This window comes from Scyliorhinus torazame, chromosome 24 (assembly GCF_047496885.1).
Source record: "Scyliorhinus torazame isolate Kashiwa2021f chromosome 24, sScyTor2.1, whole genome shotgun sequence".
In the NCBI taxonomy this organism is placed as follows: domain Eukaryota; kingdom Metazoa; phylum Chordata; class Chondrichthyes; order Carcharhiniformes; family Scyliorhinidae; genus Scyliorhinus; species Scyliorhinus torazame.
Genome location: NC_092730.1, coordinates 34,578,058 through 34,722,236, shown reverse-complemented (window position 1 = coordinate 34,722,236; position 144,179 = coordinate 34,578,058). Strand labels below are relative to the sequence as shown.

Genomic DNA, 144,179 nt, shown 5'->3' with positions numbered 1-144,179 from the left:
CTGTGGTTGTATAAGGTGACCATTACTTGCTGTCCGACTGTATACTCTGTCGGGTGTACCGTCTTATCAAAGCAGGCTTTACTCTGCTTTCATTTTGCACCTAGTCGAACAGCTGCAGCGACTTGTGCTGCTTTAATATTTTCTACCATGTGCTGGACTGCTTTCTCATGGGTCAGGGTGGGGACTGCGGGGCTGGCCAAATCAAGTCCAAATAAATACTCGGTACACTTCATGGGTCGTCCGGTTATGAGAGTATATGTGGACGTTCGATTTTCTCAGGGTATATCCTGTTGATCTTGACACTGTGTTCCTAACAAACATCAGTGCGAATGGGAGAACTGTGTGCCATGTCGTGTTGTGCTGCTGCACCGTTTTCTTAAGTGTTGCCTTTAGTGTTCGATTCGTGTGTTCCACAATGCCGCTGGACTGCGGGTGATAGGCAATGTGGAACTTTTGCTTTATACCAAAAATGGGCATAACGTTTTTCATAACCCTGCCTGTAAAGTACGAACCTTGGTCCGACACAGTACACCAGGGGAGTCCCCATCTGGTGACAATTTGCTCGGTTAGGATCTTTGCCGTGGGCTTGGCTGTCTTTGTTCTTGAGGGGAAAGTTTTGACACATTTCGTAAATGTATCGCTTACAACCAACACATATTTGTATCCATTTCTGCAGGGTGGAGGGGGGGGGGGGGTGGGGGGGGGGGTGGAGGGAACCAACATAATCTAGCTGCAGGTTTGTCCACGGGCAATTCACAGGGCGGGTGTGTCGTAGCTGGGCTTTTTTCGCATATCTATCCGGGCTGTTCTGTGCACAAATCAAGCAATTTTCAACCTAATGGGATACGTCGGTTTTCAAATCAGGCCACAAGCAGAGAGGTCAGAGGTGGGCAAGGGTGGATTCAATTCCTTGGTGTCCATATCCGTCATGGAAATAACAAAATATTTGGTTCCTGTCCTGGGTGGGGACTACATAAATGCCATCTTTTAAAACGATTCCATCATGGATCGTTAAAGAATTCCTAACATTTTCGCAGGGAGCTGAGAAGTTTCCTTTTAAAATTCCCTTCAATGTCTCGTCTTCCTTCTGGGCCTGGGTTAAGTCTTGGATGTTGGTCTATGAGACCTGAACTGCGTGTACTGGGGCACTCTCGGGGGGTTGCCAAAAGTGGCCATGTCGTGAGCCTGCCTTCGCTTGGGCATCAGCTTTCATGTTGCCGGGTGGGGAGGAACGATGGTGACTTCTTACTTTTACCACACCATATTTTCTGCCTCTCGCATTCTGAAGGATACATTTGATCAATGGGGCTGAGGGTAGAGGTTTTCCGTCGTCGGAAATTAATCCTTTAGACTCCCACAGGGATAGGAATTCTGTTAGGCTGTTGCAGACATGCAAACTGTCTGAATATATGTCTGCTGGGGTCGGGAACGAATTGGGGTGCTGGACAATGTAAGCGATGGCTGCTAACTCGGCTGCCTGCGAACCTAAGTGTCCAGGCAACTTTAAAGCAATTTCTTCTGAAGCGCGCCCCTGCGCATCCTCGACATAAATACCACATCCTGTGATCCTTTTTCCACCAAGGACTGTGGAGGAGCCATCTACATAGATTCTCAATGCTTTGTCTGTGTTCGTCTATCGTCGGATGCCTGTCTTTTTTGGTACCGACTTGGGAACAAAGGGGCCTGTACTGTGCTTGGGGGCTATGATCTCGCACTCATGTCGGGTTCCTGCATCGTGCAAATGGTCGGCCAGAAACATGTGCGTTTTTGTCCGTTTTACCGTAATGTCGCTTCCTTGTACGAGTAGGGTTCATCGTGCTGTTTGAATGTCGCTTACTGTGCCGTCTTTTAGTCTGCGTCCAGTAAAAGCTGTGTCGGGGTATGCTCGGTCAAAATGGTTACTGGGTTGAGTCCGGTTATGTACGAGATGCACTGTACTGCCCAGAAAACTGCTAACAGCTTTCGCAGGCTGAAAATCCCTGCTCGACTGCATCTAAAACACGTGAGGCATAGGATATGGGTCCGAAACGATCGTGCCTTTCCTGCAGGAGTACGACCGAAAGGGTTCGGTCGGTGGTCGCTACCTCTATCGCATATGGGGAGTGTGGATCTGGGGCTCCCAAGGCGGGGATTGTGCTCAGGGCGCGATTTCAAACATTCATGGCATCCGTGTGCTGTGGAAGCCATTTCCATGGGGCCTGTTTCTTTCTGAGCTCGGAAAGTGGGGCTGCTTTTGCGGCGAATCCGTCTATGGGTTTCTACAAGATCCAACCACTCCTAAAAATGAACGGAGTGCTGTAACGTTCTGGGGCAAAGGCAAATTTCGAATGGAATCTATGCGTTTGTATTCTATTTTACTCTTCCCATGCGTGATGACCGTACCTACATTTGTGAAATTTCCATGGAGGATTTGGGCTTTCATGGGGTTAATTTTGCTTTCAATTGTTGTGAGTAGTCCTAATAATTCTGAAAGAAGCAAGATGTGCGTTTCCTTGGTGTCCGTCTGTCGGAGCAAGTCATCCACATACTGAACAAGGCATTCAGGGCGGGAAAATTTAGATAAGCCATTCGCCAATTGTCTGTGAAAAATGGAGGAGAAGTTGTGGAAGGCACGTCCACGTGTACTGCTGTCCCTGGAACGTGAACGCAAATTTATACTGGCAACCTTTGTCCAGTGGTATGGACCAAAAACCATTGCTAATGTCCAACACCGTGAAAACTTTCGACTGGAGTCCCTGTTTTAACATGGTCTCGGAGCTCGTGGCAACAGTGGGGGCTGCTAGGGGAGTCACTTTGTTCAATTCCCTGTAGTCGATGGTCAGTCGCCATGAACCGTCTGGTTTTCTTACTGGCCAAATCGGGGCATTGTTCGTCGATGCTGCTGGTCGAATCACTCCTTGATTTAATAAGCTTTAATAAGCAATTACCTTGACTAACTCTCCCTCGGCTTGCTGGGGGAAGCCATACTGTTTCTGGGACTTAGGATTGGGACCTGTAATGTTAACCACTCTTGGGAATTTGCCGCAGTCGTGCTTGTGCTGGGCAAACGCTGCTTTATGTCTCTTCAAGACCTCTCTAACCGCTTTGCCTGTGGTAATGGTTTGTGCATCAAACCAGTACTCTCCTAATGAGCTGAGTCAATGGGCATAATCTACTACTGTGAGCCTGGCGGGCGCTGCTCTAGTCATTTCCCATATACATCTGTTGACTGGGTCCAATGAAAGGTTGGTGCACTCATGAAATCTATGCCTAGGATGTGTTCTGCTGCCTGGGGTAAATCTACAAAAATGACCAAGTGTTTTGTTTTAATATTGCCAATCTGTACATCCACAGGGGCTGTGATGTGTCCGTGCTGGAGTTGACCTGTAAAGCGATGAAGGGTAATGGTGTCCGTAGTGGGCCATATCTCTCTTTGGTACATGGTGGAGAAGTTTACTGTGGTTCAGGACCCTCATGTATCCCAAAGGAACTCTACGGGGCGTCCCCAGACGGTGCATGCAACTACCGGTCTTCCGGAGTTATCCTAAAGTGTATCACGGACCCAGGTTGCGGAGCGCGAAGACCGTCAATCGGTGCCATTCATGGCCGAATTATCTGGTCGGGTGCTAACACTGTGGATGGGTCTGGCATTGTTTCTGGGCGGGGGGGGGGGGGTGCTTATTCCTTTGCTGCTTCGGGCGGTATTGCATTCTCGGGCATAATGTCCTTCGTGTCCACAATTATAACATTCCTATGCTTTAGCATGCTGCGCGCTTCTTCTACCTTAATTTACCCATGCGGGGTCTTGGTGTGCCCTTACTGGGTTCATTGTGGCGCCCACTCTCTCCTGCTCTGTCGTTCTCTGTACAGATTGTTCCCAAGCTCTCGATAAGCGTTTCCGACCCCACACTTCATTGTGTGCCGGGTCTGAGGAGTCGTAACTGGCACATCTTCTGCCCTGCTTCTGTGGCATGGGATACTAGTGTATGGGTACATTTGACCGTATCGTCTGCTGATAAACGGGCGCGGGCTAACTCACCAAATACAGCAGTAAAGTGAATCCAAAGGTGTTCAGCAAAAGCTGTTGTATGCTCTCCCTTTTTCTGTCTGCACCGGTTGAGTCCTTCTACGCATCTCCTCTATTATAGTCAATGGCGTCTAAAATGTCTGTTTTCATGCCTTGGAGGCTACCACCTCCTACCGTTTGTGAGTTGGGAAGGGCTGAACTAACTGAGGGGTCGAGGCACATAACTATGAGCGTTACCTCCTCCTTCTCATCTAAACTGTACATGAGTGTCTGTTGCTTCACTAGCTCGAAAAGGTGGTGTATGTCTGATGTGCGGTGGAAAGTCTCAATCTTATCGTCGGCATCTCTTAACTGGGTGATGGTTAATGGGGTTGTATAAAGAAAATCGGGTTGGTCTTCCGTGCTGATCCTGCGCTGCATGGTGATGGGGTTCATTGTGTTGGGTGCTGCCTGTGCAGTCGGTGGTGCGGGTGCTTTTCTTTCCGGAGCCTGGGGGGCGGGAGGGGGGAGCTCTATTTTGATTTTCGATCTCACTCATGTACCGTTGGGCCGTTTCACTGAGTTCCTGCCAATCAGGGCCGTCTTCCTGATCTGGCTGTGGGCCAAAGGTGTCTCTGAACCCATTTTGAACAGATAGCAGGGATTGCAATTTTGCAATTTGCTGCCTGCACTTGGCATGACCCACCAAACTCTGCCTCTGTCCCGTGGTGGAACTGTAGAGTGCTCGGAGGGCTGCCTACAAATCACAGCACTGTTTCCTCAATTGTCATAACTGGTTCGCTGTTTCTTCTCTTACCATCACATCACGTTGCGTGTCCTGGTAGGCCTTATCATAGTGAATTTGGAAGCTGCTACGGTGGGCGAGACAGGATTGGTGTGTCTTCTTGACATCATCCATCTCCTTGTGCTTCGCCGCTAGCTGGTACCGCAGCTGCACATTTAATCTCTCGGTTGCACTAATATCTCCCTCTCTACATCTCTCCTTCTTCTCAAGCTGCTTACGGAGTGCCCTCATGACCTCCTCCGTGACACGCAATTGCCAGACAGGACACGATTGCCATCGGCTTACGAACCTTACTTAAACTTTTCTTGTGGATCTCTGTCAGGCTGTCCCACCAAGTCTGTCCTATGCTGTCAGGAACACTTTCCTCATTTGCGCAAAATTCCGACCATAGGGGCCATCCTTTCCCCTTTAGGTATCTCCTAAGCTCTTCTTCCCATACGGGACACTGTTCTGATCTGTTGCTCGCTGCACCCTCGGGTGCCTGTGGATGCATAGCGCATTCCATTGCTTTCATGGCAATCCCAACAATTACTTCTGTCTCTACCGGAAATTTGGAACAAGGGGGAATAAAGCGGTGGTGCCAATACGGGTAAGGCTCAAGCTATTTTCCGGTTTACGCAACTCCCGAGAGTTTCACGCAACAAACCCTATCGAGTTTACCTTATATCACTTAGTTAATACGCATGCAGATTACACACTCCTGAATTTTGGAGGTTTGATCGATATTGGTTTCGCTTGTGGTTTCTTTTACTTTGAAAATTTGGATTTCTAATTCAAACACTTTTGTGGGTTCTCTCGGAGTGACACGGTCACGTTTGGGTCAATTCCCGTCACGTGTCGCCAATGACTGTTGCCTTTTATTCCCCTGTCTTTTTCTGTGGCTCTGTTCCAATTATGGCAATCAGTTAGTTTGCCCTCCTTTCTTTTGATATCTATGTTCTAATGCTCAGAGTCGCCAGGTATCAAATGATACCACCACAAGGTTCAACCGGCTTTGATCAAAGAGCCAAACACGAGTCAGTTAATTCAAAGTCAAGGATACTTTATTTACACACAATTAGTCATGCAATATAAACACTACTAGTTAACTACACCTATCGACTAAGACAACATGTACTTAACTTCAGGCACCCGGCTTTGGCCAGAGGAACAGTGGCCGCTGTCCGATTCTGGATCCATCGAGTCTGGAGAAGTAAGTGCTGCTCAGCTAGGCTCATCCGTCTGGTAGCGAGCGTTGAACTTGGACTTGCTTCTGGTGTTGCTGCGAGTGGAGATGGTCGTTGCCAGGGCGCCAGGTCCAAAAGAGGTCGAACACATGGCGAACTCTTCTTCTTATACTTGGGGGTTTTCGCGCTCTTTTGGGCGGTCCTTCAGTTTGGACCCCACTAATTGGGTGATCCCTGATCCCTCTGTTCGATTCCAAACCAATAGGTGGGCGGGGACCTGGATGGCTGAACGTGTGCCAAGAGGAATTGCTTTAGGTTCCCCTGAACAGGGAGTGGCGCCGAAATGTCTGGGACTGTACGGTATCTGGAGTATCAGTCCTTTGTTTACGTGAAAATGGGCCATCAAATGCTAAGCGGCCCCATCAAAACGCTAATTGGTCGGAGTTTCGATACCGTCTGGACTTCTTGCTTGCAAATATACATCTCAGGCTCTGAGCCTGGCTGAGTCTTGCCTTGTCCGTTTTAGGCTTTGCGAGTTTCTCTGTCCCTTGTGGTAAGTGGCCATCCCAGATGGCTACAAAGGCTGATTAAAACCCACCCCGATTAAATACGATTCACTCTAAATGCAGAGTACAGATCTACATAACCATCAGAATGCCGAAATACATTAAGATGCAGCACCGGAATTCAAAATGCGGCAGTACATTTTTGACATGTGGTTTCACCAGCAGTGTGTGTGGTTTGCATACGTCAGGGGACGCAACCCTGGCCTAGTGGTTCAGGCGATGGATTCATAATCCATCGGGATTTCTCTCCGCAGTTTCGAATCCTGATGACTTCAGGACTTTGAATGCCATCTGTCAGAGCAAATTTCACAAAATTAGATAATGGTAAATTATAGCTAAGGACATGCTTCGTTCAATGTTAATCTCCTTAATCGCGTCAAATATCAATTGTTCTGAGATCTCTGACAATAAATATTCGTCAAATTCTGCAATCTGTCCATGAACAACCCGCCCTTCAATCCATTTATTGTGACTTTAATTTCACTAAACCTACTTCTTTATCACAAATAAATAATAGGATTCGTGTACAGAATGTGATTCACACACAGTTTTCTGCTCTGAATTCAAATGTGATCCTTCTGTATCACGTGGTGATGGTTCTTCCGACATCCGAGGAACATCACTCCAGAACAATGGAGTGAAGCAGAAAATGAGAGTTGAGACGCTGAAAGATGCCTTCGTACGAACGAATGTGGCGTTCGACTCATCGATCAACAGTTCCAACGCACCACAGCAAAAGACCGCACGGACCTCCTCAGATGACAAAAACTGGACACAACCGACAGAGTACCGTTCGTCGTCCAGTACTTCCCTGGAGCGGATAAACTACGAAATCTTCTTTCCAGCCTACAACACGTCATCGATGAAGACGAACATCTTGCCAAGGACATCCCCACACCTTCACAACTTGCCTTCAAACAACCGCGCAACCTCAAACAAACCATTGTTTGCAGCAAACTACCCAGACTTCAGAACAACGACCACGCCACCACACTACTCTGACATGCCAATCTCGTCAAGATGTGCCAGATCATCGACATGGGTACCACCATTAAACATGAGAACACCACCCACCAGGTACGCGGTACATACTCGTTCGAGTTGACCAATGTTGTCTACCTCATACGCTGCAGGAAAGTTTGTCCCAAAGCCTGGTATATTGGCGAGACCATGCAGATGCTTGGACAACGGATGATCGGACATGGCGCGACAATCGTCAGGCAGGAATGTTCCCTTCCAGTCGGGGAACACTTCAGCTGTCAAGGGCATTCAGGCTCTGATCTTTGGGTAAGCGCTCTCCAAGGCAGCATTCAGGTCGCGCGACAACGCAGAATGGCCGAGCAGAAACTTGTAGCCAAGTTCCACACTCATTGCTACGGCCTCAACCGGGACCTTTGATCCTTGTCGCATTACATTCACACCCACCCACCATCTGGCCTGGGCTTGCAAAATCATCCTACCAACTATCCTGGCTTGGGCAATTCACACCCCTCTTAAATCTGGGGTCACCCCTGCAAGTGCATGCATTCTAAGTATCGTTTTGCATCTTTGACTTTGTCGATATATATGTTACTGGAACCCAACTCTTCATTCACCTGAGGAAGGAGCAATGCTCCGAAAGCTAGTGATTTGAAACAAACCTGTTGGACTTTAACCTGGTCTTGTAAGACATTTTGCTGTGCTCACCGCAGTGCAACGCAGGCATCTCCACATCTTATATAATTGTAACAAGACATCCTTGCTCCTGCACTGAAATGCTCTCGCGATGAAAGCCAACGTACCACTTGCCTTCTTTGCCGCCTGCTGCACCTGCACGTTTATCTTCAGCGACTGGTGCACAGGGACACCCAGGTCTCGTGGCACATTCACATTTCCTAATTTATTGCCATCCACATAATAATCTACCTTCTTCTTTTTCCTACCAAAGTTGCGAACCTAACATTCATCCAAATTGTACTGCATCTGCCATTCATTTGCCCACTCACTCAACTTGTCCGAATCATGTGGAGTTACAGCAATTCTGCCTGTCAGTTGGCGTTTCGTAATAGTTGGATTCCGGCCTTGCGTGGCTATCCGTGTGGAGTTTCCACATTCTCCCCGTCTCTGCGGAAGGAGGATCTTCCGGGTGCTGCGGATTCGTACCTCATTTTAAAGCTATGCAGGCTAGGTGGATAGGCCATGGGCAATGCGTGGTGTTAGGGGAATAGGGCGGGCGGGGGATTGGGGGGTTCTGGACAGAGGCTGTTTCGGAGGGTCGGTGCAGACTTAATGGGCCGAATGACCCTCTTCGGAATTTGAGGGATTCTATGGATAACAAATTAGATTTGTCATGAGTTCCACATGACCTGATCCTTAAGGCGCCTGAGCGATGTTCATCATGATGTGATCAAATGTTTGTACCACGTGGTTAAAGCGATACTCAATAATCCATTCTGCTCTGTACAAGTGGTTTCAGCTCCCATCGTCGTCTGTAAAGTATCTGTTGTGTCTCTGTTTGGTCCAGTTCATGAGGGTGAACTGAAAATGTTGTGATTTTTAGTTTTTAATTCATGGAGTTTAAAATGTTCAAAGAAACATGGTGGCAGATGATGTTTGAGGGCCTGGAATAATCGAACTCCTTCCATATTGAATCCAAAGTTTACGCTCTTCAAACAAAATGCTGAGTAAGTTAAGTATTTCACTACCTGACTTAATTTCTCATACCTCCTGAATTAGAAACTGTGTCTGTTCCTCTCATTCTCTGAGCCTCGATTTCCTCGGGGACTTCGTTGCCAGGGTGGGCCTCACACGCTGCTTCCTACCGGCTCTGCTGAATGGAGTCTTCGCTGTTCGGGGGGCCGGGATTTGATTGTTATACCCCTCCCCCTGCCTTTCCAGAACTTTATCCGGCCCCCAGCCAATGAGGTCACAGTGTGTGAGTGGACCATTGAGTGGTACCAATTTACTTAATACTACCCCAATGCGACTAACTTGGGTATTTGGTTCAGGAATGGCCACCTTCTCAAACACACCCCTCTCCCGAGGTGCAGCGGTTCTCAGGTTAAATCAACACCAGTCAGCTCTCCCCCTTAGAGGAGGAAACAGGCGCCGCAGTGCAGCGACTGGTGATTTTTTCATTGTAACTTCATGGCTGTGTTAATGGAAACCTATGTGGTACTAAAAAAGTGGATTATTATTCGATTATTATATCTGTCAGTCTCTATTGCTGTCTGTGTGTGATTATATATGTCAGTCTCTGTTGCTGCCAATCTGTTTCTCTCTGTGCGTGTGTGATTGTATCTGTCAGTGTCTGTTACTGTGTCTGATTGTGTGATTGTGCATGCCAGCCTCTGTTACTGTCTGTGAGTGCCTGATTCTATCTGTGAGCCTGTCATTTACCGTGTGAACGGCCTGCAATTCTTTGTTTCGGTATATGAGTATGTGGATGAATCTGTCAGCGTCGTTCTATCTGTGAGTGTGAGACAGTATCAATAAGTGTCTGATACTGTCTGTGCCGGCGCGATTGCAGCTATCAGTGTCTGTTACTGTCTGTGAGTTTGTGTTGTATCTATAAGTGTCTATCCCAGTTTGTGAGTGTCTGATTGTGTCTGTCAGTGTATGTTACTGTCTGAGTGTGTGATTGCATCTATCAGTGTGCAGTGTTGCCGACGAATGTGTAATTTCATCTGTCGGTTTATGTTACTGTCTGTGAGTGTGTTAGTGCATCGATCACTGTATCTTACTGTCTGTGAGCTGTGATTATATCTGCCAGTGTGTGTTACTGACTGTGTGTGTGCGACTGTATCTGTCAGTGTCTCTTACTGTCTGTGATTATATCTATCAGTGCCTGTTACAATCAGTGAGTGTACTATTGGAGCTGCTAGTGTCTGTTACTGTCTGTGAGCGTGTAATTGCCTCTATCAGAGTCTGTTACAGTCTGTGGGTGATCTATTGTATCTATCAGTGTCTTTTACAGTCTGTAAGTGTGCCATTCCATCTATAAGTGTCTGCGGCTGTCTGTAAGTGTGCAATTGCATCTTTCCGTGTCTGTGACTGTCCGTAAGAGTGCGATTGCATCTTTCAGTGTCTGTGAGTGTGTGATTGTATCTTTCAGTGCCTGTCGCTGTCTCTAAGTGTGTGGTTGTATCTGTCAGTGTCTGTGACTGGATCTATCAGCGTGTGTCACTGTCTGTGCGTTGTCATTCTATCTATCAATGTTTGATACTATTTGTGAGTGTGTGATTGTATCTGTCAGCGTTGCTTGCAGTCTATGAGTGTGTGATTGTATCTGTCAGTATCTGTTACTGTCTGAGTGTGTGATGGCATCTATCTGTTTCTGATACTGTATCTGAGTGTGTGATTATGCGTATCGCTATATTTCACTAACTGTGAGTGAGTCATAGTACCTGTCAGTGTATGTCACTTTTTGTGACTGTGTGATTGTATCTGCCAGTGTTTGGGGTTTAACAGCTCAATGCCACCAGTTCTTCTTCGGTTACCCACTGCGCAGTCCAGGTTACCGTATTCACTTCTCCCATAATTCTCTTCAGCCACCTCTCCTGGATGAACCTTCTACTGTTTGTACACTGGAGGGGTCCTTCGGCTACTTATCTGTGAGAAGATCGCATATTAAATTTCCATGAAGTAAAGGAGTTGGACCACGTGGTTAACGTGATGCACAATAATCCATTGCACGTGGATTCCAATCCCACCCTCGTCTGTAACGTGGTCAACTTTATGAGGATAAAATAAAAATGCGGTGATATGTAGCAGTTGTTGAAGGGCTTGGCGGGTGGTGAATAGTAGAACACCTTGCATATTGAAACCACATTCAAAAACGATGAGGAAGTTACTTAATTCACTCTCTGCCCTAATTGCGCATACATGCTGAGTCGGAACCCGTTTCTTTCCCTCAGTTCGAAACTCACGAATTCGCGCAAAAGGCTAGTTCATTAAATATAGGAGTTGAATTAAGCCATTAGACCTTTCGAGTCTGCCCTACCATTCTATCATCGCTGATATGTTCCTTATCTGCTATCTACAACGTTACAGATGAAGAGGTCGATTGCGATATCAGCCAGAGCGCCTCCTCCCGAGAACACATGACCTCGGAGCGGGAGTAGGCAATTTAGACTCCTGAGTCTAACACCTTCCATGTGATCTTGGCTGAACCCATGCTGGCCTCAACTCCACCGTCCTACCCGATCTCAATAACCCTTAAGTTCCTTACCACTAAAAACCTCTCTAACTCCTCCTTAAATTTACTCACTCTCCCTGCATCCAACCCACTCTGGGGTCGCGAATTCCACAGGATCACAAGCCTTTGGGAGAAGTAGTTTTTCCTCAAGTCTTGATTAAATTTGCAATCTCTTATTCTGAGGTTATGACCTCGCGTTTTAGAATGCCCCACTAGAGGAAGCATCAACTCCACGTCTACCTTATCCATACCTTTTGGCAGCTTATACCCCTCAATTAGATAATTGCGCATAGATTCTGAGTGAAAAACTGTTGGCCAGTCTTCCTCGGTTTGAAACTCACGGTGTCGCGCAAAAACATCCGATACAACTATTACTGTGATGGCGGTAAATCGATCACTGTTCAACTGCTGAGAAGGCAGCGATTCTCACCACTATACCACGATCGCTGCATTTTCAATATTGAACACCAGGATGAATAGAACGAGGCAGATATAATCCATCTGTTCATGGGTCCAAAATGAACTAAGACGTATAGACGCATGAGTTTGCGGGACGGGGTAGCCGAGTGGTTAAGGCGATGGACTGCTAATCCATTGTGCTCTGCACGCGTAGGTTCGAATCCCATCCTCGTCGATTTTTCATCCACCGTTTCTCGAAAGTGGGACTCATTTTTCAAAGATACATCTGCAATCACTGATGTGACAAAGTTGTCATCCCGGATTGCATCGAGTTGGGTGAGAGGAGGGACGAACGGAGGCAAGTGTGTTTGTGGTTTAACCGCTCAATGCCACCAGTTCTTCTTCGGTTACCAACAGTACAGTCGAGGTTACAGACCTTGCGAGTCTGCCCCGCAATTCTATCATCGTTGATATGTTCCTCATCTGCTATCTACAATGTTACAGGTGAAGAGGTCGATTGCGATATCAGCCAGCGCACCTCATCCCGAGAACACATGACCTCGGAGCGGAAGTAGGCAATTTAGCCTCCTGAGCCTAACACCGTCCATGTGATCTTGGCTGATCCCATCGTGGCCTCAACTCCACCGTCCTGCCCGCTCTCCTTATTGGTAAGGAGTTGAAACTGCGTTTCCTGCATCCAACGCAATGTGGGGTTGCGAATTCCACAGAATCACAAGCATTTGGTACACGTAGTTCTTCCTCAAATCGGTTTTAAATTTGCGATCTCTTATAGTCAGATCATGACCTCTGGTTTTAGAATGACCCACAAGAGGAAGCATCAACGCCACGTCTACTTTATCCATACAATCTGACATCTTATACATCTCAATTAAATAATGGCGCATAAATACTGAGTGAAAAGCTGTTGGCCACTGTTCCACAGTTTGAAACTAACGATGTGGCGCAAGAACATCCAATCCAACTATTACTGCGAAGGCCAGGAATCGAACCCGACTCAACTGCTTTTGGTCAATATAGTTCAGATATTTTACTTTCGTGATGAATGGTTGTTCTGTGAAGGTGATGTGATTTCTTCTGTAATGTTGTTCTGATGAGAAAGTGGGGAGTGACTGGAATCACCTTCATAGAAGGAAGTTCGGGGCGGCAGTTTCACCTCTCTGGGAACATTGATCAACCTGTTACTGATTTCATCAAACTTTGCCTCAAGTCCGACCCCGAAGAGAGTCAATCACGAGCAGAGTGGCGCCGTGGGAGCGTGCTAGGCCCAGAGGTCGATGGATCGATACCATCCTCTGCTATTTATATTCTCACTCACACAAAAAGGAAACAAGTGGCAATTCGTCAGCAGCACATCTGCCTTTTGCTTTATTAGTATCAAAGTTTTGCTTTCAGTCTGATCCACTCTTTGACACCTGTTCTTCAGCTACCTTCAGTACAGTCGAGGTGACTCTGTTGACTTCTCCCGGAACACTCTTCTGCCGCCTCTACTTGATGAAAGTTCTCCTGCTTGGATACTGGAGGGGTTCTTCGGCTACTTGTCTGTGAAAGCAGCACCGGAAGTAGCTGCGGGGAGAGACTCCAGTCGCCAGAATGCAACTCTCCAATTGGATACTTCACGTCGCTCAGATCTCAGACTCTCAATAACTTCGTGTGAGGAACAGGTAGAGCGGGAATTCAGTCCTTGTTGATTAGAGCAAACTGATGAATGCAGCAATGAGAAGCTCCTTAACCCCAGCGGCTTGGACAAGGATGGCACTCAGATACAGGACTCAGGCTGGGGTTTAAAAGTAGGAAAAGCGTATCTTGTTTGAAATGAAATGACGATGAAGACATAATTTAAGTCTATTCATGCACGGATCTTCATTTCGACGGCAACGCGCCAGGAAGTGTTTGATAAGATTCCCCACGGTAGGCTATTGCAGAAAATACGGAGGCTGGGGATTGAGGGTGATTTAGAGATGTGGATCAGAAATTAGCGAGCTGAAAGAAGACAGATGGTGGTGGTTGATGGGAAATGTTCAGAATGGAGTTCAGTTAGAAGTGGCGTACCACAAGGATCTGTTCTGGGGCCGTTGCTGTTTGTCATTTTTATGAATGACCTAGAGGAGGGCGTAGAAGGGTTGGTGAGTAAATTTGCAGACGGCACTAAAGTCGGTGGTGTTGTCGACAGTGCGGAAGGATGTTGCAGGTTACAGAGTGACATAGATAAGCTGCAGAGCTGGGCTGAGAGGTGGTAAATGGAGTTTAATGTAGAGAAGTGTGAGGTGATTCACTTTGGAAGGAATAACAGGAATGCGGAATATTTGGCTAATGGTAAAATTCTTGGAAGTGTGGATGAGCAGAGGGATCTCGGTGTCCATGTACATAGATCCCTGAAAGTGGCCACCCAGGTTGATAGGGTTGTGAAGAAGGCCTATGGAGTGTTGACCTTTATTGGGAGAGGGATTGAGTTCCGGAGTCATGAGGTCATGTTGCAGCTGTACAAAACTCTGGTACGGCCACATTTGGAGTATTGCGTACAGTTCTGGTCACCTCATTATAGGAAGGACGTGGAATCTTTGGAACGGGTGCAGAGGAGATTTACCAGGATGTTGCCTGGAATGGAGGGAAAATCTTATGAGGAAAGGCTGATGGACTTGAGGTTGTTTTCGTTAGAGAGAAGAAGGTTAAGAGGAGACTTAATAGAGGCATACAAAATGATCAGGGGGTTAGATAGGGTGGACAGTGAGAGCCTTCTCCCGCGGATGGGAATGGCTAGCACGAGGGGACATAGCCTTAAACTGAGGGGTAATAGATATAGGACAGAGGTCAGAGGTAGGTTCTTGACAGAAAGAGTGGTGAGGCCGTGGAATGCCCTACCAGCAACAGTAGTGAACTCACCAACATTGAGGGCATTTAAAAGTTTATTGGATAAGCATATGGATAATAATGGCATAGTGTAGGTTAGATGGCTTTTGTTTTTTGACTTCCCATGTCGGTGCAACATCGTGGGCCGAAGGGCCTGTACTGCACTGTATCGTTCTATGTTCTATGTTCTATGAAGGCCGAGCGTTCTAAGGCTCTGCATTTAGGTCGCAGTCTCTTCTGGAGGCTTGGGTCCGAATCCTACTCCTGATATTGACTTTTCCCCCCGCAGGTAAAATTTCTCCAGCTAGATTTTCAACCTGAGGAAGATCCAATATCTCCCATTCAATGGATAAGCGTCGGTCGCAGGACAGGAGATTCCTGCTTAAATACGCACAGCAAGACGCCACTGGCAAAAGCCCAGTTAATGACTCAATAATCTGCTTCAGTGACTCTAGTTGAGGAAACAATATTGATTCCAGGGCTCCGAGTAAAATTTGTTTTCTCTTGTTTCAAAAGTCGTGCTGGTCGGATTTTTCACATCCGTCCGAGAGAGGAAGATGGGAGCTCTGTTTATTTCCTTATTGCCCCCTGTGAGGGATTACTGGATATCGTTATATGTCTATGTTGCCCCTCTGTGGCGTTCTCCTGGATAACGTTTCCAGTCCAGCTTTGACAAAGCGTCACCTGGACTCGAAGCGTTAGCTCATTTGTCACCCTACAGATGCTGTCAGACCTGCAGAGATTTTAAAACGTTTTCTCCGTGGTTCCATATTTGTGAGCATTACAATGTTGTAATGTGTCATTTTGTCTCATTCATTCCTGGGACAAATGACGGGATGAGACTGCAAGAAACATTCTGACAGGTATTTGGTGCACAGCAAACAGGAGCGTGCGTTATGTTGACTTTTGGTGTTAGGGAGAATGTAAATTGCAGAGAATTGCCTCGATTCCTCGACCTCGACCCAGCACGATTCCGCTGCGGCACTCTGCTCCTTAAACCAGGAGCTACAACATTACTGTCCTGCGGTAGCCAGACAACTATTCACCTCCTCATTTTTTCTTTCACCAGGAACACACGTTTGAGCACAATGATTCTGGTCAGCATAGGTCAGATAATTTACTTTCGTGCTCAATGGTTGTTCTGTGAAGGTGATGTGATTTCTGATGGCAAAGTGTGGAGTGTCTGGAATCACCGTCGTAGAATTAATTTCGGGCGGCAGTTTCACCTCTCCAGGAACATTGATCACGCTGTCACTGATTTCTTCAAACTTTGCCTCAAGTCCGACCCCGAAATAACACAACCACGAGCGGAGTGGCGCAGCGGAAGCGTGCTGTGCCCATAACCCAGAGGTCGATGGATCGAAACCATCAACTGCCATTTATATTCTCTCTCACATCAAATGGAAACAAGTCACTGTTTGCCAGCAGCATATCTGCCTTTTTCTTTATTGGTATCAAAGTTTTGCTTTCAGTCTGATCCGTTCTTTGACACCTGTTCTTCAGCTACCCACAGTACAGTCGAGGTGACTAAGTTGATTTCTCCCAGAACACTCTTCTGGCGCCTCGACTGGATGAACGTCCTCCTGTATTGGGCACTGGAGGGGTTCTTCGGCAACTTCTCTGTGACAGCAGCACCGGATGCAGCTGTGGAGAGAGATTCCAGTCGCCAGGTTGCAACTCTCCAATTGGATACGTCACGTCGCTCAGATCTTAGTCTCTCAATATCTTCGTGTGAGGAAGAGGTCGAGCGGGAGTTCGGTCCTTGTTGATTAGAGCAAACTGATCAATGCAGCAATGAGAATCTGCTTAACCCCCAGCAGCTTGGAGAAGGATGGCATTGAGATACAGGACTCTGGCTGGGGTTCAAAATTAGGAAAATCACATCAAGTTTGAAAAGAAATGACGATGAAGATATAATTTAAATCGATTTGTGCACGGAGCATATCTTTGCCGCAACTCGTCAGGATGTTGGAGCCGTCGAAGTCGCTGCGTTAAAATCGCAGTCTCGTCTGTTGGCGGGGGTTCGAATCCAACTTCTGGCATTAACATTTCCTCCACGACGTTACGTTTCTCCAGCAAAATGTTCAGCCCAAGGAAGATCCAATACCTCCCATTCAATGGGGAAGCGGTGGCCTCAGGACATGAGATTTCTACTTAAATTCGCACAGCAAGACCTCACAGGCAGAAGCCGAGTTCATGACTGGATGACCTGCTCAGTGAGTCTGCTTGAGGAATTAATATTGATACCACGACTCCGTGTAAAATTCCTCTTCTCATTATTTAAATAGCCTGTCTGGTTGGATTGCCGAGGGGACTCAGTTGACTTCTCCCAGAATCCTCTTCTGCCGCCTTTCCTGGATAAACCTCCACCTGTGTGGACACTGAAGGGCTTCTTCGGCAACTTGTCTGTGAAAGCAGCACCAGAGGCAGCTGTGGAGAGAGATCCCAGTCGCCAGGATGCAACTGTCCAATTGGATCCTTCACGCCGCTCAGATTTTAGACTCTCAATACCTTCGTGTGAGGAACAGGTAGGGGGCAGCTCGGACTTTGTTGTTTGCAGCAAACGGATCAATGTATCAATGAGAAGCGCCTTAACCTCCAGCGGCTTAGAGAAGGCTGGCACTCAGATACCGGACTCTGGCTGGAGTTGAAAAATAGGAAAAGCACATCTGATTTTGCGCAGTTCAAGGAGACACATCCTGAGTGAGTGAGACACATCCAGAATGTGAATTGAAACTTGGTAATTTGGTGCAGTGAGGAAATCAGGAAAGGTAAGTGGGAAGTCAAATTCTGCTGTTTCTCAGTTAAAGGTGCAGTGTTTAGCTTAGTGTATGACTTGCTGAAGCTGCCCCCACCCTACTTGCTGAGAGGCAGTCATCTGTCAGTTCTGTGAAAGCTGCACCTGAAGCAGCTGTGGAGAGAGATTATAGTCGCCAGGATGCAACTATCTCATTGGATCCTTCATGCCGCTCAGATATTAGACCCTCAATACCTTCGTGTGGGAACAGGTAGAGCGGCAGTTCGGTCATTGTTGATTGGAGCAAACGGATCAATGAAGCAATTGGAAGCTCCTTAACCCCCAGCGGCTTGGAGAAGTATGGCACTCAGATACAGGACTCTGGCTGGGTTTCAAAAAGAGGAAAAGCACATCGAGTTTGCAGAGAAATGACGATGAAGATATAATTTCAATCGATTTGTGCAAGAAGCGTGTCGTTTGCCACTGCGCGGCTGGATGGCACATCAGTCGAAGGCGCTGCGTTAAGGTCGCAGTTTTCTCTGGAGGCGTGGGTTTGAATCCCACTTCTGACATTAAGTTTCCCTCCACGAGGTTACAGTTCTCCAGCAAAATGTTCAACTCCAGGAAGTTCCAATTACGCCAATTCAATGGGGAAGCAGTCGTCTCCGGACAAGTGATTTCTACTTAAATTCGCACATCAAGGCCCCACAGGCCGAAGCCCAGTTCATGACTGGATGACCTGCTCAGTGACACTGGCTGAGGAATTAATATTGAACCCAGGACCCCGGATAAAATTCCCCCTCTCTTGTTGCAAAAAGCCTGTCTGGTTGGATTGTCGAGGTGACTCAGTTGACCTCTCGCAGAATCCATTTCTGACGCTTTTCCTGGATGTACCTCCTCCTGTGTGGACCCTGAAGGGTTCTTCGGCTACTTGTCTGTGAAAGCAGCACCAGAAGCAGCTGTGGAGAGAGATCCCAGTCATCAGGATACAACTGACTAATTGGATCCTTCACGCCGCTCAGATCTTACACTCTCAATATCCTCGTGTGATGAACAGGTCGGCGGCAGTTCAGTCCTTGTTGATTGGAGCAAACGGATCTATGCAGCAATGAGAAACTCCTTAACCCCCGGCGGCCTGGAGAAGGATGGCACTCAGATACACGACTCTGGCTGGGCTTCAAAAATAGGAAAAGCAAATCTAGTTTGAAATGAAAGGATATAGAACATAGAACCGTACAGCACAGAACAGGCCCTTCGGCCCTCTATGTTTTGCCGAGCATTTTCCGAAACCAAGATCAGGCTATCCCACTCGCTGTCATCCTGATGTGCTCCATGTGCCTATCCAATAACCGCTTGAAATTTCCTAAATTGTCCGACTCCACTATCACAGCACGCAGTCCATTCGACACCCTAACCACTCTCTGAGTAAAGAACCTACCTCGGACTTCCCTCCTATATCTCCCACCCTGAATCTTATATTTATGCCCCCTTGTAACAGCTACATTTACCCGAGGAAATAGTCTCTGAACGTCCACTCTATCTATCCCCCTCATTATCTTATAAATTTCTATGAAGTCACCTCTCATGATTTGAAGTTGGGGACCAAGGGCAATGTGTCCATGTTTGCAGACGACACTAAGATAAGTGGTAAAGCAAAAAGTGCAGAGGATACTGGAAGTCTGCAGAGGGATTTGGATCGGCTAAGTGAATGGGCTAGTGTCTGGCAGATGGAATACAATGTTGACAAATGTGAGGTTATCCATTTTGGTAGGAATAACAGCAAAAGGGATTATTATTTAAATTATAAAATATTAAAACATGCTGCTGTGCAGAGAGACCTGGGTGTGCTGGTGCATGAGTCGCAAAAAGTTGGTTTACAGGTGCAACAGGCGATTAAGAAGGCAAATGGAATTTTGTCCTTCATTGCTAGAGGGATGGAGTTTAAGGCTAGGGAGGTTCTGCTGCAATTGTATAAGGTCTTAGTGAGGCCACAGCTGGAGTATTGTGTTCAGTTTTGGTCTCCTTACTTGAGAACGGACGTACTGGCACTGGAGGGTGTGCAGAGGAGATTCACTAGGTTAATCCCAGAGCTGAAGGGGTTGGATTACGAGGAGAGGTTGAGTAGACTGGGACTGTACTTGTTGGAATTTAGAAGGATGAGGGGGGGATCTTACAGAAACATATAAGATTATGAAGGGAATAGATAGGACTGATGCGGGCAGGTTGTTTCCACTGGCGGGTGAAAGCAGAACTAGGGGACATAGCCTCAAAATAAGGGTGAGTAGAATTAGGACTGAGTTTAGGAGGAACGTCTTCACCCAAAGGGTTGTGAATCTATGGAATTCCTTGCCCAGTGAAGCAGTAGAGGCTCATTCATTAAATGATTTTAAGATAAAGATTGATAATTTTTTTGAAGAATAAAGGGATTAAGGGTTATGGTGTTCGGGCCGGAAAGGGGAGCTGAGTCCACAAAAGATCAGCCATGATCTCATTGAATGGTGGAGCAGGCTCGAGGGGCCAGATGGCCTACTCCTGCTCCTAGTTCATATGTTCTTATGTTCTTATGTTCATCCTCCTCCGCTCCAAAGAGAAAAGCCCTAACTCCCTCAACCTTTCCTCATAAGACCTATCCTTCAAACCAGGCAGCATCCAGGTAAATCTCCTTTACACCCTTTCCAATGCTTCCACATCCTTCCTATAATGAGGTGACCAGAACTGCACACAATACTCCAAATGTGGTCTCACTAGGGTCATGTATAGTTGCAGCATAATCCTGCGGCTGTTAAACTCAAGTCCCCTGATCATAAACGCTAACACACTATAAGCCTTCTTCACGGCTCTATCCACTTGAGTGGCAACCTTCAGAGATCTGTGGACATGAACCCCAAGATCTCTCTGTTCCTCCAGCTTCCTCAGAACCCTGCCGTTGACCCTGTAATCCGCATTCAATTTTTTTCTACCAAAATGAATCACCTAGCACTTATCAAGTTTAAACTCCATCTGCCATTTTCTGGCCCAGCTCTGCATCCTATCAATGTCTCTTTGCAGCCTACAACAGCCCTCCACCTCATCCACTACTCCACCAATCTTGGTGTCATCAGCAAATTTACTGACCCACCTTTCAGCTCCCTCCTCCAAGTCATTGATAAAAATCGCAAATAGCAGACGATTAAGGTAGAATTTAAATCGAGTTGTGCACGGAGCATGTGGTTTGCCGTAGCGCGTCAGGATGGCCGAGCGGTCGAACGCGTTGCCTTAAAGTTGTCGGCTCCTCTGGAGGCGTAGTTTCGAATCACACTTCTGACATTAGCTTTTCCTCACGAGGTTACATTTCTCCAACAAAATGTTCAACCCCAGGAATATCCATTATCTCCCATTCCATGGTGAAGTGGTGGCCTCAGGACGTCAGATTCCTGCTTAAGTTGGCACAGCAAAACACCACAGGCAGAAACCCAGTTAATGACTGGATAATCTGCTCTGTGAGTCTGGTTGAGGAATTAATATTGATCCCGGGACGCCAGGTAAAATTCCTCTTCTCTTGTTGTAAATAGCCTGTCTGGCTGGATTGTCGAGGTGACTCAGTTGACCTCTCCCAGAATCCTCATCTGCCGCCTTTACTGGATGAATGTCCTCCTGCTTGGACGCTGAAGGGGTTCTTTGGCTACTTGTCTGTGAAAGCAGCACCAGAAGCATCTGTGGAGAGAGATTCCAGTCGCCAGGATGCAACTGTCGAATTGGATACTTCACCCCGCTCAGATCTTTTAGACTCTCAATACCTTCGCGTGAGGAACAGATAGGCGGCAGTTCGGTCAATGTTGATTGTAGCAAACTGATCAATGCAGCAATGAGAAGCTCGTTAAACCCCAGCGGCTTGGAGAACAATGGCACTCAGATACAGGACTCTGGTTGGGGCTCAGAAATAGGGAAAGCACATCAAGTTTGAAAATAAATTACGATGAAGATAGAATTTAAATCGATTTGCGCACGGAGCATGTGTTTTGCCACAAAGCGTTAGAATGGCCGAGCGGTCGAAGGCGCTGTCATCCGGTCGCAGCCTTCTCTGGAAGCGTGGGTTCGAATCCCAGTTCTAGCATTCACTCTTTTTCCACCAGGTTACGTTTCTTCAAATAAACGTTCAACCCCAGGAAGATCCAATACTTCCGGGTCAATGGGGAAGTGTTGGCCTCTGGCATGAGATTCCTGCTTATATGCGCACAGCAAGACCCACAGCAGAAGCCCAGTTCATGACTGGATGAGCTGCGCAGGGAGTCTGGTTGAGTAATTGGTATTCATTCCAGGACGCCGGGTAAGATTCCTCTTCTCTTGTTGTATATAGCCTGTGTGGTTGGATTGTTGAGGTGACTCAGTTGACCTCTCCCTGAATCCTCTTCTGCCGTCTTTACTCGATGAACTTCCTCCTCTGTGGACACTGCAGGGGTTCTTTGGCGACTTGTGTGTGAAAACAGCACGAGAAGCAGCTGTGGATAGAGATTCCAGTCGCAAGGATGGAACTGTCGAAGTGGATCCTTCACGCCGCTCAGATCTTAGACTCTCAATGCTTTCGCGTGAGGAACAGGTAGGCGGCAGTTCGGTCTTTGTTGATTGGTGCAAACTGATCAATGCAGCAATGAGAAGCTCCTTAACCCCCAGCGGCTTGGAGAAGGATCGCACCCAGATGCAGGACTCTTGCTGGGGTTCAAAAATAGGAAAAACACATCTAGTTTGAAAGGAAATAACGATGAAGCTCGAATTTAAATCGATTTGTGCACGGACCATATATTTTGACACAGGGCGTCAGGATGGCCGAAGCGTCGAAGGCGCTGCGTTAAGGCCGCAGTGGCAGCGTTTAGGTCTCAGTCTTCCCTGGAGGCCTCGGTTCGAATCCCACTCCTGACATTAACTTTTCCTCCACGAGGTGACATGTCTCCAGCAAAATGTTCAACCACAAAACATCCAATACCTCCCATTCAATGGGGAATCGATGGCGTCAGGACGTGCGATTCCTGCTTAAATTGGCACAGTAAAACTCCACTGGCAAAAGCCCATTTAATGACTGGATGATCTGCTCAGTGACTCTGGTTGAGGAATTAATAATGATCCCAGGACTCCGGGTAAATTTCCTCTTAACCTTGCTGTAAATAGTCTGGCTGGTTGGATTGTCGAGGTGACTCAGTTGACATCTCGCAGAATTCTCTTCTGCCGCATTTACTGGATGAACCTCCTCCTGTTTGCGCACTGGATGGGTTATTCGGCTGCGTGTCTGTGAAATCAGCACCAGAAGCAGCTGTGGTGAGAGACACCAGTCGCCAGGATACAACTGTCTAATCGGATCCTTCACGCCGCTCAGATCTTAGTCTCTCAACGCCTTCGAGTGAGGAACAGGTAGGCGGCAGTTCGGTCTTTGTTGATTGTAGCAAACTGATCAATGCAGCAATCGGAATCTCCTTAACCACCAGCGGCTTGGAGATGGATGACACTCAGATACAGGACACTGGCTGGGGTTCAAAAATAGGAAAAGCACATCTAGTTTCAAATGAAACGACAATGAAGATAGAATTTAAATCGCTTTGTGCATCCCGCTGAAACAATCTTACCATTACCTCCCAAGCAAAGCTTATTTTATCAAGTCAATGGACTTCTTAATTCCTGTTGAATTTGATTTCGTTGTTGAAGTACAATGAAAAGAAACTCTTTTAGTCCCTTGCTTTTCTTATCGGGATCACTGGGTCAAATTGGTTATGTCTGTTTGTTGGCCTCCACTGCGAACAGAACAATAGACACACGGGAGCAGCCTTTCTGAATAGAAGCGTCGAGCACGAGGGCAATGCCGCTACGGAGATTCTTCATAAAATCCTGAAAGAGAAAAAGAAAATGGTGGATAACTCGGCTGATCTTGCGACACCAGTGGAGGGAGAAAGAGAGTTACACTTCCGAGTCCAGTATGACCCTGCTTCCCATTCTCTCTTTTCCTCTCCACCGCTGCTGCCGGGCCTGTTGAGATTTCCAGCATTTTCTGTTTTTATCACGGGACTACACGCCAGCTCTAGGCGACTGACATGGACACGGTGGGCGGAATGGACTCACCCTCATCTGTAACCATTTTATGATTCTCGAAACGAGAGTGTAAGAAATTATCGGGTCATTGGGTCAATTTCGTTCTTTCTGGTTTGCTGGCCTCCACTGCGAACAGAACAATAGACATACGGGACCAATCTTTATAAATAGAAGCGTCGGGCACAAGGGCAATGCCGCTATGGAGATTCTTCATAAAATCCTGAAAGGGCAATACAATATGTTGGATAACTCGGCTGGTCTGGCAACATCTGTGGAGAGAGAATGACAGTTACAGTTCCGAGACCAGTGTGACCCTGCTTCCCGTTCTCTGTTTCCCTCCCCATACCTGCTGCCATTCTGCTGTGATTTTCCAGCATTTTCTGTTTTTAGAACCGGTCTCCACGCCAGGTCAGGGCGACTGACATGAACACCGTGGGCGGAATGGATTCACCCTGATCTGTAACCATTCTATGATTTTCTAAACGAGAGTGTAAGATCTGACCGATGTGAAGTAGCCGAAGAACCCCTCCAGTGGAGAAACAGGAGGAAATTCATCCAGTGGAGGCGGCAGAGGAGGATTCTGAAAGAGGTCAACTATGCCACCTCGACAGTCCTGTGGGCAGCCGAAGAACTCGTGTCAAGGAGCGGTTAAGCGCCAAAAACGTCCCTCCCACCTTTTCCTCCAAACTGCTACCGAGTTCAGTCAATGGCACCATATCGATCGCAGCAATGTTAAAATGTGCTTTGTAGGACTCGTCCGCGATTTGAATCCGGGAGCTCTCGCATTTTAAAAGACGACCCTAAGCGAGAATCACACCCCTAGACCAACAAGCCACCTGGTGGTCAACGTCCCGCGGAAACCCTCTTACCATTACCTCCCAAGCAAAGCACATTTTATCAACTCAATGGGCTTCTTAATTCCTGTTGAATTTTTTTTGGTTGTTAAAGTACAATCAAAATAAACTCTTTTTTGGCCCTTGATTTTCAAATCGGGATCATTGGGTCAATTTGGTTCTTTCTGGTTTGTTGGCCTCCGCTGCGAACAGAACAATAGACATCCGGGATCAATCTTTATAAATAGAAGCGTCGAGCACAAGGGCAATGCCGCTATGGAGATTCTTCATAAAATCCTGAAAGAGAAATATAAATGTTGGATAACTCGGCTGGTCTGGCAACACCTGTGGAGAGAGAAAGTTACAGTTCCGAGTCCAGTATGACACTGCCTCCCATTCTCGGTTTCCCTCTCAGTCAATGTCTGGTACTGTATGTGAGGGTGGGATTTAGTCTCTATCAGACATTGGTACTGAATGTCAGTGTGGAAATCTTTCTGTATTTATCAATCACAATTATTGTTTGGGAAACGTGAGATAATGCATAACATCAGCACTGCTGTAACAGATAGAGAAAGACACACAGAAAGAGACTATCAGGATACACACAGTGACACACAGAAAAGGTGCAGTGCAAACCAGCAAAATACTGAGATGGAGAAATTGGGTATTTAGGAAAATGTGTTTTCTGCTGCACACAGAGAGGCCCTGTTTGTAAATGTATATCCTGCTGTGTAACCGTGCTCTCTGATGTGTAACTGAGCTCTCAGCTGTGTAACTGAGCTCTCTGCTGTGTGACTGTTCTCTCTGTCGTGGAACAATGACTCTGCCGGTGACAGATCTGCACTGCACTGCACTAATTGGAGGGCTGTGACCAGTGGTGTTCCACAGGGATCAGTGCTGGCACCTTTGCTCTTTGTAGTATATATAAATGATTTGGAGGAAAATGTAACTGGTCTGTTTAGTAAGTTTGCAGACGACACAAAGGTTGGTGGAATTGCGGATAGCGATGAGGACTGTCAGAGGATACAGCAGGATTTAGATTGTTTGGAGACTTGGGCGAAGGGACGGCAGATGGAGTTTAATCCGGACAAATGTGAGGTAATGCATTTTAGAAGGTCTAATGCAGGTAGGGAATATACAGTGAATGGTAGAACCCTCAAGAGTATTGAAAGTCAAAGAGATCTAGGAGTACAGGTCTACAGGTAAGTGAAAGGGGCAACACGGGTGGAGAAGGTAGTCAAGAAGGCATACGGCATGCTTGCCTTCATTGGCCGGGGCATTGAGTATAAGAATTGGCAAGTCATGTTGCAGCTGTATAGAACGTAAGTTAGGCCACACTTGGAGTATAGTGTTCAATTCTGGTCGCCACACTACCAGAAGGATGTGGAGGCTTTAGTGAGGGTGCAGAAGAGATTTACCAGAATGTTGCCTGGTATGGAGGGCATTAGCTATGAGGAGCGGTTGAATAAACTCGGTTTGTTCTCACTGGAACTAAGGAGGTTGAGGGGAGACCTGATTGATGTCTATAAAATTATGAGGGGCACTGACAGAGTGGATAGTCAGAGGCTTTTCCCCAGGGTAGAGGGGTCAATTACTAGGTTTAAGGTGATAGGGGCAAGGTTTAGAGTAGATGTGCGAGGCAAGTTTTTTACGCCGAGGGTAGTGGGTGCCTGGAATTCGCTCCCGGAGGAGGTGGTGGAAGCAGGGACGATAGTGACATTTAAGGGGCATCTTGACAAATACATGAATAGGATGGGAATAGAGGGATACGGACCCAGGAAGTGTAGAAGATTGTAGTTTAATCGGGCAGCATGGTCGGCACGGGCTGAGAGGGCCGAAGGGCCTGTTCCTGTGCTGTACATTTCTTTGTTCTTTGGTTGTGTCAAATCATTCCCTGTTGTATAAATGTGTTCCCGGTTGTGGAAATCGATCCGTCTGAAGCAGAACCTTTCTGCGCCATTACGGAGACGAAATTTCAATTCCAGATTTATTCAATCTTGTCACCAAGGGTTTGTTCACACCCCTGGATTCCCAGTCAAGCGACATAACCTTGAGTTTTGGTTATGAAGACAGTTAATTCAGCATGAATATTTTAAGATACTAATATGGAAGCGCCCAACGTGGGGCTCGAACCCACGATCCTGAAATTAAGAGTACCATGCTCTACCGACTGAACTAGCCGGGACGGTCCTGCACTATCTATTAAACCTCTTCTTGCAGAGTAGCGGCGGTGCTCATTCGGAGGGTCAGTGTTGACTCGTTGGGTCGAATGGCCTCCTTCTGCGCTGGAGATTTTACGATTCGATGATACAAGGAGGTTGATGCGGTGGAGTCCTTCTGCCATACTGCCCACTCCTGACACCATGTAGAAATGCTGGTCTCTCAATGACTGGCGACCAAGGTCTTGTAATAAAAAATAATTAAATTAATAATTGAGCAGCCCCTCCTGGCTTGTGCTCTGACCGCGATCCGGGGAGAACTGCTCGAATCCAGACACCTGATCATGTTAGTTGCCTCATCAGGTCATCACGTGACCATTCGGCCTGTACAGGTCTCCTTCTGTGCCGTAATTTCTAGATTCCATCATTTTTATTTTCTTCCAGACTGGGAAGTGTGGTCCTGTTCCATTTGAATTTCTAATATATTTCCAATGTAACTGATGTTGTTACACAAACTATTTAATCAGTGGAATTGTGCGTTTAGGGAGTTGAGATTTTCGAGTCTCTCAAGGCTCCAAATTCAATGGCCATTTTCCACGAAGTTTCAACCCCTCCTCACATAAACACTATTAGAACTTAGAAAATACAGCACAGAACAGGCCCTTCGGCCCACGATGTTGTGCCGAACCTTTTTCCTAGATTAATCATAGATTATACAGTGCAGAAGGAGGCCATTCGGCCCACCGTGTCTGCACCGGCCGACTATTGGTCGCTTGAATGGAATAACTTCCTGGAGTGATTTCAGGCTGGTTTTAGAATGTATTCCATCGACCAAATAACTAATGAATGACACATTGAACGCAGCTGCGGTGGCCGAGTGGTTAAGGCGTTGGACTTGAAATCCAATGGGGCTTCGCAGCGACTGTGATTCGAAATGTTTGTTCAACTCCCCGCATAAGCCGCTGACTCGAAAATTAAAACGTTTTCCGATGGTTTGTAAATAAGCGGTCTGAACGTTAATCAAGTTCAGTCAGTTATTAGCGTTTTTTGGGGGGGACTGAACGAAATATTCAGATAAATAAGGAACTCACACCCAAAACAGCAATCAGTAAATGATAATATGTCCTGCAACGTTCGGAAGGAGAAGCAGCAACGGCAGCGAATGGAAACGTGGTTCGGTTTCATTCAGGTGAATGTATTTCTGGGTAAAAAGATCGTGGCAGAAATGGAACATATTTTATCTCTCTATCTGTTTCTTTGTTTCTTTCTCTCTCCCTCACTCATTGTTTTTGTGCTTCTCCGGGGACTGATTGGATACACAGCGAAACTCAGCCCCATCTCATTCCAACTCTTTTGGACCAACACGTCCTGGTGATGGACGGTCCTGAATCAGTGGAAGAATCGACAGACTATTCCATTCTTGGCTCTGTGAGAAGTCCCATTCCTGGTTGTGAGGTGGCTCTGAGGTAAAGGGATCGAGAGAGAACGAGGTGACTGCAGTCTGACTCTTACTCTGAAAACCAGTTAGTGCGCCCTTGTAGAAAGTGGATGTGTATGAGAACAGGAGAAAAGCACATCCTGGGTCTGTGATTGATTTTATTGAGCAGGACCTTGAAAAGTGAAGCAAACTTCGAACCAATCAGCGCCTGTCTGAGAACTGGCAAGGAATTAAGGCTGATATTGAAACGGTTGATCTTGAATTAGTTTAGGCAAATCGATTCTTTATGAGGTGTTGGTATATTGTTTTCAGAGACACTGTCATACTTTCTTAAAATATGATTTGTGCTTGTTTTTGTTTTGTTCAATAAGTTGGGGAATCTATTTGGAGCGGATGCAGTTGGTTAATATCTGTGCCTCTTGCTTGTCTAGTTGCCCGTGCAGCAGCAGCTCCATTCCTGTCGAGATCTGTGGACACAAACAGGATATCCAAACGATTGCGCACTGCTGCCATCTCCTGGTTGAACGCGAGTTGCAGAATACGGTAACGCTGTATTCGGAACACATTTCAATTGGAGCAAAAGAACATTAACATGGTTAAATATTATCATTGTAGTAATCATCTTGAAATCCCCAGATATCTGATTTCTGACTGAGCTACCCAGCTCTACCCGATCTATCGGAATATGATTGATTCCCATTACAGCCATATTGGTTACAAGAATATCGAATCCCTGATTTAATACATTCACCCGCTTCATTGTTTGTGTATTCGTTCTATAAATACAGAGGGGGCAACATTGCCCAGGGACAGGTGGTGGTATAGTGGTGACTGTCCCAGCATTTGACCCAGATTCAGTTCCTGCCCATCACAGTGGTGAATTATTTAATTAGATACCGCAGGTCAGGACAGAAAAGGAGTGGACACTCCTGAAATAAAGTTCACCAATTGTTTTCATCACCCATGGGTTCCTTATGTAATAACCTGCATCAATTTGTTTTGAGTGGAAACTTAGTTTAAATAAACGACAATCTTCAACATTAATAACTAAGTTCTCAGTCTGCAACAATAGTAAATAGGTGGGTTAAACGGGTCAAAAATACAAGCCACGCAAAGTTCCGTTTACAAAATGAGCTTAAAACACTCCTCGTGGCTGAATAAATTAATCACTAAGTAAGTTACATAATTAAGACCAGTAAAAAGTTATTACTGAAACTGGATGAAAAGGGCAGCATCAGGGCACAAGGACAAGGTAATGTCTCAGACCAGAGTAAGAGTCCAATGTAATGACACACAGCACATCATAAATATATTGCATAAATACATTTATTGTGGACTGGTGCCATCTCCTGGCTGATCGGGAGCCGTGTGACACAGACACTTTCATTCAGGAGCGTTTTAAATTGGAGTGAAATGCACACAAACAACACGAATTTCTTTCTGCTCACTGCCAGTTATAGTGATCTGTATTTAACAGCAGGAGCGGGATCCGCAGTCTTCACCTTGTTTTAAAATAATTTAGAGTACCCAATTAATTTTTCCCAATTAAGGGGCAATTTAGCTTGGCCAATCCACCTAGCTTGCACATCATTGGATTCTGGGGGCGAAACCCACGCAAACACGGGAGAATGTGCAAACTTCACACGGACAGTAACCCAGAGCCGGGATCGAATCTGGTACCTCGGCGCCGTGAGGCAGTAGTGCTGACCACTGTGCCGTCATGCTGCCCTCGCAGTTTCGTTGTTGAAATAAAATCAAAAGAAACAATTTTTGTCCCTTGCTTTTCGTACTGGGATCATTGGGTAAATTGGGTTATTTTTGGTTTGTTGGCCTCCACTGCGAACAGAATAAAACACATACGGGACCAGTCTTTGCCGTTGCTGAGTAAGCACTGTGCAATGGTCACTCCGAACGATTCTGTCATGAAGCTGCTCTTCAAGTATTCTCTTTCTCAATCTGCTGAAGGCTGAGCTGACACATTGGAGGTGAGGGCGAATCCTATCTGCTGGATCTGCTTTTTTCCAGTGGTGGCTTCCGGTCATGGAAAACGGTCCACATTTTCCACGATCTCGCCATTTTATTCTGTGTGCCATTTCTATGTGAGTGTTGACAACATAATTCAGCTCTTGGTATTCGCCATGATTCAGGGACAGCACGGTAGAATAGTGGTTAGCACTGTGGCTTCACAGCGCCGGGTCTCATGTTCGATTCCCACTTGGATCACTGTCTGTGTTCTCCCTGTGTCTGCGTGTGTTCCTTCCGGGTGTCCGGTTTCCTACCACACTCCAAAGATGTGCAGTTTAGGTGGATTGGCCATGCTAAATTACCCTGAGGTTAGATGGGGTTGCTGGGATACGGGGAAAGGGTGGACGCGTGGGCTTCAATGGGGTGCTATTTGAAGAGCCGGTGCAGATTCCATGATACGAATGGCCACCTCTGCACTGTAAATTCTATGATTCTATATTCCCTTAAAAAATACATCATGAATGAATGAAAATCGCTTATTGTCACAAGTAGGCTTCAAATGAAGTTACTGTGAAAAGCCCTTAGTCGCCACATTCCTGCGCCTATTCGTGGAGGCTGGAGGCTGGTACGGGAATTGAAACGTGCTGCCTTGGTCTGCTTTAAAAGCCAGCAATTTCCCCCAGTGTGCTAAACCAGCCCCTGTCTGGCTTCTAGTCTAAACCAGTCATCTCACACGTCTCCAGACTGAAAATCATCTTTCGTCGTTTGACGTTCTAGACTGTCCACGTATCAGTTCAGAACATTTCCAAGTTTGTACCATCATCAAACTTTGAAACTGTTCCCTCTACACCATGATCTAGCACATTGTTATATACCAGGGAAAGCAAATATTCCAGTAGGAACCCATGTCGCACACTACAAACCTTCTTCCAGTCCGAAAACTCTCTACTGGCCATTATATTCTGTTTGTGATTATTCAACCACATTTATATCCATATTGCTACTGTCCCTTTTATTCCAGGAGCTACACATTTCGCTCATTCTGTGCAGTTTTGGTTTCCTTATTTAGGTAAATACGGTTCAGAGGAGGTTTCCTCGATTGGTCCAGGAATGAGCGGGTTTTCTAATGAGGAAAGGTTAGACAGACTGCACTTGTTTCCAATGGAGATGTGAAGAGTGACAGTTGATTTGATTGAAGTACATCAGATCTTGAATGGTCTTGGCAAGGTGGACGTGGAAAGGATGTCACTGCTTGAGGTTAACTACTGGGCAGTTAAAAACAAGGATGTCGCCCTTTTCGGACGGAGATGTGGAAATTTCTCACTCTCAGAGTTGTGCGACTTTGGAACTCTGCCTCAGAAAGCGGCGGAAGCGGGACATTGATTATTTTTAAGGCGGAGATTCAGCAAATAAATCAAAGGTTTATCGGGGTTACATACAAACATTGCATTCAGCCAACTACCTGGATGCGCAAGCGTTCGTTTGTTTTTCTTGATATCTGAGAATAAATTCAGAGTCCTACACCATGGTGAAACGGTCTTTAAATGTCGCGTTCGTTTCTTCGCGTGTTCTGTATTGACACATTCTCTGGAGCTCAAACTTGCTCCCGATTTCAGTCAATGACACCACATTGATCGGACTGATTAAACATAAACAGGGCTCGTCCGGGATTTGAACCCGGGACCTCTCGCATGTTACCGTTAACGGAAGCCCCTAAGCGAGAATCATACCCCTAGACCAACGAGCCAACCGACCGGCAAACGTCACTCAAACCAGCTTATCATTGCGTCCCGAAGCCTATTGTATCAGCTCAATGCGCTTTTTAATTCCTGTTCAATTTTGTTTCGTTGTTGAAATAAAATCAAAAGAAACAATTTTTGTCCCTTGCTTTTCGTACTGGGATCATTGGGTAAATTGGGTTATTTTTGGTTTGTTGGCCTCCACTGCGAACAGAATAAAACACATACGGGACCAGTCTTTGCCGTTGCTGAGTAAGCACTGTGCAATGGTCACTCCGAACGATTCTGTCATGAAGCTGCTCTTCAAGTATTCTCTTTCTCAATCTGCTGAAGGCTGAGCTGACACATTGGAGGTGAGGGCGAATCCTGTCTGCTGGATCTGCCTTTTTCCAGTGGTGGCTTCCGGTCATGGAAAACGGTCCACATTTTCCACGATCTCGCCATTTTATTCTGTGTGCCATTTCTATGTGAGTGTTGACAACATAATTCAGCTCTTGGTATTCACCATGATTCAGTCAGTGGTGGTCTGTGGAAAGTAGGAGTCAGTCTGTGGAGCTTTGTCTCCCATCGTCTTCACATTCAGAGTGACCATTACACAGTCCTTGTGGCGACTTGGTCCCATCTTCACATTAAGGATTCGCACCATCCGGTTATTTGACACTACCACCCTGCTAAGTGCGATCAATTTTGAAATACAATTGCTGCATATTTCAGTCTCTGACACGATATGGCAGAGTCAGATTCATTCCATATTTGTAATATACCAATCATTCTTCGGCTTGTTACATATCTTCTGCAACAATCTGTCTTTGTATTCAGTTAAATCGCTTTGCGAGAGTCTCTGGGACTGTATGAGAGTCTGTCATTCATTCAATATCTTTCATTCTCTGAAAATCTGTGTGAAGCTAGAACTAAATCTGTAATGATCAATCTCTGATATTGTTATTGAGTGGAAAAAAATCATTATGTTGTTTGCTAGTTTCCGTAAAAACGTCTGCATATCAGAATCATGACAAAACTTTCAGTGGCAGTGGGCATGCGCGTGTGTTGGGGGAGGTGCATATAGACATTTGGGTGGTGAATGACTCTTTATCTGTCAGTCCCTGCTGTGCCCAGTAACAAGTCTGACAACACCAGGTTAAAGTCCAACAGGTGTGTTTCAAACACTAGCTTTCGGAGCACTGCTCGTTCCTCAGGTGAATGAAGAGTTATGTTTCGGAATCATATATAGAGGCAATGTCAAAAATGCAAGACAATGCTTTGAATGCCAGCATTGGCAGGTAATTAAGTCTTTACAGGTCCAGAGATTAAATGAAAATGAAAATGAAAATCGCTTATTGTCACAAGTAGGTTTCAAATTAAGCTATCGTGAAAAGCCACATTCCGTCGCCTGTTCGGGGAGGCTGATCCGGGAATTGAACCATGCTTCTGACCTGACTCGGTCGGCTTTGAAAGCCAGCGATTTAGCCCTGTGCTAAACCAGATAGGGGTAACCCCAGGTTAAAGAGGTGCGAATTAGCTCACGCCTGGGCAGTTGGTAGGATTTCTCAAGCCCAGGCCAGATGGTGGGGGATAAATGTAATGCGACATGAATCCAAGGTCCCGGTTGAGGCCGTACTCATGTATGCGGAACTTGGCAAGAAGTTTCTGTTCGGCGAATTTCCTTGTCGCGCGTCCTGAAGGCCGCCTTGCAGAACGCTTACCCGGAGATCAGAGGCTCAATGCCCTTGACTGCTGAATTGTTCTCCTACGTGTTCTCTGGTGTGACATGTGAATATTCGATTCATTCTCTATCTGCAGACTCTGTTGCTTTGTGTGGCACAGGTCTCCCCAGACCAACGAGCCAGCCGCTGATTTGATCTCACTTGAAGCAACTTTTAATTGCGTCCAAAGCCCATCAGTTTCCCCACACAATTATAAATCAGAAATATGAATGGACAATGTGACATTTATCTCTCTGTTCTGGAGCTGATCAGAAGCAGTGATGTCAGTTTGCACCACTCGCCAAATCGGTCTGTGGATGCGCCTCGCCAATCACGTGGGTAATGCAATTCTGCCAGTCAGTGGGTTCATTTGGCATTTTAGGAGAAATTTGAAGTCATCATGACTTCATCAGTGGCCTCATGGTTAATGTGTGAGTGATGTTTATCATGATGTGATCAAATGTGTGTCTGTTTCAGTCTTTCCGCGGGGAGTTTTCATGCTGAGGAGAAACATGTTGGACATGGTCTGGGAATGTTTCACTCCGGTCCATTCCCAACATATCCTGCCCTGATGGGATGGGCTTTTCCTTCCAATCGTTGCAGAACACTTTTTAAATATTGATTAATATTCGTTAATTATCATTTATTAAGTATTGTTTCATATGTTTAGTGTAGTTTATTTAAAAATACTAATTACCAGACGCGATAAATTTTTACTTTCATTCCCGAAACAGCCAAATTGGGTGAAAACCATCAATGAGATGCAAAGGGAGCCCCGATTATTTGTGTGGTCAGTGGTTTGTTTATGGAGCTGAGTAAATATCCCAAAGCAGAGCGGCTGCGAGCGGGGTTCGAACCTCCGCGGGTATACAATAATGTGCGTTTGCCGTTTGTGTCCACACATTTGGCGAGGAATGGAGCTGCTGCTGCCCGGTGAGCTGGGCAAGCAAGAAGCACAGATATTGACCAACTGCACCCGCTCCAAATAGATTACCCAAACTACTGGACAAAACAAAAACAAGCACAACTGATCTTTTCAGAAACTATGTCAGTCTCTACGAAAACAATATGCCAACACCGCTTCAAGATTCGATTTGCTGTAAGAATTCACTATGAACTGTCTCAATGTCAGCCGTAATTCCTTCGCAGCTCTCAGACAGAAGCTGACTGTTTAGAAGTTTCCTTCACTTTTCTAGGTCCGGCTCAGTAAAATCAATCACACCCCCATGATCTGCTTTTCTCCTGTTCTCAGACACATCCACTTTCTACAAGTGCGCACGAAATGATTTGCAGAGTAAGAGTCAGACTCGTTCTCTCTCGATCGCTTTATCCCAGAGCCGCCTCACAACCAGGAATGGAACTTCTTACAGAGCAAGAATGGAATAGTTTGTCGATTCTTCTACTGATTCACGACCGTCCATCACCAGGACGTATTCGTCCAAAAGAGTTGGGATGAGATGGGGCTGAGTTTCACTGTGTATCCAATCAGTCCCCGGAGAAGCACAAAAATAGTGAGTGAGGGAGAGAGAAAGAAACATATAGAGAGACAACAGAAAGAGAACAAGAAAATATTTTTAAAAAATGTTCCATTTCTGCCACGATCTTTTTACCCAGAATTACATTCACCTGAATGAAACCGAACCACGTTTCCATTCGCTGCCGTTGCTGCTTCTCCTTCCGAACGTTGCAGGAAACTTTATTATTTATTGATTGTTGCTTTGAGTGTGAACTCCTCATTTATCTTTATGTTTCGTTTCGTTACCAAAAAGAACGTTTTTCTAAAAAACTGAATTCGATAAATGTTAATACCGTTAACAGACAATCAACCGAAATTCCGATTCATTGTCGAGCCGGCAGCTTTTCCGGGGAGTTGAACAAACATTTCGAATCACACTCGAATCTGCGGGGGAGGGGGGTGGGGGAACGCTATTGGATTTGAAGTCCAACGACTTGACCACACGGCCATCACGGCTGCATCATTCAACAGTAATTTGGTCGATAGAATACATTCTAAAACCGGCCTGGAATCACTCCAGGAAGTAATTGCATTCAAGCGATCAAAGCGTCCCCGGGGTTTATGTGAGGAGGGGTTGAATCTTGTGGAAATAACCATTCGATTTGGAAAGAAGCCTTCAGATATTCGAAAATCTGAGTTCCCTAAACGCACAATTCCACTGATTAAATAGTTTGTGTAACAACATCAGTTACATTGGAAAAATATTAGAAATTCATGTTCCTTTTCAAATGCAGCAGCACTAAACTTCCCAGTCTGGATGAAAATTAAAATGATGAATCTAGAAATTAGAGCACCGAGGGAGACCAGTGGAGACCGAATGGTCACGTGATGACGCAACTAAAATGATCACGTGTCTGGATTCCTGCAATTCTTCCCGGATCGCGGTCAGAGAACAAGCCAGGAGGAGCAGCTCAATTATTAAATCAATTATTTTTTTATTACAACTCCTTGGTTTCCAGTGATTCAAAGACGACCATTTCTACATGGTGTCAGGAGTGGACATTATAGCAGAAGCATTTGAACGCATCAACCTCCTTGCTTCATAGAATCGTAGACTCTCCAGCGCAGAAAGCCATTCGGCCCAACAAGTCATTACTTACCCTCCGAATGAGCACCGCAGCCACTCTCCACAAGAAGAGGTTTAATGGGCAATGCAGCACCAGCTCGGCTAGCTCAGTTGGTAGAGCATGGCACTCTTAATCCCAGAGTCGTGGGTTCGAGCCCCATGTTAGGCGCTTCCTGACCATTATCGGAAAAGATTGATGCTGAATGAACTGTCTTCACAACAAGAAGGCAAGATTATGTCGCTGGACTGGGAATCCAGAGGTCTGAACTAACCCTTGGTTACAAGATTTAACAAATCTGGAATTGAAATTTCGTCGCAGTAATGTCGCAGAAAGGTTCTGCTTCAGGCGGATCAATTTCCGCAACTGGGAACACATTTACACAACAGGGAACGATTTGACACAACCACAGTGAAGATCTGTCACCAGCAGAGTGACGGTTCCGACAGAGAGAGCACGGTTACACAGCAGGATATAGATTTTCAAACAGAGCCTCTCTGTGTGCAGCAGAAAACACATTTTCCGAAAAAAACAGTTTCTTCATATCGGCACCTTTTCTCTGTGTCATTGTGTGTGTGTCCTGATAGTCTCTTCCTGCATTTCTCTGTGTCTTTCTCTGTCTGTCACAGCCGTGATGATGTTACGGATTCATCTCACTTTTCCCAAACAGTAATTGTGATTGACAGATACAGAAATATTTTCACACTGACATTCAGTACCAATGTCTGACAGAGACTGAATTCCACTCTCACAAAAAGTACCAGACATTGACTCATAATGAAGGCATCCTGCTCTCACAACCTGTTCCAGAGACTGAGGTGCAGACTGTTCCCTCCACTCGCCAACACTACCTGTGATTTACAGATACAGAACAAATCTCAGTCAGGTGAGTAGCAGAGTTTGATGGGTACGACATGTATTCCACAATCGCCTTCTCTGCGCCAGATAATCAGACGCAGTCGACATACAGTCTGTGTTGTTTTAACAAGAGTTTTACACAAGAACCGGAACACATTTACACAATATCAGGGTATAAGACGGAGGAGCAGAAGTAGACCATTCAGCCTATCGAATGTGCTCTGTATTTCAATGAGATCATGCTTGATCTGATATATGACGTGCTATGACCTCATACGGTGGCACGTTGTCACAGTGGCTACCTCACAGCGCCCGCGATCCGGGTTCAATTCCAGCCTTTGGTCACTGACTGTATGGAGTTTGCACTTTTTTTCTGTGTCTATGGGTTTCCTCCGGTGCTGCGATTTCCTCGCACGTCCAAATGTGTGTGGGTTAGGTGGAATACCCATGCTAAATTGCCCCTTTGTGTTTATAAAGTTGGGTAGTGCGTTACAGGGATGTGGTTGGGGCATAGGGACTCTTTCAGAGGATCGGTGCAGAGTCGATGGGCTGAATGGCCACCTTTTACATTTTAATGATTTCATGATGATCCTCAGGCCCACTTTCCCGGCTTTTCATCTCTAGATTTCATGATTAACCTTTAAAACCAATACTCCAACTAAGCCTCAGGTACCAGTAACTCCTGAATGGGCGCTAATTTGCCGGCTGCCAATCATTTGATCAGTCTGAGGGAAGTCACATCCTGGAGACATCATAAATTGATCCAGTTCCAAAGTAAATTAAGTCGCTTTAGTCCCTGATAACCATAGGCTGCTTTCCCCGTTGACGGTGAGATCTGACTGATGGTGATTTAACCTGAGGATCACGATACCTCAGGCGAATGGCAAGGCTGTGAAGGCGGGGTTTTCCTGATTCAGTTCTATTGTAACCGTGTGATCTGAATCTAATTAACCTGGTTCTCACTCTGTTAATATTGTCTCACGCTGAGGCAGACCTCACCGATTTGGATAGACGAGTGATCGTTCTTCAGTCTTGTCATGGACGAATCTGTAAATATAAGACCATGAGAAATAGGAGCGGAAGTAAGGCCATTCGGCCCATCGAGTCCACTCCACCATTCAATCATGGCTGACTTCAACTCCATTTACCCGCTCTCTCTCCATAGCCCTTAATTCCTCGAGAAATCAAGAATTTATCAACTTCTGTCTTAAAGACACTCAACGTCCCGGCCTCCACCGCCCTCTGTGGCAATGAATTCCACAGACCCACCACTCTCTGGCTGAAGAAATTTCTCCTAATCTCTGTTCTAAAGTGACTCCCTTTTATTCTACGGCTGTGCCCCCGTGTCCTAGTCTCCCCTGCTAATGGAAACAACTTCCCTACATCCACCCTATCTAAGCCATTCATTATCTTGTAAGTTTCTATTAGATCTCCCCTCAACCTCCTACACTCCAATGAATATAATCCCAGGACCCTCAGACGTTCATCGTATGTTAGGCCTACCATTCCTGGGATCATCCGCGTGAATCTCCGCTGGACCCGCTCCAGTGCCAGTATGTCCTTCCTGAGGCGTGGTGCCCAAAATTGCTCACAGTATTCTAAATGGGGCCTAACTAATGCTTTATAAAGCTTCGGAAGTACATCCCTGCTTTTATATTCCAAGCCTCTTGAGATGAATGACAACATTGCATTTGCTTTCTTAATTACGGACTCAACCTGCAAGTTTACCTTTCGAGAATCCTGGACTAGGACTCCCAAGTCCCTTTGCACTTCAGCATTATGAATTTTGTCACCGTTTAGAAAATAGTCCATGCCTCTATTCTTTTTTCCAAAGTGCAAGATCTCGCACTTGCCCACGTTGAATTTCATCAGCCATTTCTTGGACCACTCTCCTAAACTGTCTAAATCTTTCTGCAGCCTCCCCACCTCCTCCATACTACCTGCCCCTCCACCTATCTTTGTTAAATCGGCAAACATAGCCAGAATGCCCCCAGTCCCGTCATCTCGATCGTTAATATATAAAGAGAACAGCTGTGGCCCCAACACTGAATCCTGCAGGACACCGCTCGTCCCCGGTTGCCATTCCGAAAAAGAACCTTTAATACCAACTCTCTGCCTTCTGCCTGACAGCCAATCGTCTATCCATGTTAGTACCTTGCCTCGAATACCATGGGCCCTTATTTTACTCAGCATTGTCCCGTGAGGCACCTTATCAAAGGCCTTTTGGAAGTCAAGATCAATAACATCCATTGGCTCTCCTTGGTCTAACCTATTTATTATCTCTTCAACGAACTCTAACAGGTTTGTCAGGCACGACCTCCACTTACTAAATCCATGCTGACTTGCCCTAATCCGACCCTGCACTTCCAAGAATTTAGAAATCTCATCCTTAACAATGGATTCTAGAATCTTGCCAACAACCGAGGTTAGGCTAATTGGCCTATAGTTCTCCATCTTTATCCTTGTTCCCTTCTTGAACAGGGGGTTACAACAGCGATTTTCCAATCCTCTGGGACTTTCCCTGACTCCAGTGACTTTTGAAAGATCATAACTAACGCCTCCACTATTTCTGCAGCTATCTCGTTTAGAACTCTGGGATGTAGCCCATCTGGGCCCGGAGATTTATTAATTTTTAGACCTCTTCGTTTCTCTAGCACTTTCTCCTTTGTGATGGCTACCATATTCAACTCTGCCCCCTGACTCTCCGGAATTGTTTGGCTTTTACTCATGTCTTCTACAGTGAAGACTGACGCAAAGTACTTATTTAGTTCCTCAGCTATTTCCTTGTCTCCCATCACTAGATTACCAGTGTCATTTTGGAGCGGCCCAATGTCAACTTTTGCCTCCCGTTTGTTTTTAATGTATTTAAATAAACTTTTACTATCATTCCTAATGTTACTGGCTGGCCTACCTTCATATTTGATCCTCACTTTCCTTATTTCTCTCTTTGTTATCGTCTGTTTGTTTTGTAGCCTTCCCAATCTTCTGACTTCCCACTACTCTTTGCCACATTTATAGGCTTTCTCTTTTGCTTTGATGCATTCCCTAACTTCCTTTGTCAGTCATGGCTGCCAAATCCCCCCTCTGATAATCTTTCTTTTCTTTGGGATGAACCTCTGTACTGTGTCCTCAATTACTCCCAGAAACTCCTGCCATTGCTGTTCTACTGTCATTCCCACTAGGCTCTGCTCCAAGTCGATTTTCGTCAGTTCCTCCCTCATGCCCCTGTAGTTACCTTTATTTAACTGTAACACCTTTACATCTGATTCTACCTTCTTTCTTTCAAATTGGAGATTGAATTCTACCATATTATGATCACTGCTTCCTAAGTGCTCCCTTACTTTAAGATCTTTAATCAAGTCTGGTTGATTACATAACACTAAGTCCAGTATGGCCTGTTCCCTCGTGGGCTCCATCACAAGCTGTTCCAAAAAGCCCTCTTGTAAACATTCAATGAATTCCCTTTCCTTGGGTCCACTGGCAGCATTATTTACCCAGTCCACCTGCATATTGAAGTCCCCCATGATCACTGTGAACTTGCCTTTCTGACATGCACTTTCTATTTCGTGGTGCATTTTGTGCCCCCGGTCCTGACTACTGTTTGGAGGCCTGTACATAACACCCATTACGTTTTTTTTGCCTTTGTCGTTCCTCAACTCTACCCACACAAACTCCACATCATCTGACCCTATGTCGTTTAGTGCTATTGATTTAATTTAATTCCTAATTAACAAGGCAACCCCGCCCCCTCTGCCCACCTCTCTGTCTTTTCGATAGGCTGTGAATCCCTGGATGTTTAAATGCCAGTCCTGAACCCCCTGCAACCATGTATCTGTGATGCCTACCACATCATACCTGCCAGTCATAATCTGGGCCACAAGCTCATCTACCTTGTTCCGTACACTGCGCGCATTTAAATATAGCACCTTTAATTCTCTATTGACCGTCCCTTTTTGTTTTCTTGGTGTGGTGGACCTTGGTTTACTGAGCCTTTCCATACACTGTGTCATATTTTGTGGGATGGGGACTATCGTAACCTCTCCTGAGTTTTGTCTTTTCGTGCTTTTTTGTATTCCTAAGCAGCTACGCTTCCCACTGATTACTTCACCTCTTGGTTCCCTGACTTTCCCTTCCCCCCCCAATCTTTAGTTTAAAGTCCTATTGACCACCCTATTTACTCTTTTCGCCAGATCACAGGTCCCAGCTCGGTTCAGGTGGAGACCATCCCAACGGTATAGGTTCCCCCTGTCCCCAAACTGATGCCAATGTCCCATGAAAAGGAACCCCTCTTTCCCACACCACTCTTTCAGCCACGTGTTAACTTCCCTTATTCTTGCCTCCCTATGCCAATTTGCACGTGGCTCGGGCAGTAATCCGGAGATTATAACCCTTGAGGACCTGTTTTTTAATTTGAATCCTAGCTCTTTATAATCTCTAAACAGGTCCTCTTCCCTAGACTTGCCTATGTTGTTGGTACCGACATGGGCCACAACAACAGGATCCTCCCCCTCCCTCTCCAGTATCCTTTCAAGCCGGTCAGATATACCAGGCAACGTACCATGCGGGACTCTTTATCCTGCTCACAAAGGATACTATCTATCCCCCTGATAATATAATCCCCTACAACTACAACTTGCCTATTTACTCCCTCCCCTTGAATGGCCTGCTGAACCATGGTGCCTTGGTCAGCTGACTCATCCTTCCTGCAGCCCTGTTCGCCATCCACACAGGGAGCAAGTGCCTCATACCTGTTGGACAGGGTCAAGGGCTGAGGCTCCTGAGTTCCTGACTGCTGGTTCCCTTTAACTGCCTGACCTGCAGTCACACCCTGCTGTCCCTGGCCACTGGCAGGATTTAAACTAGTTACTCTGACAGGTGTGACTGCCTCCTGAAACACAGTGTCCAGGTAAGTCTCCCCCTCCCGGATGTGCCTCAGTGTTTGAAGCTCAGACTCCAGCTCATCAACTCTGAGCCGGAGCTCTTCGAGCAGCCAACACTTACTGCAGATGTGGTCGCTGCAGCTCGCAATGCGATCTGCCAGCTCCCACATCAAGCAGCTCAAGCACATCACCTGACCAGCCATCAGTAATTAATTAATTAGTTTAATTTAAGTTTACGAGTTAAGCTGTGTTTTTTTTAAATGTGGTGCCGATTTGCTATCAACCACAATATGAAGGCACTTTCTGGAAAGTTTACCTTTCAACCAGCAATAGTCTCATCGTACCACAATAATTTATCATTAATCTGCTCCAAGTATGCTTTCACGACTCGCTGAAAGAATATAATCCCTATTTCCTGGGGAATAAAGCCAGGCAGGAGTAGAAACCTGTAACTGAATGATCAGAAAATGTCCATCGTGGAATGTGTGTTCCGATGATCGACGGATTACTCTGTGAAGCCGGGAGCGTTTGTTTTTGCTGTCAAATGCTGGTTGATTCCAGTCTTTCAGCGGGGGCCTTTCACACTGTGTGGAAACATCTTGGAAATAATATTGAAGTGTTTCACATCAGTCCATTCATAAAAGTCCCTGAATGTGATGGGAATTCATTTTATTGAAAAACACAGCATTTCCAACATTGAACACGGGGCTGGAGTCAAAGATCACAGAATTTACAGTGCAGAAGGAGGCCATTCGGCCCTTCGAGTCTGCACCGGCTCTTGGAAAGAGCATCCTACCCAACGTCACCCTATCCCCATAACCCACTAACCCCACCCAACACTAAGGGCAATTTTGGACATTAAGAGCAATTTATCATGGCCAATCCACCTAACCTGCACATCTTTGGACTCTGGGCGGATATTTTCCATCAGTTCATAGATGCAAAACGAATTAAGACGTTTCGACGCATGCACTTGTCGGTTGAGGTGGCCGAGTGGTGAAGGCGATGTACTGCTAGTCCATTGCGCTCTGTAACGGCGTTCGAATCCCATCCTCGTCGATTTTTCATACGCTGTTTTCTCGGAAGTGGGACTCATTTTTCGATGATGGATCTGCAATCACTGACGTGCAAATCCATTCCAGGTTGTGAGGCCGGATTGCATTGAGCTGTGTTGGAAAAGCGAGAATTCAAAATTCAGTCTTGTTCTGATTGAGATGAATTGATCGGGTAGTGAGAGAGGAACCACTTTGATTTGACTTACTGTCACATGTGCTGAAGTACAGTGAAAAGTATTTTTCTCATACCAAGGAACATACACATTACATACAGAGTGGGCAAAAAAAGAAGAATCGACACAGTGCATTGCCAAATGGTACATCGACAAACAGTGATTGGTGACAGTGCGGAACAAGTGGACAAACAAAGTAAATCCATGAGCAAGAGCAGCATAGGGCGTCGTGAATAGTGTTCTTACAGGGAACAGATCAGCCCGAGGGAGAGTTGTTGAGGAGTCTAGTAGCTGTGGGGAAGAAGCTGTTCCTATGTCTGGATGTGCGGGTCTTCAGACTTCAGTGTCTTCTGCCTGATGAAATAGTCTGTAAAAAGTCAAAACCTGGGTGGGAGGGTTTCTGATAATGTTGTCTGCTGTCCTGCGGGAGTTGTAGGCAGAATCACTGTTCGGGTGGCATGCTTGTGTGATGGGTTGGACTGAGTTCACCACATTGCAGTTTCTTGCGAAGTTGGACCGGGCATTTGCCATACCAAGCTATGATGCAGCCCGATAGGATGCTCTCTATGGCGCATCTGTACAAGTTTGTGAGAGTCGAAGCAGACATGACGAATTTCTTGTCCTTCCTTCGGAGGTAGAAACGATGTTGGGCTTTCTAGATTGTTGCATCAACGTGAGTGGACCAGGACAGACTGTTGGTGATGGCGAACTCCAGAGATGTAAAGCTATCGACCATCTCCACTTCGCACCCATTGATGCAGACGGGTGTGTGTGTTGTGCAACGCTTCATGGCGTCGATGATCAGTTCCTTGGTCTTTCCGATATTTAGAGACATGCTGTTTTAGGTACTGTTATGGGCGAGGCGTTTTCCGAACCCCAAAATGTATCAGAGAGTTCTACCGATCTCTCCCTTTAATGGATTTGTTGCTTTTCCTAGCACATGGCTTTTTCCCTAGGTGTGGGATTACAATTATGGACACGTGGGTTTTCAAACACAAAACATTGTTTATTCCATGAACTCAACTGAACATCTTAAATAAACATTGGATCTCTTACCACAGCTTACTTCAAAGATAACTCAGAAAATATTGCAACAGTAAATAATTCCTTAAACTGTTCCTTCAAACTTCCAAGAGACTTAACACCTTGAAACAGAATCACATCCGGTTAAAGGCTTTACAATCATCAGTTTAAATCACCCAAATGATCCAAAGATGGCCTTTTATGTCAGAGATCCAGCTCCCTGCTAACACAGACACTCCCAGGCTCTTTTCAAACTTGCAGCTCCCTGGAAACACACAGACACACGCAAGCTGCTTTTTAAACTGAAAGTAAAAACCTGAAAAATGGCTAACCTAAAGCCCAGCTCCACCCACTCTCTGGCATCACTGTTTTCTTAAAGGTACATTGCTCAAACATCCATGTCTTAAAGGTACTCTTACATGACACCTCCACCCAAGAAAAAAAAACTTCAATTTCAAGATGGTTTCATTTTTCACTTTTGCACCATTCACTAAGAAATATACACAGTAAATATACACTTTCGCTTAAAAAACAACACATGCAAACAGGTATAATAATATAGTCCATTTTTCCTTTGTTCTTCTTCCTCCAACCGAAATCCTTCTCGATTGACAGTCTCTTTGAACAAAATCTCTGCACGAGATCTCTGCACGGGGGCAGCACGGTAGCCTTGTGGATAGCACAATTGCTTCACAGCTCCAGGGTTCCAGGTTCGATTCTGGCTTGGGTCACTGTCTGTGCGGAGTTTGCACATCCTCCCCGTGTGTGCGTGGGTTTCCTCCGGGTGCTCCGGTTTCCTCCCACAGTCCAAAGATGTGCGGGTTAGGTGGATTGGCCATGATAAATTGCCCTTAGTGTCCAAAATTGCCCGTGGGGTTACTGGGTTATGGGGATAGGGTGGCGGTGTTGACCTTGGGTAGGGTGCTCTTTCCAAGAACCGGTGCAGACTCGATGGGCTGAATGGCCTCCTTCTGCTCTGTAAATTCTATGATAATGATCCATCCATTCCTCTACTACTCTGCATTTCTCTTTAGAATCAGATACTTTAATTCAATCTGACCACATAGTCCCTTGCAATTCTCCAATACAGGAACATTGGTGATCACAGCTTTCAGGCAGTCAAATGCCTGTTGAAAGTACGCTGTCCATTGAATATTTTTACGTTTCTTCAGCAATTCCATCAGTGGAGTAATCACGCCACAAAACGTTTGCACTAAAGTTCGATTAAATCTACTCATTCTAAGAAATCGCATTATTTCCCTTCCTCTTGAGGGTATCAGAAACTCCTGAAGGAAAGTGATTCGTGCTCCTGCAAATTCACTTTCGGCTAGTTTCATTACCAACCCCGCCACCTGAAGTCGATCGAAGAACTCCATACGATGCTTTAAATGTTCTTTCCATATCTGGAAGTTGGAAATAAAAGCAGATTGTCCTACTTTCTCAATGCAATCATTCAAACGTGGGATAGGGTAAGAGTCAGTTCTTGTAACTGCATTCACCTTTCTATAGTCCACATACAACCGTTGGGTACCGTCTGGTTTAGGTACCATCACTATGGGTGAGCTCCATTGGCTGCTACCCACTTCAATTATGCCATTCTTCAGCAAACCCTCAATCTCTCTGTTAACCTGTGCCAATTTTAAAGGATTAAGTCTATATGAATATTGTTTGATAGGAACAGCATTTCCTACATCTAAAACATGTATAGCCATTTTAATACTACCCAATTTATCACTACAAATTTGCCCATGTGATTTCAATAACTCTTTCTGGTCAGTTCGTTTTTCCTCTGGAAGGTAACTTAACAATTCATACCAAATTTTAAGAACATCCTCATTATCCAATTTAATTTGAGGATGTCAAATTCACAGTCATCTGGATTTGGTTCGTCACTTTGAGTAAGAATCATTAAACCCTCCTTTTTCTCTCATTCCCTTTCAAAAAGTACCTTTTAAGCATATTCACATGACACACTCGGTGAGTCTTCCTTCTATCTGGTGTTTTTACCACTTAATTCACCTCATTTAATTTCCTTTCAATCTGATACTGTCCACAAAACCTAGCTTTTAAAGGTTCCCCTACCACTGGTACCAACTTTATCCCCACTGGCAAAACTACGAACTTTGGATTTCTTGTCCGCTACCCATTTCATTCCATTTTGTACAACTTTCAAATGTTGTCTAGCCAATTCACCTGCTCTATTTAATCGTTTCCTAAAATTTGACACGTAATCCAATAGTGTAATTTCCGATTTCGCACCCACCAATTTTTCCTTAATCAATTTAGGCGGACTAAAGGACTAAATTTGGTAGACTCATTAGGTCCATCCCTAATTGCAAACAATACGAATGGGATTCATTTATCCCAATCCTCTGGTTAATCTTGACAATACGGCCTCAACATTGGCTTTAATGTCTGATGCAAACTTTCTGACGCTCCCTGCGATTCTGGATGTGACGCAGTTGATTTAAATTGTTTTATTCCTAAGCTATCCATAACTTCTTTGAATAACTTTGAAGTAAAATTAGTTCCTTGATCGGATTGAATTTCTGGTGGTAGTCCATATCTAGTAAAGAAATGAAGTAACTCCTCCACAATCCTTTTAGCTGTAATATTACGTACTGGAATGGCCTCTGGAAACCTATTAGACACATCCATTACAGTCAAACGATATTGATTCCCACTTTTTGTTTTAGAAAGCGGTCCTACACAATCGTTTAGGACCCTTGTAAAAGGTTCCTTAAATGCTGGAATGGGTATTAAGGGCACTGGTTTTATCATTGCTTGAGGTTTCCCTATCACTTGACATGTGCGACATGATTTATAAAATTTAACTACATCTTTATGTAGTCCAGGCGAGTAAAACAATTCTGGATTTTAGCTTGTGTTTTCCTTATTCCCAAATGACCTCCCACTGTTACCTCATGTGCAACTCGCAACACCTCCTTTCTATACCCTACCGGCAATTCTACTTGATGATCTTCTGCCCACTTTTCATTCGCCTGCATATGTACAGGTCTCCATTTTCTCATCAGGCCATCATGTTTACGGTAATAACACACTGGTATACTCTCAGATTCCTCTTCCGTATATGCTTTCTGATATATCCGTTTTATTTCTACATCTTTCTGTTATAACTCCGCAAATATTCCTGAACTAAAAATATCCGCCTTATCCTCCACCTGTTCTTGTTCTTTTTCAACCATCTGATCAAAAATTGTTGCTGATAATTGCACTTCAACTTCACCTTTACTCTTTGATTTCTCCTCTTGTCTGAACCTGTAACTTTGCGACCTTGTTCCTACACAAACCGGAAAAATCCCAGGATATTCGTCCTTCAACACTTCAGTTGACTGATTTTCCACTGATTTATCAACCACAGTAGGCATCACTCCCACCTGCGATGCAAGTATATCATTACCCAAGATAAACTGTATTCCTGGACAAGATAGTTTATCTATTACTCCTACTACCTCTTCACCATTCTTCACTGGACTTTCCAACCTCACCTTATACAATGGAACGCGACTCCTCTCACCCTGAATTCCACATATCACCACCTTTTCTGGCAACATTCTTCCCAAACTACATAATTCCTCATTTTTACCATTAAAGATTGACTAGCCACTGTATCTCAAAACATTGTGACTTCTTCACCTGCTCCTCTTGATACACATAAGTAAATTCTACCCACACAAGTGAATTATTTAAATACATCTGGCACCTTCTTAACAATTACTTCTTGAACAGGCTGTACAATTGTTTGCACCTCCTTCGCGTCCCTTGGGATTTCCTTTACCACTCTTACAAACCCCACCGTCTTATCGTGTTTTACCACATCACCCTTCTCAGTGCTTGTCTTCAACCACCAACACTGTGACTTTAATGGCCTAGTTTATTACAGTGAAAACATTTGAAACTTTTCATTTCTTTTCCACCCTCCTGGATTTCTTTTTTAATCAGAAGTACACTCCCTTTATTGTCTCCCATCATATCACCTTTACCTTTACCACTTGAGTATTTCTCATGTCCCCAGTTTCTATCCCTCATCGGCTGAAACTGATGTCGGAAAACAATCTTTGATTTATGAACGTATTCATAATCATCTGCCATTTCCGATACTAATTTCGCAGCTCTAACCTTCTGTTCTTCCACATGAGTTCTCACTACATCAGGAATTGAATTTTTAAACTCCTCCAAAAGTATAATTTTCTGAGAACTTCATACGTTTGGCCTATTTTCAAAGCCCTTATCCACCTATCAAAATTACTCTCTTTCAGCCTTTCAAACTCCATGTATGTTTGACCAAATTCTTTCCTTAAATTTCTAAACCTTAGTCTGTAAGCTTCAGGCACTCGCTCAGATGCACTTAAGATGGGTTTCTTCACCTGCTCATACGTTCCAGATGCCACCTCCGGTCGTGATGCAAACACTTCACGAGCTCTGCCTACCAGCTTTGTTTGAATCAGTAGCGCCCACATGTCCTGTGACCATTTCATTTGTTTAGCTACCTTCTGAAATGAAATGAAAAAGGCTTCCACTTCCTTCTCGTCAAACCGTGACAGTGCTTGGACATATTTAAATAGTTTCCCACCAAGCCTTCGACTATGACGCGCTTTCACACTATCCTCATCACTATCATCCAGCTGTACGTTTCCCTTTACGTCTGCCAATGTTAACTGATTGTCATGTTTCATGGCCATTTTCTGAAGTCCAAACTCGCTCTCTTTATCTTTTTCCCTCCTCTGTATTTCCATTTCTTTTTCTTTTTGTTCTGCTAGGACTATTCTTCCTTTTCGCCTTTCTGCTCTCTCCTTTTCTTTTTCCTCTCTCTCTCTCTTTCTCTTTCCTTTTCCTCTCTCTCCCTCTCGTATTCAAGCCGCTTTCATTCTTTCTCATGTTCCATTTGTTTAATTTGCAACTGAATTTTTGCCATTTCCAATGAGTCAAACTCTATCGCATGCAAATTTAAATGCTTAACCACCGCCATAATTACTTCATCTTTTCGCATTTTGTCAGGTAAGGTTAACTGCAATGTTCTTGCCAAATCTAACAGTCTGCTTTTCGTTTCTGCCCGTAAAGTACTTCGTGTGACATTCTCCACCCCCAAAAACTTCTGAGCCTCTGAAAGAGCCATTGTTCACAACACTCTCCCCACGTAAACTAAAATACCACACCGGAAAAGGAACAATCCTTCACTGTCTTTAAGTTCACAAAAGCCAATCCAATAGATAGACTTTGATCCCGGACGAGCCCCCAATTTCTATGGGTGAGGCGTTTCAGAACCTCAATATGTATCATGGAGTTCAACCAACCTCACCCTTTAATGGATTTGTTGCTTTTCCTCGCACACGGCTTTTTCCCTAGGTGTATTATTATTATACAATTATGGACTCGTGGGCTTTTAAACACAAAGCACTGTTTATTCCATGAACTCAACTTAACATCTTAAATAAACATTGGATCTCTTAACGCCCCTTACTTCAAAGATAACTCAGAAAATATTGCAACAGAAACAATTCCTTAAAATGTTCCTTCAAACTTCCAAGAGACTTAACACCTTTAAACAGAATCACATCAGGTTGAAGGCTTTACAATTATCAGTTTAAATCACCCAAATGATCCAGAGATGGTCTTTTATGTCAGAGATCCAGCACCCTGCAAACGAAGACACTCCCAATGTCTTTTCAAACTTGCAGCTCTCTGGAAACACACAGACACACACAAGCTGCTTTTTAAACTGAAAGTAAAAATCTGCAAAATGGCTGACCTAAAGCCCAGCTCCACCCACTCTCTGACATCACTGTTTTCTTAAATGTACATTGCTTAAACTTACATGTCTTAAATGTATACTCACATGACAGTGCACTATGCAACCATGTGATTTATCTACCTACTGTATCTGATTCGTCATTGTTTGGGATACGACCTACCGCAGTGGTATCATCCACAAACTTATAGCTTGAGTTGGAGCTAAATCCTGCCACACAGGATATGCCTCCATATTCAGCGGGTCCGACAATGACAAGACTGAAGAACGATCACTCGTCGATCAAATCAGTGAGGTTTGCCTCACTGTGAGACAAGATTAGCAGAAGGAAAACCAAATTAATTAGATTCAGATCACACGGTTATACTAGACCTGAAACATGAAAACCCCGCCATCTCACAATTCCCGTTCCAGCCTCCCCGAACCGGCGCCGGAATGTGGCCACTCCGGGCTTTTCACAGTAACTTGATTGAAGCCTACTTGTGACAATAAGAGATTATTAGTATTATTATTATTGCTCCTCGCCTGAAGTATGGTGATCCTCAGGTTAAATCCCCACCAGTCAGATCTTAGACTCAAAGGGCCTATGGTCATCAGGGACTAGAGCGACTTAATTTATTTTAGAACTGGATCAATGTGTGACATTTCCACGATGTGACTTCACTCAAGACTGGCCAAATGACTGACAGCCGGGAAATTAACGACCATTGAGGAGTTACCGCTACTTGAGGCTTGGTGGGATTGCTGGTTTTAAAGGTTCATCATGAAATCTAGAGATAAAATGCCGGGAAAGTGGACTTGAGCATTATCATGAGATCATTAAAATGTAAAAGGAGGCCATTCTGCCAATCGACATTCTGAAAGAACCCCTGTGTCCCCATCACATCCCTGTAACACCACCCAACTTTCTAAACACTAAGGGTCAATTTAGCATGGACAGTCCACCTAACCCGCACATATTTGGACTGTGCGAGGAAATCGGAGCACCCGGAGGGAACCCACACAGACACGGAGAGAAAGTGCAAACTCCACACAGTCAGTGACCAAAGGCTGGAATTGAACCCGGATCGCGGGCGCTGTGAGGTAACCACTGTGATAACGTGCCACCGTATGAGGTCATAACACGTCATACATCAGATCAAGCATGATCTCATTGAAATGCGGAGCATATTCGATGGGCTGAATGGCGTACTTCTGCTCCTACGTCTTATACCCTGATATTGTGTAAATGTGTTCCTGTTCTTGGGTAAAACTCTTGTTAAACCAACACAGACGCCGCATGTCGTCTGCATCTGATTATCTGGCGCAGAGAAGGTGATTGTGGAATACATGTCGTACCCATCAAACTCTGCTACTCACCTGACTGAGATTTGTTCTGTATCTGTAAATCACAGGTAGTATTCGCGAGTGGAGGGAACACTCTGCACCTCAGTCTCAACAGTTTGTGAGAGCAGGATTCCTTCATTATGAGTCAATGTCTGGTACTGTATGTGAGGGTGGGGTTGAGTCTCTATCAGAGATTGGTACTGAATGTCAGTTTGGAAATGTTTCTGTATCTATCAATCACAATTACTGTTTGGGAACAAGTGAGATTAATACATAACAGCAGCACTGCTGTAACAGACAGAGAAAGATACACAAAAAATCAGGAAGAGACTATCAGGAAACACATACAATGACACACAGAAAAGGTGCCGAGATGGAGAAACTGTTTTTTTTTAGGAAAATGTGTTTTCTGCTGCACACAGAGAGGCCCTTTTTGTAAAATTATATCTTGCTGTGTAACTGAGCTCTCTGCTGTGTCACCGTGCTCTCTGCCGTGGACAGATCTTCACTGTCGTTGTGTCAAATCATTATCTGTTGTGTAATGTGTTCCCAGTTGTGGAAGTAAGATCCGTCGGAAGCAGAACCTTTCTGCGCCGTTACTGAGACGAAATTTTTTATTATTAAAAATAATAATACATATTTATTAAATTTTGTCACGAGGTTCGTTTCGACCTCTGGATTCCCAGTCAAGGGACATAACCTTGTGTTCCTGTTATGAAGACAGTTCATTCAGCATCAATATTTTCGGATAATAACAAGGAAGCGACCAACGTGGGTCTCGAACCCACGACCCTGGGATTAAGAGTCCCATGCTCTACCGACTGAGCTAGCCGGGCTGCTGGTGCACAATCTATTAAACCTCTTCTTGAAGAGAGTTGCTGGGGTGCTCATTCGGAGGGTCAGTGCTGACTTGTTGGGCCGAATGGCCTACTTCTAAGCTGGATATTCTACGATTCTGTGATACAAGCATGTTGATGCGGTGAAGACGTTCTGCCATACTGCCCACTCCTGACACCATGTAGGAATGCTGGTCTCTCAATGACTGGCGACCAATGATATGTAATAAAAAATAACTGACTTAATAATTGAGCAGCTCCTCCTGGCTTGTGCTCTGACCGCGATCCGGGGAAATGCCGGAATCCCGACACGTGACCATTTTAGTTGCGTCATCAGGTGACTGTTCGGCCTGCACAGGTCTCCTTCTGTGCTGTAATTTCTAGATTTCATCATTTAAATTGTCTTCCAGACTGTAAAGTGTGGTCCTGTTCCATTTGAATTTCCAATATATTTCCAATGTAACTGATGTTGTTCCACAATCTATTTAATCGGTGGAATTGTGCGTTTAGGGAGCTGAGGTTTTCGAGTCTCTCAAGGCCTCTCTCCAAATCCAATGGTCATTTTCCACGAAGATTCAACCCCTCCTCACATAAACACCGGGGCCCCGTTGATCGTTTGAATGCAATAACTTCCTGGAGTGATTCCAGGCTGGTTTTAGAATGTATTCTATCGGCCATATTACTAATGAATGGCATATTAGACACAGCTGCGATGGCCGAGTGGTTAAGGCGTTAGACTTGAAGTCCAGTGGGGATTCCCCGCGCTGGTTCGAGCTCTGCTCGCAGCGACTGTGATTAGAAGTGTTTGCTGAACTCCCCGCGCAAGCCACTGAATCGGAATGTTTGTAAATGAACGGTTTGAGTCAGTCAGATGTTCAGCTTGTTTTGGAAACTGAAGAAAATATAAAGAAGCTCGCACTCAAAACAACGATCAATAAATAATAACGTTTCCTGCAACGTTCGGAAGGAGAAGCAGCAACGGCAGGGAATGGAAACGTGGTTTGGTTTCATTCAGCTAAATGTATTTTGGGGTAAAATGATCGTGTTAGAAATGGAACATATTTTATCTCTCTATCTGTTTCTTTGTTTCTTTCTCTCTCCCTCACTCACTGTTTTCGTGCTTCTCCGGGGACTGATTGGATACACAGTGAAACTCAGCCCTATTTCATCCCAACTCTTTTGGACGAATACATCCTGGCGATGGGCGATCCTGAATCAGTGTAAGAATCGACAAACTATTCCATTCTTGGCTCTGTGAGAAGTTCCATTCCTGGTTGTGAGGTGGTTCTGGGATAAAGGGATCGAGAGAGAACGAGGTGACTGCAGTCTGACTCTTACTCTGAAAACCAGTTAGTGCGCCCTTGTACAAAGTGGATGTGTCTGAGAACAGGAGGAAAGCAGATCATGGGCCTGTGATTGATTTTATTGAGCCAGACCTTGAAAAGTGAAGCAAACTTCTAACTAGTCGGTGCCTGTCTGAGAACTGGTAAGGAATTACTGCTGATATTGAAACGGTTCATCTTTAATTAGTTACAGCAAATCGATTCTTTCAGAGGTGTTGGTGTATTGTTTTCAGAGTCACTGTCATAGTTTCTTAAAATATGATTTGTGCTTGTTTTTGTTTTGTTCAGTAATTTGGGGAATCTATTTGGAGCGGGTGCAGTTGGTCAATATCTGTGCCTCTTGCTTGGCAGCTCCCCGGGAAGCAGCAGCTCCATTCCTATCGAGATCTGTGGACACAATCAGGAGACCCAAACTATTGCGCACTGCTGCCATCTCCTGGCTGAAAGCAAGTTGTGCAACAAGGTAACGAGGTATTCGTGACACGTTTCAATTGGAGCAAAATAACATTAACATGGTTAAATATTATCACTGTAGTAATCACATTTAAATCCCCAGATATCTGATTTCTGACTGAGCGATCCAGCTCATCCCGATCTATCGGAAAATGAAGGATTCCCATTACAGCCATATTGGTTACAAGAATATCCAATCTCTGATTTAATACATTCTCCCGCTTCATTGTTTGTGTATTCGTTCTATAAATACAGGCAAAGCTTGAAGAAATCAGTAACAGAGTGATCAATGTTCCCGGAGAGGTGAAACTGCCGCCCGAACTTCCTTCTATGAAGGTGATTCCAGTCACTCCCCACCTTCCCATCAGAACAACGTCACAGAAGAAATCACATCCCCTTCACAGAATAACCATTCAGCACGAAAGTAAATTATCTGAACTATGCCGACCAGAATCAGTGTGCTCAAACGTGTGTTCTTGTTGAAAGAAAAAATGAGGAAGTGAATAGTGTGGCTACCGCAGGGCAGTAATGTTGTAGCTCCTGGTTTAAGGAGCAGAGTGCCGCAGCGGATGCGTGTTGGGTCATTAGCCCGAGGTCGAGGAATCGAGGCTATTCTCTGCTATTTACATCCGCCCTGACACAAAAAGTAAAAATAACGCACGTTCCTGTATGCTTTGCAGCAAATACCTATCAGAAACTTTCTTGCAGTCTCATCCCGACATTAAACCCAGGATAAAGCAGACAGCATGACACATTACAACATTGTAAAGCTCACACAGAGGGAACCACAGAGAAAATGCTTTAAAGTCTCAGCAAGACTGACCAGATCTGTAGGGAGAGAAAATAGTTAACGTTTCGAGTCCAGGTGACACTTTGTCAAAGCTGGACCGGATACGATATCCAGTAGTACCCCACAAAGGGGCAATATAGATATATAACGATATCCATTAATAACTCACAGGGGGCATATAAGGAAATAAAGCTTTATCGAGCAACAAATCACAATAGAAACCAAGTTCCCATCTTCCCCTCTCGGGCGGATGTGAACAATCGAACCTGCCGGACAATTTACAAGAGAAGACGAATTTTACCCGGAGTCCTGGGATCAATATTAATTCCTCAACCAAAGTCACTGAAGCAGATTATCGAGTCATTAACTGCGCTTTTGCCTGTGTTGTCTTGCTGTGCGTATTTAAGCGGGAATCTCATGTCCTGAGACCAACGCTTTTCCATTGAAAGGAAGGTATTGGACATTCGTGAGGTTGAAAATCTCGCTGGAGAAAATTAACCTCGTGGGGGAAAGGTCAATATCAGGAGTGGGATTCGCAGCCACGCTTCCAGAAGAGACTGCGGCCTGAACCTTTGACCGCTCGGTCACCCTGATGCGTTGTCGCCGAAACTAAGATCCGTGCACAAATCGTCTCAAATTCTATCTTCATCGTCATTCCATTTCAAACAAGATATGCTTATCCTACTTTTGAACACCAGCCAGAGTCCTGTATCTGAGTGTCATCCTTGTCCAGGCCGCTGATGGTTAAGGAGCTCCTCATTGCTGCATTGATCAGTTTGCTCCAAACAACCAGGAACGAATTCCCGCTCTACCTGTTCCTCACTCGAAGATATTGAAAGCCTAAGATCTGAGCGACGTGAAGTATCCAATTGGAGAGTTGCATCCTGACGACTGCATTCTCTCTCCACAGCTGCTCCCGGTGCTGCTTTCACAGACAAGTAGCCGAAGAATCCCTCCTTTTTCCAAACAGGAGAACGTTCATCCAGGAGAGGCGCCAGAAGAGTGTTCTGGGAGAAGTCAACTTTGTCACCTCGACTATACTGTGGGTAGCTGAAGAACAGGTGTGAAAGAGCGGATCAGACTGTAAGCAAAACGTTGATACTAATAAAGAAAAAGGTAGATGTGCTGCTGACAAATAGCGACTTGTTTTCGTTTGGTGTGATTGAGAATATATATAGCAGAGAATGGTTTCGATCCATCGACCTCTGGGTTATGGGCCGCTGCTCCACGCTGCTCGTGGTTAACCCTGTCCGGGGTCGGACTTGAGGCAAAGTTTGAAGAAATCTCTAACAGCGTGATCAATGTTCCCAGAGAGGTGAAACTGCCGACCCGAACTTCATTCTATGAAGGTGATTCCAGTCACTCCCCACTTTATCATCAGTACAACGTCACACAAGAAATCACATCACCTTCACAGAACAACATTCAGAACGCAAGTAAATTATCTGAAATTTGCCAGAATTACTGTGCTCAAACGTGTGTTCTAGTTGAAAGAAAAAAAATGAGGAAGTGAATACCTGTGTGGCTACCGCAGGGCAGTAAAATCGTAGCTCCTGGTTTAAGGAGCAGAGTGCCGCAGCGGAAGCGTGCTGGGCCATTAGCCCGAGGTCGACGAATCGAGGTAGTTCTCTGCTATTTACATTCTCCCTGACACAAAAAGAAAACATAACACACGTTCCTGTTTGCTTTGCAGCAAATACCTATCAGAAACATTCTTGCAGTCTCATCCCGACATTAGTCCCAAGAATGAAGGAGACAGCATGACGCAGTACAACATTGTAAAGCTCACACATAGGGAACCACAGAGAAAATGCCTTAAAGTCTCAGCAGATCTGACAGCATCTGTTGGGAGAGGAAAGAGCAAACGCTTCGAGTCCAGGTGACCATTTGTCAAAGCTGGACTGGAAACGTTATCCAATAGTACCCAACAGAGGGGCAATATAGAGAAATAAAGATATCCAGTAATACCTCACAGGGGGCCAATAAGGGAATAAAGTTTTATCCAGCAGTAAATAACAATAGAAACCGAGTTTCCAACTTCCCCTCTCAGACGGATGTAATCACTCCGACCAGCCAGACTATTTACAAGAAGATAAGACGAATTTTACCCGGAGTCCTGTGCTCAATATTAATTCCTCAACCAGAGTCACTGAAGCAGATTATCGAGGCATTAACTGCGCTTTTGCCTGTGTGGTCTTGCTGTGCGTATTTAAACAAGAATCTCATGTCTTGAGACCAACGCTTTTCCACTGAAAGGGAGGTATTGGATCTTCCTGATGTTGAAAATATTGCTGGAGAAATTTAACCTCCTGGAGAAAAAATCAATATCAGGAGTGGGAGTCGAACCCACGCCTCTAGTAGAGGCTTCGATCTAAACGCAGCAACTTTGACCACTCGGCTGTCGTCCAAACTAAGATCCTTTCGCAAATCGACATAAATTCTATCTTCATCATCATTTCATTTCAAACAATAGATGCTTTCCCTACTTTTAATCCCTAGCCAGAGTCCTGTATCTGAGTGCCATCCTTATCCACCCCGCTGGGGGTTAAGGAGCTTCTCATTGCTGCATTGAACAGTTTGCTCCAATCAACAAAAACCGAATTCCCGCTCGACCTCTTCCTCACACGAAGCTATTGCGAGTCTAAGATCTGAGCGACGTGAAGTGTACAAATGGAGATTTGAATTCTGGCGACTGCAATCTCTCTCCACAGCTGCTTCCGGTGCTGATTTCACGGACAAGTAGCCGAAGAACCCCTCCAGTGTCCAATCAGGTGAACGTTCATCCACTAGAGGAGCCAGAAGAATGTTCTGGGAGAACTCAACTTAGTCTCCTCGACTGTACTGTGGGTAGCTGAATAACCGGTGCCAAAGAGCGGATCAGACTGAAAGCAAAACTTTGATACTAATAAAGAAAAAGGCAGATGTGCTGCTGACATATAGCAACTTGTTTCCGTTTCGTGTGAGTAAGAATATAAATAGCAGAGGATGGTTTAGATCCATCGACCTGTGGGTTAGGGGTCCAGCACACGTCCGCTGCGCCACTTTGCTCGTAGTTGTCTTCTCTGTGGTCGGACTTTAAGCAAAGCTTGAAGAAATCAGTAAGAGCGTGATCAATGTTCCCAGAGAGGTGAAACTGCCGTCCCGAACTTCCTTCCATGAAGGTGATTCCAGTCATTCCCCACTTTCTCATCAGAACAACGTCACTGAATAAATCACATCCCCTTCACAGAACAACCGTTCAGCACGAAAGTAAATTATCTGAACTATGCTGACCAGAATCAGTGTGCTCAAACGTGTGTTCTTGTTGAAAGGACAAATGCAGAAGTGAATAGATGTGTGGCTACAGCCAGGCAGTAATGTTGTAGCTCCTGGTTTAAGGAGCAGAGTGCCGCAGCGGAAGCGTGCTGGGCCATTAGCCCGAGGTCGAGGAATCGAGGCTATTCTCTGCTATTTACATTCTACCTCACAGCAAAAGTAATCATCACGCACGTTCCTGTTTGCTTTGCAGCAAATACCTTTCAGAATCCTTCTTGCAGTCTCGTCCCAGGAATGAAGGAGACAGCATGATACAGTACAATGTTGCATAGCTCACACAGAGGGAACCACAGATAAAATGCTTTAAAGTCTCTGCTCAATTGATCCTCAAGATAAACTCTTCCAAATTCCACCAATTCCATTGGGAAATGCATGAATATAGATTGTTTAAATTTTACATACTTCTAACACCTCTCCGTCCACCCGATCACATTCTATCACCGACAGTTCATGTGAATCTCCCCCGCTCTGTTGCGGTTCTGTGTCGTGGCCAGTAGCTGTCAACACACTGTGGTAGAGAGAGGTTCACAGATTAGAGTGAGACACAACTGATAAAAATTGTTTTTATTCTATTAAAGTTGGGACGGCGGGATTTCGAAGAAGATAATATGTGGTGATGATCTTTTCTTATATTTTGGTTGTGTTGAATCCGTCAACATGTTGTATGTGGGAGTGACGTGCATTCTCTCTGCCCTTCTCTGGTCCCGTTTGTAAATGGGGGATTCCTGTCACTCTCAGGTAATGTGTGAGAGTGTAAGAGACATTCTGAACCTGTCAGTCTTCGTCACTATATGTGCCTCTGGATACGTCGTCAATGGAACCGCACCGTGACATCAGTTCTTGCACTCAGTTTGCACTGAGTGCTGAATTTGGTGCTTTTTGAGTGCGATAGTGAGAGTTTGGTGACCGAGGGAGTTAGGTGGGGAGGGAGTAAGGTGCTCCTTTTATTTTGTTTCCGACATTTCAGCAAAGAGTGCGAAGAGAGCCAGGAGTTTAGCTGACTGGGAGCAGAGTCGGAGGGCGGAGATCTAGTTAGTCCACACAGCAGCTATATTCTGTAAGGTAAGAGGGGATGGAGGCTAGGCCAGTTACATGCTCCTCCTGTAGGATGTGGGTGGTGAGGGATACCACCGGTGTCCCCACTGACTATACCTGCGGGAAGTGCACCCAACTTCAGCTCCTCAAAGACCGTGTTAGGGAACTGGAGGTGAAGCTGGATGAACTTCGGATCATCCGGGAGGCAGAGGGGGTGATTGAGAAGAGTTACAGGGAGGTAACCACACCCAAGGTACAGGACAAGAATAGCTGGGTTACAGTGAGGGGGAAAAAAACAAACAGGCAGACAGTGCAGGATCCCTCGTGGCCGTTCCCCTGCAAAACAAGTATACGGTTTTGGATGCTGTTGGGGGGGATGACCTACCGGGGGAAGGCCCTAGCGGCCAGGTCTCTGGCACTGAGTCTGGCTCTGGGGCTCAGAAGGGAAGGGGGGAGAATAGAAAAGCAATAGTTGTAGGAGATTCAATGGTTAGGGGAATAGATAGGAGATTCTGTGGTCGCGAGCGAGACTCCCGGAAGGTATGTTGCCTCCCGGGTGCCAGGGCCAGGGATGACTGGGATCGTGTCTTCAGGATCCTTAAGGGGGAGGGGGAGCAGCCAGAAGTCGTGGTGCACATTGGTACCAACGACATAGGTAGGAAAAGGGGTGTGGAGGTAATAAACACGTTTAGGGAGTTAGGCTGGAAGTTGAAAGCCAGGACAGACAGAGTTGTCATCTCTGGTTTGTTGCCGGTGCCACGTGATAGCGAGGCGAGGAATAGGGAGAGAGTGCAGTTGAACACGTGGCTGCAGGAATGGTGTAGGAGGGAGGGCTTCAGGTATTTGGATAATTGGAGCGCATTCTGGGGAAGGTGGGACCTGTACAAGCAGGACGGGTTGCATCTGAATCAGAGGGGCACCAATATCCTGGGAGGGAGGTTTGCTAGTACTCTTCGGGAGGGTTTAAACTAATTTGGCAGGGGAATGGGAACCGGATTTGTAGTCCAGCAACTAAGGTAGCCGATATTCAGGACGCCAAAGCGTGTAATGAGGCAGTGGGGAAGGAAACACTGACAAAGGAGAGTATTTGCAGGCACGGAAATGGGTTGAAGTGTGTATACTTCAACGCAAGAAGCATCAGGAATAAGGTGGGTGAACTTAAGGCATGGATCGGTACTTGGGACTACGATGTGGTGGCCATCACGGAAACTTGGATAGAAGAGGTGCAGAAATGGTTGTTGGAGGTCCCTGGTTATAGATGTTTCAATAAGATTAGGGAGGGTGGTAAAAGAGGTGGGGGGGGGGTGGCATTATTAATTAGAGATAGTATAACAGCTGCAGAAAGGCAGTTTGAGGAGTATCACCCTATTGAGGTAGTATGGGTTGAAGTCAGAAATAGGAAAGGAGCAGTCACCTTGTTAGGAGTTTTCTATAGGCCCCCCAATAGTAGCAGAGATGTGGAAGAACAGATTGGGAAACAGATTTTGGAAAGGTGCAGAAGTCATAGGGTAGTAGTCATGGGCGACTTTAACTTCCCAAATATTGAGTGGAAACTCTGTAGATCAAATAGTTTGGATGGGGTGGTGTTTGTGCAGTGTGTCCAGGAAGTTTTTCTAACACAGTATGTAGATTGTCCAACCAGAGGAGGGGCAATATTGGATTTAGTACTGGGTAATGAACCAGGGCAAGTGATAGATTTGTTAGTGGGGGAGCATTTTGGAGATAGTGACCACAATTCTGTGACTTTCACTTTAGTAATGGAGAGGGATAGGTACGTGCAACAGGGCAAGGTTTACAATTGGGGGAAGGGTAAATACGATGTTGTCAGACAAGAATTGAAGTGCATAAGTTGGGAACATAGGCTGTCAGGGAAGGACACAAGTGAAATGTGGAACTTGTTCAAGGAACAGGTGCTACGTGTCCTTGATATGTATGTCCCTGTCAGGCAGGGAAGATATGGTCGAGTGAGGGAACCATGGTTGACAAGAGTGGTTGAATGTCTTGTTAAGAGGAAAAAGGTGACTTATGTAAGGCTGAGGAAACAAGATTCAGACAGGGCATTGGAGGGATACAAGATAGCCAGGAGGGAACTGAAGAAAGGGATTAGGAGAGCTAAGAGAGGGCATGAACAATCTTTGGCGGGTAGGATCAAGGAAAACCCCAAGGCCTTTTACACATATGTGAGAAATATGAGAATGACGAGAGCGTGGGTAGGTCCGATCAAGGACAGTAGCGGGAGATTGTGTATTGAGTCTGAAGAGATAGGAGAGGTCTTGAATGAGTACTTTTCTTCTGTATTTACAAATGAGAGGGGCGATATTGTTGGAGAGGACAGTGTGAAACAGATTGGTAAGCTCGAGGAAATACTTGTTAGGAAGGAAGATGTGTTGGGCATTTTGAAAAACTTGAGGATAGACAAGTCCCCCGGGCCTGACGGGATATATCCAAGGATTATATGGGAAGCAAGAGATGAAATTGCAGAGCCGTTGGCAATTATCTTTTCGTCCTCACTGTCAACAGGGGTGGTACCAGGGGATTGGAGAGTGGCGAATGTCGTGCCCCTGTTCAAAAAAGGAACTAGGGATAACCCTGGGAATTACAGGCCAGTTAGTCTTACTTCGGTGGTAGGCAAAGTAATGGAAAGGGTACTGAAGGATAGGATTTCTGAGCATCTGGAAAGACACTGCTTGATTAGGGATAGTCAGCACGGATTTGTGAGGGGTAGGTCTTGCCTTACAAATCTTATTGAATTCTTTGAGGAGGTGACCAAGCATGTGGATGAAGGTAAAGCAGTGGATGTAGTGTACATGGATTTTAGTAAGGCATTTGATAAAGTTCCCCATGGTAGGCTTCTGCACAAAATAAGGAGGCATGGGATAGTGGGAAATTTGGCCAGTTGGATAACGAACTGGCTAACCGATAGAAGTCAGAGAGTGGTGGTGGATGGCAAATATTCGGCCTGGATCCCAGTTACCAGTGGTGTACCGCAGGGATCAGTTCTGGGTCCTCTGCTGTTTGTGATTTTCATTAATGACTTGGATGAGGGAGTTGAAGGGTGGGTCAGTAAATTTGCAGACGATACGAAGATTGGTGGAGTTGTGGATAGTAAGTAGGGCTGTTGTCGGCTGCAAAGAGACATAGATAGGATGCAGAGCTGGGCTGAGAAGTGGCAGATGGAGTTTAACCCTGAAAAGTGTGAGGTTGTCCATTTTGGAAGGACAAATATGAATGCGGAATACAGGGTTAACGGTAGAGTTCTTGGCATTGTGGAGGAGCAGAGAGACATTGGGGGTCTATGTTCATACATCTTTGAAAGTTGCCACTCAAGTGGATAGAGATGTGAAGAAGGCCTATGGTGTGCTCGCGTTCATTAACAGAGGGATTGAATTTAAGAGCCATGAGGTAATGATGCAGCTGTACAAAACTTTGGTAAGGCCACATTTGGAGTACTGTGTACAGTTCTGGTCGCCTCATTTTAGGAAGGATGTGGAAGCTCTGGAAAAGGTGCAAAGAAGATTTACCAGGATGTTGCCTGGAATGGAGAGTAGGTCTTACGAGGAAAGGTTCAGTGTGCTAGGCCTTTTCTCATGAGAGCGGAGAAGTATGAGGGGCGACTTGATAGAGGTTTATAAGATGATCAGGGGAATAGATAGAGTAGACAGTCAGAGACTTTTTCCCCAGGTGGAACACACCATTACAAGGGGACACAAATGTAAGGTGAAAGGTGGAAGATATAGGAGGGATATCAGAGGTAGGTTCTTTACCCAGAGAGTAGTGGGGGCATGGAATGCACTGCCTGTGGAAGTAGTTGAGTCGGAAACATTAGGGACCTTCAAGCAGCTGTTGGATAGGTACATGGATTACGGGAAAATGATATAGTGTAGATTTATTTGTTCTTAAGGGCAGCACGGTAGCATTGTGGATAGCACAATTGCTTCACAGATCCATGGTCCCAGGTTCGATTCCAGCTTGGGTCATTGTCTGTGCGGAGTCTGCACGTCCTTCCCGTGTCTGCGTGGGTTTCCTCCGGGTGCTCCGGTTTCCTCCCACAGTCCAAAGATGTGCGGGTTAGGTGAATTGGCCAATGATAAATTGCCCTTAATGTCCAAATTGCCCTTGGTGTTGGGTGGAGGTGTTGAGTTTGGGTAGGGTGCTCTTTCCAAGTGCTGGTGCAGACTCAATGGGCCGAATGGCCTCCTTCTGCACTGTAAATTCAATGATAATCTATGATTAATCTAGGACAAAGGTTCGGCACAACATCGTGGGCCGAAGGGCCTGTTCTGTGCTGTATTTTGTATGTTCTATGTTCTTCGGCTACCCACAGTACAGTTGAGGTTACCGGGATGACGTCTCCCATAATTCTCCTCAGCCACCTCTCCAGGATGAACCTCCTCCTGTTTGTAGACGGGAGGGGTTCTTTGGCTACTTGCCTGTAATAAGATCGCATATTAAAATTCCATTGAAGTAAATGAGTTGTATCATGTGGTTAAGGAGACGCACAATAATCCATTGTACTCTGCACACGTGGATTCAAATCCCATCCTCGTCTGTAATGTGTCTGTTGTGTCTCTGTTTGGTCCAATTCATGAGCATGAAGTACAAATGCTGTGATTGTTTTGCTTTGGTTCACGGGCTTGGCGGGTGGTGAATTCGGCGAACACTGTCCATGTTGAAACCACATTATAAAAAGGTGAGAAAGCTACTTATTTCACTCCCTTCCCTAATTGCGTATAAATTCTGAGTTAGAAACTGTTTCTTCCTCTCATTTTGAAACTCACAAAGTCGCGCAAAAAGTAAGTTCATAAAATAAAGAAGCAGACTTCAGCCATTAGACCCATCGAGTCTGCCCGCCATTCTATCATGGCTGATATATTCCCCATCTGCGACCTACAATGTTACAGACGAAGAGGTCGATTGCGTTATCAGCAGGAACACCTTCTCCCCAGAACGTATGACCTCGCAGCGGGAGTAGGCAATTTAACCTCCTGAGCCTAACACCTTCCATGTGATGTTGGCTGATCCCATCCTGGCCTCAACTCCACCGTCTTCCCGTTCTCCGTATCCCTTGAACTCCTTACCAATAAAATCTCTCTACCTCCTCCTTAAACTTACTCACTCTCCCTCCATCCAACGCAATCTGGGGTACCGAATTCCACGGAATCATAAACCCTTTGGGATAAGTAGTTTTTCCTCAATTCTTTATTAAAATTGCAATCTGTTATTCTAAGAGCATGACCTCTCGTTTTAGAATGCCCCACAAGAGGAAGCAACAGCTCCACGTCAACTTTTTCCATACCTTTTGGTACCTTGAACATCTCAATTAGATAATGACGCATACATTCTAAGTGAGAAACTGTGGACCAGTCTTCCTCAGTTTGAAACTCACGATGTAGCACAATAACATCCGATTCAACTATTAGATCGATGACCGGGAATCGAACTGGGATAACTGCTTGGAAGAAAACTTTGCTCACCACTGTCCCACCATCGCTGCATTTTCAATTTTGAACACCAGGTGAATAGAAGGAGGCAGATACATTCCATCAGTTCATGGATGCAAAACGAATTAAAACCTGTTGACATGTGCAGTTGTGGGACGAGGTAGCCGAGTGGTTAAGGCGATGGACTACTAATCCATTGTGCTCTACATACGTGTGTTCGAATTCTATCCTCGTTGATTTTAAATCCACTTTTCTCGGACGTGGGCCTAATATTTCCGAGATAGATCTGCAATCACTGATGTGACAATCTATTCCAAGTTGTCAGGCCAGATTGCATCGAGTTGGGTTAGAGGACGGAGGAACGAAGGCAAACGGGTTTGGGGCTTAACCGCTATTTGACACCAGTTCTTCTTCGGCTACCCACAGTACAGTCGAGGACACCGGGTTGACTTCTCCCAAAATTACCTTCTGCTACCTCTCCTGGATGAACATCCGCCTGTTTGTGCACTGGAGGGTTGCTTCGGTCACTTGCCTGTGAGAAGGTCAGATATTAAAGTTCCATGAAGTGAGGAGTTGTACCACGTGGTTAAGGGGATGCACAAGAAACCTTTGTGCTCTGCGCACTTGAGTTCGAATCCAATCCTCGTCTGCAACGTGTCTGTTGTGTCTCTGTTTGATCCACGTCATGAGGGTGACGGAAAAATGCTGTGATTTTTAGTGTTTGGGACTTGGGGTTGTGAATAATCGAACACTTTCCATATTGAAACCATTTTAGAAAATGACGAGAAAGTTAGTTAATTCACTTCCCCCCATAATTGCGCACAAATTCTGAGTTGGAAACTATTTCTTTCCCTCAGTTAGAAAGTCATGAAGCCGCGCAAACGATAAATTCATCAGATATGTGAGCAGTATTACGCCATTCGACCCATCAAGTCTCCCGCCATTCGATCATGACTGAAATGTTCATCATCTGCTACCTGAAATGTTACGGAACAAGAGATCGATTGAGATATCAGCCAGAACACCTCCTCCCGAGAACACATAACATTGGAGCTGGGATATGCAATTTAGCCTCTTGGGCGTAAAACCTCCCATGTGATCTTGCCTGATCAAACATAATGGCCTCAACGCCACCGTCCTGCCCGTTCTCCAGAACCCTTCAACTCATTACCAATAAAAGTCTCTCTAAGTCCTCCTTAACTTTCTCACTGTCCCTGCATCCACCACACTCTCAGGAAGTGAATTCCACAGAATTAAAACCCTTTGGGAGAAGTAGTTTTTCTTTAAATCTTTTGTAAATTTGCAGCCTCATATTCTAAGATGATGACCTCTCGTTTTAGACTGACCCACAACAGGTAACATCAACACCTCGCCTACAATATCTACACTTTTTCGCATCTTAAACACCTCACTTAGATAATCCGTATAAATTCTGAATGAGAAACAGTTGACCAGTCTTCCTCAGTTTGAAACTCAGGATGTCGCGCAAAAACATCCAATTCAACTATTACTGCGATGGCCGGGAATCGAACCGGAGTCAACGGTCTCAAAAGCAGTGATGCTCACCACTATACCACCATTGCTCCATTTCCACCTGTTGACCACCTGGTTGAAGAGAAAGAGGCAAATAATTTCCATCAGTTCATGGGTGCAAAACGAATTAAGACGTATTGACACAAAAAGTTGTGCGACGAGGTGGCCGAGTGGTTAAGGCGATGGACTGCTAATCCATTGTGTTCTGCACACGTGGGTTCGAATCCCATCCTCGTCGATTTTTCGCCCGTTGTTTCTCGGAAGTGGGATTCATTTTACACGATGGATCTGCAATCACTGATGTGACAAACTATTCCAAGTTGTCAGGCCACTTGCATCGAGTTGGGTTAGAGGAGGGACGAACGGAGGTACGAACGGAGGCAGACGTGTTTGGGGCTTAACCCCACATTGCCACCAATTCTTCTTCGGCTACCCACTGTGCAGTCGAGGTTACCGGGTTCACTTCTCCCATTATTACCTTCTGCCACCTCTCGTGGATGAACGTCCTCCTGATTGTACATTGGTGGGGTGCTTCGGCTACTTATCTGTGACAAGATCAGATATTAAAGTTACATGAAGTAAAGGGGTTGTACCACGTGGTTAAGGTGATGCACAATAATCCATTGTACTCTGCACACGTGGAATCAAATCCCATTCTTGTCTGTAACGTGTCTGTTGTATCTCTGTTTCGTCCACTTCATGAGGATATAGAAAAAAGGCTGTGAGTTTTAGCTTTTGTTTCAGGGCTTGGCGGGCGGTGAACAGTCGAACACTGTCCATGGTGAAACCAAATAATAAAAAGCTGAGAAAGTTACTTTTCACTCCCTGCCCTAATTGCGCATAAATTCGTAGTGGAATATGTTCCTTCCCCTCAGTTTGAAACTCACGAAGTCGCGCAAAAGATAAGTTCATAAAATATAGGAGCAGAATTAAGCCATTAGACCCATCGAGTCTGCCCCCCCATTCTATCACGGTTGATGTGTTCCTCATCTGTTACCTACAATGTTACAGATGAAGAGGGCGATTGATCTCAGTTAGAATACGTCCTTACTATAACACATCATCTAGGAGTGGGAGAAGGCAATTTAGCCTCCTGAGCCTAACACCTTCCATGAGATCTTGGCTGATCCCATACTGGCCTCAACTCCACCCGTTCTCCATAACCCTTCCACTCAATACCAACAAAAATCTCTCTACCTCCTCCTTAAATGTATTCACTGTACCTGCATCCACCGCACCCTGGGGTAGGGAATTCCACAGAATCAAAAAGTGATCCCCTACAGTGCAGACTTTGTTTGCACTGAGTGCTGAATTTGGTGCATCTGAGTGCTACAGTGAGAGTTTGGTGACTGAGTGAGTGCTGAATTTGGTGCATTTGAGTGCTAGAGTGAGAGTTTGGTGACTGAGGGAGTTAGGTGAGGAGGGAGTAAGGTGCTCCTTTCATTTTCTTTCCTACATTTCCACAAAGAGTTAGAAGAGAGCCAGGAGTTTACAGAGAGTGCAGCTGACTGGGAGTCGGAGGGCGGAGATCCAGTTGGTCCACAGGGCAGCTATATTCTGTAAGGTAAGAGGGGATGGAGGCTAGGCCAGTTGCATGCTCCTCCTGTAGGATGTGGGTGGTGAGAGATACCACCGGTCTCCCTGCTGACTATACCTGCGGGAAGTGCACCCAACTCCAGCTCCTCAAAGACCGTGTTAGGGAACTGGAGCTGAAGCTGGATGAACTTCGGATCATCCGAGAGGCAGAGGGGGTGATAGAGAAGAGTTACATAGAGGTAACCACACCCAATGTACAGGACAAGAATAGCTGGGTTAGGTTCAGGGGAAAGAAAAAAAAGGCAGACAGTGCAGGGATCCCTCGTGGCCGTTCCCCTTCAAAACAAGTATACCGTTTTGGACGCTGTTGGCGGGGATGACCAACCGGCGGAAGGCCCTAGCGGCCAAGTCTCTGGCACTGAGTCTGGCTCTGGGGCTCAGAAGGGAAGGGGGGAGAATAGAAAAGCAATAGTTGTAGGACATTCAATGGTTAGGGGAATAGATAGGAGATTCTGTGGTCGCGAGCGAGACTCCCGGAAGGTATGTTGCCTCCCGGGTACCAGGGCCAGGGATGTCTCGGATCGTGTCTTCAGGATCCTTAAGGGGGAGGGGGAGCAGCCAGAAGTCCTGGTGCACATTGGTACCAACGACATAGGTAGGAAAAGGGGTGTGGAGGCAATAAATGAGTTTAGGGAGTTAGGGTGGAAGTTAAAAGCCAGGACAGACAGAGTTGTCATCTCCGGTTTGTTACCGGTGCCACGTGATAGCGAGGCTAGGAACAGGGAGAGGGTGCAGCTGAACACGTGGCTGCAGGAATGGTGTAGGAGGGAGGCCTTCAGGTATTTGGATAATTGGAGCGCATTCTGGGGAAGGTGGGACCGGTACAAGCAGGACGGGTTGCATCTGAACCAGAGGGGCACTAATATCCTGGGAGGGAGATTTTCTAGTACTCTTCGGTAGGGTTTAAACTAATTTGGCATGGGAATGACAACCGGATTTGTAGTCCAGCAACTAAGGTAGCCGATATTCAGGACGCCAAAGCGTGTAATGAGGCAGTGGGGAAGGGAACACTGACAAAGGAGAGTATTTGCAGGCACGGAGATGGGTTGAAGTGTGTATACTTCAACGCAAGAAGCATCAGGAATAAGGTGGGTGAACTTATGGCATGGATCGGTACTAGGGACTACGATGTGGTGGCCATCACAGAAACTTGGATAGAAGAGGGGCGTAAATGGTTGTTGGAGGTCCCTGGTTATAGATGTTTCAATAAGATTAGGGAGGGTTGTAAAAGAGGTGGGGGTGGCATTGTTAATTAGAGATAGTATAACAGCTGCAGAAAGGCAGTTCGAGGAGTATCAGCCTACTGAGGTAGCATGGGTTGAAGTCAGAAATAGGAAAGGAGCAGTCACCTTGTTAGGAGTTTTCTATAGGCCCCCCAATAGTAGCAGAGATGTGGAGGAACAGATTGGGAAACAGATTTTGGAAAGGTGCAGAAGTCACAGGGTAGTAGTCATGGGTGACTTCAACTTCCCAAACATTATGTGGAAACTCTTTAGGTCAAACGGTTTGGATGGGGTGGTGTTTGTGCAGTGTGTCCAGGAAGCTTTTCTAACACAATATGTAGATTGTCCGACCAGACGAGGGGCAATATTGGATTTGGTACTTGGTAATGAACCAGAGCAAGTGATAGATTGGTTAGTGGGGGAGCATTTTGGAGATAGTGACCACAATTCTGTGACTTTCACTTTAGTAATGGGGAGGGATAGGTGCGTGCAACAGGGCAAGTTTTACAATTGGGGGAAGGGTAAATACGATGTTGTCAGACAAGAATTCAAGTGCATAAGTTGGGAACATAGGCTGTCAGGGAAGGACACAAGTGAAATGTGGAACTTGTTCAAGGAACAGGTACTACGTGTCCTTGATATGTATGTCCCTGTCAGGCAGGGAAGAGATGGTCGATTGAGGGAACCATGGTTGACAAGAGAGGTTGAATGTCTTGTTAAGAGGAAAAAGGAGACTTATGTAAGGCTGAGGAAACAAGGTTGAGACAGGGCGTTGGAGGGATACAAGGTAGTCAGGAGGGAACTGAAGAAAGGGATCAGGAGAGCAAAGAGAGGGCATGAACAATCTTTGGCGGGTAGGATCAAGGAAAACCCCAAGGCCTTTTACACGTATGTGAGGAATATGAGAATGACTAGAGCTAGGGTAGGTCCGATCAAGGACAGTAGCGGGAGATTGTGTATTGAATCTGAAGAGATAGGAGAGATCTTGAACGAGTACTTTTCTTCTGTATTTACAAATGAGAGGGGCGATATTGTTGGAGAGGACAGTGTGAAACAGACTGGTAAGCTCGAGGAAATACTTGTTAGGAAGAAAGATGTGTTGGGAATTTTGAAAAACTTGTGGATAGACAAGTCCTCCGGGCCTGACGGGATATGTCCAAGGATTCTATGGGAAGCAAGAGATGAAATTGCAGAGCCGTTGGCAATGATCTTTTCGTCCTCACTGTCAACAGGGGTGGTACCAGGGGATTGGAGAGTGGCGAATGTCGTGCCACTGTTCAAAAAAGGGACTAAGAATAACCCTGGGTATAACAGGCCAGTTAGTCTTACTTCGGTGGTAGGCAAAGTCATGGAAAGGATAGGATTTCTGACCATCTGGAAAGACACTGCTTGATTAGGGATAGTCAGCACGGATTTGTGAGGGGTAGGTCTTGCCTTACAAGTCTCATTGAATTATTTGAGGAGGTGACCAAGCATGTGGATGAAGGTGAAGCAGTGGATGTTGTGTACATGGCTTTTACTTAGGCATTTGATGAGGTTCCCCATGGTAGGCTTCTGCAGAAAGTAAGGAGGCATGTGATAGTGGGAAATTTGGCCAGTTGGATAACGTACTGGCTAACCGATAGAAGTCAGAGAGTGGTGGTGGATGGCAAATAATCAGCCTGGATCCGAGTTACCAGTGGCGTACCGGAGGGATCAGTTCTGGGACCTCTGCTGTTTGTGATTTTAATTAATGACTTGGATGAGGGAGTTGAAGGGTGGGTCAGTAAATTTGCAGTCGATACGAAGATTGGTGGAGTTGTGGATAGTGAGGTGGGCTGTTGTCGGCTGAAGAGACATAGATAGGATGCAGAGCTGGGCTGAGAAGTGGCAGATGGAGTTTACCCTGAAAAGTGTGAGGTTGTCCATTTTGGAAGGCCAAATATGAATGCGGAATACAGGGTTAACGGTAGAGTTCTTGGCAATGTGGAGGAGCAGAGAGATCTTGGGGTCTATGTTCATACATCTTTGAAAGTTGCCACTCAAGTGGATAGAGGTGTGAAGAAGGCCTATGGTGTGCTAGTGTTCATTAACAGAGGGATTGAATTTAAGAGCCGTGAGGTGATGATGCAGCTGTACAAAACTTTGGTAAGGCCACATTTGGAGTACTGTGTACGTCTTATACACCTCAATTACATAGTTGCGCATCAATTCTGAATGAGAAACTGTTGGCCAGTCTTCCTCAGTTTGAAACTCACAATGTCGCGCAGAAACATCCGTTACAACTATTACTGCGATGCGACAAGTAGTTTTTCCTCAAATGTTTTTTAAATTTGCTATCTCTTACTCTAAGCTTAAGAACTCAAGTTTTAGAATGCCGCAAAAGAGGAAGCATTAGCTCCACATAAACATAAACAGCTCGGCGTCATAGATCGCAGTTATGTAAATGTGGTCACACCCAAGGTGCAGGCAGAGAAATGGGTGACCACCAGAAAGGGCAGGCAGTCAGTGCAGGAATCCCTTATGGTTGTCCCCCTCTCGAACAGGTATACCCCTTTGGATACTGTCGGGGGGATAGATTATCAGCGGAAAACAGCAGCAGCCAGAGCAGTGGCACCACGGCGGGCTCTGATGTTCAGAAGGGAGGGTCAAAGCGCAGAAGCGTAATAGTAATAGGGGACTCTATAGTCAGGGGCACAGATAGGCGCTTCTGTGGACGTGAAAGAGACTCCAGGATGGTATGTTGCCTCCCTGGTGCCAGGGTCCAGGATGTCTCCGAAAGGGTAGAGGGCATCCTGAAGGGGGAGGGCAAACAGGCAGAGGTCGTTGTACATATTGGTACTAACGACATAGGCAGGAAGGGGCATGAGGTCCTGCAGCAGGAGTTCAGGGAGCTAGGCAGAAAGTTAAAAGACAGGACCTCTAGGGTTGTAATCTCGGGATTACTCTCTGTGCCTCGTGCCAGTGAGGCTAGAAATGGGAAGATAGAGCAGCTAAACACGTGGCTAAACAGCTGGTGTAGGAGGGAGGGTTTCCGTTATCTGGACCACAGGGAGCTCTTCCGGGGCAGGTGTGACCTATATAACAAGGACGCGTTGCATCTAAACTGCAGAGGCATAAATATCCTGGCCGCGAGGTTTGCTAGTGTCACACGGGAGGGTTTAAACTAGTATGGCAGGAGGGTGGGCACGGGAGCAATAGGTCAGATGTTGAGAGCATTGAGAAAAAGCTAGGGAATAGGGACAGTGTGGCTCTGAGGCAGAGCAGACAGGGAGAATTTGCTGAACACAGCGGGTCTGGTGGCCTGAAGTGCATATGTTTTAGTGCAAGAAGTATTACGGGTAAGGCAGATGAACTTAGAGCTTGGATTAGTACTTGGAACTATGATGCTGTTGCCATTACAGAGACCTGGTTGAGGGAAGGGCAGGATTGGCAGATAAATGTTCCAGGATTTAGATGTTTCAGGCGGGATAGAGGGGGATGTAAAAGGGGAGGCGGAGTTGCGCTACTGGTTCGGGAGAATATCACAGCTGTACTGCGGGAGGACACCTCAGAGGGCAGTGAGGCTATATGGGTAGAGATCAGGAATAAGAAGGGTGCAGTCACAATGTTGGGGGTTTAGTACAGGCCTCCCAACAGCCAGCGGGAGATAGAGGAGCAGATAGGTAGACAGATTTTGGAAAAGAGTAAAAACAACAGGGTTGTGGTGATGGGAGACTTCAACTTCCCCAATGTTGACTGGGACTCACTTAGTGCCAGGGGCTTAGACGGGGCGGAGTTTGTAAGGAGCATCCAGGAGGGCTGCTTAAAACAATATGTAGACAGTCCAACTAGGGAACGGGCGGTACTGGACCTGGTATTGTGGAATGAGCCCGGCCAGGTGCTAGATGTTTCAGTAGGGGAGCATTTCGGGAACACTGCCCACAATTCAGTAAGTTTTAAAGTACTGGTGGACAAGGATAAGAGTGGTCCGAGGATGAATGCGCTAAATTGGGGGAAGGCTAATTATAACAATATTAGGCGGGAACTGAAGAACATAAATTGGGGGCGGATGTTTGTGGGCAAATAAACATCTGACATGTGGGAGGCTTTCAAGTGGCAGTTGAAAGGAATTCAGGACCGGCATGTTCCTGTGAGGAAGAAGGATAAATACGGAAATTTTCTGGAACCTTGGATAACGACAGATATTGTAGGCCTCGTCAAAAGAAAAAGGAGGCATTTGTCAGGGCTAAAAGGCTGGGAACAGACAAAGCCTGCGTGGAATATAAGGAAAGTAGGAAGGAACTTAAGCAAGGTGTCAGGAGGGCTAGATGGGGTCACGAAAAGTCATTGGCAGATAGGGTTAAGGAAAATCCCAAGGCTTTTTACACGTACATAAAAAGCAAGAGGGTAGCCAGGGAAAGGGTTTACCCACTGAAGGATAGGCAAGGGAATTTATGTGTGGAGCCAGAGGAAATGGGCGAGGTACTAAATGAATACTTTGCATCAGTATTCACCAAAGAGAAGAAATTGGTAGATGTTGAGTCTGGAGAAGGGTGTGTAGATAGCCTGGGTCACATTGAGATCTAAGAAGACGAGGTGTTGGGTGTCTTAAAAAATATTAAGGTAGATAAGTCCCCAGGGCCTGATGGGATCTACCCCAGAATACTGAAGGAGGCTGGAGAGGAAGTTGCTGAGGCCTTGACAGAAATCTTTGGATCCTCACTTTGGATCCTCACTGACAGGAGGCCCCATAAATCCCAGTGCAAATTCTCACCCATTCTCATCATCACTGTATCAGTTCCACAATGGAGCAGCTTAGTGAAATAATCAATATCAGAGAAAACTGACACATGGATTCCGGTTTAGAATTACACAATTAACCGTAATAATGTACTCTGAGAATAGAGTGAAATACCAGCCACATCACTCACATCAGGGGTGGCTGTACTAATCCTCAGAGTGCGTCCTCACAAATATATTAGAAGCAAACACAAATATCAGGTGCCTTCTCAGATTGAGATATGCTGAAAGCGACAAAGATACAAACACTGATTCTCGTTTAAAACTCACCTAATTTATGAAAATAAAAGATGCAATATAATTTCGCTGACTATGAACTGAGCTGTAACTTGCAAACTATTGCAAAATCCTCACTCACTCTGTTCCGGATGGAAGATACTGCAGCAATTCCAGACTGTGATCCATTTTACATTCATGTCAAAATTCTGACTCAGAATCAGACTGAGTGTCACAGATCAAATCAATGTGTACAACCTGAGTTAAACTTCCAGAGCAATCCAGTATCAGGTTGAAGGTTACATTATCTTTCACAATTGTGTTCTGATATTAAATGCTGGTCCAAAACTATCACACATTGTTTGCTTCAAGTCTCCCACAGCAATGGTTTCTTTCTGTGCTGGAAAATTACGTGGAATGAAGGCAAACGTATAAACTGTCCCAGAGATTGAAAGGTCACATCCTGAACCGCATCTTCACACTGAGTCACAGAGCCTGACAGGTACAGGATAATCCTCAAACACATGTTCAGACGAAGATCCATCATGCCACTGAGTCCTGGAGCATGACAGATTCAGGATTATTCTCAAACGGTTGTTCAGAGTAAGATGCTGAAATACACTGTACTCATTCATAAACAGCAATCACAAAAAGCAATCAGACTCAACAATTGTACCTCTGAGAGATTTAGAAATGGTTAAAAGACTCTCAGAGAGGAAACAATAGTGACATACAATCACACGTATACACACAGTGTACAGGCCCACACACATTATACACAGAGTTGCACACACACAGATACACAAACATACACACACAGGTATATACACGTGTACACACACAGTACACAGAGTCACACGCATTATACACACACAGTTGTACACACCCGCAAACACAGGTATACAGACACAGGCACATAAACATTCACACATATTCTCAGATACACACATATATATAGAAACACGCATGTACACACAGACAGAGATATACACAGAGACAGGTACATTACATCAGAGAAATAAAATTAATCCAGCTATAGTGAAGTAACAGAGATATAGTTCTAATACAGGATGGTGAGTGGCTGGAGGAGAGCCTCCAGGTCGCGGTGTCTCTATGTGTCGGCCGCCCTTGTAGTATATATAAATGATTTGGAGGAAAATGTAACTGGTCTGATTAGTAAGTTTGCAGACGACACAAGGTTTGGTGGAATTGCGGATAGCGATGAGGACTGTCAAAGGATACAGCAGGATTTAGATTGTTTGGAGACTTGGGCGGAGAGATGGCAGATGGAGTTTAATCCGGACAAATGTGAGATAATGCATTTTGGAAGGTCTAATGCAGGTAGGGAATATACAGTGAATGGTAGAACCCTCAAGACTATTGAAAGTCAAAGAGATCTAGGAGTACAGGTCCACAGGTCATTGAAAGGGGCAACACAGGTGGAGAAGGTAGTCAAGAAGGCATACGGCATGCTTGCCTTCATTGGCCGGGGCATTGAGTATAAGAATTGGCAAGTCATGTTGCAGCTGTATAGAACCTTAGTTAGGCCACACTTGGAGTATAGTGTTCAATTCTGGTCGCCACACTACCAGAAGGATGTGGAGGCTTTAGAGAGGGTGCAGAAGAGATTTACCAGAATGTTGCCTCGTATGGAGGGCATTAGCTACGAGGAGCGGTTGAATAAACTCGGTTTGTTCTCACTGGAACGAAGGAGGTTGAGGGGAGACCTGATAGAGGTATACAAAATTATGAGGGGCTCAGACAGAGTGGATAGTCAGAGGCTTTTCCCCAGGGTAGAGGGGCCAATTACTAGGGCGCATAGGTTTAAGGTGAGAGGGGCAAGGTTTAGAGTAGATGGACGAGGCAAGTCTTTTACGCAGAGGGTAGTGGGTGCCTGAAACTCGCTACCGGAGGAGGTGGTGGAAGCAGGGACGATAGTGACATTTAAGGGGCATCTTGGCAAATACATGAATAGGATGGGAATAGAGGGATACGAACCCAGGAAGTGTAGAAGATTGTAGTTTAGTCGGGCAGCATGGTCGGCACGGGCTTGGAGGGCCGAAGGGCCTGTTCCTGTGCTGTACATTTCTTTGTTTTTTGTTCTTTGTTCAGACATGGGGAGAACGTGCAAACTCCGCACACAGTCACCCAATGCTGGAATTGAACCCGGATCCCTGGCTCTGTGATGCAACAGTGCTAACCACTGTGCCTTGGTCCCACCCAAAAGCCGACTTCGCTGGGCAGCACGCTGGCGCAGTGGTTAGCACTGTGGTATCATGCGCCGCGGTCCCAGGTTCGATCGTGGCTCTATGTGACTGTCCGTGTGAAGTTTGCACATTCTCCCCGTGACTGCGTGTGTTTCGCCCCCACAACCCAAAATAAATGTGTAAGCTAGGTGGATTGTCGACGCTAATTTGCCCCTTAATTGGAAAAAATGAATTGAGTACTCTAAATTTATTTTAAAAAGGCGACTCTGGCTGATTTCGAACCAATAACGTCAGAACGTCTCAGCAGAACACGAAATACAAGTCCTACACTGTATCACTTGCTCCATAGAGCCACCAATCATATATTTTTTATTATTGTTTATTATGTAAATAATTTAGTTGCTAATTCATCTGGCCCCAGGAGTATCCATAACACAGTTTGTAAATTGAACTTTGATTGTGTCGTTTTTTTGACCCGATTAACCCACCTTTTTACCAATGTTTCTATTTACTATTTACTATTGTTGCCTAAACCTTCCACGGAAAACAAATTGAAACGGGATAGATGAAGTTAGATGATGAGAATATTTTGTGAATTTTATTTGAGGACTGTCCCCTCATTTTCTGACCTGACCTGCGATATCTAATTAAATAATTCACCACTGTGATGGCCAGGAGCTGAATCTGTGTCAATTGTTCAGACAGATGTAACTCTACGACCATCTCTTACCGGACTCGGTCACACAGATTCATAGAATTTACAGAGCAGAAGGAGGCCATTCGGCCCATCGAGTCTGCACCGGCTCTTGGAAAGAGCAACCTACCCAAGGTCCACACCTCCACCCTATCCCCATAACCCAGCAACCCCACCCAACTCTATGGGCAATTTTGGACACTAAGGGCAATTTAGCATGGTCAATCCACCTAACCTGCACATCTTTGGACTGTGGGAGGAAACCGGAGCACTCCGAGGAAACCCACGCACCCACGGGGAGAATGTGCAGACGCCGCACAGACAGTGACCCAAGCCGGAATCGAAACTGGGACCCTGGAGCTGTGAAGCAATTGTGCTAACCACTGTGCTACCGCGCTGCCCCCTCTGTATTTATAGAACGAATACACAAGCAATGAACCGGGATAATGGATTAAATCAGAGATTAGATTGTTTTGCAACAATATGGCTGGAATGGGAGTCTTACATTTTCCGATAGATCGGGATGAGCAGGTTCGCTCAGTCAGAAAGCAGATGTCTGGGGCTTTAATAGTGACTAATTGGTGTTTTACAATAATGTTAACCGCTAAAAGCCATGTTGGGCGGCACTGTACCACATTGATTTGCATTGTCCCTGCACAGTGCTAGGGACCTGGGCTCGATTCCTGGCTTGGGCCCCTGACTGTGCCGGGTCTGCACGTTCTCCCCGTGTCTGCGTGGGGTTCCTCTGGCTGCTTCGGTTTCCTCCCAAAAGATGTACTTGTTAGGCGAATTGGACATTCTGAATTCCTCTCAGTTATCCCGAACAGGCGCCGGAGTGTGACGACTAGGGGATTTTCACAGCATCATCACGTAATCGGGATTACGACACTGTTAAAGATGATTATTATGTTGATGTTTTTTCGCTGCAATTCAAACGGGTAATGAATACATCGTTGCCTTTTCGCACAACTCGCTTTCAGCCACTTTTCCTTTTTTTTAAATTTAGAGTACCCAATTTAAAAATATATATATATTAAGGGGCAATTCAGCGTATCCAATCCACCTACCCTGCAGCACTTTAGGTTGTGGGGACTAAACCCACGCAAAGACGGGGAGACTGTGCAAATTCCACGCAGACGGGATCCCAGAGCCGGGACCGAACCTGGCATCTCAAACGCCGTGAGGCAATAGAGCTAGCCCACTGCTACTGGGCTGCCGTCTTCTTTAGTACGAAGTCTTACAACACCAGGTTAAAGTCCAACAGGTTTGTTTCGATGTCACTAGCTTTCGGAGCGCTGCTCCTTCCTCAGGCTCCTTCCTCTTCTTTAGTGTCACAAGCATGCTTACATTAATGCTGTTATAATGTTAGTGCGAATAACCACTAGTCGCCACACTCCGGCGCCTGTTCGGGTTCACTAAAGGACGATTCTGAATGTCCAATTCACCTAAAAGCACATCTTTCTGGGCTTGTGGGAGGGAACCTGAGCACCCGGAGGAAACCCACGCAAACACGGAGAGAACGTGCAGACTCCGCACAGACAGTGACCCAGCGGCAAATCAAATCCGGGACCCTGGCGCTGTGAAGCAACAGGGCTAACCACTGTGCTCCTGCCGCGCATTGTTGTTTCTTACAAGTCCTTGGTCGCCAGTCTTTGTGAAATTAGCTGATCTACATGGTGTCAGGAGTGGGATGTACGGCACAAGGACTTCCCCACATGACTCACTTGTGTCTGACCACCACATTGGGTATAGTTGGGTGCAGTTCGTGCAGGAGTGGCGTATTTACTGTGGTGTCTCTGACAAGTCAATAAAGATACAAGTTGTCACATTACTAAACTTAGCGGGTTCTGATGGCAGCCAGAAGTTTGGGTGGTTTGTTTTTCAAATGGAGGCGGAGGAAGTGGACCCCAGAAGTAATTGAAATAAAGCAAGAAAATATTTGCCTTCCGGCGAAGAATATAAAACTCAACAGACACGTGTTTCACTTGACAAACCAAAGAACAGATGAAAAAATACAATCATGTTTGGCAATCTCGAAAATTTTAGGGAGAATTGTGCATGTGAAACCTTTACCAATGAGTTGGGGATTGAATATTCTGCTGGGGCCACAGCCACCTGCTCCACAGGCCGCTGCCACGAGAGCAGGATTTAAAACTATTAAAAAAATAACAGCTGCATGTGAAATAACAATCAAAAAGCAACAACGATGATAAGCGGTGACATAAGCTTTCACCCCCGTGAACAAATAAACAGGTAATTCAGCTCATCCTGAGGAGAAAGGAATTCCCTCCACAGGATTTTATTAAATCGATTGAGACAAAGCATTTTGTTCTAGTTGGCAGCATCAATACTTTATCCGGGTGAAACATATATTGTGGATTAGTTCGGAGCCAAACAAAGTACGACGAGTAAAGAGAATTGAATGCACAAAATAACAAGGAAATACATTCTGAGAAAAGCCCTGCAATGTTTGGAAGGAAAGGCGGAACTTTGAGCTGACGAGGAAAAACTTCAGCAAGGTGGACTGGATTTCGGTACAAAGCAACCGCGGCAAGACTTGAATTTGCAACCTTCTGACATCATCGAAGTCAGACGCCTTATCCATTCGGCCGCGCGGCCAACGGCTGCAACGCTTTTTCAGTTTTCATGATCCGCTGTCACCCAGATCGCAGAAAATACAAGGGGAGCTCCAGCTGCCAAACTTGGTCATTTTCCATGTCGATAATATTCTTCACTCCGTGAGCCGTGAAGGGTTTTGAGGCATCATCCATAAATGTGGATGCTCACTGACATGTGTTACTATCCTCTGCCCGAGAACAAGTCAACATTAAAACTGGATTAACTGTTATAAAGACCAATGAGTAAACGCTGGGAACTCCGAGCATCATCAGTGCATCAACCAGAAACACTCACAGAATGATTTAATACAATATGTTTCTCATGTAAACCTCAAGATACGAAAATTCACCTGAACAGCTCATGGTGAACTTGGAGATTTATTTCCAAATTTAAATCAGTGATTGAGAGGAACGATCAGATCTGTCAAATACTTATTAACTGTGTATTTAAAGTGATGCTGCTTCCGCTGTGCTGACCCTCTTCTCCTCTATGTCACTGAATCACAGAATTATACATGCAGAAGAGGCTCTTTGGCACATCGAATCTACACCGACGCATGAAAAACACGTGACCTGGCGACCGAATCCAATTTCCCAGCACTTGGCCAATAGCCTTGAAGGTTATGACGTGCCAAGTGCTTATCCGGATACATTTACAAACTGCCTCTGTCACACTCCCAAGCAATGCATTCCAGTGCATGACAAAGGGAGGGCGCTGCTGTCCAAATAAGCAGGGAGAATTACTGCAGTGTGTCCTGTAGATCAGACAGGCTGTAGTAATATGTATGCACTTCTCTGTCTTGTTTTTATGGAGGGTAATTGGATTTTTTTCTCTTTGCTGTTCTGATGATCAAGGTGTATGAGGGAACAAGGGAAGGTAATTCGCAGCATGGCCTGAAATGGGCTGAGAAAAAAGTGTGCACAGTAACACAAGTGTCTTGCACTGTGGCTTCACAGCGCCAGGGTCCCAGGTCCGATTCCCCGCTGGGTCACTGTCTGTGCGGAGTCTGCACGTCCCCCCCCCCCCTGTCTGCGTTGGTTTCGTCCAGGTGCTCCGGTTTACACCCACAGTCCAAAGACATGCAGGTGAGATAGATTGTCCATGATAAATTGCCCTTCGTGTCCAAAAAGGTTAGGACGGGTTATTGGGTTCCGGGGATTGGGTGGGTGCAGACTCGATCAGCCGAGTGGCCTCCTGCGGCACTCTATGTTCCATGAAATTCTGAATATGGCCTGAAATGGGCTGAGAGCAAGGCGAAATCCTCGGCGGGTGTGCTTTTGAAGCACTTACTGCTCGTGTCAATTTGCGAATAAAAACGACTCTGGAGATTGCTTATCGATTGAGGGCAGACTAATAAACATTTACCACAAGGAAAATCCAGGTGATCTGTTGCATAGCAGAAGATAGTTTCGATCCATTGACTTTTGGATCATGTGATTAGTCCGCTCCGCTGCGCTCTTCTGCTCAGGAGCAAGTTACTATTGTCGTTACTGCTATACGGTAGCCAGGCAGCAAAGACTGTTCTCATTGACAAGACATACCTGTTGCCGAAGCAGTGGCACACATGTGAAACTCGAGTGAAAGCACGACTGGATTATACTTCGTGTGAGTGTAAATGATTCACTCTGTATCAGTCATTCTCTGGTTCAATATATCTGTGTAATATTCAGACTGTTTTTGCATTTCCCGCTGCTGTGTGAAGGTTGGATCACTTGCTAATTGTGTCGTTGAAACCGTGCATTTCCAAGCGATTTGTTTTGACTGCCAGATTCCGGACTGTAAATTAGTTTGGAATTAATTTTGTATTTATCAATCTCTCGTTTTGAATTTCCGATCTTTTAAATTCATTCATGCGATGTGGGCGCCGCTGGCTTGGCCAGAAATTACTGCCCATCACAAACTGCCGTGAAATGAGCGGCTTGGTAAGTCATCCGGAGGCAGGTAAGGGAAAACCACATTGCTGTGGGTCGGGAGGCACATGTACAGCCAGACCAGGTAAGATTTCTCTGCCTAAAGTTAACCAGTTGGGCTTTCGGACAATCGGTTCATGGTCATCAGACTTTTAATTCCAGATGTTTTTATTGATTTCATATTTCACCATCTGCCGTGGCGGGATGTGTGTGTGTGTTTGTGTGTCAGTCCCTCATTATCAGTCTGTATGTGAGTGTGGATTAAACCCTTATATGCCCTCACAGACACTGTGATCTTCTTCTTGCGAATTTCAGAGAAATACTTAAACTACCTGAGACTCTGGTGGGCAGGTGGAGGGGCTGGTTTGAAGAAACTGCAGCAAGATGTGAGTCAGAAAGTGAAGAGTGGACTTGTCTGTGAGAAGACCACAGAAAAGCTGTGCCTGGAGTGTGTCCTGCAGATTTTAATGAGTAAAATGCCTGGATATTACCTTATTGCTCAAATCAGAGGCTGAAGGATGAATAGAATGGGAAGCGATCAGGCAGTGGGACCTCGGTACTGCACCGCATTCCTCCCACAGTCCAACTATCTGCAGGTTTGGTGGATGGGCCATGTTTAATTGACTCTTATTTTCCAAACATTAGTTCGAGCTTTGGGGGTCGGGCATGGATAGGGCCGAGCTGTAGTGCTCCGCCAGGAAGGGAATCAAGGGTTAGGGGATAAGGCAGCAAAGTGGAGTTGAGATTTTATCATCAGATCACTCAATCTCATTGATAGCACGGTAGTTAGCACTGTCGCGTCACAGGCCCAGAGTCCCAGGTACGATTCCGTGCTTGGGCCATTGTCTGCACATTCTCCTCGTGTCTGCGTGGGTTGCCTCCCACAGTGCAAAGACCTGCAGGTTGGGTGGGGTTGCTGGGTTCCGGGTATACAGCGGCGGTGTTAGCTTTGGTGGGGTTCTCTTTCCAAGGGCCGGTGCAGACTCGATAGGCCGGATGTGCTCCTTATGCACGTGTCTTCCCATTGCACCAACCTGTCTGCGTGCTTTCAGAGTTCTACTGGAATTTATGTCGATCTTTGCACAACGGCAATACGGCCCAAACTTTTACAGACAATAAAGTACTTTTAAAATGTAATCAGTGCCAAAATTACTGAACTTTTGAACTGCCTGTTGGACAACTTCAGACATTCCCATGCGGGGAACTGTCTGTCAGAAACAGTCTGGAACGTTGACTGAACAGTTGCCCGCTGATGTATATGTCCAGTTGGCAATCTGCTTTAGGAGTGAGCAGCCTGACTCTGGTCAGCAGCTTTCAAAGATTTTATTTTTGTCCTGAATGGGTGTTCCGAGAAGGTGATGAGTTTTCTTCTGTGACGTCATTCTGATGGGAAAGTGAAAAGTGACTGGAGCCACATTTACAGAAGGGGTTCGACTGGAAAGTCTGTCGCTCTTTTCACCACAGGACGGCCCAAACATTTACAGACAATAAAGTACGTTTACAATGCACAGTAAAAAGTTTTACAACACCAGGTTAAAGTCCAATAGGTTTGTTTCAAATCACCAGCTTTCTGAGCACTGCTCCTTCCTCAGGTGCAGTCACTGACCAAATTACTGAACTTTTGAACTGCCTGTTGGACAACGTCAGACATTCCCAAATAGGGATGGGGATTTTGCTGCAGGCGTGGCTCTGTGGCGCAACGGAGAGCGCTTTGTCCTTCTCGTCATGGTGAGACATTCGAAGGTTGTGGGTTCGAATCTCGACAGAGTCGGGTGTTAAGTAAAGTATGAATCAATTAGTAAAACGTTTATCAATGTTCGCAGAAAAGTGGAACTGCCGCCCGAAATTCATTCCACAACCATGGCGCCATTCACTTTTCACTTTCCCATCAGAATGACGTCACAGAAGAAAACTCATCACCTTCACAGAACAAGCAGAGTCAGGACCAAAATAAAATCTTTGAAAGCTGTTGACCTGACAGATTGCAAACTGGGCACACACATCAGTTCAGTCAGGTTTCCAGACGGTTTCTGATAGACAGCTGCAAACAAGGATGTGAATCTTCACCATTCAATGCTAACACCAACACGTTTATCACAGCTGTAATGAACAGCTCATGACAGTGGAGGTTTATCACAGGCGCTATGTTAAACTGCATGTTGCTTCAGACAGGTTTCCGACTGGACACATGGAATGAGCGGCTGTGTGAACGTCAGTAGTTCAGGGGGAAATTTCTCACTTCCCAGACTGGAGTTCCGGTTCCATTCCCAGACATTTCTCTTTCTCTTTCTGAATCCATCCCTCTCCTCTTGCTCAGTTACACTTTCATTTCTCCGCCAAAGGCGGCCACGATTCAAGTTGTCTCAGCATATAGATCTTCAATTCATTTTCGAAACATCTCCAAATACCTCTCCGCCGTCCAACTGAAAAGGGAAGGAATGCAATATGATTCAATAAACTATTGAACTTGATGTTGTGTCCCGAATTCTCTGGCGTACTGAGTTACAGACGACGTAACCTTCCTCGAGGTTACGTTGATCTCTATTGGAACACTGTAACAGATCAAGGACAGAAAGGTCAGAGTAGGAGCAATGGAGATTTGAAATGACAAGTGGGAGGAAGTTCGGAGTTAGGCTGACGGACTAAACTAAGATGTCTCCAAGCGGGCAGCCAGTCTGCGATTTGGTGTGCTGAAGTAGATGAGACCAAAATGTAGGAGCAAATACAGTGGATTAAACTGAAAAAGAACTAGTGTGTTACTGTTTCACTCGGGAAGAGTGTTTGGGGCCTTGGATATTGAGAAGGGAGGAGGTACAAAGACGGTGACGGCCGAGTGGGTAAGGTGTTCCATTCAAGGTCGCACCGGGTTTCCCTGTGCAGCTTCGAACCCCCCTCGCAGTGGCTCTGTTCCAGAATATGAACTCAGTTCCATAAACAAACCACTGACCACGGTTCTCCTTTTGCCTCTCATTGATAGTTTTCACCCAATTTGGCTGTTTGGGGAATGAAAGAAATCATTTCTCCTTTATTAGAATTATCATTTTTTAAATAAACTAAATTAAATATCTAAAAGAATTATTGATAACTGATATTTAATCAATATTAATAAGGTGAGCCGCAACGTTTGGAAGGAAAACCCCATCCCATCAGATGAGGGAATGTTGGGAATGGACCGGTGTGAAACATTCCCAGACCATGTCCAACATGTTTCTTCTCAGCATGAAAACTCCCCGCGGAAAGACTGAAACAGACTCTCATTTGATCACATCATGATTAATATCACTCACACCTTAACCATGAGGCCACTGGTGAAGTCATGATGACTTCGAATTTCTCCTAAAATGACAACTGAACCCACTGACTGGCAGAATTACATAAACACGATATTGCCGACGCACAACCACAGGCCGACTTGTCGAGTTGTGCAAACTGACATCACTGCTTCTGATCAGCTCCAGAACAAAGAGATAAATGTCACATTGTTCATTCACATTTCTGATTTATAATTGTGTGGGGAACATATGGGCGTCAGCCTTTGGGAGGCAATGATAATTTGCATGGAGTGAAATTCAACCACCGAGTAGATCGTTGGTCTCGGGGTGTGACTCTCGCGTCGAAGATTTCATTTCTCTAAAGAGCGAGATGTCCCGGATTCAAATCCCGGGCAAGCTTCGCAAAGCACCATTTAACAAATCTGTGCGATCGAGATGGAGACATTGACTTAAATTGGGAGGCGTTTGGAGCTCCAGAGAAATTCTTTCAGAGATTATCTCACTACAGCGCACGTGAACAAAGAACAAAGAATTGTACAGCACAGGAACAGGCCCTTCGGCCCTCCAAGCCCGTGCCGACCATGCTGCCCGACCAAACTACAATCTTCTACAATTCCTGGTTCCGTATCCCTCTATTCCCATCCTATTCATGTATGTGTCAAGATGCCCCTTAAATGTCACTATCGTCCCTGCTTCCACCACCTCCTCCGGTAGTGAGTTCCAGGCACCCACTACACTCTGCGTAAAAAACTTGCCTCGTACATCTACTCTAAACCTTGCCCCTCTCACCTTAAACATATGCCCCCTAGTAATTGACCCCTCTACCCTGGGGAAAAGCCTCTGACTATCCACTCTGTCTATGCCCCTCATAATTTTGTAGACCTCTATCAGGTCTCCCCTCAACCTCCTTCGTTCCAGTGAGAACGATCCGAGTTTATTCAACCGCTCCTCATAGCTAATGCCCTCCATACCAGGCAACATTCTGGTCAATCTCTTCTGCACCCTCTCTAAAGCCTCCACATCCTTCTGGTAGAGCGGCGACCAGAATTGAACAGTATACCCCAAGTGTGGCCTAACTAAAGTTCTATACAGCTGCAACATGACTTGCCAATACTTATACTTAATGCCCCGGCCAATGAAGGCAAGCATGCCGTATGCCTTCTTGAGTACCTTCTCCACCTGTGTTGCCCCTTTCAATGACCTGTGGGCCTGTACTCCTAGATCTCTTTGACTTTCAATACTCTTGAGGGTTCTACCATTCACTGTATATTCCCTACCTGCATTAGACCTTCCAAAATGCATTACCTCACATTTGTCCGGATTAAACTTCACCTGCCATCTCTCCGCCCAAGTCTCCAAACAATCTAAATCCTGCTGTATCCTCCGACAGTCCTCATCGCTATTCGCAATTCCACCAACCTTTGTGTCGTCTGCAAACTTACTAATCAGACCAGTTACATTTTCCTCCAAATCATTTATATATACTACAAAGAGCAAAAGGTCCCAGCACTGATCCCTGTGGAACACCACTGGTCACAGCCCTCCAATTAGAAAAGCATCCTTCCATTGCTACTCTCTGCCTGCTATGACCCAGCCAGTTCTGTATCCACCTTGCCAGCTCACCCCTGATCCCGTGTGACTTCACCTTTTGTACTAGTCTACCATGAGGGACCTTGTCAAAGGCCTTACTGAAGTCCATATAGACAACATCCACTGCCCTACCTGCATCAATCATCTTAGTGACCTCCTCGAAAAACTCTATCAAGTTAGTGAGACACGACCTCCCCTTCACAAAACCATGCTGCCTCTCACTAATACGTCCATTTGCTTCCAAACAGGAGTAGATCCTGTCTCGAAGAAGTCTCTCCAGTAATTTCCCTACCACTGCAGTAAGGCTCACCGGCCTGTAGTTCCCTGGATTATCCTTGCTACCCTTCTTAAAAAGAGGAACAACATTGGCTATTCTCCAGTCCTCCGAGACATCCCCTGAAGACAGTGAGGATCCAAAGATTTCTGTCAAGGCCTCAGCAATTTCCTCTCCAGCCTCCTTCAGTATTCTGGGGTAGATCCCATCAGGCTCTGGGGACTTATCTACCTTAATATTTTTTAAGACACCCAACACCTCGTCTTCTTGGATCTCAATGTGACCCAGGCTATCTACACACTCTTCTCCAGACTCAACATCTACCAATTTCTTCTCTTTGGTGAATACTGATGCAAAGTATTCATTTAGTACCTCGCCCATTTCCTCTGGCTCCACACATAGATTCCCTTCCCTATCCTTCAGTGGGCCAACCCTTTCCCTGGCTATCCTCTAGCTTTTTATGTACGTATAAAAAGCCTTGGGATTTTCCTTAACCCTATTTGCCAATGACTTTTCGTGACCCCTTCTAGCCCTCCTGACTCCTTGCTTAAGTTCCTTCCTACTTTCCTTATATTCCACGCAGGCTTCATCTGTTCCCAGCCTTTTAGCCCAGACAAATGCCTCCTTTTTCTTTTTGACGAGGCCTACAATATCTCTCGTTATCCAAGGTTCCCGAAAATTGCCATATTTATCCTTCTTCCTCACAGGAACATGCCGGTCCTGAATTCCTTTCAACTGACACTTGAACGCCTCCCACATGTCAGATGTTTATTTGCCCTCAAACATCCGCCCCCACCCTATGTTCTTCAGTTCCCGCCTAATATTGTTTTAATTAGCCTTCCCCCAATTTAGCACATTCATCCTAGGACCACTCTTATCCTTGTCCACCAGTACTTTAAAACTTACTGAATTGTGGTCACTGTTACCGAAATGCTCCCCTACTGAAACATCTACCACCTGGTTGGGCTCATTCCCCAATACCAGGTCCAGTACCGCCCCTTCCCTAGTTGGACTGTCTACATATTGTTTTAAGAAGCCTTCCTGGATGCTCTTTACAAACACCGCCCCGTCTAAGCCCCTGGCACTAAGTGTGTCCCAGTCAATATTGGGGAAGTTGAAGTCTCCCATCACCACAACCCTGTTGTTTTTACTCTTTTCCAAAATCTGTCTACCTATCTGCTCCTCTATCTCCTGCTGGCTGTTGGGAGGCCTGTAGTAAACCCCCAACATTGTGACTGCACCCTTCTTATTCCTGATCTCTACCCTGATAGCCTCACTGCCCTCTGAGGTGTCCTCCCGCAGTACAACTGTGATATTCTCCCGAACCAGTAGCGCAACTCCGCCTTCCCTTTTACATCCCCCTCTATCCCGCCTGAAACATCTAAATCCTGGAATGTTTAGCTGTCAATCCTGCCCTTCCCTCAACCCGGTCTCTGTAATGGCAACAACATCATAGTTCCAAGTACTAATCCAAGCTCTAAGTTCATCTGCCTTACCTGTAATACTTCTTGCATTAAAACATATGCACTTCAGGCCACCAGACCCGCTGTGTTCAGCAACTTCTCCCTGTCTGCTCTGCCTCAGAGCCCCACTGTCCCTATTCCCTAGTTCTCCCTCAATGCGCTCACCTTCTGACCTATTGCTCCCGTGCCCACCCACCTGCCATACTAGTTTAAACCCTCCCGTGTGACACTAGCAAACCTCGCGGCCAGGATATTTATGCCTCTCCGGTTTAGATGCAAAGCGTCCTTCTTATATAGGTCACACCTGCCCCGGAAGAGCTCCCAGTGGTCCAGATAACGGAAACCCTCCCTCCTACACCAGCTGTTTAGCCACGTGTTTAGCTGCTCTATCTTCCTATTTCTAGAGTCACTGGCATGTAATCCCGAGATTACAACCCTGGAGGTCCAGTCTTTTAACTTTCTGCCTAGCTCCCTGAACTCCTGCTGCAGGACCTCATGCCCCTTCCTGCCTATGTCGTTGGTACCAATATGTACAACGACCTCTGCCTGTTTGCCCTCCCCCTTCAAGATGCCCTCTACCCGTTCGGAGACATCCTGTACGTTGGCACCAGGGAGGCAACATACCATCCTGGAGTCTCTTTCACGTCCACAGAAGCGCCTATCTGTGCCCCTGACTATAGAGTCCCCTATTACTATTGCTCTTCTGCGCTTTGGCCCTCCCTTCTGAACATCAGAGCCAGCCGTGGTGCCACTGCTCTGGCTGCTGCTGTTTTCCGCTGATAGGCTATCCCCCCGACAGTATCCAAAGGGGTATACCTGTTCGAGAGGGGGACAACCATAAGGGATTCCTGCACTGACTGCCTGCTCTTTCTGGTGGTCACCCATTTCTCTGCCTGCACCCTGGGTGTGACCACATTTACATAACTGCGATCTATGATGCTTTCCGCCACCTGCATGCTCCTAAGTGCATCCAATTGCTGCTCCAACCGAACCATGCGGTCTGTGAGGAGCTCCAGTTGGGTGCACTTTCTGAAGATGAAGCCATCCGGGACGCTAGAAGCCTCCCGGACCTGCCACATCTCACAGTCAGAGCACTTCACCCCTCTAACTGACATTGCGTCATATAATAAAAATAAAAATTTAAAAAAAAACATTCTTTAATCTATATTTTTTTTAATTTCAAAGTTACATTTAACTATCTGTTTCCTAGCACTAGATTTCTAATAGAAAGGCGAAAGCTAAATATAGTACTCTCCGATCTCTGGCTTAGATACCCCTCTAAATTATAATTAAGTAATTATGTTTAATTAGTTACCAATGCTTAATTTATTTTTCAATTTAGTGTAGATTCCCAACCAGCCACTCAGGCCACAGCTTTTCTGTGATGTCACTTCAGTTCCCCCCCCCCCCCCCCCGACACACACTATTTGAAAAAGGTGTAAAAGTAAAAATGAGTAAAAATCGCTTACTTACCTTCTTACCTTCTGAGTGTCTTAGATGTTCTCAGGTTCTCTCCCTGACAGAGACTGCTCTCCACCTCCGAACCTTGACCTGCACAATGCTAATAATATAATATAATAATAATATAATATGGCACTTACCTCACACCAATGGGTCTTATTATTAGGTTAGAGGAGGAGGGCGGGTGGGAGACACTACTCGGGTTTCCTCTCCACCAGAATTTATTGGTTGGGGGGGGGGGGGGGCTTCCCAGAAGTCCGCGGGTCGAAAAAAATAAACAGAAAAGAAGTGTTTTTAAAGGATAAACTTACCTCCCAGAAATCACTTGCGCACCGCTCCCGCTGAAATCTACTGGTCTGTTCCTGTGAAGGTAAGTGTTTTTAAAGGGTAAACTTACCTCCCAGAAATCACTTGCGCACTGCACCCGCTGAAATCGACTGGCCTGTTCCTGTGAAGGTAAGTGTTTTTAAAGGATAAACGTACCTCCTAGAAATCACTTGCGCACCGCTCCCGCTGAAATCGACTGGCCTGCTCCTGTGAAGGTAAGTGTTTTTAAAGGATAAACTTACCTCCCAGAAATCATTTGCGCACCGCTCCCGCTTTAATCGACTGGCCTGCTCCTGTGAAGGTAAGTGTTTTTAAAGGATAAACGTACCTCCCAGAAATCACTTGCGCACCGCTCCCGCTGAAATCGACTGGCCTGCTCCTGTGAAGGTAAGCGTTCTTAAAGGATAAACTTACCTCCTAGAAATCACTTGCGCACCGCTCCCGCTGAAATCGACTGGCCTGTTCATGTGAATGTAAGTGTTTTTAAAGGATAAACATACCTCCCAGAAATCACTTGTGCACCGCTCCCGCTGAAATCGACTGGCCTGGTCCTGTGAAGTTAAGTGTTTTTAAAGGATAAACTTACCTCCCAGAAATCACTTGTGCACCGCTCCCGCTGCGGTGAACGAAACGAACACGAGATTGAAAGATTGTTTGACCGTGCCGTGTGTCTCTGAATTTATCGTACACCAAATAAAGCAACCTTAAATTCACAGAGAGCACCAGGGTGAGATTCACAGAATGATACAACACAGCCACACACAGCAACAGAGACTGCAGATAGAGAATTGATCCAATATTCACATGTCACACCAGAGACTGACAGTTAAAGATTTATTTACACCCAAACGCCGAAATGCACCCTCTCCTCCACACACAGACAATGCACAATGCCACTGAAAGCTTTGTGTTGATTCTGACATGCAGACATTTTAACGGACACTGGCAGACAACTGACACACACATACAATGCCCCAATCTCGGCTATTGTTATTGAGTGGATCAAATCATTATGTTGTTTCACAGTTTCGTTTAAAACGTCTGCATATCAGAATCATCACAAAGCTTTCAGTGACCTCCGGGGTCGGATGTGAGGCAAAGTTTGAAGGAATCAGAAACAGGTTGATCAATGTCCCCTGAGAGGTGAAACTGCCGCCCCGAACTTCCTTCTATAAAGGTGATTCCAGTCACTCCCCACTTTTCCATTAGAATAACGTCACAGAAGAAATCACATCACCTTCACAGAACAACCATTCAGCACGAAAGTAAAGTATGTGAACTACGCTGACCTGAATCAGTGTGCTCAAACGTGTGTTGTTGTTGAAAGAAAAAACGAGGAAGTGAATAGTTTTCTGGCTACCGCAGGGCAGTAATGTTGTAGCTCCTGGTTTAAGGAGCAGAATGCCGCAGCGGAAGCGTGCTGGGCCATTAGCCCGAGGTCGAGGAATCGAGGGTATTCTCTGCTATTTACTTTCTCCCACACACCAAAAGTAAACATAACGCATCTTCCTGTTTGCTTTGCAGCAAATACCTATCAGGATCTTTCTTGCAGTCTCATCCCGACATTTGCCCCAGGATTGAAGGAGACAGCATGACACATTACAACATTGTAAAGCTCACACATAGGGAACCACAGAGAAAATGCTGTAAAATCTCAACAGGCGTGACAGCATCTGTAGGGAGAGAAAAGAGCTAAAGTTTCGAGTCCAGATGGCCTTTCTCAAAGCTGGACTGGAAACGTTATCCAGCAGTACCCCACAGAGGGGCAATATAGATATATAACGATATCCATAATAACTCACAGGGGCCAATAAGGAAATAAAGCTTTATCGAGCAATGAATCACAATAGAAACCGAGTTCCCAACTTCCCCTCTCGGCCGGATGTGAACCATCCAACCAGCCAGACTATTTACAACAAGATAAGACGAATGTTCCCCGGAGCCCTGGGATCAATATTAATTCCTCAACCAGAGTCACTGAAGCAGATTATAGAGTCATTAACTGGGCTTTTGCCTGTGGGGACTTGCTGTGCGTTTATAAGCAGGAATCACCTGTCCTTGAGCCCAACGCTTTTACATTGAATATTAGATATTGGATCTTCCTCGGGTTGAAAATCTTGCTGCAGAAATTTAACCTCGTGGAGGAAAAGTTACTATCAGGAGTGGGAATCGAACCCACGCCTGCAGAGGAGACTACAAAGCTTAGCGCAGCACCTTGGACCGCTCAGCCACCCTAACGCGTTGGCGTGGAAAAAAAGCTCCCTGCACAAATCGACTTAAATTGTATCTTGATCGTCATTTCATTTCAAACAAGATGTGCTTTGCCTATTTTCAAACCCCAGCCAGAGTCCTGTACCTGAGTGCTATCCCTCTCCAAGCCTCTGGGGGTTAAGGAGCTTCTCGTTGCTGCATTTATCCGTTTGCTCCAATCAAGGAGGATCAATTCCCGATCTACCTGTTCCTCACACGAAGATATTGAGAGTCTAAGATCTGAGCGATCTGAAAACCTCATCACTATTCTTAGAATTCCCCTTATACCAGAAAATGGTCAAGATATTCTAACAGGTGAACAGGGATTCTTACTCTCTGAAACCTGTGCAGACTTAGCTGGGTGTTATTCGGGTCAAACTAGTGTTTCAAGTCATCCGCCGGTATAACACATGTCTTCATAGAAGATTCTGTTTACTTTCCATTCAGTAGCTTCACTCACGGGTCCGGCTTTTCTAAGTGGAGTAAAGTAACCTTTCTAATAACCACTCTTTCACGTTCTCAATTTAAGTTCGTTTTAATTTCAAATTAAAAGATAAAATCACTGTTTTACAGAAAAGTAATAAGACCTTTTCTTTGGACAGTCCTGGTCAGTTGTTAGGCCTTCAGGACTGCCTTGACAATCTTTCTTCTTTAACATTTGGTTTTCTCCTGATGGAGTCGCTGTTCTGCTCGGTTTCCGTGTTCAGTCCTTTCCATGACCGAGGGCAGCTATGAGAGCTGACTCGCTGGATGCTGAATTATTACCATTCATAGAGCCCGTTGCGCAGCCTAAGTTTCTACATGACCTTTATTGAAATGTAACTGTTGCTTGTCGACTGTAGCTAATGTAAGCTCCCAGTCTTATTTTGCTTGACAGGTAATACATTTGTTTGGCAGCTAATAAATTTATTTGTTGCTTGGTCAGCAATTTTTCTGATATCTGCCTCTAGTGATGTTTTTCTCAGTGTCAATACTGGGTATGAACTCGTGTTCAACGAAGCAGTTCGCCTCTGCACTTTTACGGTTCAGCTGGTGTCGAAGCCCTCTGTAATTCTAACCTTATCTGTCTTGGACCTATACCCTATGGGCTGATTACTTTCTAAAAGGTTTTTAACGTCAAAAATGTGTAAATTATGTTATAAACGTGCCACCTCATGTGTTTCTTTTGCTGGAAAGCAGTTGTCTCATATTTAACTGGCGTCAGCAGGGTTTCACGCCTAACCTGTATCCCTCAATTTAAACCTAAGATCCTGGCTGTTCCTTTTTGAATTGTTCTATAAAATAATGCACTTCTAAAGAAGTGTGAAGTACTGTTCCCTTTTATATAACTTAAACATTTAAATTGATTGAATGTCTTTTTAACTTGAAAAACAGGATGAGTTGGCTCTCGCTCTGTTCTTTAATGCCTGTGAAGCTATCTGTATTTCAAACAAGTTGCGGCTGTTAACCCTTTGTGGGACCTTTCGCTTTCTTTTAAAATCTCAGGCTTTTCCAGGCTTACTTTCATGGTTCAAATGACATATTGTTCAACTTTTGCATTACACCCCCTCTTGGCATTTGAAACATGGCCCCATTCTTTTAATTCTTATCCCCTACTCATTTTATACCATCGTATCCCATATCTGTGCTTTCAATATTCAATTTTCCTGTTTTCAAATCGTGTCCCAACCCCATCGTGTGATTTTATCCATCGCTTATACCACAGGTGACAGACAGGTCATTCTTTAATTATAATCACCGTGGACTATAGTGGCAGCTGTTCATAAAGGTAACCCAATAGCTATTTTTCGTGTGTTCCACTATCTCCAAAGCATTTTATCTCCTTGGGATAGCAGCACCGTACAAGCTGCCTCGTGTCCCTTAGGATCAGTAAGCCACTCAATACATCAGTAACCAAAAAGTTTGTTTACCTGTCACTGGCAGTCGAGTGTCCCATTCCTGTTGCATCCAAATTGCCTTATGTTCCTCATTGGTATCGTAAACGACTTTATCATGTATTAACCACTTACTCCCGTGCATCATCAATTTAAAAGGTGTCTTTGACCCCACTTCCAACCCTGATTTTCTCTCATGGGTAACTAAAATGTCCCTGAACCAAGTACGTCCGGAACCATTTGATATACATGCTATTGTAACTGACTGCCATGTCTCTTCAAGATCCCTTTCCTCCGTTTTCATCTCTTGAAACACATGACGCGTATATTTGCCCTTATAACAGTCGCCACATAACCAACCAAAAATGGTTGACAACCCTGTTTCTATTGCAAGGAGCGATACATTTAATACATCCAACTGGTGGGGGTCCAACTCAATTGAGCCCACTTTCTTCACATCGAATCATCACTTTATCGTCTTCCATATAAACATTATTCCTCCCTGTTGTCAAGTACAAAGTTACAAAAGTAAGCCTTATCTTAACACTTTGCTATGCAACTAATCACACAAACAGTTTGTGTGTTACATCTTCACATATTTTTTAGCAATCACAATCTGTACGACAAAATTTAATATCAACACATCGTTTCCTGGTCTTAACAGAGTGATTTTTAAGCCAGAACTTGTGCCCAATAATGAGTGTATATAAATCACACATGGTATTAACAACATCAATATTCCCCGTGATATGATATGTGCTGGTACTTTGGTAAATTACCCACGAGATTACCCTTACTACACTTTAAGTGAACCCTTGTTTAACCCCTTTGTATTAAAACAGTCCCATTTTACAGAAAACTCACACCCTTTGTGGATGTTGAGTAAACAAAATTTGTTCAAACTGTTGAGCAGCTTTAGCTCCGTCATCATCAGACAGACTGAGATTCCCTGCTGGTTTTCGCTATTGTATGACAAGTTGTGCTCCTGTCTCAAGTTCTAATTAACTCTGTCAGATTCTGTGCTGTTGCGTTTAGTTCTAAGCATGTCAATTGTATCTGTAGATGTCACTTGTTCTTTAGAATAATTCATGCTTTTGACAGCATCCAATGCTATCCTAGTTCCAATTGTTCTATTGCCCAGCTATCTGCCGCCCATTGTAGTTTAGTGCTGTAAGGCTCCCTCTAACTAAAATCAACTACCAAAATCCTGCATTTGTTCCTTGTCAGTTGGCATCTGTTATCTCAAGCCATGTCAAATTCTTTTTCATACATACATAACAATTGTTAAAAAGATGCACGACATTTTTAAAAAATAATTATCATAATGCCTCAAGGAAACTTCGTTTAAAACATTGGTTGTAAATTTCGCACTGCAACATCAAGCTCAAACAAACAAAAATGTCTTAATACTATTGTCTCGTAAACTGTGGGGGTTCCTCGTCAGTCGCTGCTGTCTGTCGCGACCCTTAAAAAATCCATCATGTAGTACACGTCCCGTGGAGAACTCAGATCATCCATCAGCTGGTGTCCAGGCCACATGTCCAGTCAGAGAAGTGTGACCGAAGGTTTCACTGCTCAGTAATCATTTGATACTTCGGTTTATTCCCAACTCGAAAAGATTTCTTCCTGGCTTTGTCAGTTACGTTCCTCAAATATGTAACCAATTATATCATTTTTCTCTCTTTCCGTTGAGCAATTTTATTTCAACATTTGCAAAATAGGTTTTGACATAATTTAAAATTTCCCAATTTCCACAGCAATGCTGCGGCAATTACCCCTCCCGCAATTGATACAAACAAGTACCAATTGTTTTGAACCAAGGTTAACGTAGTCCAAAACCATTTAAATGGACTTGCTATAATTTTAATTGCTGTTTTAAATGTTTCTTTAATTTTTAAGCCCACGTCTATCAAATCGTTTCCCAAATTACTCCTACTTGTGGTTTTGTTTTGCAACGCATTTCTTATCTTAACTTGCCCTTTCTCGGGGTCCCAGTTAGTATCATTAGTTTTCCCCGAATACTGTCTAAAAATCTTTAACCGATCTGATAATTTTAGTACGTATTCCAGGCTGCTTGCATGTGCTCCCAACATTCTACTGAATATGTTATTACTGACACTGTTGCTTGATTCTAACAGACTGCTGTTGAGCCTATGTCCTGGATGATTTGGAAATTAATGATTTCTTCCGTTATATTTAAACATTTGCTTATTCTTATTTTTATTATGTGTTTTATCTGACTGAAGCTGGTATCTATTTTTCCATATCCCATTACTTGACCTGAATCCCCTAATGCAATTAGAATACTAATATTCCGAGACTAATCACGGCAATCCCCATTAACATTGTTGCCCCCCATTTTAACCAATCTAGCTTACTCCTAGTCCTAGCTTCTTCCATTCCTTCTTTAAACCCGATCCTTGTATCCCTCTTGATTGTAGTCCTTTTTCTCCTTCCAAACAAATGTGTCTGTATCATTCTATCTATCTGAAAAATCAAACGAACAGGCCAAGGTTGGAGAGGGCCCTATTTGTTCATTTGTATGTTCTATTCTTGTTTGGATACTCCAGAAGTGCCCTCTCCAGGACCTCCGGATGTCCTTTTTGTTTCTTTTTGTGTTTTTTGCTGGCTTGGTTTTTGCTCAATCATGTACATCATACAATTAAGGCCGGTTAAGCCTTCTCCTTCTATCATTGCACCCCTGAGTGAGATTCGAAGAATCTCAAACTCCTCCTCTTTTGCTCGCTCAGTGGTCCAATCTGGTTGAAACTTACCCTGATACATTTCGGATATTGCTACTGACTTAACTCCAATTTCTTTTTTTCTGATTATGACAGGATTTTTATGAAAGGTAAGTTCTGAACATGACATTTTATCTTCATCATCTGTCCTATCAATGCTGCTAACAGGTTTTAATTCACTGTCATCCCACTCTACTTCATCACATAATACTAGTGAGTGCAGTAATTCATTGACACTCATAACTAAACATTCCTTTCCTCTAAAGCCTGTCCATTGTCTGGGGGTTTCAATTTATCCACATAAACCCCTTCCCTGTATCGGGAAAGTTTTGGTTCATATTTTTTCCAAATCCATATCCCGGGTCAATCATTAATTTCGTACAACATTCCTTTTCTCCTTGTCCAACCGGTTTGGGGGTATGGTCTACCCTCTGGCACGGCACCATTGCGGTGATACAGTTTCTGAACACTGTTAGGCTAATTTTATGTCCCCGGGTCATCCCAACATCTTTTAAACTATATACTCCCTCACTAATTGGGATAATAAGTTTGTCACTTCTCCACAATCCTGCACATCATTTCAGAATTACATCATCGTTAGCTAGGTTTTCTCTGCAGTAATGACATTTTGTCACTTTCATACCATCCCATATACAATCCTTGCTGATTACGTTTCTTCTTTGCTGCCGAAAGGTTGCCTATGGATTATCATAATCCCTTGGTTATTATTTAGCTGGGTCAGATGTTTCAGTTCTGATATAATTCTTTTTGCTCCAGACGCCATGCTTCTCTAATTCAACTATATGTTCACCCAAATTCTGAACGATCTTTTCTTTACCTTTTACCTAGTTTTAGTTGGTAGCTTCACCCAAACTGCCTCTGTGCTATCGATTGGTATTTAATATCCTAATTTTTCCTGCATCGAATTTTATTGAATATTTCCCTGCCATCAGATTCTCATTTCCTGATACTGAAAGTAATTCTCCTAATCTAACTTCTGGTCTAATATCTTTATTCCCTAAAGCTCCTTCTACCATGTATTTAACATTCTAAACATCATTTTTCCTGCTCCTGACTATCTTTTGAGTCTTCGGGCACTAGGAACCTGCTGGAGCTGTGCCGTGTCAATTTCAACGGGTTAGTTTCAAAGTACTTTCCTGCACAGAGCTCTGACTGCTCCCGAGTAAAACCTCTTTTTGTGTTTATGCTGTGACCAATTTAGTTCTGAACATACTGATTTACTACCTCATAATATTGGTCACATTTCTACCTGCCGTTTATAACTTCTAATTGATGTGAAACTCGGTTTTGCAAAATACAACATTTTAAAAACTTGAAACACCAAAGGGAAATTCACAAATCCTTATTAAACACACACACACTCATTTATCCACCGAGACCTTGGATGTCTATTCCATCGGGTTTTAGGTACTCTAACAAAAATGAGACCCCTCCGTTCTGATAAGCCTCCCTTATCAAGGAGTTTTTTTTGCCTCTTTTAATCTCTTCCACTCTCGCCCCGTACGCTCGCCCCGTTGCTTCACGTCTCTTGACCGTGTTTCAGAGCAAGAGGATTACCCTAATTGCCATTTTCTGGATTCTAAATTTCTGTTCCTGGTTGTCCCTTTCAGGTGCACTCCGACATTCAGGATATGCACCCTATCTGGGACCTATCCAGGGGTACTGAGGCACTGTCTTCTTGTTTTAGTTAAAGGTCGATTGATCTTGGTTTCTAAAGTTTTCTCGGCGTCCCTATTTCTCTAGGCTTTCCCTCACAATCTGCTTGACTCCAAGGAAGATTTATTTTTGTCCTCCTTCTACCAGTAATGGATGCAAGAATCCCAGTACCTTTACTAAGATGTCTTGCAGACCTTTACTCAGGGTCAGTATCTTCTAGTCTTCTGACGCTCGCACCCAACAAGTTTTAGGTCCCCCCGATCCACAGAATATCCTTCCAAAAGTCAATCACACATCACTTTCCGCATTAAACTCGGCAGGTAAAGTTCGCCTCACACATATACTAGAAACTTCTCATATTCTAGCCTTTGTGCCAGTTAGAAACTTCTAATATTCTAACAATTATTTGGGAACTAGAATCGTCTAATATTCCATTCCCTGTGTAGGTTAGAAACTTCTAATATTCAAACCTCCACCTGCTTAACTAGAAACTTCTAATATTCTAGCCTCGCTTTTCCCAGAAACTTCTAACATTCTAGCCCTCCACGTTGCGCGACATGAAGTTAAAACCTTACCACTATTCTTAGAATTCCCCCTGTACCAGAAAAGGGTCAAGATATTCTCAATGATGAACAGGGATTCTCACTCCCTGACTCCTATGCAGACTTAGGTGGGCGCTATTCGGGTCAAACCAGTGTTTCATGTTATCCCACGGCATAACCCATGTCTTCAGAGAAGATTCTGTTTACTTTCCACTCAGGTGCTTCACTCACGGGTCCGGCTTTTCTAAGTAGAGTGAAGTAAACTTTCGAAAAACACTCTTTCAGGTTATCTATTTAAGTTCGTTTTAATTTCAAATTAAAAGATGTAATCGTTTTTACAGAAAAGTAATAAGATATTTTCTTTGCATCTTCCTGGTCAGTTGTTAGACCTTCAAGTCTGCCTTGACAATTTTCTCCTGTAACTTTTGTTTTTTTCCTGATGGATTCGCTGTTCTGCTCGGCTTCCGTGTTCAGTCCTACCCATGACCGAGGGCAGCTATGAGAGCTGGCTGCTGAATTATTAGGTATTATATAGCCCTTTGCGCAGACTTAGTTTCTACATGGCATTTATTGAAATGTAGCTGTTGCTTGCTGACTGTAGCTAATGCAATCTCCCTGTCGTTGAACTAGCTTATTCTGCTTGACATGTAATACTTTTGTTTGGCAGGTAATACATTTATTTGTTGCTTCGCCAGCAACTTTTCTGATATCTGTCTTTACTGATGTGTTTTCTCAGTCTCAATACTAAATATGAACTCGTGTTCAACGAAGCAGTTCGCCTCAGCACTTCTACTGGTCAGCTGGTGTCAACGGCAGGTCGCCCCCTATATTTCTAACCTTATCTGGCTTGGACCTATAACCTATGACATGATTATTTGCTAAAAGATTTTTAACGTCAAAAATGTGTAAATTATGGTAGAAACGTGCCACTTCATGTGTTTCTTAGCTGGAAAGCAGTTGTCTCATATTTAAGTGGCGTCAGCAAGGTTTCCCGCTTAACCTTCTCCCCCAATTTAAATCTAAGATCCTGGTTGTTCCTTTTTTAATTGTTCAGTAAAATAATGCACTTCTCAGGAAGTGTGAAATACTGTTCCCGTTTATATAACTTAAGATTTTAAATTGATTGAATGTCTTTTTAACTTTAAAACCAGGTTGATTTGTCCATATCTGTTTTCTTTAACGCCTGCGAAGCTATCTGTATTTTAAACAACCTGCGGCTGTTAACCCTTTGTGGGACCTTTCCATTTCATTTCAAATCTCAGTCTTTTCCAGGTTCACATTCATGGTTCAAATGATATATTTTTTCATTATAACCTGTTCCTCACACGAAGGTATTGAGAGACGAAGATCTGAGCGACGTGAAGTATCCAATTGGAGAGATGCATCCTGGCAACTGGAATCTCTCTCCACAGCTGCTTCCGGTGCTGCTTTCACAGCCGAAGAACCCCTCCAGTGTCCAAACAGGTGAAAGTTCATCCAGTAGAGGCGGCAGAAGGGAGTTCTGGGAGAAGTCAACTTAGTCACCTCGACTATACTGTGGGTAGCTGAAGAACAGGTGTCAAGGAGCAGATCATACTGAAAGGAAAATGTTGATACTAATAAAGAAAAAGGCAGATGTGCTGCTGGGAGATAGCGCCTTGTTTGCTTTTGGTGTGAGTGAGAATACAAATAGCAGACGATGGTTTTGTTCCAGCGACTGCTGGGCTATGGGCCCACCACGCTCCCGCTGCGCCAGTCCGCTCGTGGTTGAGCTATTCGCGGTCGGACATAAGGCAAAGTTTGAAGTATTCGGTAACAGCTTGATCAACGTTCCCAGGGAGGTGAAACTTCCGCCCCGAACTTCTTTCTGTAAAAGTGATGCCAGTCACTCCCCACTTTCCCATCAGAACAACGTCACAGAAGAAATCACATCACCTTCACAGAACAACCATGCAGCACGAAAGCAAAATATACATTCTTCCTCACGCCAAAAGTAAACATAACGCACGATCCTGTTTGCTTTGCAGCAAATTTCTATTGTAGTCAGAATCTCTATTGTAGTCTCATCCCGACATTAGTCCCAGGAATGAAGGAGACAGCATGACAAATTACAACATTGTAAATGTCACAAATAGGGAACCACAGAGAAAATGCTTTAAAATCTCAGCAAGTCTCCCAGCATCTGTAGGGAGAGAAAAGAGCTAATGTTTCGAGTCCAGGAGAACCTTTGTCAAAGCTGGACTGCAAACGTCATCCAGTAGTACCACACAGAGGGGCAATATAGAGATATAACGATATCCAGTAATACCTCACAGGGGGGCAAAACGTTAATAATGCATTAACTAGAAATAAATCACAATAGATACCGTGTTCCCAACTTCCCGTCTCGGACGGATGAGAACAACCCAACCAGCCAGACCGATGTACAACAAAAGAAGATTAATTTTAGCCGGAGTCCTGTGATCCATTTGAATTCCTCAACCAGAGTCATTAAGCAGATTATCGAGTCGTTACATGGGCTTCTGCCTGGAGGGTATTGCTGAGCGTATTTAAGCAGGAATCGCATGTCCTGAGACCAACACTTTTCCATTGAATGGGAGGGATTGGATCTTCCTGAGGTTGAAATATTGCGCGGGGAAATTTAACCTCGTGGAGGAAAAGTCAATATCAGGAATGGGATTCAAACCCACGCCTCCAGCAGAGACTGCGACCTCAACGCAGACCGCTCGGCCATCCTAATGCGTTGTCTTCGAAGCTAAGATCCGTGCACAAATCGACGTAAAGTCTATCTTCATCGTTATTTCATTTCAAACAAGATATGCTTTTCCTACTTTTGAACACCTGCCAGAGTCCTGTGTCTGAGTGCCATCCTTGTCCAAACCGCTGGAAGGTTAAGGAGCTTCCCATTGCTGTATTGATCAGTTTGCTGTCATCAACAAGGCCCGAATTCCCGCTCTACCTGTTCCTCACACGAAGGTATTGAAAGTCTAAGATCTTAGCGAATGAAGTATCTAATTGGAGAGTTGCGCTCTGGCGACTGCAACTATCTCCGCAGCTTCTTCCGGTGCTGCTTTCACAGACAATTAGCCGAAGAATCCCTCCAGTGCCCAATCATGTGAACGTTAATCCAGTAGAGGCGGCAGAACAGTGTTCTGGGAGAAGTCAACTTGGTCACCTCGACTGTACTGTGGTTAGCTGAAGAACAGGTGTCAAAGAGCGGATCAGACTGAAAGCAAAACTTTGATACTAATAAAAAAATTGGCATATGTGCTGCTGACAAACAGCAACTTTTTCCGTTTGGTGTGAGTGAGAATACGAATAGCAAAGGATGGTTTCGATCCATCGACATCTGGGTTTTGGGCCCAGCACAGTCCCGCGGTGCCATTCGACTCGCAGCAAATAGTTTTCGTGGTCGGACTTGAGGCAACGTTTGAGGAAATCTGTAATAACGTGATCAATGTCCCCAGAGAGGCGAAACTGCCGCCCCGAACTTCAGTTTATGAAGGTGATTCCAGTCACTCCCCACTTTCCCATCAGAACAACGTCCCAGAAGAAATCACATCACCTTCCACAGAACAACCATTCCGCACGAAAGTTAATTATCTGAACTGTGCTGACCAGTATCAGTGTGCTCAAACGTCTGTTCTTGTTGAAAGAAAAAAATGAGGAAGTGAATAATTGTGTGGTTACCGCAGGGCAGTAATGTTGTAGCTCCTGGTTTAAGGAGCAGAGTGCGCAGCGGGGGCGTGCAGGGCTATTCGCCCGAGGTCGAGGAATCGAGGGTATTCTCTGCTATTTGCATTCTCCCTCACAACAAAAGTCAACATAACACACGTTCCTGTTTGCTTTGCAGCAAATAGCTATCAGAAACTTTCTTGCAGTCTCATCCCGGCATTAGTCCCAAGAATGAAAGAGACAACATGACACATTACAACATTGTAAAGCTCACACATAGGGAACCACAGAGAAAATGCTTTAAAGTCTCAGCAGATCTGACAGCATCTGGAGGGAGAGAAATGAGCTGACGTTTCGTGTCCAGGTGACACTTAGTCAAAGCTGCTCGGGAAACGTTATCCAGTCGTACCCCACAGAGTGGCAATATAGATATATAACGGTATCCAGTAATAACTCACAGGGGGCCAATAAGAAATAAAGCTTTATCGAGCAATGAATCACAATAGAAACCGAGTCCCCAACTTCCCCTCTTGGACGGATGTGAACAATCCAACCTGCCAGACTATTTACAAGAGAAGACGAATTTTACCCTTCTCTTGGGATCAATATTAATTCCCCAACCAGAGTCACTGAAGCAGATTATCGAGTCATGAACTGGGCTTCTGCCGGTGGGGTCTTGCTGTGCATATTTAAGCTGGAATCTCATGTCCTGAGACCAACGCTTTTCCATTGAAAGGGAGGTATTGGACCTTCCTGAGGTTGAAAATCTTGCTGGAGAAATTTAACCTCGTGGAGTAAAAGGCAACATCCGGAGTGGGATTCGAACCCACGCCTCCAGAAGAGACCGCTCGGGTATCCTGATGCGTTGAAACCAAAACTAAGATCCGTGCACAAATCGACTTAAAGTCTGTCTTCATCTTTATTTCTATTCAAACAAGATATGCTTTCCCTACTTTTGAACCACAGCCAGTGTCCTGCATCTGAGTGCCATCCTTGTCCAAACCGCTGGTGGTTAAGGAGCTTCTCATTGCTGCATTGATCAGTTTGCTCTAATCAACAAGGTCCGATATCCGCTCTACCTGTTCCTCAGTCGAAGGTATTGAAAGTCTAAGATCTGAGGACGTGAAGAATCCAATTGGAGAGTTGCATTCTGGCAACTGCAATATCTCTCCACAGCTGCTTCCGGTGCTGCTTTCACAGACAAGTAGCCGAAGAACCCCTCAAGTGTCCAATCAGGTGAACGTTCATCCAGTCGAGGCGGCAGAAGAGTGTTCTGGGAGAAATCAACTTAGTCACCTCGACTGTACTGTGGTTAGCTGAAGACCAGGTGTGAAAGAGCGGATCAGACTGAAAGCAAAACTTTGATACGAATAAGAAAAAGGCCGATGTGCTGCTGACAAACAGCAACTTGTTTCCGTTTGCTGTGAGTGAGAATACGAATAGCAGAGAATGGTTTCGATCCATCGACCTCTGGGTTACGGGCACAGAACACTCCCGCTATGCTACGCGGATCGTGGCTCATTCTGTCCGTGGTCGGAATTGAGGCAAAGTTTGAAGAAATCTCTAACAGTGTGATTAATATTCCCAGAGAGGCGAATCTACCGCCCCGAACTTCATTCTATGAAGATGATTCCAGTCACTCCACACTTTCCCATCAGAACAACGTCACAGAAGAAATCACATCACCTTCACAGAACAACCATTCCGCACGAAAGTAAAGTATCTGAACTATGCTGACCAGAATCAGTGACCTCAAACGTGTGTTCTTGTTGAAAGAAAAAAATAAGGAAGTGAATAGTTGTGTGGCTACCGCAGGGCAGTAATGTTGTAGCTCCTGGTTTAAAGAGCAGAGTGCCGCAGCGGAAGCGGGCTGGGTCATTAGCCCGAGGTCGAGGAATCGAGGGTAATCTCTGCTATTTACATTCTCCCTCACACCAAAAGTAAACATAACACACGTTCCTCTTTGCTTTGCAGAAAATAGCTATCAGAAACTTTCTTGCAGTCTCATCTCGACATTAGTCCCAAGAATGAAAGAGACAGCATGACACATTACAACATTGTAAAGCTCACACATAGGGAACCACAGAGAAAATGCTTTAAAGTCTCAGCAGATCTGACAGCATCTGGAGGGAGAGAAATGAGCTGACGTTTCGTGTCCAGGTGACCCTTAGTCAAAGCTGCTCGGGAAACGTTATCCAGTCGTACCCCACAGAGGGGAAATATAGATATATAACGATATCCAGTAATAACTCACAGGGGGCCAATAAGGAAATAAAGCTTTATCGAGTAATGAATCACAATAGAAGCCGAGTCCCCAACTTCCCCTCTTGGACGGATGTGAACAATCCAACCTGCCAGACAATTTACAAGAGAAGACGAATTTTACCCTTCTCTTGGGATCAATATGAATTCCTCAACCAGACTCACCGAAGCAGATTGTCGAGTCATGAGCTGGGTTTTTGCCGGTGGGGTCTTGCTGTGCGTATTTAAGCGGGAATCTCATGTACTGAGACCAACGCTTTTCCATTGAAAGGGAGGTATTGGATCTTCCTGAGGTTGAAAATCTTGCTGGAGAAATTTAACCTCGTGGAGTAAAAGGCAATATCAGGAGCGGGATTCGAACCCACGCCTCCAGAAGAGACTGCGACCTAAACGCAGCGCCTTAGACCGCTCGGCCATCCTGATGCGTTGTCGCAAATACTAAGATCCGTGCACAAATCGACTTAATGTCTGTCTTCATCTTTATTACATTTCAAACAAGACATGCTTTCCCTACTTTTGAACCCCAGCCAGAGTCCTGTATCTGAGTGCCATCCTTGTCCAAACCGCTGGTGGTTAAGGAGCTTCTCATTGCTGCATTGATCAGTTTCCTCTAATCAGCAAGGTCCGATATACCGCTCTATCTGTTCCTCAGACGAAGGTTTTGAAACTCTAAGATCTGAGGGCGTGAAGTATCTGATTGGAGAGTTGCATTCTGGCGACTGCAATCTCTCTCCACAGCTGCTTCCGGTGCTGCTCTCACAGACAAGTAGCCGAAGAACCCCTCCACTGTCCAATCAGGTGAACGTTCATCCAGTAGAGGCGGCAGAAGAGTGTTCTGGGAGAAGTCAACTTAGTTACCTCGACTGTACTGTGGCTAGCTGAAGAACAGGTGTCAAAGAGTGGATAAGACTGAAAGCAAAACTTTGGTACCAATAAAGAAAAAGGCAGATGTGCTGCTGACAAATAGCAACTTTTTTCCGTTTGGTGTGATTGAGAGTACGAATAGCAGAGGATGGTTTCGGTTCATCGATCTCTGGGTTATGAGCCCAGCACGCTTCCGCTGCGCCACTCTGCTCGGTGCTCTTTTTTTTTGTGGTCGGACTTGAGGCAAAGTTTGAGGAAGTCTGTAACAGCGTGATCAATGTTCCCAGAGAGATGAAACTGCTGCCCCGAACTTCATTTTATAAAGGTGATTCCAGTCACTCCCCACTTTCCCATCAGAACAACGTCTCAGAAGAAATCACATCACCTTCCACAGAACATACATTCCGCACGAAAGTTAATTATCTGAACTGTGCTGACCAGTATCAGTGTGCTCAAACGTCTGTTCTTGTTGAAAGAAAAAAATGAGGAAGTGAATAATTGTGTGCTTACCGCAGGGCAGTAATGTTGTAGCTCCTGGTTTAAGGAGCAGAGTGCGCAGCGGAAGCGTGCAGGGCTATTAGCCCTAGGTCGAGGAATCGAGGGTATTCTCTGCTATTTGCATTCACCCTCACAACAAAAGTAAACATAACACGCGTTCCTGTTTGCTTTGCAGAAAATAGCTATCAGAAACTTTCTTGCAGTCTCATCCCGACATTAGTCCCAAGAATGAAAGAGACAGTATGACACATTACAACATTGTAAAGCTCACACATAGGGAACCACAGAGAAAATGCTTTAAAGTCTCAGCAGTTCTGACAGCATCTGGAGGGAGAGAAATGAGCTGACGTTTCGTGTCCAGGTGACCCTTAGTCAAAGCTGCTCGGGAAACGTTATCCAGTAGTACCCCACAGAGGGGCAATATAGATATATAACGGTATCCAGTAATAACTCACAGGGGGCCAATAAGGAAATAAAGCTTTATCGAGCAATGAATCACACTAGAAACCGAGTCCCCAACTTCCCCTCTTGGACGGATGTGAACAATCCAACCTGCCAGACTATTTACATGAGAAGACGAATTTTACCCTTCTCTTGGGATCAATATGAATTCCTCAACCAGACTCACCGAAGCAGATTGTCGAGTCATGAGCTGGGCTTTTGCCGGTGGGGTCTTGCTGTGCGTATTTAAGCGGGAATCTCGTGTACTGAGACCAACGCTTTTCCATTGAAAGGGAGGTATTGGATCTTCCTGAGGTTGAAAATCTTGCTGGAGAAATTTAACCTCGTGGAGTAAAAGACAATATCAGGAGTGGGATTCGAACCCACGCCTCCAGAAGAGACTGCGACCTGAACGCAGCGCCTTAGACCGCTCGGCCATCCTGATGCGTTGACGCAAACACTAAGATCCGTGCACAAATCGACTTAAAGTCTGTCTTCATCTTTATTACATTTCAAACAAGACATGCTTTCCCTACTTTTGAACCCCAGCCAGAGTCCTGGATCTGAGTGACATCCTTGTCCAACCCGCTGGTGGTTAAGGAGCTTCTCATTGCTGCATTGATCAGTTTCCTCTAATCAGCAAGGTCCGATATACCGCTCTACCTGTTCCTCAGACGAAGGTTTTGAAACTCTAAGATCTGAGGGCGTGAAGTATCTAATTGGAGAGTTGCATTCTGGCGACTGCAATCTCTCTCCACAGCTGCTTCCGGTGCTGCTCTCACAGACAAGTAGCCGAAGAACCCCTCCACTGTCCAATCAGGTGAACGTTCATCCAGTAGAGGCGGCAGAAGAGTGTTCTGGGAGAAGTCAACTTAATCACCTCGACTGTACTGTGGCTAGCTGAAGAACAGGTGTCAAAGAGTGGATAAGACTGAAAGAAAAACTTTGGTACCAATAAAGAAAAAGGCAGATGTGCTGCTCACAAATAGCAACTTTTTTCCGTTTGGTGTGATTGAGAGTACGAATAGCAGAGGATGGTTTCGATCCATCGACCTCTGGATTATGGGCCCAGCACGCTTCCGCTGCGCCACTCTGCTCGGTGCTCTTTTTTTTGTGGTCGGACTTGAGGCAAAGTTTGAGGAAGTCTGTAACAGCGTGATCAATGTTCCCAGAGAGATGAAACTGCTGCCCCGAGCTTCATTTTATAAAGGTGATTCCAGTCACTCCCCACTTTCCCATCAGAACAACGTCACAGAAGAAATCACATCACCTTCCACAGAACAACCATTCCGCACGAAAGTTAATTATCTGAACTATGCTGACCAGTATCAGTGTGCTCAAACGTCTGTTCTTGTTGAAAGAAAAAAATGAGGAAGTGAATTACCGCAGGGCAGTAATGTTGTAGCTCCTGGTTTAAGGAGGAGAGTGCGCAGCGGAAGTGCTGGGCCATTAGACCGAGGTCGTGGAATCGAGGGTATTCTCTGCTATTTACATTCTCCCTCACGCCAAAAGTAAACATAACACACGTTCCTGTTTGCTTTGCAGCAAATACCTATCAGAAAATTTCTTGCAGTCTCATTTCGACATTAGTCCCAAGAATGAAAGAGACAGCATGACACATTACAACATTGTAAAGCTCACACAGAGGGAATCACAGAGAAAATGCTTTAAAGTCTCAACAGATCTGACAGCATCTGGAGGGAGAGAAATGAGCTAAGGTTTCGAGTCCAGGTGACCCTTAGTCAAAGCTGCACAGGAAACGTTATCCAGTAGTACCCCACAGAGGGGCAATATAGATATAGAACGATATCCAGTAATAACTCGCAGGGGACCAATAGGGAAATAAAACTTCATCGAGCAATGAATCACAATAGAAACCGAGTTCCCAACTGCCCCTCTTGGAGGGATGTGAACAATCGAACCTGCCAGACTATTTGCAAGAGAAGACGAATTTTACCCTTCTCTTGGGATCAATATTAATTCCTCAACCAGAGTCACTGAAGCAGATTATCGAGTCATGAACTGGGCTTCTGCCGGTGGGGTCTTGCTGTGCATATTTAAGCTGGAATCTCATGTCCTGAGACCAACGCTTTTCCATTGAAAAGGAGGTATTGGATCTTCCTGTTATATAGAAGAAGGCAGGTGTGCTGCTGACAAATAGCGACTTGTTTCCGTTTGGTTTGAGTGAGAATATAAATAGGCTTGTAACTTGCTGGCGAGGCCATCGCCGGTGATGATGACGTGGCGTGGACTCGCTGAACCAGGTTCAGGAGCTCGAGCACCGAGCAGGGACGATCTATCAGGCCCGACGATTTCAAACCACAGTGTTGCCGTGTCGCCTTGTTGGGTACCCCTAGTTGACAGGAACCACTGGCAGCTGTGGCATTGCCATTGTAGTCAAGGAACCGGTGGAAGAATGCTTGGTCTGGCGCGCATGGTGTCGAGGCTGGATTTTGAGATGAGGTTCGCTGATGCGCCGGTGTGAAGTTTGAATCGGATGCAAGCCTTGTCTCATTTCATTTCATTTCGTTTTCATTTCATTAATTGTGTGGACAGCACACCACTCGTCGATCCACACTGAGGATCGAGAGGCGTTTCTCGTTGTGGTGGAAGGCAGCGCATGTGTAGTTATGATGCCCACCCGGTATGGGGACCTGACGCACTCAGCATCAGGGTCTGTTGGGCTGTCGGGATCGGAATCTGGCATGCCTTGTTGTATTGAGCCATGTAGCTTCTGCGCCGCAGCTGGGATCGCTGGCTGCTGAGCGGTGGAGCAGATCTGCAAAGGGCTGCATAGTGGCCAAGCTTGCCACACTTTAGACACCGGCGTCCTTTTGCCGGACATTTCCGCTTTAAGTGGGTGGAGCCACAATTCGGAGATGTCATTGTCATGATATTCAAACACACACATCATGAAAGACACACCAACAGACAAATCAGAACACACAACACCACAACCAATGACAGAAAGATATAAAAGCACAGACACGACCCCCGGTGGTCAGTATTAGCTGCAGAGGAGGACCAGGACACATCTGTTACCAAACACACTCAGGGAGACAGCACGTGCAGAGTATCCAGAACGAACTGTATTATAAGAGTTAAAATAAAATAGAGTTGTACCACATACAACTGTGTTGGCTCATCTGTGCACCAGAGCACCCAACACCACATGGTACAGGAGTGGATCGATACCTGCCGGCATACCTCAGTGTACACAGACAACCAGCAGTGCCCAGGCAAAATGATAGAGCTCCCGGTTCCGCAGCCGCTCCAGTGCTACGGCGATCTCTGCGAAAACTGGCGGCGATTCCGGCAATGGTTCGAATTGTTCCTGGTGGCAGCTGAAGTCCAAGACCTGGATGATAGCGAAAAAATTGAATTTCTCCTCACCATCGCCGGTGCAAGGGCAAGAGAAATATTCACAAGGTTCAGGTTCTTCAGGAGGCAGCAAAGGTACGATTACCAGGCAGTCTTGGACAAATTCTCCAAGTACTGTGAAGAAAACGCAATCCAATCGGCAAGTAAAGGTAAGAAAAGCTGCAGTACTCACCTCGTGGCTGGGATCCCGGAGCCCGAATTCCCAGAGGCCGAAATCCCGAGCCTGAGAGAGGGCTGGGTCGAGGTCGGCGGCCATCTTGCTAAAGGTATAACGCTAGCACAGTTGCGCGAGCAGTGCGCAGAACCGGAAGTTTCGTTTGCGCATGCGCGAGATGCTGCGCATGCGCAGTCAAGAAAACGGCCATCGGTAAAGGAACAGCGATCTGAGCATGCGCAGTCGCTTCCTACGTGCTACATACCGAGTGTCAGGATGTCAGAGGCCCCAGACTGCACCAATTTAAAGGGGAAATGTCCCAAATCCAATTTAAAAGGGAAACATCCCAAATCAAAAAAAAAAAAATCTGTTAAAGCTGTAAAACAACCTTCCCTCACCTGGAATGACAGCACATTGCCGCAAATTGACCCAGGAGATGAATTTGACCTCCGAAGAACCCTCCAACAAGCAGTTCCCTACGCACAAGCCGATGATTCCGACCTCGAATACTTCGATGACGATCTTTACAGTGTTTCCGGACCTCGCGAGCCCAATGATAGCTCCGTGGTCCTATACGACTATGACTCGGACGAACCTTTCGTGTTGCACATTGGCGGCCCCCACATTGAATCCGACGCAGATGCGGATTCATTTTTCGGATTTGAGGATCTTCAATCCAGCAGATATGACGTTCCAACTTATCAGTACCAGATGATGCTGCAGCCTGACATTAACAGACAGGGAGCGGTGCAAGCACACGGAGAGCTCCCTGCTGCCACACAGAGCGTGGTCCACGTCCTGCTCAACGTTCCCGACTCTATGAAAGAAGACATGCAAGACTCCAGAGCGCAGTCTTCGCATGAACCAGAAGTGACTCCAGTGTCACAAGCTTCCACAGCAAGCTCGTGGACAGACTCCACAATTGCAGAAATGCAAGACTCCAGAGCGCAGTCCTTGCACGGACAAGAAGTGACTCCAGTGTCACAAGCCTCCACAGAGAGCTCGTGGACAGCCTCCACGATAGAAGCAACGCAAGACTCCAATGTGCAGTCCTTGCAGGAACAAGACCATGAGGGTCTAGCAACCTCTCCTGACCAACCAGCGGCAGACGATGCAAGTCTACCATGCTCCACTACACAGCAGCATGACCATGACGGCCTCTCATGCTACAATGAAGGGCACAGCGCTGAAGACTGTTCAAGCCCAACTGAAGACAAGCCAAAGGAATCGCCTCGTCCAAGCCCGAAGAAAAAAGGTTTATGCGCTGACCTTCAGGATCATTATAGCCGAACAGAGATTAATAATGCTGCATGGCCACAGAAGGATGCTGAGGATTTGCTAACGAAATTAATTGAATGTTTAACTTGCAAGGAGCAGACTGAGAATTGCCAGTGTTTTAGTACGGATCGAAAAAATGGACAAGACATTGATCCTCAGGTAATGGAAATAACACAACCCGAATCATATCTACAGCAGGGACAAATGTCTCCCTTCAACACAACGCCGCAAAATCCCAACTTCGGAGACCAGCAGTTAGTCAGTAATGACTCTTCAAACCTTGAGGGGAACATTAATTGCATTGAACCTATACACACTCCACTGATAAATGAGCAGAACATTGGAGCAAGAATCCTGAGGACACCGACATCGAGTAGCCAGGTAACGAATTTAAAACCCACAGCAGTTTCAAGTGAACCAAGTGTGCTTTCCACTAATGGTGAAGATGCAGATAAGGTCGACCCGATTATCCATTGTACCACACTAACCCCAGTGATTAAGCAGTTATGTATGGGGAGTATAATGTGGGCAATTGAGAACAGTAAAAGAGAGACTGTGACCATGCCAGTCCCAGCAAAATCAGACCCAGAGACCATGAAGGCATGTACATTAGACAAAGATACATATGAGGTACCTGAGAAGAAAAGTGAAACGGAATGTTCTTTGGAAAATAGTACAATGTCGATAGAAACATTGGATCCTATATTCGAGACCATACATATGGGAGAATTTGGGGGTAATAAACAAGGTTCTGCAATGTCTGGGGGAAGATTTAAAATTCCAAAGAAGAAAAGCCCAAATGAAGGACAACGGCAAGACAATGACAGTCCACCGACATGGTGTGCACCACCAGATGAAAACTCTGACAATTTACCCAACCCTAGTGAACAGCAAGCTGCTAATGAGGATCTATCCACGGGATGTGAGACGAGTGACGACAGCATCCCACTTCCCATGCAAAAGGTGCAAGGTGACAGACCTCGCCTAGTGCGTACCGAGGCACTCGACGATCACGGTGGGACCACTGACGACTGTGGTGGCGGCGCACCGCGTCCACCCTCGATGGCTCAACCCTCTCCACTGGTTGGTGCATTCCTGCATGTTCCGACTCCAGAAGTGCAGCTTCAGGGAATCTCGGCTGCCTCCAGTGAACCTGTTGGGACTCCGGACAGGGGGCATCGACGGAAGGCAGACCGGACTCCAGATGGGGAGCAGCCAAGCGCCGACTCTGATTTGCGCACGCCAGACCTTGCTCCGGACGGGCTGTGTCGCGGCCTCGGTGATGGCACGCTCAGGGTGACGGCGGATGCCACGGCGACAGGGAATGGATTGCGTGGCAGTCCCACTGGGTCGGCAGTGGCAACCAGCACCGGCGGTCCAAGATGGACACACCAATTCGCGCCATCGCCAGACGTTGATGCGAGCAACAATTATCTCTCCAAGGCGACATGCTTCGACGTTTCTCTGCGGAGTCGCCCTTCCGGCACAGCAGGTGGCCGGAACCAGCGTGCACGGTCTCGGCCAACTTCCACATCTGGCACAGTCATCGCCTTGCATGATATTAGTGATGGTGCTACTTCGATGGCAACGACCCATCGGCTACAAGATGCCGTCCACCACAAACATAAAAAGAAAAAAGACTCCACCTTGTTCCTGGCATGCAGGGCGGATGGATTGGTGCGTAGGCGCAATCAGCGAGTTTTGCGCCGCCTTCCACGCTCGCAACCGAACCGTACGCACACGCCGGATCCTCCACTGGTTCCCAAGGATTACTTCGTGGAGATGCCACGGATCATGCCCCTTCCATCGCCACCAGAACCAAACCACAGCCAAGGCACCACTAACAAAGATGTTGAATGTTATATTTGCACGAATGAAAAAACCAAGCACTGCACAAAGTACAACAAATGGTAAAGTAGAGACTTCGGCAACAGCATCACCTCCAACAGTCCAAGGTGAACCAGTGTGACCTCAAATCTCCACAGCTGAACCGGCTTGAGGACCAGCCCATTCTTGAGGCGGTCACCCATTAGACTGGACTTATAACGCTGTTCATACGTTCAAAAAGTCAAACATTTCTGTATTATAACCTGTTGTTGTTTATTGTTCCAGATATCGTCTGACCGGACCACACACATCATGATAGACACACCAACAGACAAATCAGAACACACAACACCACAACCAATGACAGAAAGATATAAAAGCACAGACACGACCCCCGGTGGTCAGTATTAGCTGCAGAGGAGGACCAGGACACATCTGTTACCAAACACACTCAGGGAGACAGCACGTGCAGAGTATACAGAACGAACTGTATTATAAGAGTTAAAATAAAATAGAGTTGTACCACATACAACTGTGTTGGCTCATCTGTGCACCAGAGCACCCAACACCACAGTCATGACGCCGACGGCAGAGCATTTCGTGCGCCATCGTGCATGCGCAGTGCGATCGGTCGACGTACGCACCTGTGCAGTCATGTTTTCGGCCTCGTCGTCCACTCGGTCATGGCGCACATGCGCAGGGACCCGGGAAAAGCGCACAAAGCGACCACTCTCCTCGATGCTCAGGCCGTGCATTTGAACAATGGCCTGCACCCGTTCCACCTCATGGGAGGCCAGTTTTGCAGTTTCTGCCGCCCTGATGTGGGAGTAACGATTCTTAGCATGCTCATGGATAACGCATGTCTCGATAGCAACTGAGAGGGTCAACTGTTTGACTTTCAGGAGCTGCTGCCGAAGGGAGTCGGAGTGGACACCGAAAACGATCTGATCCCGGATCATGGAATCTGCCGTCGAGTCATAGTTACATGACTGCGCTAGGATGCGGAGATGGGTCATGAAGGACTGAAAAGTTTCATTCTTACCCTGAAGCCTCTGCTGGAAAAAGTACCATTTAAAGCTCTCATTCACCTCAGTGTCGCAGTGGCTGTCAAACATCAGCAGGACTGTTTCGAATTTTGTTTTGTCTTCGCCGGCAGCGAATGTAAGGGAGTTGTAGATGTGGATGGCGTGGTCCCCAAATAATGTGATCTTCCTGGCATCCGATGCTGCTTCGAGGTCAGAGGCCTCGATCTGCAGGAGGAACTTTTGCTTGAAGATTTTCCAATTGGCGCCAAGGTTGCCAGAGATGCGGAGCTGCGGAGGAGGCTGGTGTTTTCCATTTCACCGGATGGCTGCTTCCTGGTCAATGCTGGTTCACTGGAGATAGGTCCGTCAAGATCAGTATCACTCTGGTACCATGATGTGTTAGGCAGGTAGGCTCAATGTGGACTGCACTCGATGCAGGGAAGCTAAAAACAGACGTCGAACACTGGAGAAAATCCAACACTGTTTTATTCAACGACAGAACTGATACACATATTCAGCTGTGGGTCGACACTATACTGAACTGACTGGAGACCTTGTAGTAGCCTGATCAGACTTACTAGCTCCCGCATGGTGTTTGCACTTGCTAGCTCGTGGACTCTGACTGTCTCAGTGGCTGGGTCCAGAGAGAGCGGGAAACCTAATGCCCTCTGGCTTTATAGTGGTAGTGTCCTGTTTGGTGATTAGCTGCACTGTATTGTGCTTACTGGTCATCCTGTGTGTCCACCACTGACTGTCTGCATCTCATTATATACATGAGTGGACATTATGACAGACTCCAAATCCAATGGTCTTTTTCCACGGATATTCTATCCCTTCTCACAGACAGACTGGGAGACCCGTCATCGCATGAAAGCAATAACTTCCTGGAGTGATTCCAGGTTGGGTTTATATCGCATAAATTGTCAATGAATGTCTTGTTAAACGTAGTTCAGTTAGCGGAGTGGCTGTGGCTTGGTACTTGCAGTCAAATGGGGTTCCTCCGCACAGATTCGAAACCTACTCGCACTGTAGGCAGCACGGTAGCACAGTGGCTATCACAGTTGTTTCACAGCTCCAGGGAGCTGTGCAGTGTCTGCGTAGGTTTCCTCCGGGTGCCTCCGGTATCTTTCGGAAGTTCGGTGCAGACTCAAGAGGCCGAATGTCCTGCAGGGATTCTCTGGATAACAAATTAGAATCGTCAGAACTCCGACATTGACGGGATGTTTAAGGCGTCTGACTGATCTTCATTATGATGCGATCAAATGTTTGTATCTTTCAGTCTTTCCGCGGTGTTTTATTTACAATGTGTAGAAACATGTGAAACATGGTGTTGAAGTGTTTCCCATCAGTCCATTCAGAACAATCCTTCAGCTGGTATGATGGAAATGTAATTTGCTGACAGAAACAACATTCCCAACACTTCACATCTGGCTGCACATCTGGACCAATGCACACAGACGACCTTCTTCCGTTAGTTATTGTGCACATTAAATATCCATGAGGTGGTTTGGTGAAGTCAGGTCATATGGCGAGTTGGCCGAGGGGTGATGGCGATGCGCTGCTAATCCATTGTGCTTTGCATCTGCGGGTCTGAATCCATTCTCGTCGATGATCCATTTCCTGCGTCTCCGCGTTGGGCCACTTATTGAGGGTGACCTGATGATTCATTCAGTGTCTCAGGAACTAGGATGGAGTTTAGATTCGGAGTTCAACAGGCCTGAGGAGTGAATCTTCTTGCACCAATCTCTATACCGATATTCCGAATCCTCTGTCTGATAATCGATTTAAATCACGACACCAGCTTTGGGCAGGAGTTGGCACCATGAAAACTTGCGGCTTCAGAAACTCCAAAACAGACGCCAGCTTCATCTGGGGCACTGCTGGCAGATTTTGTCTTTCCAGAACCGGCCGCCCAGCCGTGAAATCAACTTCATCAGATGACCTCATTACACTGTAAGACGGAGGAGCAGAAGTATGCCATTCGGCCAATCGTGTCTGCTCCACCATTCAAAGAGATTATGACTGATCTGATATAATCCTCAAATCCACTTTCCCGCCACATCCCCATAATCCTTGTTTTCTTTACTGATTAAATCTTGAACATATTAACTGACCCATCCTCGACAATCGTATTCGCTTAGAAACGATATTTCCACAGATACACTATCTCTTTAGAGAAGAAATTACTCATCATTTCTGGCTTAACTGGGCGGTCCCTTACCCTGAGATTAATCCCTCAGGTCCCAGACTCTCCCACATGGAGAAGCAAACTCTCAGCATCCCCCCTGTCAACCCCCCTGAAAAGCTATTAAATCAGTGATTTTGAATGCTGGGAATTATTCCCTGTCCCAAAGATTAGGTCAGGCCTCTGGATTCCCAATCCAGTGACATAATCTTTCATCCCTCTGAACAACAGTTTATTCGGCTCATTATTAAACATCTTGGGCCAGTGGGCCGATGAATGGCAGATGGAGTTTAATTTGGATAAATGTGAGGTGATGCATTTTGGTAGGTCAAATCAGTGATTGACCTACTCAGTTAATGGTAGGGAGTTGGGGAGAAATACAGAACCAACAGATCGAGGAGAACAGGTTCACACATCCTTGAAGGTGGTGTCGCAAGTGGACAGGGTGGGGAAGAAGGCATTCAGCATGCTAGGTTTTAAGGTCAAAATATTGAATACAAGAGTTGTGATGTCTTGTTCAAGTTGTACAATACATGCTGGTAAGACCACAAGGGAAATACTGTGTTCAATTCTGGTCACCCTATTTTCGGAAGGATATTGTTGAACTAGAAAGGGTGCAGAAGTGATTTACAAGGATGCTACCAGGACTTGATGGTGTGAGTGAAAAGTAGAGGCTGGATAGGCTGGGACTTTTTTTTCCTGGAGCGTAGGAGGCTTATGGATGATGTCATAGAGGTCTATGAAATAATGAGGAGCATAAATAAGGTAATGAGGAGCATCTGGAACGGGCTGCCAGAGACAGGGGCAGAGGCAGTTATCATTTTGTCTTTTAAAAATCAGTTAGACAGTTACATGGGCAGGGTGGGTGTAGATGGATATGGGCCAAATGCGGGCAAGTGGGACTAGCTTAGTGATCGAAACTGGGCGGCATTGACAAGCTGGAACGAAGGGCTGTTTCCATGCTGCCAACATCCACTACTCTTTGACTCTGTCTGTCTTCCTGATGATATTAGAATTTCCTCCACAGAATTGTATTGAACCGATTGATACATAATATTTTATTCTATATTTTATCCAAGTCAAACAGATTCATCAGGGGATAAATAAAATACTAAGATGAAAGCGAATTGAATGAACAATGTTCCAAAAAATTATATTCCAAAAAGAGCCCTGCAACGTTTGGATGGAAAGGTGAAACTTTGAGCGGAGGAAGGAAAACTCGGCTGACAGCAAGCTCCACCGGATTTCTATATCAAACGATCGCGGTGGGACTCGAGCCTCCAATCTTCTGATAGCTTCATTAGGTTCACAGAAATCAGATGCCTTAGCCATTAAGCCACGCGACCACCGCATGGGACATACGGGCCGATGTTTATCGCATGTGAATAAATACTGTGATTCTCTCTGTTTCCCTAGAAACCAGTACAATGCAGAAGGAGGCCATTCGGCCCATCGACTCTGCATGACCCTCCAATCCTGCACCCCACTCATGCTTTAATTTGGATCTAGACTGGGACGTTCTGTGCTGTTCCATGTAAAGCAAAAATGAACTTCGAGGATATTTCCAATGCAACTGTTTTTCTTACGCAAACAATTGAATTCGTGAAATTGTGCGTTTCGGGAGCTGGGATTTTCGAGTCTCTCAAGGCTTCTCTCCAAATCCAATGGTCATTTTAAGGTAGATTCAACCGCTCCTCACATAAACACCGGGGCACCGTTCATCGCCGGAATGCAAGAACTTCCTGGAGTGATTCCAGGCCGGTTTTATAATGTTTTGTATGTTTTATAATGTTTAATGAATGACCTATTGAACACAGCTGCGATGATCGAGTGGTTAAGGTGTTGGACTTTCCCCAGGAGGTTCGAGCCATGCTCCCAACGACTGTGACTGAAGAATTAATCGATTTTTAGCAAACGGTTTGACACAAAGTTCGTTGCTTAGCAAATTCTAATCTCCTCAGGAAGAGGGTTAATTGTAATTTGGACATCAGCCCGGCTAGTTCAGTCGGTGGAGCATGGGACTCTTAATCCCAGGGTCGTGGGTTCCAGACCCACGTTGGGCGCTTCCATATTGTAATCTGAGAGTGTTGAGCTGAACGGACTGATTTGATAACAGGAACACAAGGATATGTTCCTGAACTGGGACTCCAGAGGCCTGAACTGATCTTTCGTGACAAGATTTACTTAATCTGGAATTGAAATTTCGTCTCAGTAATGGCGCAGAAATGTTCTGCTTCAGACGGACCATATTTCCACAACTGGGAACACATTTACACAAAAGGGAATGATCTGACACAATCACAGTGAAGATCTGTCACCGGCACAGTCACGGTTCCAAGAGAGAGAACAGTTGCACAGCAGAGAGCTCAGTTACACAGCAGACAGCAGAGAGCACAGTTACACAGCAGGAAAAACATTTAATTGCCTATCTTTGTGGAACAGAAAATCCCTTTTTCCTAAATAATCAGATTTTCCATTTCAGTACCTTGCTGGTTTGCTCGGCACCTTTTCTGTGTGTCATTGTGTGTGTGTCCTGATAGTCTCTTCCTGCTTTACTGTGTGTCTTTCTCTGTCTGTTACAGCCGTGCTGATATTCCGTGTTATTGTCCAGCCAAGGTGAGCTTCACAACACGTGGTTCTCGTTTAAGAGTAAAATCGTTATGTGGCTGCCGCAGAACAGCAATTGCGAACACAGTGGGTCTAAAAAGCAGAGTGGCGCAGCGCAGCGTGCTGGGCCCATAACCCAGAGGTCGATGGATCGAAACCATCCTCTGCTATTTATATTCTCAGTCACCCCAAAATTAAACATGACTCTATCACTCTGCGGCACATCCGCCTTTTCTTTTCAGTAGATTAGTATCAAAGTGTTGCATCCAGTGTGAACGGGACATTTTCCCCAGGAATGAAGCAGACAGCATTACATCACTGTGAAGCTCAAAGTAACAAAATAGGGAAGCTCTTCAATTGACTCTCTCTGAGGAAAACAGACATCATCTGCTGTGGTGTGTGAGTATTATTGGTACCAATATCACATCTCCACTGACTGGAATGAGTTATGTTTTATTAACACAGTCATGTCATTTGGTAAAGATCAAACCGGGAGTTTTTCAGTGTTTTCAAATCCTTTAACAGCGAGAAGGGGAAAAGTTTATATAATAACTTCCAGGAATACCCCACAGAGGGGCAATAAGCATATGTAACAATATCCAATAATAAACTACTATAGAAACCGAGATCACACTTTCGCCACTCGGACGGATGTGAACAATCCAACCAGACTATTTAGAACAAGCGAAGATTCCTGCCTCCAGCTACCTCATTTTCTCCAGCTCTCTTCCTCAGCTCGAAACACACGAAATCACGCAAACGCCTCCGATCAAATTATTATTGCGATGGCCGGGAATCGCACCCGGATCAACTGCTTGGAAGGCAGCGATGCTCACCAGTATCCCCCCATCACATACCGCCGAAGGTTATTGCAGCGAATATATCAGTGCAGAATACGTGAAGAAACGGACAGGGTATTAAAAGGTCGTTTGATCATGGTGTGGGATTCTGAATTTCTCCTCAAGTAAAAGCAGACGCACGCTTTTGCATCCGCGCAACTGGCTGAATACAATGGTTATTTGTACCTGACAAGCCTTTGATTTGATCAGATCAATGCGCTTTGGGAGTGAGGTGGCCGAGTGGTTAAGGGGACGGTCTGCTAATCCATTGTGCTCTGCATGCGTGGGTTCGAAACCCATCATTGTCGATTTTCCATCCTGCTTTCTCCCAGTGGGACTCATTTTTCCAAAGTTTCTGCAATCACCGATGTGACAATCCAGTCCAAGTTGTGAGGCCGGATTGCATCGAGTTAGAACATAGAACATAGAACGGTACAGGCCCTTCGGCCCACGATGTTGCACCGAAACGAAAGCCATCTAACCTACACTATGCCATTATCATCCATATGTTTATCCAATAAACATTTAAATGCCCTCAATGTTGGCGAATTCACTACTGTTGCAGGTAGGGCATTCCACGGCCTCACTACTCTTGGCGTAAAGAACCTACCTCTGAACTCTGTCCGATATCTATTACCCCTCAGTTTAAAGCTATGTCCCCTCGTGCAAGCCATTTCCATCCGCGGGAGAAGGCTCTCACTGTCCACCCTATCTAACCCCCTGATCGTTTTGTATGCCTCTATTAAGTCTCCTCTTCTCTCCAACGAAAACAACATCAAGTCCATCAGCCTTTCCTCATAAGATTTTCCCTCCAAACCAGGCAACATCCTGGTAAATCTCCTCTGCACCCGCTCCAAAGCCTCCACGTCCTTCCTATAATGCGGTGACCAGAACTGTACGCAATACTCCAAATGCGGCCGAACCAGAGTTCTGTACAGCTGCAACATGACCTCCCGACTCCGGAACTCAATCCCTCTACCAATAAAGGCCAACACTCCATAGGCCTTCTTCACAACCCTATCAACCTGGGTGGCAACTTTCAGGGATCTATGTACATGGACACCTAGATCCCTCTGCTCATCCACACTTTCAAGAACTTTACCATTAGCCAAATATTCCGCATTCCTGTTATTCCTGCCAAAGTGAATCACCTCACACTTCTCTACATTAAACTCCATTTGCCACCTTTCAGCCCAGCTCTGCAGCTTATCTATATCCCTCTGTAACCTGCTACATCCTTTCACACAATCGACAACACCACCGACTTTAGTATCGTCTGCAAATTTACTCACCCACCCTTCTGCGCCTTCCTCTAGGTCATTGATAAAAATGACAAACAGCAACGGCCCACGAACAGATCCTTGTGGTACTCCACTTGTAACTGAACTCCATTCTGAACATTTCCCATCAACCACCACCCTCTGTCTTCTTTCAGCTAGCCAATTTCTGATCCACATCTCTAAATCACCCTCAATCCCCAGCCTCCGTATTTTCTGCAATAGCCTACCGTGGGGAACCTTATCAAACGCTTTGCTGAAATCCATATACACTACATCAACTGCTCTACCCTCATCTACCTGTTCAGTCACCTTCTCAAAGAACTCAATAAGGTTTGTGAGGCATGACCTACCCTTCACAAAGCCATGCTGACTATCCCTGATCATATTATTCCTATCTAGATGATTATAAATCTTGTCTCTTATAATCCCCTCCAAGACTTTACCCACTACAGACGTGAGCCTCACCAGTCTATAGTTGCCGGGGTTGTCTCTGCTCCCCTTTTTGAACAAAGGGACCACATTTGCTGTCCTCCAGTCCTCTGGCACTATTCCTGTAGCAAATGCTGGAATGGTTATTAAGGGCGCTGGTTACATCACTGCTAGAGTTTTCCATATCACTTGACATGCGTATGGTGTGTTAGCTTTTATTGGTAGAGGGATTGAGTTTCGGAGCCATGAGGTCATGTTGCAGCTGTACAAAACTCTGGTGCGGCCGCATTTGGAGTATTGCGTGCAATTCTGGTCGCCGCATTATGGGAAGGATGTGGAAGCATTGGAAAGGGTGCAGAGGAGATTTACCAGAATGTTGCCTGGTATGGAGGGAAGATCTTATGAGGAAAGGCTGAGGGACTTGAGGCTGTTTTTGTTTGAGAGAAGAAGGTTAAGAGGTGACTTAATTGAGGCATACAAGATGATCAGAGGATTGGATAGGGTGGACAGTGAGAGCCTTCTTCCTCAGATGGTGATGTCTAGCACGAGGGAACATAGCTTTAAATTGAGGGGAGATAGATATAGCACAGATGTCAGAGGTAGGTTCTTTACTCAGAGAGTAGTAAGGGCATGGAATGCCCTGCCTGCAACAGTAGTGGACTCGCCAACACTAAGGGCATTCAAATGGTCATTGGATAGACATATGGACGATAAGGGAATAGTGTAGGTGGGCTTTAGAGTGGTTTCACAGGTCGGCGCAACATTGAGGGCCGAAGGGCCTGTACTGCGCTGTAATGTTCTATGTTCTATGTTCTATGTGCGACATGATTGACAAAATTTAACTACATCTTTATGTAGTCCAGGCCAATTAAAATGTTCCTGGATTTTAGCTTGAGTTTTCCCTTTTCCCAAATGACCTCCCACTGGTACCTCATGTGCAACTCGCAACACCTCTTTTGTATACCCTACCGGCAATACTACTTGATGAACTTCTGCCCACTTTTCTTCCGCCTGCATATGTACACGTCTCCATTTTCTCATTAGGACATCATTTTTACGGGAATAACACTCTGGTATACTCTCAGATTCCTCTTCCGTTTATGCTTTCTGATATATCCGTTTCATTTCTACATCTTTCCGTTGTAACTCCGCCAATTTTCCTGAACTAAAAATATCCGCCTCATCCTCCACCTGTTCTTGTTCTTTTTCAACCATCTGATCAAAAATCGTTTCGGATAATTGCACTTCAACTTCATCTTCACTCTTTGATTTCTCATCTTGTCTTAGCCTGTGACTTTGCGACCTTGTTACTACACAATCCGGAAAAATCCCAGGATCTTCGTCCTTCAACACTTCAGTTGTCTGATTTTCCACTGGTTTATCAACCACGGTAGGCATCACTCCCATCTGCGATGCAGCTATACATTACCCAAGATAAACTGTATTCCTGGACAAGATAGTTTATCTATTACTCCGACTAGCACTTACCTTCATTGGACTTTCTAACCTTACCTTATATAATGGAACGCTACTCCTCTCACACTGAATTCCACATATCACCACCTTTTCTGGCAACATTCTTCCCAAACTACATAATTCCTCATCTCTTACAATTAAAGATTGACTAGCTACTGTATCTCTTAAAATTGTGACTTATTTACCTGCTCCTCCTGATACACATGAGTAAACTTTACCCAGACAACTAAATTCTTTAAATACATCTGGCACCTTCTTAACAATTACTTCCTTAACAGGCTGTACAATTGTTTGCATCTCCTTCACTTCCCTTGGGCTTTCCTTTACCACTCTAACAAACCCCACCGTCTTATCCTGTTTTACCAAATCAACCTTCTCAGTGCTTTTCTTCAACCATCAACACTGTGACTTTACATGGCCTAGTTTATTACAGTGAAAACATTTGAAACTTTTCAGTTCTTTTCCAACTTCCTGGATGTCTTTATTAATCTGAGGCACTCTCTCTTTATTGTCTGCCATCAGATCACCTTTACCTTTCCCACTTGAGTATTTCTCATGTCCCCAGTTTCTATCCCTCCCCTGCTGAAACTAATGTCGGAAACCAATCTTTGATTTATGAACAAATTCATAATCATCTGCCGTTTCCGCTGCTAACCTCGCAGTTTTAACCCCCTGTTCTTCCACATGAGTTCTCACTCCATCAGGAAATGAATTTTTAAACTCCTTCAAACGTATTCTTTCTCTGAGAGCTTCATACGTTTGATCTATTTTCAAAGCCCTTATACACCTATCAAAATTACTCTGTTTCAGCCTTTCAAACTCCATGTATGTTTGACCAAATTCTGTCCTTAAATTTCTAAACCTTTGTCTGGAAGCTTCCGGCACTAGCTCATATGCACTCAAGATGGGTTTCTTCATCTCCTCATACGTTCCAGATACCTCCTCCGGGAGTGATGCAAACACTTCACTCGCTCTACCTACCAGCTTTGTTTGAATCAGTAACACCCACATGTCCTGTGGCCATTTCATTTGTTTCGCTACCTTCGCAAATGAAATGAAAAAGGCTTCCACTTCCTTCTCGTCAACGGTTGGTAATGCTTGGACATATTTAAATAGATTCCCACCAAGCCTTCGACTATGACGCTCTTTCTCACTATCCTCATCGCTATCATCCAACTGTACGTTTCCCTTCACATCTGCCAATTTTTACAGATTGTCAAGTTTCATGGCCATTTTCTGAAGTTCAAACTCCCTATCTTTATCTTTTTCCCTGATCTGTATTTCCCTTTCCTTTTCTTTTTGTTCTGCTAGGGCTATTCTTGCTTTTCTTCTTTCTTCTCGCTCCCTTTCTTTTTCCTCTCACTCTCTTTCTCTTCCTTTTTCCTCTCTCTCACTCTCGTATTCAAGCCGCTTTAATTCGTTCTCATGTTCCATTTGTTTCATTAGCAACTGAATTTTTGCCATTTCCAATGAGTCAAACTCTATCTCAGGCAACTTTAAATGCTTAACCACCGTCATAACTACCTCATCTTTTCGCATTTTGTCAGGTAATGTTAACTGCAATGTTCTTGCCAAATCTAACAGTCTGCTTTTCGTTCCTGTCCGTAAAGTAGTACGTGTGACATTCTCCACATCCAAAAACTTCTGGGCCTCTGAAAGAGCCATGGTTCACAACACTCTCCCCACTTAAACTAAAATACCACAGCGGAAAAGCAACAATCCTTCACTGTCTTTAAGTTCACAAAAGCCAATCCAATAGATGGACTTTTATCCCGGATGAGCCCCCAATTGTTATGGGCGAGGCGTTTTCAGAACCCCAAGATGTATCATGAAGTTCAACCAATCTCTCCCTTCAATGGATTTGTTGCTTTTCTTAGCATCTTAGCACATGGCTTTTTCCCTAGGTGTGGGATTACAATTATGGACACGTGGGTTTTTAAACACAAAAAACTGTTTATCCCATGAACTCAACTTAACATCTTAAATAAACATTGGATCTCTTAACACCCCTTACTTCAAAGATCACTCAGAAAATATTGCAATGGTAAATAATTCCTTAAAATGTGCCTTCAAACTTCCAAGCGACTTAACACCTTTAAACAGAATCACATCAGGCTTTCCAATTATGAATTTAAATCTCCCAAATAATCCAGAGATCGTCCTTTATGTCAGAGGCCCAGATCACTGCAAACACAGACGATTCCAAGCTCTTTTCAAACTTGCAGCTCTCTGGAAACACACAGACACACACAAGCTGCTTTTAAACTGAAACTAAAAACCTACAAAATGGCTGACCTAAAGCCCAGCTCCAACCACTCTCTGACATCACTGTTTTCTTCAATGTACATTGCTTAAATGTCCATGTCTTGAAGGTAAAGTCACATAACAGTACACTATGCAACCATGTGATTTATCTACCTTCTGTATCTGATTCGTCATTGTTTGCGATACGACTTACCACAGTGCTATCATCCACAAACTTATAGATTGAGTTGGAGGTAAATCCTGCAACACAGGATTTCCCTCCATATTCAGCGGGTCCGTTCATGACAAGACTGAAGAACGATCACTCGTCTATCCAATCAGTGAGGTTTGCCTCACTGTGAGACAAGATTAACAGAGAGAAAACCAGATGAATTAGTTTCAGATCACACAGCTATAATAGAACTGAATCATGAAAACCCCGCCTTCTCACAATTCCCGTTCCAGCCTCCCGGGACAGGCGCCGGAATGTGGCGATTCGGGCTTTTCACAGTAACTTCATTGAAGCCGACTTGTGACAATAAGCGATTATTATTATTATTATTGCTCCTCGCCTGAGGTATGGTGATCCTCAGGTTAAATCACCACCAGTCAGATCTTACCCTCAAAGGGCCTATGGTGATCAGGGACTTAATTTACTTTAGGACTGGATCAATGTATGACATTTCCAGGATGTGACTTCCCTCAGATTGGCCAAATGATTGACAGCCGGGAAATCAACGACCATTGAGGAGTTACTGCTACCTGAGGCTTGGTTGGAATGTTGGTTTTAAAGATTCATCATGAAATGTAGAGAGAAAAAGCCGGGAAAGTGGACATGAGGATTATCATGAAATCATTAAAATGTAAAAGGAGGCCATTCTGCCAATCGACTCTGCAACGATATTCTGAAAGAGCCCCTGTGTCCCCATCACATCCCTGTAACACTACCCACCTTTCTGAAGACTAAGGGGCAATTTAGCATGGACACTCCACCTACCCCGCACACATTTGGACTGTGCGAGGAAATCGCAGCACCCGGAGGAAACCCACACAGACACGGAGAGAAAGTGCAAACTCCACACAGTCAGTGACCAAAGGTTGGAATTGAACCCGGATCGCGGGCGCTGTGAGGTAGCCACTGTGACAACGTGCCACCGTATGAGGTCATAACACGTCATATATCAGATCAAGCATGATCTCATTGAAATACGGAGCATATTCGATGGGCTGAATGGCCTACTTCTGCTCCAACGTCTTATACCCTGATATTGTGTAAATGTGGACCGGGTCTTGTGTAAAACTCTTGTTAAACCAACACAGACACCGCGTGTCGACTGCATCTGATTATCTGGCGCAGAGAAGGTGAGTGTGGAACACGTGTCGTACCCATCAAACTCTGCTACTCACCTGACTGAGATTTGTTCTGTATCTGTAAATCACAGGTAGTGTTCGCGAGTGGAGGGAACACTTTGCACCTCAGTCTCTGGAACAGTTTGTGAGAGCAGGATTCCTTCATTATGAGTCAATATCTGGTACTGTATGTGAGGGCGGGATTCAGTTTCTATCAAACATTGGTACTGAATGTCACTGTGGAAATCTTTCTGTATCTATCAATCACAATTACTGTTTGGGAAAAGTGAGATTAATGCGTAACATCAGCACGGCTGTGACAGACAGAGAAAGACACACAGAAAAGCAGGAAGAGACTATCAGGACACACACACAATGACACAGAAAAGGTGCCGAGATGGAGAAAAAGGTGATTTAGGAAAATGTGTTTTCTGCTGCACACAGAGAGGCCCTGCTTGTAAATGTATATCCTGCTGTGTAACTGTTCTCTCTGCTGTGTAACTGTGCTCTATGCTGTGTAACCGTGCTCTCTGCTGTGTAACTGTGCTCACTGCTGTGTAACTGTGCCTGCTGCTGTGTAACTGAGCTCTCAGCTGTGTAACTGAGCTCTCTGCTATGTAACTGAGCTCCCTGCTGTGTAACTGTGCTCTTTGCTGTGTAAACGTGCTCTCTGCTTTGTAACTGTGCTCTCTGCTGCGTAACTGTGCCTGCTGCTGTGTAACTGAGCTCTCCGCTGTGTAACTGAGCTCTCTGCTATGTAACTGAGCTCCCTGCTGTGTAACTGTGCTCTCTGCTGTGTAACTGTGCTCTCTGCTGTGTAACTGTGCTCTCTGCTGCGTAACTCTGCCTGCTGCTGTGTAACTAAGCTCTCTGCTGTGTAACTGTGCTCTCTGTTATGTGACTGAGCTTTCTGCTGTATAACCGTGCTCGCTGTTGTGTAACTGAGCTCTCTGCTATGTAACTGAGCTCTCTGCTGTGCAACCGTGCTCTCTGCTTTGTAACTGTGCTCTCTGCTGTGTAACCGGGCTCTCTGCTGTGTAACCGTGCTCTCTGCTGTGTAACTGTGCTCTCTGCTGTGTAACTGTGCTCTCTGCTTTGTAACTGTGCTCACTGCTGTGTAACTGTGCCTGCTGCTGTGTAACTGAGCTCTCCGCTGTGTAACTGAGCTCTCTGCTCTGTAACTGAGCTCCCTGCTGTGTAACTGTGCTCTCTACCGTGTAACCGTTCCCTCTGCTTTGTAACGGTGCTCTCTGCTGCGTAACTGTGCCTGCTGCTGTGTAACTGAGCTCTCCGCTGTGTAACTGAGCTCTCTGCTATGTAACTGAGCTCCCTGCTGTGTAACTGTGCTCTCTGCTGTGTAACTGTGCTCTCTGCTGTGTAACTGTGCTCTCTGCTGCGTAACTCTGCCTGCTGCTGTGTAACTAAGCTCTCTGCTGTGTAACTGAGCTCTCTGTTATGTAACTGAGCTATCTGCTGTGTAAACGTGCTCGCTGTTGTGTAACTGAGCTCTCTGCTATGTAACTGAGCTCTCTGCTGTGCAACCATGCTCTCTGCTTTGTAACTGTGCTCTCGGCTGTGTAACCGGGCTCTCTGCTGTGTAACCGTGCTCGCTGCTGTGTAACCGTGCTCTCTGCTGTGTAACTGTGCTCTCTGCTGTTACTGTGCTCTCTGCTTTGTAACTGTGCTCTCTGCTGTGTAACTGGGCTCTCTGCTGTGTAACTGAGCTCTCTGCTGTGTAACCTTGCTCTCTGCTGTGTAACTGTGCTCTCTCCTGTGTAACCGTGCTCCCTCCTATATAACTGAGCTCTCTGCTGTGTAACTGTGCTCTCTGCTGTGTAACTGAGCTCCCTGCTGTGTAACAGTGCTCTCTGCTGTGTAACTGAGCTCTCTGCTGTGTAACTGAGCTCTCTGCTGTGTAACTGTGCTCTCTGCTGTGTAACTGTGCTCTCTGCTGTGTAACTGTGCTCTCTGCTGTGTAAATGTGCTCTATGCTGTGTAACCTTGATCTCTGCTGTGTAACTGTGCTCGCTGCTGTGTAACTGTGCTGTCTGCTATGTAACTGTGCTCTCTGCTGTGTAACCGTGCTGTCTGCTGTGTAACTGTGCTCTCTGCTGTGTAACCGTGCTGTCTGCTGTGTAAATGTGCTCTCTGCTGTGTAACTGTGCTCTCTGCTGTTTAACTGAGCTTTCTGCTGTGTAATTGTGCTCACTGCTGTGTAACTGTGCTCTCTGCTGTGTAACTGTGCTCTCTGCTGTGTAACCGTGCTCTCTGCTGTGTAACTGAGCTCTCTGCTGTGTAATTGTGCTCCCTGCTGTGTAACTGTGCTCTCTGCTGTGTAACTGAGCTCTCTGTTGTGTAACTGAGCTCTCTGCTGTGTAACTGAGCTCTCAGCTGTGTAACTGAGCTCTCTGCTTTGTAACCGTGATCTCTGCTGTGTAACTGAGCTCTCTGCTGTGTAACTAAGCTCTCTGTTGTGTAACCGTGCTCGCTGCTGTGTAACTGTGCTCTCTGATGTGTAACCTTGCTCTCTGCTGTGTAACTGTGCTCTCTGCTGTGTAACCGTGCTCTCTGCTGTGCAACTGAGCTCTCTGCTATGTAACTGTGCTCTCTGCTGTGTAACTGTGCTCTCTGCAGTGCAACTGTGCTCTCTGCTGTGTAAATGTGCTCTATGCTGTGTAACCTTGATCTCTGCTATGTAACTGAGCTCTCTGCTGTGTAACTGTGCTCTCTGCTGTGTAACTCAGCTCTCTGCTGTGTAACTGAGCTCTCTGCTGTGTAACCGTGCTCGCTGCTGTGTAACTTGGCTCTCTGCTGTGTAACCTTGCTCTCTGCTGTGTAACTGTGCTCTCTGCTGTGTAACCGTGCTCTCTGCTGTGTAACCGTGCTCTCTGCTATGTAACTGTGCTCTCTGCTGTGTAACTGAGCTCTCTGCTATGTAACTGAGCTCTCTGCTGTGCAACCTTGCTCGCTGCTGTGTAACTGTGCTCTCTGCTGTGTAACCTAGCTCTCTGCTGTGTAACTGTGCTCTCTGCTGTATAACCGTGCTCTCTGCTGAGTAACCGTGCTCTCTGCTATGCTATGTGACTGTGCTCTCTGCTGTGGAACTGAGCTCTCTGCTGTGTAATTGTGCTCTCTGCTGTGTAACTGAGCTCTCTGCTGTGTAACTGAGCTCTCTGCTGTGTAACTGTGCTCTCTGCTGTGTTACCGTGCTCTCTGCTGTGTAACCGTGCTCTCTGCTATGTAACTGTGCTCTCTGCTGTGTAACTGAGCTCTCTGCTGTGTAATTGTGCTCTCTGCTGTGTAACTCAGCTCTCTGCTGTGTAACTGTGCTCTCTGCTGTGTAACCGTGCTGTCTGCTGTGTAACTGTGCTCTCTGCTGTGTAACTGTGCTCTCTGCTGTGTAACTGAGCTTTCTGCTGTGTAATTGTGCTCACTGCTGTGTAACTGTGCTCTCTGCTGTGTAACTGTGCTCTCTGCTGTGTAACCGTGCTTTCTGCTGTGTAACCGTGCTCTCTGCTATGTAACTGTGCTCTCTGCTGTGTAACTGAGCTCTCTGCCGTGTAATTGTGCTCTCTGCTGTGTAACTGAGCTCTCTGCTGTGTAACTGAGCTCTCTGCTGTGTAACTGAGCTCTCAGCTGTGTAACTGAGCTCTCTGCTTTGTAACCGTGATCTCTGCTGTGTAACTGAGCTCTCTGCTGTGTAACCGTGCTCTCTGCTGTGTAACTGAGCACTCTGCTGTGTAAATGTGCTCTATGCTGTGAAACCTTGACCTCGGCTATGTAACTGAGCTCTCTGCTGTGTAACTGTGCTGTTTGCTGTGTAACTGAGCTCTCTGCTGTGTAACTGTGCTCTCTGCTGTGTAACTCAGCTCTCTGCTGTGTAACCGTGCTCGCTGCTGTGTAACTTTGCTCTCTGCTGTGTAACTGTGCTCTCTGCTGTGTAACCGTGCTCGCTGCTGTGTAACTGTGCTCTCTGATGTGTAACCTTGCTCTCTGTGTGTAACTGTGCTCTCTGCTGTGTAACCGTGCTCTCTGCTGTGTAACTGAGCTCTCTGCTATGTAACTGAGCTCTCTGCTGTGTAACTGTGCTCTCTGCTGTGTAACTGAGCTCTCTGCTGTGTAACTGAGCTCTCTGCTGTTTAACTGAGCTCTCTGCTGTGTAACCGTGCTCGCTGCTGTGTAACTGTGCTCTCTGCTGTGTAACCTTGCTCTCTTCTGTGTAACTGTGCTCTCTGCTGTGTAACCGTGCTCTCTGCTGTGTAACCGTTCTCTCTGCTATGTAACTGCGCTCTGTGCTGTGTAACTGTGCTCTCTGCTGTGTAACTGTGCTCTCTGCTGAGTAAATGTGCTCTCTGCTGTGTAACCTTGATCTCTGCGTGAAACTGTGCTCTCTGCTGTGTAACTGTGCTCTCTGTTGTGTAACCGTGCTGGCTGCTGTGTAAATGTGCTCTCTGCTGTGTAACCTTGTTCTCTGCTGTGTAACTGTGCTCTCTGCTGGGTAACTGTGCTCTCTGCTGTGTAACTGAGCTCTCTGCTGTGTAACTGTGCTCTCTGCTGTGTAAATGTGCTCTCTGCTGTGTAACCTTGCTCTCTGCTATGTAACTGCACACTCTGCTGTGTAACTGTGCTCTCTGCTGTGTAACTGAGCTCTCTGCTGTGTAACTGAGCTCTCTGCTGTGTAACCGTGCTCGCTGCTGTGTAACTGTGCTCTCTGCTGTGTAACCTTGCTCTCTGCTGTGTAACTGTGCTCTCTGCTGTGTAACCGTGCTCTCTGCTGTGTAACCGTGCTCTCTGCTATGTAACTGTGCTCTCTGCTGTGTAACTGAGCTCTCTGCTATGTAACTGAGCTCTCTGCTGTGTAACTGTGCTCTCTGCTGTGTAACTAGGCTCTCTGCTGTGTAACTGAGCTCTCTCCTGTGCAACTGAGCTCTCTGCTGTGTAACCGTGCTCGCCGCTGTGTAACTGTGCTCTCTGCTGTGTAACCTTGCTCTCTGCTGTGTAACTGTGCTCTCTGCTGTGTAACCGTGCTCGCTGCTGTGTAACTATGCTCTCTGCTGTGTAACCTTGCTCACTGCTGTGTAACTGTGCTCTCTGTTGTGTAACCGTGCTCTCTGCTGTATAACCGTGCTCTCTGCTGTGTAACCGTGCTCTCTGCTATGTAACTGTGCTCTGTGCTGTGTAACTGAGCTCTCTGCTGTGTAACTGTGCTCTGTGCTGTGTAACTGAGCTCTCTGCTGTGTAACTGTGCTCTCTGCTGTGTAACCGTGCTGTCTGCAGTGTAACTGTGCTCTCTGCTGTGCAACTGTGCTCTCTGCTGTGTAACTGTGCTCTCTGCTGTGTAACTGTGCTCTCTGCTGTGTAAATGTGCTCACTGTTGTGTAAACATGATCTCTGCTGTGTAACTGTGCTCTCTGCTGTGTAACTGTGCTCTCTGTTGTGTAACCGTGCTGGCTGCTGTGTAAATGTGCTCTCTGCTGTGTAACCTTGTTCTCTGCTGTGTAACTGTGCTCTCTGCTGTGTAACTGTGCTCTCTGCTGTGTAAATGTGCTCTCTGCTGTGTAACCTTGCTCTCTGCTATGTAACTGCACACTCTGCTGTGTAACTGTGCTCTCTGCTGTGTAACTGAGCTTTCTGCTGTGTAACTGTGCTCTCTGCTGTGTAACCTTGCTCTCTGCTGTGTAACTGTGCTCTCTGCTGTGTAACCGTGCTCGCTGCTGTGTAACTGTGCTCTCTGCAGTGTAACCTTGCTCACTGCTGTGTAACTGTGCTCTCTGTTGTGTAACTGTGCTCTCTGCTGTATAACCGTGCTCTCTGCTGAGTAACCGTGCTCTCTGCTATGTAACTGTGCTCTGTGCTGTGTAACTGAGCTCTCTGCTGTGTAACTGTGCTCTGTGCTGTGTAACTGAGCTCTCTGCTGAGTAACTGTGCTCTCTGCTGTGTAACCGTGCTGTCTGCAGTGTAAATGTGCTCTCTGCTGTGTAACTGTGCTCTCTGCTGTGTAACTGAGCTTTCTGCTGTGTAATTGTGCTCTCTGCTGTGTAACCGTGCTCGCTGCTGTGTAACTGTGCTCTCTGCTGTGTAACCTTGCTCTCTGCTGTGTAACTGTGCTCTCTGCTGTGTAACCGTGCTCTCTGCTGTGTAACCGTGCTCTCTGCTATGTAACTGTGCTCTCTGCTGTGTAACTGAGCTCTCTGCTATGTAACTGAGCTCTCTGCTGTGTAACTGTGCTCTCTGCTGTGTAACTAGGCTCTCTGCTGTGTAACTGAGCTCTCTCCTGTGCAACTGAGCTCTCTGCTGTGTAACCGTGCTCGCCGCTGTGTAACTGTGCTCTCTGCTGTGTAACCTTGCTCACTGCTGTGTAACTGTGCTCTCTGTTGTGTAACCGTGCTCTCTGCTGTATAACCGTGCTCTCTGCTGTGTAACCGTGCTCTCTGCTATGTAACTGTGCTCTGTGCTGTGTAACTGAGCTCTCTGCTGTGTAACTGTGCTCTGTCCTGTGTAACTGAGCTCTCTGCTGTGTAACTGTGCTCTCTGCTGTGTAACCGTGCTGTCTGCAGTGTAACTGTGCTCTCTGCTGTGCAACTGTGCTCTCTGCTGTGTAACTGTGCTCTCTGCTGTGTAACTGTGCTCTCTGCTGTGTAAATGTGCTCACTGTTGTGTAAACATGATCTCTGCTGTGTAACTGTGCTCTCTGCTGTGTAACTGTGCTCTCTGTTGTGTAACCGTGCTGGCTGCTGTGTAAATGTGCTCTCTGCTGTGTAACCTTGTTCTCTGCTGTGTAACTGTGCTCTCTGCTGTGTAACTGTGCTCTCTGCTGTGTAAATGTGCTCTCTGCTGTGTAACCTTGCTCTCTGCTATGTAACTGCACACTCTGCTGTGTAACTGTGCTCTCTGCTGTGTAACTGAGCTTTCTGCTGTGTAACTGTGCTCTCTGCTGTGTAACCTTGCTCTCTGCTGTGTAACTGTGCTCTCTGCTGTGTAACTGTGCTCGCTGCTGTGTAACTGTGCTCTCTGCAGTGTAACCTTGCTCACTGCTGTGTAACTGTGCTCTCTGTTGTGTAACTGTGCTCTCTGCTGTATAACCGTGCTCTCTGCTGTGTAACCGTGCTCTCTGCTATGTAACTGTGCTCTGTGCTGTGTAACTGAGCTCTCTGCTGTGTAACTGTGCTCTGTGCTGTGTAACTGAGCTCTCTGCTGAGTAACTGTGCTCTCTGCTGTGTAACCGTGCTGTCTGCAGTGTAAATGTGCTCTCTGCTGTGTAACTGTGCTCTCTGCTGTGTAACTGAGCTTTCTGCTGTGTAATTGTGCTCACTGCTGTGTAACTGTGCTCTCTGCTGTGTAACTGTGCTCTCTGCTGTGTAACTGTGCTCTCTGCTGTGTAACCGTGCTCTCTGCTGTGTAACCGTGCTCTCTGCTATGTAACTGTGCTCTCTGCTGTGTAACTGAGCTCTCTGCTATGTAACTGAGCTCTCTGCTGTGTAACTGTGCTCTCTGCTGTGTAACTAGGCTCTCTGCTGTGTAACTGAGCTCTCTCCTGTGCAACTGAGCTCTCTGCTGTGTAACCGTGCTCGCCGCTGTGTAACTGTGCTCTCTGCTGTGTAACCTTGCTCACTGCTGTGTAACTGTGCTCTCTGTTGTGTAACCGTGCTCTCTGCTGTATAACCGTGCTCTCTGCTGTGTAACCGTGCTCTCTGCTATGTAACTGTGCTCTGTGCTGTGTAACTGAGCTCTCTGCTGTGTAACTGTGCTCTGTCCTGTGTAACTGAGCTCTCTGCTGTGTAACTGTGCTCTCTGCTGTGTAACCGTGCTGTCTGCAGTGTAACTGTGCTCTCTGCTGTGCAACTGTGCTCTCTGCTGTGTAACTGTGCTCTCTGCTGTGTAACTGTGCTCTCTGCTGTGTAAATGTGCTCACTGTTGTGTAAACATGATCTCTGCTGTGTAACTGTGCTCTCTGCTGTGTAACTGTGCTCTCTGTTGTGTAACCGTGCTGGCTGCTGTGTAAATGTGCTCTCTGCTGTGTAACCTTGTTCTCTGCTGTGTAACTGTGCTCTCTGCTGTGTAACTGTGCTCTCTGCTGTGTAAATGTGCTCTCTGCTGTGTAACCTTGCTCTCTGCTATGTAACTGCACACTCTGCTGTGTAACTGTGCTCTCTGCTGTGTAACTGAGCTTTCTGCTGTGTAACTGTGCTCTCTGCTGTGTAACCTTGCTCTCTGCTGTGTAACTGTGCTCTCTGCTGTGTAACTGTGCTCGCTGCTGTGTAACTGTGCTCTCTGCAGTGTAACCTTGCTCACTGCTGTGTAACTGTGCTCTCTGTTGTGTAACTGTGCTCTCTGCTGTATAACCGTGCTCTCTGCTGTGTAACCGTGCTCTCTGCTATGTAACTGTGCTCTGTGCTGTGTAACTGAGCTCTCTGCTGTGTAACTGTGCTCTGTGCTGTGTAACTGAGCTCTCTGCTGAGTAACTGTGCTCTCTGCTGTGTAACCGTGCTGTCTGCAGTGTAAATGTGCTCTCTGCTGTGTAACTGTGCTCTCTGCTGTGTAACTGAGCTTTCTGCTGTGTAATTGTGCTCACTGCTGTGTAACTGTGCTCTCTGCTGTGTAACTGTGCTCTCTGCTGTGTAACTGTGCTCTCTGCTGTGTAAATGTGCTCACTGTTGTGTAAACTTGATCTCTGCTGTGTAACTGTGCTCCCTGCTGTGTAACTGTGCTCTCTGTTGTGTAACCGTGCTGGCTGCTGTGTAAATGTGCTCTCTGCTGTGTAACCTTGTTCTCTGCTGTGTAACTGTGTTCTCTGCTGTGTAACTGTGCTCTCTGCTGTGTAACTGAGCTCTCTGTTGTGTAACTGTGCTCTCTGCTGTGTAAATGTGCTCTCTGCTGTGTAACCTTGCTCTCTGCTATGTAACTGCACACTCTGCTGTGTAACTGTGCTCTCTTCTGTGTAACTGAGCTTTCTGCTGAGTAACTGTGTTCTCTGCTGTGTAACTGTGCTCTCTGCTGTGTAACTATGCTCTCTGCTGTTGAACTGTGCTCTCTGCTGTGTAACTGTGCTCTCTGCTGTGTAACCGCGCTGGCTGCTGTGTAACTGTGCTCTCTGCTGTGTAACTGTGCTCTCTGCTGTGTAACCGTGCTCTCTGCTGCGTAACCGCGCTGGCTGCTGTGTAACTGTGTTCTCTGCTGTGTAACCGTGCTCTCTGCTATGCTTTGTAACTTTGCTCTCTGCTGTGTAACTGAGCTCTCTGCTGTGTAATTGTGCTCTCTGCTGTGTAATTGACCTCTCTGCTGTGTAACTGAGCTCTCTGCTGTGTAACTGTGCTCTCTGCTGTGTTACCGTGCTCTCTGCTGTGTAACCGTGCTCTCTGCTATGTAACTGTGCTCTCTGCTGTGTAACTGAGCTCTTTGCTGTGTAATTGTGCTCTCTGCTGTGCAACTGAGCTCTCTGCTGTGTAACTGTGCTCTCTGCTGTGTAACCGTGCTGTCTGAGGTCCTGCAGCAGGAGTTCAGGGAGCTCGGCAGAAAGTTAAAAGACAGGACCTCGAGGGTTGTAATCTCGGGATTACTCCCTGTGCCACGTGCCAGTGAGGCTAGAAATAGGAAGATAGAGCAGACAAACACGTGGCTAAACAGCTGGTGTAGGAGGGAGGGTTTCGGTTATCTGGACCACTGGGAGCTCTTCCGGGGCAGGTGTGACCTGTATAAGATGGACGGGTTGCATCTAAACCGGAGAGGCATAAATATCCTGGCCGCGAGATTTGCTAGTGTCACACGGGAGGGTTTAAACTAGTATGGCAGGGGGGTGGGCACGGGAGCAATAGGTCAGAAGGTGAGAGCGTTGAGGGAGAACTAGGGAATATGGACAGTGTGGCTCTGAGGCAGAGCAGACGGGGAGAAGTTGCTGAACACAGCGGGTCTGGTGGCCTGAAGTGCATATGTTTTAATGCAAGGAGCATTACGGGTAAGGCAGATGAACTTAGAGCTTGGATTACTACTTGGAACTATGATGTTGTTGCCATTACAGAGACCTGGTTGAGGGAAGGGCAGGATTGGCAGCTAAACGTTCCAGGTTTTAAATGTTTCAGGCGGGATAGAGGGGGATGTAAAAGGGGAGGCGGAGTTGCGCTACTTGTTCAGGAGAGTATCACAGCTATACAGCGAGAGGACACCTCAGAGGGCAGTGAGGCTATATGGGTAGAGATCAGGAATAAGAAGGGTGCAGTCACAATGTTGGGGGTATACTACAGGCCTCCCAACAGCCAGCGGGAGATAGAGGAGCAGATAGGTAGACAGATTTTGGAAAAGAGTAAAAACAACAGGGTTGTGGTGATGGGAGACTTCAACTTCCCCAATATTGACTGGGACTCACTTAGTGCCAGGGGCTTAGACGGGGCAGAGTTTGTAAGGAGCATCCAGGAGGGCTTCTTAAAACAATATGTAAACAGTCCAACTAGGGAAGAGGCGGTACTGGACCTGGTATTGGGGAATGAGCCCGGCCAGGTGGTAGATGTTTCAGTAGGGGAGCATTTCGGTAACAGTGACCACAATTCAGTAAGTTTTAAAGTACTGGTGGGCAAGGATAAGAGTGGTCCGAGGATGAATGTGCTAAATTGGGGGAAGGCTAATTATAACAATATTAGGCGGGAACTGAAGAGCATAGATTGGGGGCGGATGTTTGAGGGCAAATCAACACCTGACATGTGGGAGGCTTTCAAGTGTCAGTTGATAGGAATACAGGACAGGCATGTTCCTGTGAGGAAGAAAGACAAATACGGCAATTTTCGGGAACCTTGGATGACGAATGATATTGTAGGCCTCGTCAAAAAGAAAAAGGAGGCATTTGTCAGGGCTAAAAGGCTAGGAACAGACGAAGCCTGTGTGGCATATAAGGAAAGTAGGAAGGAACTTAAGCAGGGAGTCAGGAGGGCTAGAAGGGGTCATGAAAAGTCATTGGCAAATAGGGTTAAGGAAAATCCCAAGGCTTTTTACACTTACATAAAAAGCAAGAGGGTAGCCAGGCAAAGGGTTGGCCCACTGAAGGATAGGCAAGGGAATCTATGTGTGGAGCCAGAGGAAATGGGCGAGGTACTAAATGAATACTTTGCATCAGTATTCACCAAAGAGAAGGAATTGGTAGATGTTGAGTCTGGAGAAGGGGGTGTAGATAGCCTGGGTCACATTGTGATCCAAAAAGACGAGGTGTTGGGTGTCTTAAAAAATATTAAGGTAGATAAGTCCCCAGGGCCGGATGGGATCTACCCCAGAATACTGAAGGAGGCTGGAGAGGAAATTGCTGAGGCCTTGACAGAAATCTTTGGATCCTCGCTGTCTTCAGGGGATGTCCCGGAGGACTGGAGAATAGCCAATGTTGTTCCTCTGTTTAAGAAGGGTGGCAGGGATAATCCCGGGAACTACAGGCCGGTGAGCCTTACTTCAGTGGTAGGGAAATTACTGGAGAGAATTCTTCGAGACAGGATCTACTCCCATTTGGAAGCAAATGGACGTATTAGTGAGAGGCAGCACGGTTTTGTGAAGGGGAGGTCGTGTCTCACTAACTTGATAGAGTTTTTCGAGGAGGTCACTAAGATGATTGATGCAGGTAGGGCAGTAGATGTTGTCTATATGGACTTCAGTAAGGCCTTTGACAAGGTCCCTCATGGTAGACTAGTACAAAAGGTGAAGTCACACGGGATCAGGGGTGAACTGGCAAGGTGGATACAGAACTGGCTAGGCCATAGAAGGCAGAGGGTAGCAATGGAGGGATGCTTTTCTAATTGGAGGGCTGTGACCAGTGGTGTTCCACAGGGATCAGTGCTGGGACCTTTGCTCTTTGTAGTATATATAAATGATTTGGAGGAAAATGTAACTGGTCTGATTAGTAAGTTTGCAGACGACACAAAGGTTGGTGGAATTGCGGATAGCGATGAGGACTGTCTGAGGATACAGCAGGATTTAGATTGTCTGGAGACTTGGGCGGAGAGATGGCAGATGGAGTTTAACCTGGACAAATGTGAGGTAATGCATTTTGGAAGGGCTAATGCAGGTAGGGAATATACAGTGAATGGTAGAACCCTCAAGAGTATTGAAAGTCAAAGAGATCTAGGAGTACAGGTCCACAGATCACTGAAAGGGGCTACACAGGTGGAGAAGGTAGTCAAGAAGGCATACGGCATGCTTGCCTTCATTGGCCGGGGCATTGAGTATAAGAATTGGCAAGTCATGTTGCAGCTGTATAGAACCTTAGTTAGGCCACACTTGGAGTATAGTGTTCAATTCTGGTCGCCACACTACCAGAAGGATGTGGAGGCTTCAGAGAGGGTGCAGAAGAGATTTACCAGAATGTTGCCTGGTATGGAGGGCATAAGCTATGAGGAGCGATTGAATAAACTCGGTTTGTTCTCACTGGAACGAAGGAGGTTGAGGGGCGACCTGATAGAGGTATACAAAATTATGAGGGGCATAGACAGAGTGGATAGTCAGAGGCTTTTCCCCAGGGTAGAGGGGTCAATTACTAGGGGGCATAGGTTTAAGGTGAGAGGGGCAAAGTTTAGAGTAGATGTACGAGGCAAGTTTTTTACGCAGAGGGTAGTGGGTGCCTGGAACTCACTACCGGAGGAGGTAGTGGAGGCAGGGACGATAGGGACATTTAAGGGGCATCTTGACAAATATATGAATAGGATGGGAATAGAAGGATACGGACCCAGGAAGTGTAGAAGATTGTAGTTTAGTCGGGCAGTATGGTCGGCACGGGCTTGGAGGGCCGAAGGGCCTGTTCCTGTGCTGTACATTTCTTTGTTCTTTGTTCTTTGTTGCTGTGTAACTGTGCTCTCTGCTGTGTAACTGTGCTCTCTGCTGTGTAACTGAGCTTTCTGCTGTGTAACTGTGCTCACTGCTGTGTAACTGTGCTCTCTGCTGTGTAACGGTGCTCTCTGCTGTGTAACCGTGCTCTCTGCTATGTAACGGTGCTCGCTGCTATGTAACTGTGCTGTCTGCTGTGTAACTGAGCTCTCTGCTGTGTAATTGTGCTCTCTGCTGTGTAACTGAGCTCTCTGCTGTGTAACTGAGCTCTCTGCTGTGTAACTGAGCTCTCAGCTGTGGAACTGAGCTCTCTGCTTTGTAACCGTGATCTCGGCTGTGTAACTGAGCTCTCTGCTGTGTAACTGTGCTCTCTGCTGTGTAACTGTGCACTCTGCTGTGTAAATGTGCTCTATGCTGTGAAACCGTGATCTCTGCTATGTAACTGAGCTCTCTGCTGTGTAACTGCGCTCTCTGCTGTGTAACTGAGCTCTCTGCTGTGTAACCGTGCTCGCTGCTGTGTAACTGTGCTCTCTGCTGTGTAACCTTGCTCTCTGCTGTGTAACTGTGCTCTCTGCTGTGTAACCGTGCTCGCTGCTGTGTAACCGTGCTCTCTGTTATGTAACTGAGCTCTCTGCTGTGTAACCGTGCTCGCTGCTGTGTAACTGTGCTCTCTGCTGTGTAACTGAGCTCTCTGCTGTGTAACTGTGCTCTCTGCCGTGTAACCGTGCTCTCTGCTGTGTAACAGAGCTCTGTGCTATGTAACTGAGCTCTCTGCTGTGTAACTGTGCTCTCTGCTGTGTAACCGAGCTCTCTGCTGTGTAACTGATCTCTCTGCTGTGTAACTGAGCTCTCTGCTGTGTAACCGTGCTCGCTGCTGTGTAACTGTGCTCTCTGCTGTGTAACTGTGCTCTCTGCTGTGTAACTGTGCACTCTGCTGTGTAAATGTGCTCTATGCTGTGAAACCTTGATCTCTGCTATGTAACTGAGCTCTCTGCTGTGTAACTGCGCTCTCTGCTGTGTAACTGAGCTCTCTGCTGTGTAACCGTGCTCGCTGCTGTGTAACTGTGCTCTCTGCTGTGTAACCTTGCTCTCTGCTGTGTAACTGTGCTCTCTGCTGTGTAACCGTGCTCGCTGCTGTGTAACCGTGCTCTCTGTTATGTAACTGAGTTCTCTGCTGTGTAACCGTGCTCGCTGCTGTGTAACTGTGCTCTCTGATGTGTAACCTTGCTCTCTGCTGTGTAACTGTGCTCTCTGCTGTGTAACCGTGCTCTCTGCTGTGTAACTGAGCTCTGTGCTATGTAACTGAGCTCTCTGCTGTGTAACTGTGCTCTCTGCTGTGTAACTGAGCTCTCTGCTGTGTAACTGATGTCTCTGCTGTGTAACTGAGCTCTCTGCTGTGTAACCGTGCTCGCTGCTGTGTAACTGTGCTCTCGGCTGTGTAACCTTGCTCTCTGCTGTGTAACTGTGCTCTCTGCTGTGTCACCGTGCTCTCTGCTGTGTAACTGTGCTCTCTGCTGAGTAAATGTTCTCTCTGCTGTGTAACCTTGATCTCTGCTGTGTAACTGTGCTCTCTGCTTTGTAACTGTGCTCTCTGTTGTGTAACTGTGCTCTCTGCTGTGTAACTGAGCTCTCTGCTGTGTAACTGATCTCTCTGCTGTGTAACTGAGCTCTCTGCTGTGTAACCGTGCTCGCTGCTGTGTAACTGTGCTCTGGGCTGTGTAACCTTGCTCTCTGCTGTGTAACTGTGCTCTCTGCTGTGTCACCGTGCTCTCTGCTGTGTAACTGTGCTCTCTGCTGAGTAAATGTTCTCTCTGCTGTGTAACCTTGATCTCTGCTATGTAACCGTGCTCTCTGTTATGTAACTGAGCTCTCTGCTGTGTAACCGTGCTCGCTGCTGTGTAACTGTGCTCTCTGCTGTGTAAATGTGCTCTCTGCTGTGTAACCTTGCTCTCTGCTATGTAACTGCACACTCTGCTGTGTAACTGTGCTCTCTGCTGTGTAACTGAGCTTTCTGCTGTGTAACTGTGCTCTCTGCTGTGTAACCTTGCTCTCTGCTGTGTAACTGTGCTCTCTGCTGTGTAACCGTGCTCGCTGCTGTGTAACTGTGCTCTCTGCAGTGTAACCTTGCTCACTGCTGTGTAACTGTGCTCTCTGTTGTGTAACTGTGCTCTCTGCTGTATAACCGTGCTCTCTGCTGTGTTACCGTGCTCTCTGCTGTGTAACCGTGCTCTCTGCTATGTAACTGTGCTCTCTGCTGTGTAACTGAGCTCTTTGCTGTGTAATTGTGCTCTCTGCTGTGCAACTGAGCTCTCTGCTGTGTAACTGTGCTCTCTGCTGTGTAACCGTGCTGTCTGAGGTCCTGCAGCAGGAGTTCAGGGAGCTCGGCAGAAAGTTAAAAGACAGGACCTCGAGGGTTGTAATCTCGGGATTACTCCCTGTGCCACGTGCCAGTGAGGCTAGAAATAGGAAGATAGAGCAGACAAACACGTGGCTAAACAGCTGGTGTAGGAGGGAGGGTTTCGGTTATCTGGACCACTGGGAGCTCTTCCGGGGCAGGTGTGACCTGTATAAGATGGACGGGTTGCATCTAAACCGGAGAGGCATAAATATCCTGGCCGCGAGATTTGCTAGTGTCACACGGGAGGGTTTAAACTAGTATGGCAGGGGGGTGGGCACGGGAGCAATAGGTCAGAAGGTGAGAGCGTTGAGGGAGAACTAGGGAATATGGACAGTGTGGCTCTGAGGCAGAGCAGACGGGGAGAAGTTGCTGAACACAGCGGGTCTGGTGGCCTGAAGTGCATATGTTTTAATGCAAGGAGCATTACGGGTAAGGCAGATGAACTTAGAGCTTGGATTACTACTTGGAACTATGATGTTGTTGCCATTACAGAGACCTGGTTGAGGGAAGGGCAGGATTGGCAGCTAAACGTTCCAGGTTTTAAATGTTTCAGGCGGGATAGAGGGGGATGTAAAAGGGGAGGCGGAGTTGCGCTACTTGTTCAGGAGAGTATCACAGCTATACAGCGAGAGGACACCTCAGAGGGCAGTGAGGCTATATGGGTAGAGATCAGGAATAAGAAGGGTGCAGTCACAATGTTGGGGGTATACTACAGGCCTCCCAACAGCCAGCGGGAGATAGAGGAGCAGATAGGTAGACAGATTTTGGAAAAGAGTAAAAACAACAGGGTTGTGGTGATGGGAGACTTCAACTTCCCCAATATTGACTGGGACTCACTTAGTGCCAGGGGCTTAGACGGGGCAGAGTTTGTAAGGAGCATCCAGGAGGGCTTCTTAAAACAATATGTAAACAGTCCAACTAGGGAAGAGGCGGTACTGGACCTGGTATTGGGGAATGAGCCCGGCCAGGTGGTAGATGTTTCAGTAGGGGAGCATTTCGGTAACAGTGACCACAATTCAGTAAGTTTTAAAGTACTGGTGGGCAAGGATAAGAGTGGTCCGAGGATGAATGTGCTAAATTGGGGGAAGGCTAATTATAACAATATTAGGCGGGAACTGAAGAGCATAGATTGGGGGCGGATGTTTGAGGGCAAATCAACACCTGACATGTGGGAGGCTTTCAAGTGTCAGTTGATAGGAATACAGGACAGGCATGTTCCTGTGAGGAAGAAAGACAAATACGGCAATTTTCGGGAACCTTGGATGACGAATGATATTGTAGGCCTCGTCAAAAAGAAAAAGGAGGCATTTGTCAGGGCTAAAAGGCTAGGAACAGACGAAGCCTGTGTGGCATATAAGGAAAGTAGGAAGGAACTTAAGCAGGGAGTCAGGAGGGCTAGAAGGGGTCATGAAAAGTCATTGGCAAATAGGGTTAAGGAAAATCCCAAGGCTTTTTACACTTACATAAAAAGCAAGAGGGTAGCCAGGCAAAGGGTTGGCCCACTGAAGGATAGGCAAGGGAATCTATGTGTGGAGCCAGAGGAAATGGGCGAGGTACTAAATGAATACTTTGCATCAGTATTCACCAAAGAGAAGGAATTGGTAGATGTTGAGTCTGGAGAAGGGGGTGTAGATAGCCTGGGTCACATTGTGATCCAAAAAGACGAGGTGTTGGGTGTCTTAAAAAATATTAAGGTAGATAAGTCCCCAGGGCCGGATGGGATCTACCCCAGAATACTGAAGGAGGCTGGAGAGGAAATTGCTGAGGCCTTGACAGAAATCTTTGGATCCTCGCTGTCTTCAGGGGATGTCCCGGAGGACTGGAGAATAGCCAATGTTGTTCCTCTGTTTAAGAAGGGTGGCAGGGATAATCCCGGGAACTACAGGCCGGTGAGCCTTACTTCAGTGGTAGGGAAATTACTGGAGAGAATTCTTCGAGACAGGATCTACTCCCATTTGGAAGCAAATGGACGTATTAGTGAGAGGCAGCACGGTTTTGTGAAGGGGAGGTCGTGTCTCACTAACTTGATAGAGTTTTTCGAGGAGGTCACTAAGATGATTGATGCAGGTAGGGCAGTAGATGTTGTCTATATGGACTTCAGTAAGGCCTTTGACAAGGTCCCTCATGGTAGACTAGTACAAAAGGTGAAGTCACACGGGATCAGGGGTGAACTGGCAAGGTGGATACAGAACTGGCTAGGCCATAGAAGGCAGAGGGTAGCAATGGAGGGATGCTTTTCTAATTGGAGGGCTGTGACCAGTGGTGTTCCACAGGGATCAGTGCTGGGACCTTTGCTCTTTGTAGTATATATAAATGATTTGGAGGAAAATGTAACTGGTCTGATTAGTAAGTTTGCAGACGACACAAAGGTTGGTGGAATTGCGGATAGCGATGAGGACTGTCTGAGGATACAGCAGGATTTAGATTGTCTGGAGACTTGGGCGGAGAGATGGCAGATGGAGTTTAACCTGGACAAATGTGAGGTAATGCATTTTGG

At 45.8% G+C, this 144,179-nt stretch overlaps 10 non-coding genes across 10 annotated transcripts; 5 read left to right on the top strand and 5 right to left on the bottom strand.

Annotated features, from left to right (window-relative positions):
* The first annotated feature begins 12,250 nt into the window (after positions 1 to 12,250).
* Positions 12,251 to 12,332, top strand: trnas-gcu (transfer RNA serine (anticodon GCU)). Its single transcript has one exon. It is a non-coding gene; the product is annotated as a tRNA-Ser (tRNA).
* Positions 12,333 to 31,807: 19,475 nt separating this feature from the next.
* On the bottom strand, positions 31,808 to 31,898 carry trnap-agg (transfer RNA proline (anticodon AGG)). The gene is given in 2 exon segments: positions 31,808 to 31,843; positions 31,863 to 31,898. It is a non-coding gene; the product is annotated as a tRNA-Pro (tRNA).
* Positions 31,899 to 36,271: 4,373 nt separating this feature from the next.
* trnak-cuu (transfer RNA lysine (anticodon CUU)) lies at positions 36,272 to 36,344 on the top strand. The gene has a single exon. It is a non-coding gene; the product is annotated as a tRNA-Lys (tRNA).
* A 15,675-nt stretch (positions 36,345 to 52,019) lies between these two features.
* On the bottom strand, positions 52,020 to 52,094 carry trnak-cuu (transfer RNA lysine (anticodon CUU)). The gene has a single exon. It is a non-coding gene; the product is annotated as a tRNA-Lys (tRNA).
* Positions 52,095 to 52,800: 706 nt separating this feature from the next.
* trnas-uga (transfer RNA serine (anticodon UGA)) lies at positions 52,801 to 52,882 on the top strand. The gene has a single exon. It is a non-coding gene; the product is annotated as a tRNA-Ser (tRNA).
* A 13,278-nt stretch (positions 52,883 to 66,160) lies between these two features.
* trnas-gcu (transfer RNA serine (anticodon GCU)) lies at positions 66,161 to 66,242 on the top strand. The gene has a single exon. It is a non-coding gene; the product is annotated as a tRNA-Ser (tRNA).
* A 38,715-nt stretch (positions 66,243 to 104,957) lies between these two features.
* On the bottom strand, positions 104,958 to 105,040 carry trnal-uag (transfer RNA leucine (anticodon UAG)). The gene has a single exon. It is a non-coding gene; the product is annotated as a tRNA-Leu (tRNA).
* A 1,742-nt stretch (positions 105,041 to 106,782) lies between these two features.
* On the bottom strand, positions 106,783 to 106,865 carry trnal-cag (transfer RNA leucine (anticodon CAG)). Its single transcript has one exon. It is a non-coding gene; the product is annotated as a tRNA-Leu (tRNA).
* Positions 106,866 to 107,445: 580 nt separating this feature from the next.
* Positions 107,446 to 107,517, bottom strand: trnam-cau (transfer RNA methionine (anticodon CAU)). The gene has a single exon. It is a non-coding gene; the product is annotated as a tRNA-Met (tRNA).
* Positions 107,518 to 118,260: 10,743 nt separating this feature from the next.
* Positions 118,261 to 118,333, top strand: trnak-cuu (transfer RNA lysine (anticodon CUU)). The gene has a single exon. It is a non-coding gene; the product is annotated as a tRNA-Lys (tRNA).
* Positions 118,334 to 144,179: the final 25,846 nt, after the last annotated feature.